Source organism: Plenodomus lingam (genome assembly GCF_022343315.1).
Source record: "Plenodomus lingam strain CAN1 chromosome Unknown scaffold_20, whole genome shotgun sequence".
Taxonomy (NCBI): domain Eukaryota; kingdom Fungi; phylum Ascomycota; class Dothideomycetes; order Pleosporales; family Leptosphaeriaceae; genus Plenodomus; species Plenodomus lingam.
Window position 1 is genome coordinate 3,063,510 of NW_027093974.1, and position 136,855 is coordinate 3,200,364.

General features: G+C 46.2%; 38 protein-coding genes across 38 annotated transcripts; 16 read left to right on the forward strand and 22 right to left on the reverse strand.

Moving 5' to 3' along the window:
• Window positions 1-4,290: 4,290 nt before the first annotated feature.
• INO80 (putative DNA helicase ino80) lies at window positions 4,291-11,823 on the reverse strand. Its single transcript, XM_066099460.1, has 3 exons — window positions 10,766-11,823; window positions 6,008-10,583; window positions 4,291-5,888 (listed from the first exon to the last, which is right to left on the reverse strand). The coding sequence occupies exons 1-3, from the start codon at window positions 11,225-11,227 to the stop codon at window positions 5,731-5,733; spliced, it is 5,196 nt and encodes a 1,731-aa protein (XP_065950979.1). The 5' UTR covers window positions 11,228-11,823; the 3' UTR covers window positions 4,291-5,730.
• A 697-nt stretch (window positions 11,824-12,520) lies between these two features.
• Window positions 12,521-12,916, forward strand: IAQ61_012047 (uncharacterized protein; the record flags this gene model as incomplete). The annotated part of the gene is made up of 1 exon (XM_066099461.1): window positions 12,521-12,916. One exon carries the CDS (start codon window positions 12,521-12,523, stop codon window positions 12,914-12,916), a length of 396 nt encoding a protein of 131 aa, XP_065950980.1.
• A 420-nt stretch (window positions 12,917-13,336) lies between these two features.
• On the forward strand, window positions 13,337-14,026 carry IAQ61_012048 (uncharacterized protein; the record flags this gene model as incomplete). Its single annotated transcript, XM_003844604.2, has 1 exon — window positions 13,337-14,026. The coding sequence occupies one exon, from the start codon at window positions 13,337-13,339 to the stop codon at window positions 14,024-14,026; it is 690 nt and encodes a 229-aa protein (XP_003844652.2).
• Window positions 14,027-14,169: 143 nt separating this feature from the next.
• Window positions 14,170-15,009, reverse strand: IAQ61_012049 (uncharacterized protein; the record flags this gene model as incomplete). The annotated part of the gene is made up of 1 exon (XM_003844605.1): window positions 14,170-15,009. One exon carries the CDS (start codon window positions 15,007-15,009, stop codon window positions 14,170-14,172), a length of 840 nt encoding a protein of 279 aa, XP_003844653.1.
• A 627-nt stretch (window positions 15,010-15,636) lies between these two features.
• Window positions 15,637-16,719, forward strand: IAQ61_012050 (uncharacterized protein; the record flags this gene model as incomplete). The annotated part of the gene is made up of 1 exon (XM_066099462.1): window positions 15,637-16,719. One exon carries the CDS (start codon window positions 15,637-15,639, stop codon window positions 16,717-16,719), a length of 1,083 nt encoding a protein of 360 aa, XP_065950981.1.
• A 9,800-nt stretch (window positions 16,720-26,519) lies between these two features.
• Window positions 26,520-27,299, reverse strand: IAQ61_012051 (uncharacterized protein; the record flags this gene model as incomplete). Its single annotated transcript, XM_066099463.1, has 3 exons — window positions 26,520-26,677; window positions 26,777-27,121; window positions 27,284-27,299. 3 exons carry the CDS (start codon window positions 27,297-27,299, stop codon window positions 26,520-26,522), a joined length of 519 nt encoding a protein of 172 aa, XP_065950982.1.
• Window positions 27,300-27,894: 595 nt separating this feature from the next.
• Window positions 27,895-30,291, reverse strand: IAQ61_012052 (uncharacterized protein; the record flags this gene model as incomplete). Its single annotated transcript, XM_066099464.1, has 1 exon — window positions 27,895-30,291. The coding sequence occupies one exon, from the start codon at window positions 30,289-30,291 to the stop codon at window positions 27,895-27,897; it is 2,397 nt and encodes a 798-aa protein (XP_065950983.1).
• A 675-nt stretch (window positions 30,292-30,966) lies between these two features.
• Window positions 30,967-31,612, reverse strand: ADI1 (1,2-dihydroxy-3-keto-5-methylthiopentene dioxygenase; the record flags this gene model as incomplete). Its single annotated transcript, XM_003844609.2, has 3 exons — window positions 30,967-31,095; window positions 31,153-31,524; window positions 31,583-31,612. 3 exons carry the CDS (start codon window positions 31,610-31,612, stop codon window positions 30,967-30,969), a joined length of 531 nt encoding a protein of 176 aa, XP_003844657.2.
• Window positions 31,613-32,142: 530 nt separating this feature from the next.
• Window positions 32,143-32,815, reverse strand: IAQ61_012054 (uncharacterized protein; the record flags this gene model as incomplete). Its single annotated transcript, XM_003844610.1, has 2 exons — window positions 32,143-32,454; window positions 32,504-32,815. 2 exons carry the CDS (start codon window positions 32,813-32,815, stop codon window positions 32,143-32,145), a joined length of 624 nt encoding a protein of 207 aa, XP_003844658.1.
• A 920-nt stretch (window positions 32,816-33,735) lies between these two features.
• Window positions 33,736-35,070, forward strand: VRG4 (GDP-mannose transporter into the lumen of the Golgi; the record flags this gene model as incomplete). Its single annotated transcript, XM_003844611.1, has 4 exons — window positions 33,736-33,975; window positions 34,054-34,141; window positions 34,194-34,577; window positions 34,631-35,070. The coding sequence occupies 4 exons, from the start codon at window positions 33,736-33,738 to the stop codon at window positions 35,068-35,070; spliced, it is 1,152 nt and encodes a 383-aa protein (XP_003844659.1).
• Window positions 35,071-36,188: 1,118 nt separating this feature from the next.
• Window positions 36,189-36,524, reverse strand: IAQ61_012056 (uncharacterized protein; the record flags this gene model as incomplete). Its single annotated transcript, XM_066099465.1, has 1 exon — window positions 36,189-36,524. The coding sequence occupies one exon, from the start codon at window positions 36,522-36,524 to the stop codon at window positions 36,189-36,191; it is 336 nt and encodes a 111-aa protein (XP_065950984.1).
• Window positions 36,525-36,848: 324 nt separating this feature from the next.
• HTZ1 (histone H2A.Z) lies at window positions 36,849-39,162 on the reverse strand. The gene is made up of 4 exons (XM_003844613.2): window positions 38,755-39,162; window positions 37,867-38,599; window positions 37,726-37,808; window positions 36,849-37,617 (listed from the first exon to the last, which is right to left on the reverse strand). The coding sequence occupies exons 2-4, from the start codon at window positions 37,883-37,885 to the stop codon at window positions 37,294-37,296; spliced, it is 426 nt and encodes a 141-aa protein (XP_003844661.1). The 5' UTR covers window positions 37,886-38,599; window positions 38,755-39,162; the 3' UTR covers window positions 36,849-37,293.
• A 463-nt stretch (window positions 39,163-39,625) lies between these two features.
• On the forward strand, window positions 39,626-42,300 carry IAQ61_012058 (uncharacterized protein; the record flags this gene model as incomplete). Its single annotated transcript, XM_003844614.2, has 4 exons — window positions 39,626-39,719; window positions 39,791-40,063; window positions 40,140-41,987; window positions 42,041-42,300. 4 exons carry the CDS (start codon window positions 39,626-39,628, stop codon window positions 42,298-42,300), a joined length of 2,475 nt encoding a protein of 824 aa, XP_003844662.2.
• An 862-nt stretch (window positions 42,301-43,162) lies between these two features.
• On the forward strand, window positions 43,163-47,376 carry IAQ61_012059 (uncharacterized protein; the record flags this gene model as incomplete). Its single annotated transcript, XM_003844615.1, has 2 exons — window positions 43,163-43,242; window positions 43,329-47,376. 2 exons carry the CDS (start codon window positions 43,163-43,165, stop codon window positions 47,374-47,376), a joined length of 4,128 nt encoding a protein of 1,375 aa, XP_003844663.1.
• A 1,290-nt stretch (window positions 47,377-48,666) lies between these two features.
• IAQ61_012060 (uncharacterized protein) lies at window positions 48,667-49,487 on the forward strand (the record flags this gene model as incomplete). Its single annotated transcript, XM_066099466.1, has 2 exons — window positions 48,667-48,757; window positions 49,090-49,487. The coding sequence occupies 2 exons, from the start codon at window positions 48,667-48,669 to the stop codon at window positions 49,485-49,487; spliced, it is 489 nt and encodes a 162-aa protein (XP_065950985.1).
• A 424-nt stretch (window positions 49,488-49,911) lies between these two features.
• On the reverse strand, window positions 49,912-51,133 carry IAQ61_012061 (uncharacterized protein; the record flags this gene model as incomplete). The annotated part of the gene is made up of 3 exons (XM_003844617.2): window positions 49,912-50,664; window positions 50,718-51,032; window positions 51,131-51,133. 3 exons carry the CDS (start codon window positions 51,131-51,133, stop codon window positions 49,912-49,914), a joined length of 1,071 nt encoding a protein of 356 aa, XP_003844665.2.
• A 414-nt stretch (window positions 51,134-51,547) lies between these two features.
• On the forward strand, window positions 51,548-52,888 carry IAQ61_012062 (uncharacterized protein; the record flags this gene model as incomplete). The annotated part of the gene is made up of 1 exon (XM_003844618.2): window positions 51,548-52,888. One exon carries the CDS (start codon window positions 51,548-51,550, stop codon window positions 52,886-52,888), a length of 1,341 nt encoding a protein of 446 aa, XP_003844666.2.
• A 2,101-nt stretch (window positions 52,889-54,989) lies between these two features.
• On the forward strand, window positions 54,990-58,233 carry IAQ61_012063 (uncharacterized protein; the record flags this gene model as incomplete). Its single annotated transcript, XM_066099467.1, has 4 exons — window positions 54,990-55,392; window positions 55,631-56,593; window positions 56,732-57,296; window positions 57,347-58,233. The coding sequence occupies exons 2-4, from the start codon at window positions 56,156-56,158 to the stop codon at window positions 58,231-58,233; spliced, it is 1,890 nt and encodes a 629-aa protein (XP_065950986.1). The 5' UTR covers window positions 54,990-55,392; window positions 55,631-56,155.
• Window positions 58,234-58,948: 715 nt separating this feature from the next.
• Window positions 58,949-59,338, forward strand: IAQ61_012064 (uncharacterized protein; the record flags this gene model as incomplete). The annotated part of the gene is made up of 1 exon (XM_066099468.1): window positions 58,949-59,338. The coding sequence occupies one exon, from the start codon at window positions 58,949-58,951 to the stop codon at window positions 59,336-59,338; it is 390 nt and encodes a 129-aa protein (XP_065950987.1).
• Window positions 59,339-59,360: 22 nt separating this feature from the next.
• IAQ61_012065 (uncharacterized protein) lies at window positions 59,361-59,645 on the reverse strand (the record flags this gene model as incomplete). The annotated part of the gene is made up of 2 exons (XM_066099469.1): window positions 59,361-59,495; window positions 59,553-59,645. The coding sequence occupies 2 exons, from the start codon at window positions 59,643-59,645 to the stop codon at window positions 59,361-59,363; spliced, it is 228 nt and encodes a 75-aa protein (XP_065950988.1).
• Window positions 59,646-60,759: 1,114 nt separating this feature from the next.
• IAQ61_012066 (uncharacterized protein) lies at window positions 60,760-63,436 on the forward strand (the record flags this gene model as incomplete). The annotated part of the gene is made up of 2 exons (XM_003844622.2): window positions 60,760-61,208; window positions 61,269-63,436. The coding sequence occupies 2 exons, from the start codon at window positions 60,760-60,762 to the stop codon at window positions 63,307-63,309; spliced, it is 2,490 nt and encodes an 829-aa protein (XP_003844670.1). The 3' UTR covers window positions 63,310-63,436.
• A 2,193-nt stretch (window positions 63,437-65,629) lies between these two features.
• On the reverse strand, window positions 65,630-66,881 carry IAQ61_012067 (uncharacterized protein; the record flags this gene model as incomplete). Its single annotated transcript, XM_003844623.2, has 4 exons — window positions 65,630-66,121; window positions 66,198-66,352; window positions 66,489-66,549; window positions 66,756-66,881. 4 exons carry the CDS (start codon window positions 66,879-66,881, stop codon window positions 65,630-65,632), a joined length of 834 nt encoding a protein of 277 aa, XP_003844671.2.
• A 510-nt stretch (window positions 66,882-67,391) lies between these two features.
• IAQ61_012068 (uncharacterized protein) lies at window positions 67,392-68,622 on the reverse strand (the record flags this gene model as incomplete). Its single annotated transcript, XM_066099470.1, has 2 exons — window positions 67,392-68,355; window positions 68,411-68,622. The coding sequence occupies 2 exons, from the start codon at window positions 68,620-68,622 to the stop codon at window positions 67,392-67,394; spliced, it is 1,176 nt and encodes a 391-aa protein (XP_065950989.1).
• A 1,355-nt stretch (window positions 68,623-69,977) lies between these two features.
• IAQ61_012069 (uncharacterized protein) lies at window positions 69,978-71,562 on the forward strand (the record flags this gene model as incomplete). Its single annotated transcript, XM_003844625.2, has 2 exons — window positions 69,978-70,617; window positions 70,673-71,562. The coding sequence occupies 2 exons, from the start codon at window positions 69,978-69,980 to the stop codon at window positions 71,560-71,562; spliced, it is 1,530 nt and encodes a 509-aa protein (XP_003844673.2).
• Window positions 71,563-72,961: 1,399 nt separating this feature from the next.
• Window positions 72,962-76,481, forward strand: IAQ61_012070 (uncharacterized protein; the record flags this gene model as incomplete). Its single annotated transcript, XM_066099471.1, has 7 exons — window positions 72,962-73,010; window positions 73,057-73,126; window positions 73,180-75,272; window positions 75,526-75,690; window positions 75,982-76,118; window positions 76,185-76,367; window positions 76,389-76,481. Coding segments are annotated over 7 exons (2,790 nt in total), but the record flags the coding sequence as incomplete, so codon positions are not given.
• A 2,203-nt stretch (window positions 76,482-78,684) lies between these two features.
• IAQ61_012071 (uncharacterized protein) lies at window positions 78,685-79,611 on the reverse strand (the record flags this gene model as incomplete). The annotated part of the gene is made up of 1 exon (XM_003844629.2): window positions 78,685-79,611. The coding sequence occupies one exon, from the start codon at window positions 79,609-79,611 to the stop codon at window positions 78,685-78,687; it is 927 nt and encodes a 308-aa protein (XP_003844677.2).
• A 656-nt stretch (window positions 79,612-80,267) lies between these two features.
• On the reverse strand, window positions 80,268-82,016 carry IAQ61_012072 (uncharacterized protein; the record flags this gene model as incomplete). Its single annotated transcript, XM_003844630.2, has 1 exon — window positions 80,268-82,016. One exon carries the CDS (start codon window positions 82,014-82,016, stop codon window positions 80,268-80,270), a length of 1,749 nt encoding a protein of 582 aa, XP_003844678.2.
• Window positions 82,017-82,147: 131 nt separating this feature from the next.
• IAQ61_012073 (uncharacterized protein) lies at window positions 82,148-83,411 on the reverse strand. The gene is made up of 4 exons (XM_003844632.2): window positions 83,138-83,411; window positions 82,860-83,087; window positions 82,519-82,807; window positions 82,148-82,459 (listed from the first exon to the last, which is right to left on the reverse strand). The coding sequence occupies exons 1-4, from the start codon at window positions 83,352-83,354 to the stop codon at window positions 82,261-82,263; spliced, it is 933 nt and encodes a 310-aa protein (XP_003844680.1). The 5' UTR covers window positions 83,355-83,411; the 3' UTR covers window positions 82,148-82,260.
• Window positions 83,412-83,830: 419 nt separating this feature from the next.
• IAQ61_012074 (uncharacterized protein) lies at window positions 83,831-86,026 on the reverse strand. The gene is made up of 3 exons (XM_003844633.2): window positions 85,593-86,026; window positions 84,413-85,540; window positions 83,831-84,354 (listed from the first exon to the last, which is right to left on the reverse strand). The coding sequence occupies exons 1-3, from the start codon at window positions 85,770-85,772 to the stop codon at window positions 84,133-84,135; spliced, it is 1,530 nt and encodes a 509-aa protein (XP_003844681.1). The 5' UTR covers window positions 85,773-86,026; the 3' UTR covers window positions 83,831-84,132.
• A 980-nt stretch (window positions 86,027-87,006) lies between these two features.
• Window positions 87,007-87,882, reverse strand: IAQ61_012075 (uncharacterized protein; the record flags this gene model as incomplete). Its single annotated transcript, XM_003844635.1, has 1 exon — window positions 87,007-87,882. The coding sequence occupies one exon, from the start codon at window positions 87,880-87,882 to the stop codon at window positions 87,007-87,009; it is 876 nt and encodes a 291-aa protein (XP_003844683.1).
• Window positions 87,883-88,334: 452 nt separating this feature from the next.
• Window positions 88,335-88,721, forward strand: IAQ61_012076 (uncharacterized protein; the record flags this gene model as incomplete). Its single annotated transcript, XM_003844636.1, has 1 exon — window positions 88,335-88,721. One exon carries the CDS (start codon window positions 88,335-88,337, stop codon window positions 88,719-88,721), a length of 387 nt encoding a protein of 128 aa, XP_003844684.1.
• Window positions 88,722-90,743: 2,022 nt separating this feature from the next.
• On the reverse strand, window positions 90,744-92,333 carry IAQ61_012077 (uncharacterized protein; the record flags this gene model as incomplete). The annotated part of the gene is made up of 3 exons (XM_003844637.1): window positions 90,744-91,958; window positions 92,011-92,169; window positions 92,220-92,333. The coding sequence occupies 3 exons, from the start codon at window positions 92,331-92,333 to the stop codon at window positions 90,744-90,746; spliced, it is 1,488 nt and encodes a 495-aa protein (XP_003844685.1).
• A 1,009-nt stretch (window positions 92,334-93,342) lies between these two features.
• Window positions 93,343-94,742, forward strand: IAQ61_012078 (uncharacterized protein; the record flags this gene model as incomplete). Its single annotated transcript, XM_003844638.2, has 2 exons — window positions 93,343-93,744; window positions 93,840-94,742. 2 exons carry the CDS (start codon window positions 93,343-93,345, stop codon window positions 94,740-94,742), a joined length of 1,305 nt encoding a protein of 434 aa, XP_003844686.1.
• Window positions 94,743-95,175: 433 nt separating this feature from the next.
• On the reverse strand, window positions 95,176-97,630 carry IAQ61_012079 (uncharacterized protein; the record flags this gene model as incomplete). The annotated part of the gene is made up of 2 exons (XM_066099472.1): window positions 95,176-96,922; window positions 97,089-97,630. 2 exons carry the CDS (start codon window positions 97,628-97,630, stop codon window positions 95,176-95,178), a joined length of 2,289 nt encoding a protein of 762 aa, XP_065950991.1.
• A 74-nt stretch (window positions 97,631-97,704) lies between these two features.
• Window positions 97,705-100,289, reverse strand: MTS2 (26S protease regulatory subunit). Its single transcript, XM_003844640.2, has 4 exons — window positions 100,014-100,289; window positions 99,887-99,955; window positions 98,730-99,801; window positions 97,705-98,679 (listed from the first exon to the last, which is right to left on the reverse strand). The coding sequence occupies exons 1-4, from the start codon at window positions 100,014-100,016 to the stop codon at window positions 98,429-98,431; spliced, it is 1,395 nt and encodes a 464-aa protein (XP_003844688.1). The 5' UTR covers window positions 100,017-100,289; the 3' UTR covers window positions 97,705-98,428.
• A 761-nt stretch (window positions 100,290-101,050) lies between these two features.
• UBC1_2 (Ubiquitin-conjugating enzyme E2 1) lies at window positions 101,051-101,893 on the forward strand (the record flags this gene model as incomplete). The annotated part of the gene is made up of 3 exons (XM_003844641.1): window positions 101,051-101,311; window positions 101,365-101,669; window positions 101,719-101,893. 3 exons carry the CDS (start codon window positions 101,051-101,053, stop codon window positions 101,891-101,893), a joined length of 741 nt encoding a protein of 246 aa, XP_003844689.1.
• Window positions 101,894-102,175: 282 nt separating this feature from the next.
• IAQ61_012082 (uncharacterized protein) lies at window positions 102,176-102,770 on the reverse strand (the record flags this gene model as incomplete). Its single annotated transcript, XM_003844642.2, has 2 exons — window positions 102,176-102,309; window positions 102,404-102,770. Coding segments are annotated over 2 exons (501 nt in total), but the record flags the coding sequence as incomplete, so codon positions are not given.
• A 292-nt stretch (window positions 102,771-103,062) lies between these two features.
• Window positions 103,063-103,361, reverse strand: IAQ61_012083 (uncharacterized protein; the record flags this gene model as incomplete). The annotated part of the gene is made up of 2 exons (XM_066099473.1): window positions 103,063-103,076; window positions 103,148-103,361. 2 exons carry the CDS (start codon window positions 103,359-103,361, stop codon window positions 103,063-103,065), a joined length of 228 nt encoding a protein of 75 aa, XP_065950992.1.
• Between the last annotated feature and the right edge of the window lie 33,494 nt (window positions 103,362-136,855).

The window sequence follows — 136,855 nt, forward strand, 5'->3', positions numbered from 1 at the left end:
ACAAGGGATTTCTAATTAGATCTATATCTAATAGATCTATTACTATATATATCCCCGCACTTATAGAGCCTCCTAGTAGTTTATTAGGGTCCTATCCCTAAGCTTGCTTACTAACACGCGTTAGTGGTAGTCCTTTAACTTGCGGTTTTCTACTTTTTCTAGGAGCTCTAGGTGCCGCTTATAAGGGATCTACAGGAGATACAGAATCTAGTCCTAAAGTAGGTAGGTGGGAGCTCTGCTTACCACCCCTATAAGGGCTAGATAGGGTGCCCTTACCTATCTCTGTGCTCTTATAGAGTAACCTACTAATAGCACTCTCCCCTCTAGGTCTTTCCTAGGAGCTACCTATTATAGCGTTAAAGTAAGTTAGATTACTACTATCTTAGGTAGTAAGACCCTAATCTATAACCTGTATAGATCCTTTGTCTCCTATACTAAAGTTTAGTTCTAGTATTAGTTTAGGAGTTTAAAGCCCTATTAGCTTAGGGGACTTTATATAGATCCTTTGTGCTAAGCTAGCTATGCTTAGTACCTACGCTAGAGGTGTCTGCTTAGGGGGTTGTGAATCACTAGGCTAGCTAGCCTAATTATCTACCTCCTCTAGCTCTACCCTACCCCCTAGCTCCTGCGCTAGGTTTAGTCCTTCTTGCTTACTAGACTCCTTATATTACTCTGCCACAATACAAAGCTAATTAAAGATATTAAGCTCTTTATATACTTCTCCTGCATCACAGATCTTATCTTTACTAATAACGTTAACTATCTTTTAAGCCTCTAACTATTAAAGCTGCCCTAGATCTTTCTCTTTATAGAAAAGATCCTTATTAAAGGTAACGTTCTGCGTTATAATAATCTAATTAAGCAAGGGGATCTATATCCTATATATATTAGATACTCTATATCCTACTAGATATCTAATATAGCCCTAAGGGTTCACCTTAAAAACCCTCTTGTAACGCCTAGCTGCTTAATCTCTATTAAGGGGGTAAGCTTAATAGCTATAGGCGTATATTCCGCTCTAATTAGGGCAGAGATTAGTAGTTACCTCCCTTATCTGCTCTAGTTGCCACTACCTAAAGTATCTAGTAAACTAACAATCTAGCACTTTATTAGGTAATATTATATTATAAGTATAGGACAGGCTTATATTATAGAGCTAAGTTACTGCTTTAATAATTTTAGGCTAGAGCTTTATTAGTAGGTTAGCACTAATCCTTATTTTAATTAATTTTATTATAATCTCCTGCCCTACTCTTTCTACTCCTCTATTAGGTTTATAGGTATATATAGGTAAGCTCTTAATCTTAATACTATTATCTGCTACCTAGATCTAAAAGCGAGATTTGCCGCGCTAAGGGAGTGTTGTAACGTTGTTATCTTGCATAATCTTAACTATGCTAAGCTTATATTAGTTAAGTATTAAGCTCTTAAAATTTTTAAACACCCGTATAATCTTATTAAGGTTTTTAGCTTATAGTAGATAGGTATAAAGCTTTCCTAAGTAGTTACACTTTAATACTAAGATCTATTGCTTATAAGCTATACCTATTAGCATATTAAATAGATCCTATAATACCTAGTAGTATAGACGTAGTAATCTTTCCCTTAGTTATCTTAATATAACCTATTAGGCATGTGTAATAGCGCAGTGCTTGTATTTACTCCTAGGAGTTCCTTTAATCCTAACGTTTATAGCTAACTTAACTAGAGCTTTAAGCGCCTTAGGTCCTAAATAGCCTAATTATTAGTGCTAAAGCTCCTTACTATCGTGTCTTAGGTAAGTTATCTAGGATTGCTAGGGTTGTTTAGGCACTATACTTTAGATTATTAGATAAGGAGTAGAGGGCTTGTATTCTAGGAAAGTTAAGTTAAACTTGCGTAGTAACTTGGCTAATACAACGCTCTTTTCTAATAATCTAAACTGTAAGGTAGTATCTAGCCTAAGGAACTAAACTCCTGCTTTAAGCAATTAAGCTTCTAATATAATATTCACATAAAAACCTTCTACTAACACTATATTAGTAAGCACTAAATCTTCTGTTTTTAGACCTCTTAGTCTATTAAGAGTATTAGGGATTACTCTAGTCCCCCTACCTAAGATTAGAAAAGCTTAAGTTCCTGCTTTAACTATCTTATATTTAACTAATCTAAACAAGCTTTCTTCTAGGTAGCTTATATTATTAACTAGGTGTACTGCACCCCTATTATTAAAGATAGTGCTCTTTAATAGAGCGTAAGCTTTAAAGTCTATAGTTAAATAGATCCTGTTTGTTTTCTCTGCTATTAACATAGGGTTAATTAGTGCTGCCTAGATACTGCCTAGATAGGTGATTATGCTTGCCTTACTACTATAATCTTGATTAATAGGATAGGACTTGATTAGAGCTTTTCTTAACTCTTTGAATTTTAGATTCCTATTAATCTTTTTCTTAATCTCTAATTATTAAGTAGTAGTAAGCTTATTACCTATATTAGTCTAAGCTTTAATAACGTTTTTGTATTTAGGAGGTTTCTATAGGTAAGATCTACTATATAGGTATAAAGACTCCTTCTTTAGTTAATTAGAAGGTAGAGCTCCTATTATTACAAACACTCTAGGACCTTTAGAGCTTAATCTTATATTATTTTCTTAGAGAAGTAATAAATAGATTTTAGTAACCTATAGGAGGTTATAAGTTAGCTCTCCTATTACTAACTTTTTAATAATCCTTTAAAACATGTTTTAACCCTAATCTAGTAAGATCCTAGTAGATAGAGCTTTAAGATAATCCTGTACTATAAGCTATCCTTTAATATTAGGTATGTTGTATACCTTAGCTTGCGTATATAGGATTATCCACTCTTTCTACTAGTAATTAGCGTCTTAGCTACTTATCTTTACCTTAGCAAGATAAGCTTTATACTATAATCTTGCTAGTGTTGCAGCGCTTAAGTTAGTTAGCGCTAGGTTATTGCAGAGCACTTAGATTAGTGCTTAGAGGGTTACTCTTCCTTAATTAATAAGCTCTATATAGGCTAGGGTAAGGATCCCTTAATCTACTATATTATTAACCTATATAAAGAGATTCTAGATTACTAATAACTTTAATACCTAATCTAATAAGCAAGCTTAGTACTATGCTATTTAGAGTTTGTACTGCTTGCTTATTATATTAGATAGCGCGATATCTGTTAGTATATTAGGCTTAATAGGTTTATTCTTAAAGTAGTTTTTAGTATCTAGAGCCTTAGGGTCTACCTCTACCTAGATCCCTTTAGTTAGGGCATAGTATCTAAATTAAATATACTAGGTAGGCTAGTTAGTTAATCTAGTAAGTAGGATATCCCCCTTTAGGATTTAGTTACTTATAGTAGAAGAGTAATAAGTAAGCTTTTACTTAAGAAATAGTATAATAAAAGAGTAAAGCTTTTGCTAGCTTAGTGTCTAAGTTAAACAATACGCTTAAATAGATAGGACAATCTTTAATAAGGTAAAGCGCAAACCAGGCTTATAACTATAGAAAATTTAGATTACTAAGGTTAGGAATAATTTAGGAGATAGATTATTAGATTATATCTACTACGATCAGACTTATATATATAGAGCTTTAGCTACCCTTACTAGAAGGTAAATAATTAGTAAACCTTCCTTACTAGAGCTCCTGCTTTTTATTAGGCACTTAGCAGTAAGCTAGCAGTTGATTAGATAGTGGGTTATACAGGGGTATTGACTAGGATTAATTAGGATTGATTAGGATCAAGATGCTCCGTGATCTAGTTAATATCCCTCCTGCAACAATAACTAAATATCTACTACTATAACACGCTATTAGGCTTAAACTTCTAGAGGTGTATCTTAAAGCGTGTAGGAAATAGCTCTAATAGTTACTAGGCTTATAAAGGATATAGTAGTAGTGTAGTAGGTAGATTATTAATAGCTATAAAACTTTTAGACTTAGGACTTTAAATTATATATATAGGTGCTATAGTTTACTACACCTACTTTATATATATTAGATAAAATTTATACTATTAGATTTAGAATCTTACCTACTTTAAAATAAAAACTTTTAGTAATAATAGTAGTACTATAGTTAATAATATTAATAAAAATATATAAAGAGTAAGGTTTATAAAATTAGAGTACTACTAAAATATATTCTATTTTTCCTTAGACGCTCTGCTAACACTTTATATATAATTATATAAGCAGGATCTTATTAGCTTAGGAGTTCTTAGTTTAACGCTAGCCTTTAGTGCGAAGCTAAGCGGAGCGTTGGATTTTGAGATAACCAAGCGCAAGGGGTAGAGACTAGCCAACTGACTCTCTCTCTGACTCTCTCTCTGACTCTCTCTCTGACTCTCTCTCTCTCTCTCTCTCTCTCTACCTATTGTCTACCATTGTCACGGTAGCACCTTGCACGACGAGTACGGGTGCACAGTTAGCCCTAAGACGCCAAGTCGGATGTTGAGAAGTCGATGAAGAGGACCCAAAACGAGCCCAACAAGGTCGAAGGCTCGATGGACTGATGAACAAGTTCTGCCACACGCTTCCTCCTCGAATCCTCCGACTCTTTTCGCGCCCTCTTGGTCAAGTGCAATGCTAGGTAGCTACAACACTATACCGGGCACAGTGCCAGTCCGTCTCTCGTCGTCTCTCTCTGCTCTCACTCTGCCTAGCCGATCATCTGACTCCTGGACCCTGGAACCCTGAACCCTTGGACAACGGCCCATTCCACTCCGGGGGCCTTGGCGTCCATCCCCCATCATCATCACCACCATCCATGGCCAACCACCTCCCCAACACTTTCTTTTCCCCTGCCTAACAGCAACAGCACACTCTCGATGATCAACTTTCGCCCCTACACCTGCCGTCGAGACAATTGTCTGAGAAGCCGCCATCTGTCATCTAGTCGTCCATCAATCGTAGGCCTACCACCGCTACCTAACCCACCCACCTACCTACTTACCTTACACCACCGGAACACCTTCCGTCTTATCCTCCCCCTCCCGTCTCATCCACGACTGCATCTCCCAGCCGACAATTCCGCCCACTACACCCAGATATTCCAAGAACATCCTATACCCACCCAGCTCCAACAAGCAGAAACACATGGTTGAACCTACATAAAACAACTCATTACACATGTACAACTTCCTCTATCAAACCTAGCCAATCCCCCTACATCCGTAAAACAAACATGGGCAGTCTTAGCATAGTCGCAACTGGACCTTGGACTACTACAGAATTACTCCCCGCATCCTTACTCACATCTACATCTACACACACCCATCCTTTTGCCTTGCCTTTTCCTATTTCCCTTTCCGTTTACATGATTCTTGCACTCTGCACACCACACCCCGAATACGCAAAACCAACACGACCCCACCCAAACCAAAAAAAACCCCTCAGGTAACAGAACTGAGAGAGAAAAAAAATAAGAGTCCCGTGGAACCAGTATTGAAATGAAAATGAAAATGAAATGAAACGGAATAATGAACAAAAAAAACCCCCTGTAAACAGAACAAAAGTCTTTCATACCCCCTACTCTTACAAGTCTCCATTCGTAGAATCCATAGAATCCATAGAATCCACAGAATCCCCACAATCCATTCAGTAATCCATACAATCCCATCCCATTCAATCCGTCCCATCCATCCCATCCATCCCATACACTTCCCCCACAACAAGCCGCAAATCCCACTCCCAAAGCAAACAAGAAGAGAAAACAACAACAACAAGCCCATCATTCACACCTCGCCATCCGCAACCGCAAGCCGCTGCTTCGCCGTCTTCGCCTTCTTACTCATCCCCTTCTTCTTCTTGCCGCTGCCTGCCGCCGCGTCCGGGGCGGGAATCGGTGTCGCGGCCCCGCTTGGCTTGGCGCTTTCGTCGAAATGGCCTTCGCCTGATTTGGGAATTGTGTTAGCGACAAGAGGTTGTTTTTGTGGGTTCATGAGAAGGGTGGGAGGGATGGTGTGGGGTAAAGGTGGCAAATGGGTAGATAAACAACAAAAAAAAACTCACCTTCATGATACATGTCATCCAGATTCGCCTCGACCCGCTTACGCGCATTCTTGCGCTTCTTGCCCTGCGGTGCATTCTTCTCCTGCTCCGCAAGCTCCGCCTCCTTCTTCTCAATCTCCGCCGCCTGATCATCGTCCACGAGCCACATGGCCATGTCCTTTGTCCGATTCTCGCGCGAGCGCGTGTTAAAGTCCACGCCGGCCCCGCCGCCACCAGAGATGACGACGCGTTGGACTTCTTCCTTTTGGAGGGCGCGCTTGCGGATGCGCTCCTCGATGGTGCCGCGCGTGATGAGTCGGTAGACGGTGACTTGGCGGGTTTGGCCGAGACGATGGGCGCGGTCCATGGCTTGCGAGTCGATGGTGGGGTTCCAGTCGGAGTCGTAGAAGATGACCGTGTCGGCCGAGGTCAGGTTGATACCTAGACCACCGGCGCGCGTGGACAGCAAAAAGACAAAGATGGAGCGGTCGCTTTGGAAGTCGGCGACCGTGTCGCGACGGTCTTCGAGCTTGGTGGAGCCGTCGAGACGGCAGTACTTGTAGTTTCTGTACGTCAGGTATTCTTCCATCAGGTCGATCATTCGCGTCATCTGGAAGTAGAGCAGGACACGATGATCGCCGGCTTTGAGCTCCTTGAGCAGTGCGTCCAGCTGGGCCAACTTGCCAGAGTCTGTGACGAATCGTGACATGGATGGCGCCTCGATGTGTGTGTATCGTGTTCGCTCGTTGGTAGGCGGTGGAAGCTTGTCGCGCACTGTCAGAGCGGTGCTGTCCGTCTTCGACTCGAGCAAGTTGAGCTCCGCCTTTTCTGGCACCCCAAACAAAGTATTACGGATGGACATGTTGAACAGCGTCGTCTGCTGCTCGGCAATAACACCCTGGCTTGCGCAGTACAACTCAATCGGAGGCGCAGACGCCCGCGGCTTAGCACATGGCTCAATGACGTTCAGGCCTGTCCTCTCAAACGCAGGTTTCGCCACGTTCATGAGGTTGTGCATGTAGCCTTCCCTGGTGATGTCGCTTAGAGGTACCCGGTCTTGGCGATCGACAATGTTGAAGATGGATCGTTGAGGTTCCCACTCGCCGTTGTCACCATCATACAGAACCCTGAAGCGGCCAGCTTTGTTTGGCTTGTCAATCACATCGGCCGCTCGCTGGAATAAATCACGCTTGGCAATCTTCGAGGCTTCACCAGCTGACAGATCGGAGAAGCGTAGCCATGAGAATGCGCCAGCTTGTCGAGCGGAAAGGTGGATGTTGTCCGGGCTCCAGATGTTCATCATGTTGTCCAGATAGTGGCCCTTGAATCCGGCCTTGGGGTTCTCTGGACCGGCAATGTCCAGTCGACCACCGTTCCTACAGACGAGACGTGGTAGGGAGTACTGGATCAGGTTGCGTGTCGAGTAGCCTACTCGGACGTTCTGGCCCTCACGAAGGAAGGATGCAGTCTCGGCAAAGTAGGAGAAAGAAAAGGGAGACCAGGTATCGGCGCGCTCGAACAAATCAGGATGATTGCACACCTTTCTGAACTGCATGACGAGATTCATCAGGGTGGCGCTATCTTGGTCGTCCCCGACAGCCTTTTCGATTAGATCCATGATGCTAATCTTGTTGCGAAGGTTGGCGTAGTATGCGCGTTGGCGATAAGTGAGGTCGCAGTACACGTCCAATTCTATCTTGTCGCCTAGTTCCTTTTGCACATGCTTCTTGACACGGCGCAACATGAACGGCTTCAGAATCATGTGTAGACGCCTCAGCTGGTCCTCGTTGAGTTTGGTGTTACTCTGTGCGTGGCTCTCAATGTCCTTGGAGAACCACTCGCTGAACTCGTCGTGGGAATCGAACAAACTTGGCATGATGAAATGAAGAAGAGCCCAGAGTTCCTGCATGTTGTTCTGGATAGGGGTACCCGTCAACAACAGCCGATTGCGGGAGTGAAAGCCCAACAGACTCTTCCACCTGGAACTCTGTGACGACTTGATAGCCTGGGCCTCGTCAAGAATCATGTACTGCCAGCGCATCTTCTGGAAGTATTGTGCATCCTGAACCACAAGCTGATACGAGGACACCACGACATGGAATGGCGAATCGCGCGTGTAGGTAACGTGTTTCCGGTCCCACAGCTTACGCAGAATCTTTCGATCTTTCGCTGTACCCCAGTAAGGGATAACGTTGAGATCGGGGACGAATCGAGTAATCTCCTGCTGCCAGTTGTGCAGCGTCGAAGCCGGAGCGATGACGAGAAAAGGACCCCAGATGTTGTATCTTTCGGCCAGGTAAGCCATGACCGATATCGACTGGACCGTCTTTCCGAGACCCATCTCGTCGGCAAGAATACCATTGATACCCTGCTCGTACAAGTTGACCAGCCAATTGAGACCCTTGAGTTGATACTCTTTGAGGGTGCAGTTCAGCAACTTTGGCTGTGGGATCCAGTCTTCCTGATTCTGCAGACCAGAAGGATTCTGGAAGTTCATCTCACCGTCATCCTCCTCTTCACCGTTGCCGTTGTTGAATGCGCGAGCGCGGTCCTGCGCTTCTTGGATAGCGTGTTGGGCGTTGGCCATGGCGGCTGCCTTGAGATCCGTCTCGTCCTCATTGTCAAAGTCGAGATCTTCAAAGTTGGTGACCTTGCCGCCAGCTGCAGTCGGCAGAGAAGAATCGTCGATACCAGGTCCGCCTGCCTCGGTGGGAGCAGCTGCGGCCGCATCAGCATCATCAGTCGATCTCTCAATCTCGGCGGTCCTGGCCTTTTTGCCAATAAAATGGGAGTAGAGTTCGGTCTGGGAGATCAAGAAGTTGAGTTTCCGCTTCTGTCTGTTGGCTTCACGGTCAGCCTCGGCCTTCTTTGCATTCTCCAGTTCCTGCCGCTCCGCATTCTTGCGTGACTCGCGCTCGTCACGTTCGTTACGCTTCCAAAACGCGAGCATTTCACGCATACCGCGCTTGGCTCTAGCTTGGGTGTCCTTTTGGTTCTTGTTGGTACGCATCTGCCATCGTCGAGCTTCTTTGGCAGCAAGCTGTGCCGTCTTTCGCAGATTCGATTGTTTTGTAGAAGACGAGTTCTCTTTGATACGGACGACTTTGGGAACATCCTTTCTCGCAAGATCCTTGACAATCTGCTGGTAGAGGTTGCGATAGGCCGTCGAGTCATAGGTTGTCAGAACGACCGGGGCGGGGTCTTCAGTGTGACTACGGCCTCGCAGCGAATCGAGACGTGCTTCTTCGCGTGGCGCAATGAGTGGAAGATCATCGCCGCGGTCAATGGCCGCTTGACCGGCAGCAGCGGCATCCTTTTCTGCTTGTTTCTGTTCTTTGCTCTTCTTGAGACGTCCAGTTCCTCGGTTGCCCTTGCGCTTGCCTCCTCCTGCTGCTACCTCGTCGGAAGCCTGGAAAGAGCTCATAGTGCCACCCTCGAGATTGGGTCCATGCGGGGTCACTTCTCGTATGTCCTTGCTGGGGGCATTGCCCTGCAAAAGCTGGGTGGTCGTCTTTGCCTTGCGCTCTGCCTTTTGTGCAGCCAAGAGGTGTCGCTCCTTTTCTTCCTCGTTGTTAGCCTGGCCAGCCTTTGCCAGTGCCTCGGCGCGCTTAGCCTCTTCGTTCTGGATCGTCTTTTCCCGTCGGCGCTTGCGCTGCATGTCCTTCTTGCGCTCTTTTTCCTCGGCAATCTCCTGACTCTGGACTTGTTGCCATGCATCACCTTCGTGTTCCAGATTGTACGACTGCTTGGCATAGTCGCGATGTGCAGCTAGGACGTCCTGGAATCTGATTGCGGTAGCGGTGCGTCGTCGCTTGCGTTTGCTGTTTTCCGAGTTTGCGACCTCTAGTGCACGCTTTTGCCGGCGTAGGTTGTACGCTTGATGCTCATGCGGCGTGCCCGAATCATCTGGATCGTTCATCTGCTTTGTCTCGATGTGGGCCAGCGCAGCCTCGACCGCAGCTTCATCTGGGATGGGTAGCTCCCGGACGGCAGAGGACAGGGGCGCCTGAAAACTGCCGACGGGTGGCATGGCCTCGTATCCGCCTTGCGCGTGATAGCCGTTCGCGTGCGGCGCCAGGTCAGTGGGCGCTGGGGATGGTATGGCCTCTTGCTTGACGAAGTGAGGGTTGGGTGGTGGTTTGGAGAGACGGTAGGTGTCGGCGGCGATGGATGGGAGTGGCTGGGGCTTGGGTGTCGGCTCATTGTCTGCGCCCGAAGACATTATGCTCGACAGCGACATGGGGTCGGCGCGTGTCGGCGGCGGTGGCGGGGGTGCCTGCTTGTTTGTGAGCACGGCCGGTGCAGGGCGAGCATCAGCATGGGGGCCACTGACATCCTCTTTGAACGATGTTCTCCTTGCATAGTTGGAAGGCGGCTGAACCGCGCCACGGCCCATCGACGGGTATACTGAGGGGGAGACGGGTGAGTGAGACATGGCCTCCATGCCGCCTGTGTGATGGTGTTGCGAAAGGGGACGCTGCAATGGCGAGTGCTGCGCGTACGAGCTGGCGGCAGGCGACTGATAGGCCTTCTCGTACGGACTCACGGCCTGGCGAGTGTCTGGATAGTCTGGGTAGGCGTGTGATGGATCTCGAGTCTGGCAAGGTAGAAAAAGGTTGGTCAGTGTTGCAGGTCAGGGTTGGGTGCGTGCATGTCAATGGGTCGGTTGTATGGGCGTCATGGAAATGCGAGGATGAAGGGGGGTGGGGGGTGGATGGGAAAGGGGAGTTGGAGGTGGAGGATGAGAAGGTGGAAAAGAAAAAAGAACAATGTGCGCACCTGGGTCGGATAGTGGGTGTCGTAACGCGCCGGGTCCCGTGCTATGCTACGGTCGCCATTGTCAGAAGTCGGGTCGTAGTATCGGGACGTGTCGCGCGAATACAGAGCCGAGTGGATGGGCGGCAGGGCTGTGGTGCGCGGCGAGGAGGGAGCGCGGCGGTGGTGTGGATGGTGGTGTGGGTGTGGGTGTGGGTGTGGGTGTTGGTGTTGGTGAGGGTGGTGATGGTGCTGCTGTGGTTGCTGATGGTGGTGGTGGTGGGCGTGCAGGTTGGGGTGGTGGAGCGGCAAGGGCGCGGGCGTGGTGGGCGAGTGGTGCTGATAGGGTTGGCCTGCCTGTGTTGGCGATCTGTGGTAAGCTGCTGGCGGAGGTTCCCCTTGGTGCCCTGGCGGCATTCCACCTTCTCCTCGCGAATGGTCCTCCCCGTCGTCGACCGAGCGCGGCAGGACAGCATCGCGGAACATGACGTTGGCTGCTGCTGCTGCTGCTGCTGCTGCTGCTGCTGCTGCTGCTGCTGCTACGGCTGCGCGTACCAGAAGTGAAATTGAGCGCAGATAGCTAGGCCATGAGGCGAGCGGAGAGACAATCAAGTAGTGATTCGTGGCAGAGAGGGCTGGACGTGTCGAGGCGGGCGGTCGACGTGGTTGCGCCGTTGCGCGATGGGGTCGTTCCTTTGCGACTGGGGACTGCGCAGCGGGAGATGGGACGACGACGACGACGACGACGACGACAACAACAACAACAACAACAGCAGCAGCAGCACGAGGAGCGCGGGGATGAAGGGCTGATGTGGAGACGCAACTCTTGTCTGGATCGCACACCCCCAAGGTTCTTTACACACACACACGCACACGCACACACGCACACCATACACACACGAAAGTCCCCAGGTTGGCCCGTCAGCTCCAGCTTAGTGCGGCCGTGGTGGGTAGGCTTCCTAGAGCAGCCGCGATGAGGTTGGGAGGACGCAGGCGCGGATTGGCGACGATGTGTGCACAGAGTCTGTCCACGGCAATTGCGATTCTATTTCTATAGGTATGGCAGGATGGCTAGGTGATCATGCTGGCCATGAGGGGGGGGGGGAGAGGGGGGAGGAGGGAGGGGGCCGATGGATCAGGCGCGAAGAAGCAGACTTGACTTTGTTGGGCCCTTTGCCATTGCGATGATATGCCGGCCACTCCAGCCTGGCCCTCTGGTAACAAAGCACCTCCTCACCTGCAAACCCCATCCATCCTCTTCTCTCGTCGAAGCCTATGCCATCAACACAGACCCGCGCGCCCAGGATGGCGGTGCAGCAGCCAATCAGCCCGCTTACCCACCCGGGGATGTGCTGTGCAGCCTGCCAGCCCTCCCCCATGTTGATTGATTTGCTTCCATCTACGTACTACCAGCGACTACCTACTTACTACAACTACTATACAGTCTACAGTGCCTACGCAGTGTACAACAACAACAACAACAACAACAACAACAACAAGCACTTTGCTTGCTACGAATGAGTAGCTACATGCATCCCAAGGCTTGCTCTCCCATGGCTTGATCCTACAGATGGCCGGCCACTTTTGCCAGATTTTCCATTCTCGTTTCCCTCTCACGGTTTGCAGCCATCTTTGGAAGTTGGAACTCTGGACTCGCGCCGCCTGCCGGGTTGAGGCGTTGGCAATCTTCGGCTAAGCTAAACCACATGCGTCTTAGCAGTCTACAATCGTACAAGCCTAGTGTGTGCCGCCTATTAGTAGCACCTAGCACCCTTACTTATGAGCCTTTGTACTACCATCGCTGACCAACTCCGGCCAGGAACATGGCATGTAGGACCAGTGAATGTACTCATACTGACCCTCCAAGGACCTTCCCATGACTGTCCACAGATAGATGCAGTACAAGCAGGCGACTCGAACCTACCATGTCACTGCCACGGGACCAAGGCCTGGGCTGCAGAGCACTCACGTGACACGGTGACGGTGGCCGGCAGGCGGACCCCATGTCCGGTGGATCCTGCACCATCGATCCACGCTAAACCTCTTGGCATCAATTCTCCAACTTTTTCACCGAGGCCATCTGCTGCAATGGCTGTCCCGTCGCAACAGCAACAAGACACATATCCACGCCATGGCTTCTGTATACAAGACCCTGTCCGCCACAGACAACCATGACAAGGAGACGGGAGAGAAGAGGAACAAGCAGCGTGTCCTCATTCTGGTTGGTCTTTCTTCTCCTTGTCCTTCTTCTTCCCTGTCTGGCAAAACACAAAAAAAATTGCCCCATGCTAACACAACATAGAGCTCACGAGGTGTCACATTCCGCCACAGACATCTGCTACAAGACTTGTACTCCCTCATGTCAGTACATCTAATTCATAATCCAAGCGCATCCACTAATCTAGCAATCAAAGGCCCCACAGCCGGAAAGAAGCAAAGTTTGACACCAAAACAAAGCTGTATGAGCTCAACGAACTCGCAGGTAAGCAATGTCGCCCAACCAACGTCTCAACGCGCGCCATGCACAACCAAGCCTGAAGCCCCCCAGCCACATCCCATTGACTCCATCTAGAACTCTACAATTGCAACAACATCATGTTCTTCGAAGCCCGCAAAGGCCAGGATCTCTACTGCTGGATGTCCAAGCCCCCCAATGGCCCGACTGTCAAGATGCACCTGCAAAACTTGCACACCATGGAGGAGCTCAACTTCATCGGCAACTGCCTCAAAGGGTCCCGTCCTATTCTCTCCTTTGATGCCGCCTTCGAGAAGCAGGCACATCTCCGTGTCATCAAGGAACTACTGACCCAGACTTTTGGCGTACCAAAGACCAGCAGAAAGGTCAAGCCTTTTGTAGATCACGTCATGGGTTTCACAGTCGCAGCTGGTAAGATCTGGGTGAGGGTCTATCAAATCAACGAAAGCGAGCCTGGCAAAAAGAAGAATGCAGAGGGAGAGGACATGGACATCGATCCAGCGCCCAAGAAGAAGAACGGCAAGACCGAGTTGGATGTCAGCCTGGTCGAAATTGGTCCTCGCTTCGTTCTCACCCCCATTGTCATCCAAGAGTCCAGTTTTGGTGGGCCCATCATTTATGAGAACAAGGAGTTCGTCTCGCCCAACCAGGTCCGTTCCGATCTCAGGAAATCCAAGGCTGGGAGATTCAACACGCGAACAGAGGCACAGCGGGATCGCAAGATCAAACATGCCGACCTCGGTCTTACCTCCCATGGAGGCCGCAAACCGGAGAAGGATCCGCTCAGCGACAAGGTGTTGTTTGCATAATGTATTCATATCAAAAGTTTGCAAGCATAGGCGTTATAGGACTGCATCATCTCCCAAGGTTTCGGCGCAAGGTAGGCTCGCGTCACGAGCGAGAGTGTAGTGTAGCTAGAGATCGGTATACCCATATAATCAACAGGCACGCGTTACTCCACCCGCGAACTCATCGTCTCCTCCAGCGTCTTTGCATACTGGGAATTCACGCCGCTCACATCGACTCTCCTGACACCTCGCAGCCTCTTGAACGGTTCGAGCACCGCCTGCGCCTGCTCATAATTGCTCTCGTCCTGCACACGATGTACCCTCCCGCCTGGAAACATCTGCCTACTAATCGCTCCATCAATCAAATGTATCTGCAACTTGTAAATCTCCTTGGCATCCCCCAGCAGCCTCACCAACTCTGCGACCTTGCCCTTCAGCCCCGCAGTCAACCCCCTCCCGCCACAGTTGTACTTGATCATGCTCGTATAATCATCCACATGCTCAACATTAACCACATACCGCCTCACCCGCAGCAGATTTCTCTGCGAAAAATGCTCCAAGAAGGCATACGTGCGACTCGGCATCAACCCATTGCTCGTCCGCCAGCGATACCGGAAATTGATGCTGTCAAAGGCAATGTCCACCACAAACGTGTTGTCACCATAGAGCATCGACGCCGTCTCCTCATGCACCTGCCGATTCACGGCGAGCAGGCTGGTGCAGCCGCGGCGCCACACAATGTCGTGGCCCGTCTCGCGATCGCTCTTGGGCGGTGCAGACACCATGTGCCAGGTGCCCTCGGAGGAGCCGGGTATGCTGCGTACGTAGGTGAGGTGGTAGGAGGAGGGTGGGGCGGCGGTGGTGGTGGAGGCGTGGTAGCGTTGTTGTCGCACAGGTATCGAGGTCATGTGAGGGAGGAGTTGGGCATAGATTAGCCTGCGAATTTCGATGGGGAGGGTGAGGAGGGTAGGGCAGTCATGGGGTGTTTTGCCGGATCGCTCCATTATATCTCGTGTCACTGCTGTTGCGATTGATACTCGCTGAACATACCCAACGTATACTGAGTGAGTGTCGACATATCTCTTTCCTACGACTGTCTCTACGACAATCGCCTGTCGGATGACCGATTGGCTGTCTTCCCGTAATCTGGGGTTAGCGCCTCTTGGCGCCTTACAAGACCCCAGACGTCAGGACAGCGTCTCCTTTCCTTTCTTCAACCACCAAAACATGATGCTCACTACAATGGACAGCCCACTGGGCAGCGCAGTCAATTGTTATGAGTCTTTCCAGAGTGTCAAAATTCATGCGTATAGCCCCAACGGAGGGGTCCGATTTGTCTGAATCCAGAGTTCGTTGTCGGCGTCGAAGCACACAGCTAACACGCCGGGCGATCGTGAGATCACATCATCTCGCACGAGATAGTTTCAGGTTTAGAGAGGAGATTGAAGAAGCGGTATATCGAATACACTGGCTGAGTGTAAAGGATACAGCACATATTCTGGTGACCTGATCTACGCGACCAGAAAAGGAAATTGAAGTGAGCAACTGGCATGTTGTCTATGAGGTATGCATAATGCTAATTGTCAAACTCACAGATATAACATCATCCCACTACAGCGAGCAAATCCAAGATGCTATTCGAAGACCTCGCAACCGAGCTGCTTCTGCAGATTTATCTGTGCTGCAACTCTCTGACAGATTTGACGGCGCTGTCATCCACCTGTCGTCGTTTCCGCAACGTCTACTCTTCGTCTCAAAAGATGCCGCTCCTCGAAACAGTCGCCGAAACCCAATACGGCCCTCTACAAGACCTTACCCAACTCCTTACCCATAATGCCAGTCAGCCCGCTCACATCCTCCGTTCGGTCCCTTTTTCGGCCGCGTTACTCAAGCAGATTGTACACCACGGGCGTGTTGCAGAGAAATGGTGCGACATATACCCGTTTAAAAAATGGAAGCACAACTACGAGGATCGCAGACTGTTGACCAACGATGAGCGCTATCATGTTCGTCGAGCAATCTACCGCTACTGGCTCTACTCACGCGCTTTCCATAACAGCAACCACCCACGCGAACTCCGCGCCACCCGCCTGGTCCTTCTCCAACGCGCCGCGCTGCTTCACAACTGGAGCACATGGGAGCTGGCTGAGATAGCAGACGTTCACGCCATCATTCGCGAAGTCGTGCACACCAACATCTGCCCCTCCAATGGCACCATTGCCCGCAAGTTTAAGCGCCGCCACCCCAACAACGAGCATGGCTTGCTCTTCAATATCCACCTCAATTACCCCCCAGCACCCTCACCATTCCTTCCCTTTGCCACAACCTCACTTTCGGCGCAATTCAACAACACACCAACCTATACATCCCGTTACTCGTCCTCGTCCTCGAAATACTGTCTCCACCCCAGCCACGAAGTCGGTGCAGAGGGCTGGGGCGACGATATCCCGCACTACTACGTCATCGAGGACTATCTCAAGCTGGATCCGGAGCAGATTCTCTGGCTCAAGGAGAATGCGCCACTCAAGGGCATGGTGGAGGCGTATGTGCGCACGTTGGGCGAGAATAGCGATGGCAGTAACTGGTTCAATAATAACGGTGAGACGTGGGTGCAGACGCTCGAGTTAGTGCTGGGCGAGCGTGGGGAAGATGTTGCCGAGTTTTTGGGTGCTGTTGCCGAGGGGCAGCTGGGTGTTGCTTTGGCGGAGGAGTAGGTGGTACTGGTGGAACGGAGCAGTTTGGTTCAAGTAGATTGAATGAGATGATATACTCCACCTACCATAATATTTACACACATAGGTAAATGTCGTGACTTGCCGTAACCAGACCAGACTAGATCAAAATCCCGCCCAATTTCAAACACGCCCTGCCACAAACACCGTCATCTTCCCTCCACGCTCTACCAACTCTACAAATACCTTTACCCAGCCTGGTACCTACCAAACCCAACCCTATACCACACACCACACTCTCCAGCGCCGGCCGAAAGTATTAACAACTCACTACCAGAAGGCCAACCAAACTTGAGCCATACCAACACCCCTATACATTTTTTAAACACAAATCAAAGTATCTCTGACAGAATATAAACCGCAATACACAGCTCAAGGCTCTAGAATAAGCAATTTAGAGCCTTGCGTTGATCAAGGCGGCAGGCGGCGTGGGCAAGGGCATTGTATTGCTGTTTTGTGAGTAGTTTGTTGGTATCTTGTGTCATTCTTTTTTTTTGTTTTTTTTGGGCAGACGGCACCATGTCACCTCTAACGTGATCCACCACCGAGCGCCCACCCCCACCGAGCGCCCACCAACACCAAAATCACTAAATTTTCAACACTAAATTTCTTAACAACCATGGCACCTATTAACAACGCGCTTGCAGCAATCAAATCCTTAACTCTTAGAGAAGATTTTACATACTTAGAAATAGCAGAAAAGTATAGTTGCTTGTGGTTAACCTTATCTAGACACTACTAGAAAATTTAGCAGGCGCGCACTACTACTCTACTAAATAGTTAAATACTTAACACCACGCAAGAAAGCAAGCTTATAGAGTATATTAAAGAGCTTTATAGGTAAGGATTACCCCCTATATAGACTATTATTTAAAATTTTGTAACTAAAATAATAGGGAATCTAGTAGGTAAAAATTAGGTGCAGCGCTTTATTAACTGCTATAATATTAATCTTATCTCTTATTAGGCTACTAGGCTTAATTATAACTGCTTTAAAGCTAATTCTACCTTTAAGTATAGCTTATACTTTAAGCTTTTACACTAAAAAATAGAGTAATATAATATTAAGAGTTAGTATATCTATAATATAGATAAGAAGGGTTTTCTTATTAGAGTACTATTAAAAACTAAATATATATTTAATAAGAGCGCCTATAAGCAGAGAAAGATTAGAGCTATACTCTAGGATAGTAATAGGGAGTGGATTACTACTATAGCTTGCATATACGCTAATAGTACTACTCTTACCCCTACCCTTATTTATTAGTCCTAATCTAGAGCTCTATAGGATACCTAGTTACAAGATTTTAACCTATTATAATACTAAGCTTTCTTTGCAGGATTACTAAGTAGGTAGACGAGCCACACCCTAGGGGTATCCTAGCTTAAGGAGGTGTTTAATCGCAAGACAAAAGCTAAAGCTTGTACTTTATACTATGAAGGACTTAGGCTTATGCCTAAGCCTAGGTCTAACACAAGACAGACTAAGTCTAACACTACTACTAAGCGAACACACTAGACACCTATAAAAAGGTGTAGAGGGCTTATCTCTCCTTTAAGATACTAAATACTATTATTAACGCTTATTATATTCTCCCTTAAGGCTAGTCTATAATATTTTAGTATCTTCTTCTAAATATACTATAATAGTAATAAGAGATAGACGCGCTAGATATTTAGAATAACTAGGTGTAACCTAATATAGTAGAAAGGCTAATATAATAGGTTTATAGTTTAATAGAATAATAGGCTTAAGACTCTACTATAATAGCTATACTATATTAATAGAATAAGGAAATACGCAATTAGATTCTATCCTAACCCTCCTCTAAGCCCGCTAGGTTTAATAATATACTACCTCTACCCTCTCCTACCTTATATTATAAACCTTTCCTAGTTAGCTTGCTATATAATAGCACTAAGGCAAACTTCTCCTCCTAGTAAATAACTATAGAGTTTAAACTGCGTGTAGATAAGGTCTTTATTAGGGATAAGAAGGCAAGGTTTATATATATTTAGTCCTAGTTATTACCTATAGTCTAGCGCGCTATAGCACTATACTTTAAGGATAGTGCATATAAGTATTAGGATATAAGCAGGTTTCTTAACTACCTAGTATTCTATTATAGCAACTATTATAGGTAGGAGCGCGCCTAAGTTATATTAGAATACTTATATTAGGGCTAAAATTAGCCTTTTATAGAGTTCTTTATAAATTTTATATAGCTTCTTATATAGTTAGGAGGTTTATACTAGGATAATAAATAGAAGCTTTTATAACTTTAGTAATCTCTTAATAGCTATATACGCTTAGTTTCCCTTAATAGGGGAGTCTCTAGGATAAACTATAATATAGCTATAGAGGAATATAAGATAATTATAGTAGATATTAAAATAGCCTCTCTAGAACTAGGTTTTCTTTAGGCTAGCAAGTCTAAGGAACCCTAGTAGAAGTCTACCTTAGATTAGGATAGTAATATAAATATAGTAGAAGTGGCAGCCTTATTAAGTGCACCTACTAAACTACTAATATTACGTCCTAACTAGATCCTATAGGACCTATTTAATATATAGAAACTAGCAAAGGTCTATACCTAGTATAGATAGGGTAGTTATTTTATGTGTGTATATCCTAATACCCTATTACTATAACTAGTAGGTGTTAAGATAGTTATAGTATTAGTAAGCAGCCCTAATTTAGGAAACTAGCTACCCCTAACCCTAGGCTAAGTTAGGGGTATAAGGAGGACACTATAATAGAGGAATTATTAATAGTAGAGGCTATTAAGTGTCCCCTAGATATTAAGGCGGGGTTAAACAATCCTCCCTTCTTTATTCCCCTCCTTCTAGGTAGAGTAGAGAATGTGTAAGCAATAGTTAATTTAGGGTACTAGTGTTTTAGTGTAGTTAAGGAAAAGTTAGTAAGATAGATTAGTAGGACCTTTATTAATATTCCCCCGCGACTCTTGCAATATACCTAGGGAATTGCTAAGGGTATAAGAATTGCATAGTTAGTAGTATTAGACTATAATTTAGATAGTTAGTAGTCTTAGCTTTTAGCTTATATAGTACCTTGTCTTTCCTATTAACTAATACTAGGTAGACTATAGCTTTGCAGAGAGGGCGTTATTATAGACATTCTATAAGGTAAGTTAATAATTAGAAAGGTAGGAAATATAGTAGTATAAGAGAGCGGGAGACGCCTATATCCTACCTATATCTCTATTATCTTAGGTTTAGTTATAGCAGGGTTACTAAATTAAGAACCCTAATAGGAAGATATATAGGTATAAATTTTTATAATAAATATACTAGATATATTATAAGTAATATATAACTTACGCCTAATAAAATATCTAGGAAGTGTTAATAAGGGAAGTCCTATTAATATACACACTATCTATATTACTAGTAACATAGTTTCCTATAAACCTAAGCATAAAACTAGAAAGACAAAGTTGCTACTAGAACTTTAAGAGTTTAAGGACCTGTTTAATAAAGAGTTAGCAAGCAGTTTGCTACCTTATTAAGGTAGTATAGATTACTATATTTAGTTAATAACTCTCCTAGATAGAACCTAGCCTAACCCCCTATAGGGTCCCCTATACCCTATATCGCGTAATTAATTGCTAGAACTAAGAATATAACTTACTAGATTAATAGATAAGGGCTAGATCTAAGCAAGCTCTTCTATAGCTAGAGCTCTAGTATTATTAATAAAGAAGCTGTTAGGCAGTTAGCGTCTATATATAGACTACTAGATACTTAATAGCATAATAACCTTAGACTAATACCTACTACTACTTATTAAGGAAACTTTATATATACTATCTAGTGTAAATTAGTTTATAAAAGTGGATATTTGCGCTACCTTTTATAAAGTTAGAATAGTAGAAGGTTATAAGTCCTTAACTACTTTCTACACCTAGTTTAGGTTGTATAAATAGTTAGTATATCTATTTAGTCTTAGTAGGGCGCTATCTACTTTCTAATAATACATTAATACTACGCTTATAGAGTTACTTAGATTATATATAATAGCCTACCTTAATAATATCCTAATTTATTTAGGAGGAAACTAGTTTAACTATATAGAAAAAGTAAAGTGTATACTTATACTATTAAAAGAAGCAGGACTACACCTAGACTTAGAGAAATGTGCTTTTAGTATTAAGGAGGTACGCTACCTAGGCTATATTATTAAGGCAGGCAAATCACTTAGACCTAACCCTAAAAAGCTTAGGGCAGTATAGGAATAGGAATCCCCTAGGAATATAAGAGAGGTAAGGAGTTTTCTAGGTTTTACTAACTTCTACCGCGATTTTATCGCGAAGTTTTCTAAAGTAGTAGCACCTTTAAACTAACTAACTAGAAAGAACACCCTATTCTAATAGGGAGAGGAAGAATAAAGTATATTTAATGCGCTAAAAAAGGCGTTTATATTAGGACTAGTATTAATATAATAGAACCTAGCTAAAGAAATATTATTAGAAGCAGACTACTTAGAATACGCTCTTAGGGGTTGCTTGTTGCAAAAAGTTAGGGGCGTCTAGCGCCTAGTTGCTTACTACTCTGCAGCACTAACGCTAGAGAGATAAAACTATACTATATATAATAAGGAATTACTTGCTATTATTAAGTATTTTAAAAGTTAGTTAGTAGAGTTATAGAGTGTTTATAAGCTATTTACAATATTTACAGACTATAAAAACTTAGAGTACTTTACTAGCCTTTAAAGCTTAAGCAAATAATAGTGCTACTAGGTAGAGGAACTTTTAAAATATTAGTATATCCTATAGTATAGACCTAGCTATCTTATAGGATAACCTAATACCTTAAGTAGATAACTATAAGATTTAAACTCCTCTAAAGTAATACTATAGTTAGTAATACGCCCTAAATTAATTTAGGTTATAGTATTAGAAGTAGAGGAGGTATCTAAGTTACTAAAGGGCGCTAGCCTCTTTGCTAACCTGTATATACAGACACTATAGGATAAAGCAGTACTAGAAGATAAGACATACTAAGTACGTCTTAATACAGTTTAGAAAGGCGCTAGGTCTTTCCTAGTTTTAGCTAATATAAAGCAATAGATTAGGGACTATATAATTAGCGCATACAGCACTTTACTCTAGAGGGGTGTTATTTAGTTACTAATATAGGAACCCCTTATAACTACTATTATATAGCAAGCATATAAATTAGGTTTAGTAGGATACCTAGGAAAGAATATAATATTTTAAATACTACGCTATAACTATTATTAGGATAGAATGTTAGGAGACGTTGCGTAGTATATTTAAAACTACTATTATTATAGTACTTATATCTCCTAGAAGCGCTAATAGGGCCTATTGTAACCTATACTAGTTGCGTTACAATACTAGTCCTAAATATCTATAGATTTTATAGTTAACCTACCTACAAAAGATAAGAGCAAACCCTAGTACCTATTAGTTATTACTAATAGATTATCTAAATATATTTAGCTTAAAGCAACAGTCTCTATAATAGCTAATTATTGTGCAAGGATCTTCTAGGACAACTAGTAGTAGTTCTAGGGCTTTCTATCCTCTATTATTACTAACTAAGGCTTAGACTAGTTAGGATCCTTCTAGATAACGTTATGCTAGATAATAAAGATAAACTAGTTACTATCTACTACATACTACCCCTAGATAGACAGCAGGATAGAGCGGGCAAACTAAGAAGTGCAGGTGGTGCTGCGTATAATAGTATGCTTTAAGCAGACTAACTAGCCTAACTACCTTCTAGCCTACTAACTTGCACTTAATAATAGGGACTCTAGTATAACTAGTGTTAGCCTAAATCTACTTTTAAATAGGTATACTATAGACACGCTATAAAAGATAATATTACTACTAGTAAAGCCTAAGAATCCTTATAGAGAGGCTATAGCGTTCTTATTATACCTATAGAGGGGTGTAGAGCTAGCGCAAGCTACTATTATATTCTAATAGTAATAATAATAGGAAGCAATAAACTACTCCTAACGCCTAGCTAAAAAGTTCCTAAAAGGTAATATAGTTTAGTTTGCAATATATAATATAAAGATAAACTAACTAAGTAAAAAGTTTAACTAGCTATAGGTAAAGTATAAAGTAATATAAGTTCCTACTCTACTTATAGTAGTATTAGACTTACTAGGGAGCTTATATAAGACTATATATATAGATCTACTAGAGAGAGCTACTAATAACCTACTACTAAGCTAGAAGCTTTAGGACTTATAACTAGGTCTAATAGTTACTCTAGAAAATAAAGATACAACACTAGATAAATAGGAAGTAGAAGAGATCCTTTATATAAAGAATACAAGAGGAAAAGGAAAGTGTTAAGTCCTAGTAAAATAGAAGGGGTATATTAATCTAATATAGCACCTGCTAGAGGTAGTATAGGATACTAAGGCTCTAGATAGGTTTAAGGAATAGTATAGGGATACTACGTATAATAATAGCCTAATATATATAAAAACTAGGAAGTAAGGGCAAAAGGAAACTAGAATAATAACTTAGACCTTAGTTATAATTAAGAAGTAGAAAGATATTAGAGAAATCTTTTAATTATCCTTATAACACTCTAAGCAAGTGCCCTGCTACTAAAGTTTTATAATATAGCTAATAATTAGGTAGTAGTATCTATACTATTACTATCTATAACTAACCCTCTCTTAGCCCCCCCTAAACTATTATTTATATTATTCTAACGCCTCTATATCTCTTAGTAATAGTAGTAACGCTTATGCGCGTTATAGGTAGGGGACGACTTAGTTAACAAGTATAAGTAGTAGTAGTAGTAGTAGTAGGAGGAGGGTAGTGCTTTAATAGCTTACTAACGTGTAGCACCCTAGGCCTAAAGAAAATAAACGTTAGAATAGATACAAAGGAAATAAGGGAAATTTAATACTAATAATAAGAGTCTTAATACCTTAGGTAGTGCGCTTAGTAGCGCTCTTAAGCCTATTAATATAAAGGTTAGTTTAGGCCTAGGTCTTGTTTATACGCTAGTTAATACGCTAGAAGGTAATACTAGTAGTAGTAGCAAGCTATATTACGTTGTTGTTGCTACAACTACTACGTAAGGGCGTAATAGTAGACTAAAGTAGAAATACTAGAGCACTAGTAGTAGATAGAATAATAGCACTAAGCTAATACTAATTATAGGCGCGCGAGTGTGTAGTAGGGGTAAGTAGAGCAATAGTATTATTAGTTTAAGCCCTTAATATAAGATCCTTAAAATAATAGTAGAGCTAGTAGAACTATAGTATAAACTAGTAATAGGTGCCTTTAGTAGGTTTCCCTATAAAAGTGCCTAGGGTCCCCTTCTTTGTAATATAAAGGCAATCCTCCTAGTAACTATAATAAAACTAAAGCTAGTTATAGAGGGCTTGGCGAATATTAGGGTTATTAGTAAGAATAGCTTTTAACTAAGTGTAAGTCTTATAGCTATAATAATAGGACTTGCACAAGCGCCCTAGATATAGTTAGAACTTACTATAAAGAAAATAAAAATTAAGGGGAACTTACTACTACCCTCTTAATAGTTACACTTGCTAAAAAGATAAAGCTAGTTAATATACTAATTATAGGGAAGTAGCTTTACAAAGCTACTATTATACTCCTTATTATCTAAGTTACTAGAAATAATAAAGCTGCTAAGCAGCCGTGTTTAGGGAGACGTGTGCTAAGCAAAGTTAGTATAGGAAATATAGGGAGAATATTAGAAGTACGCACCTTATCTTAGTAGGCCTAGCATAGGGTCTAACTGCCCTATAGTAGATCCCTACTACTAGCACTAGTAGTAGTAGATAGAGATATAATAGAGGCTATATAGGGTAGATTAATAGAAAAAGAGTAGAGATAAGACTAATTAGTTAGGAAAATCTGCTATATAATAAAGTAAGTTTAGGAAATTTATAGTAGGGTAGGATAGCTATATTAGAACTTTTATAGTAGGGTGCTAAAATAAGCGTATAGATACTATACGCGCGTACTACTTAATATATAGGCCTATTATAAATTAGAAAGGAATATAAAGATATAATAACAAAACTAAAAAATATAGTAATAAAGCCTAATATAGACTATAGAGGATAAAGACATAACCCTAGACCCCTAGAAAGATAATTTTACGATAGTTTGTAGGGGAAGGTTAGGGGTATATAAAGGACTTAGGCTTATGCCTAAGCCTAGGTCTAATACAAGATAGACCAAGTCTAACACTACTACTAAGCAAACATACTAGACACCTATAAAAAGGCGTAGAGGGCTTATCTCTCCTTTAAGATACTAAATACTATTATTAACGCTTATTGCATTCTCCCTTAAGGCCAGTCTATAACATATACTAGCTCCTTATCCTTAATAGCTATAGATCTCACGTAATAATAGAGTTTATTAAGTACTATAATAAATATAAGATCCTACTTATAATATATCCCCCTTATAGTACTTATACCCTTTAGCTACTTAATATTATAGTATTTGCTCCCTTTATAGCTTTATACAAAGCTTAACTATCTAGTTTTCTAGATAGCTCCTAAGGGCTCACGAGCATCACTAAGAGGGATTTCTACTAGTTATTTAATGCTGCATAGAGCAATACCTTTAAGGAAAAGCTAATATTAATAGCTTTTAAAGCAACAGGCATCTTACTACTTAACCCTAATATTATCCTTTTAAGGTTTAAAGCACCTATAAATAATAGTAACTAGCCTTCTTTAAGCAATAGTATAACCTTAATATTAAGTGCAAGCAATTAGAGAAAGATAGAGTAGTTACTCTACAATACTATAATTAATATCTATAATAAATAGTTAAAGAAGCTTAGCTAGACAATCTATACTATATTAGTAAGAAATACTCTACTTAACTACAAAAATAAACACCTAAGGGCTGCCCTAGCTAATAAGAAGAAGCGTAGGAAGCGTGGTAAACCTCTATTATTACCCCCTAATAATAATTATAGTAGTAGTGCCTAATTTATTTTACTATTAAAGGTAGAGTAAGTGTTTAAGCTCTAGGAGTAAAAGAACCTTAAAGAATAGGAGCTATAACACTAAAAAAGCAAGGTAATTAAGCTTTATAAGTAATAGAAGCTTGCTAAAGCTTAACTTATAGAGGAGCGTTGCTTAAATTAAGTAATTACTAAGAAGGAGCAGGAGGAGAAAGCTACCTAAAAAGCCGCTACACGTAATAAGTAGAAAACTACTAAGCAACTAGAAAAGCAACTCTAAAATAATATTAAAACGTCCTAAATAGGTAAGAGGTAAATCCTTAAGCCTCCTACTATTATACTAGCTAAGGTGGTTAATAAGGAGCTAGTAGAAGAGGATATAGTAGTGGAGGCAACTTTATAGCGTGGGCGCCTAATTAGACCCCCTAAAAAGCTGCTTATATAATCTAAAATATTTAATCTACTCTAATAGATCTAATAATCGCGACTCTAAGAAATCTCGTGATAATAGCTATTGTGGGTGGCGCAATATCCTTATTTAGTGGGTGGTGGATTTTGGTGTTAGTGGGCGCTCGGTGGGGGTGGGCGCTCGGTGGTGGATCACGTTATCCCTCAAGGCCACACATATTCCGAGTACGGGATCATTCTACCTGTGCATCAAATACCTACGCAGCCACACTCGCTGCCTCACCCTCAGCCCCAAGACGCTGGCTAAAGCCCCAGCCACGCGCGCTGTGTTTTCCTAATTGGGTATAGTGTGAGATGCCTTTTTAGCGTGGTGTGGGTTGGGGATTACTTGGCGCGGTTTACTGCAGTGCAGGAGTACGTGGGTGATGCGCGATGTGCGCGGTTTTGGGTGGGGTGCGCGGTATGGGAGCTTGATTTGGATGGGCTGGGGTGGGAGGGGATGGGGAGGGGATGGGTATATAGATGGGGATGGGGCTGGAGGATTTGGAGGATTTACCTACCTACCGCACGGTATTGAGGTTTTTGTGTCGTGTTGGCTACGGTACCGGTACCTATTGGCAATTGTTTATTTTTTTTACATGTTGTACAGTTATACTACGCACCACGTACATTACAATTGGAGGGTATCCACGTTGCTGTTTCGAGGAGACGGCAGGCTTGGTCGTTGGGCGATCAGTATCAGACTCGGATTGAGAAAAATTGACGGTCGAGGATTGGTTGCGAGTGGATATACCTATTGAAGAGCTGGGGCTGGTAGAGTGAGGATAGGGACTAGGATTTCTATCGACTGCCCAGGTACCTACTGCATAGATCGACTGCGTACGGTACGGTAGACCGACTCCCACCATCAACGACACACGACACACGGCAAAGATCACATCGCCCAAATCCAATCCAAGCCCACAACACACAACAGCACGACCACCAAACCATCTCACCCCTGACCACCGGAGAGTACGGTACCATACCCATCACGCAACCCCAGGTCCCTCGAACCCACAACCACCACCCCCTCCAAAAAAAACCCACACACAGAACAATGGGCTGCACATCCAGCAAACCCCGACCCCAAAAACCCCTCTACACCACCTACCCCCCCTACCCATACCCACAACCATACCCCCCCTACCCCCCCACAAAATCCCAACTCAAACACCAAGCCCGCACGCACAAAAAACTCCAACGCAGCAGCTACAAACAAGCCCGCAAGCAAGCCCACAAGCAAGAGAAACAGCAGCGCCGCTGGGAAAAGAAGAAGAAGGTGCGGGCGGAGTGTTATGCGGCGGGGGTGGAGCAGGGGGTTGGTGGGTTGGCGGGGTGGGTTGTTGGTGGGGGGGATGGAGGGGGGGGAGGGGGTGGGGGGGCGTGTTAGTGGGGAGGAGGGAGAAGTCATGGTGGTTTTGGTTGAGAGTAGGGTAGGGAGGACGGAGGGTTCAATTTCTGCAGGTGCTTTGGATGGCGTTGGAGGGATGTATTATAGACTTGATGGAGCGGTTAGATGGGGTTGTTGCGTGAAGAGATGGACGTGGATGCTTATCATTATTGGGTTACTTGGGATGAAACTTTGCTATAAATCGTTGCTAGAAACGATTGCTAGAGACCATGCCCACAAATTAAAAGATTCCGCTCATATCCCTCTCTCTAATCCCACACAAATCATCATACCATTCCAAAAAAAAACTTATTACTACACTCACTGCAAAAACAAACGTCTCATTCCTCAAACAAATCCCGCATCTCATCTTCTTCTCCATCTTCTTCTCCATCTTCTTCTCCATCTTCTTCTCCATCTTCTTCTCCATCTTCTTCTCCATCTTCTTCTCCATCTTCTTCTCCGTCCTCCCAGCCACTAACATAAAGCAGCGACACGACTTCGGGTGCAAATCTGACGGTTTTGCTCTTTGCTTTTTTGGCGTGTGGGGGGGATGTAGAGTCTGAGTCTGAGGCGGTGGATGAGCGCTTGCGCTTCTGGGTTTGTGGGGGAGAGGGAGGAGAGGGTGGAGAAGGGGAGGAAGGAGAAGTAGGAGAGGAAGGAGAGGAGAGAGAAGTAGGAGAACTCAACCCCTTACTCCTACTTCCCACCCCACAATCCTCGACAACAGCGGCCTTCTCACCACAATCATCCATTCCACCCTCCACCGTCTTCACCATCTCCAACCCCCCCTCTCGCCCAACATCCTGCCCATCCTGCCCCCCACCCCCCTCAAGACCCTGCACAACCTGCTCAACAATCAACTCCGTCTCGACCTCAAACTCGCCCCGGACCCGGTCTACCGGTACCTTTGTTGCCACGCGTGGGATCGCATAATTCGTTTCCTCATCACTGTCTTGGACCACCGGGGCGGATTTGTGCGGAGCGGGGGGAGTGTCTGGGTTTTTAGTGTTTGTTGCATTTGTTTCTGTTCGATTAGTTTTTGTTTCGTTGAGGGGTGGACTGGGGGGAGTGAGGCGTGATTGTTGGTTGTTTGGAAATGTGTGATTTTTGGGTGAGAGGGGTGGGGGAGGAAGGATGGGCGTTTGCGATTTGTTTTGGAGTTTGCTCATTGTGGCGGTGGTCGAGCTGTTGTCGCTGCTGGTATGGTTAACCGCAGACTTCTGTTCCGCTTGTGTAGGGGCAGAGCTGGTCTGCTCGATGGTGTTTGTCTCTTGGGGGAGAGTGGCCTTGGATGTACCTGTTTTGCTAGTTGCAGGTGCAAGCAATATGTCTTTTTTTGCTTGATCGGTGAGTTGAGATAGAATATGTGCTTCTTCGTCGAGTTTGTCCTCGGGTTGTTGCTTAGGTTCCACGATGTTATTGCTTGTGTATGCATTGGCCTCTTCTGCTTCAGCCCGCTGCATTCTTTTGAGAATCTTTCGTTCTTCAGGAGTCAGCTCCTTCTTCTTTGGTCCTTGTGGCTTGGGTATTTGTGGTGCGGAAACCTTGGTTGGTGCGTGTTTGTCTTCATTCGAGCCTGGATCTACTGGAACAAGCTTTGAAGACACGGCTTTCTTCTTCTCCCTGATATTAGCAATTCTCAGAGTATGCTGAGCCTGAATGGATTTCTTCATCTGAATAACACGCTTTTCACGCTCTTCCTTGGTGGTAGGCTTGAAGCGGTCTTCAGGTACTGAGATCTTCTGCTTCTTCTTGGGCGCCTCCTTGGGATACCGAGCTGTGTCACCATCATCCATTCGAGTACGCTTATTGGAAGGCTCCTTGACTGAATCTTCAATAGCCAAACCCTTGGCAAGTTCCTTGCGCTGACGCTCAGCATGAGCTTGTCGCTGCGTTTTCTCGGCCAATATCTCACGTTGAGAGAATAGATCATGCTTCTTGCGTGCAGCCTCCTCCTTCTTCTCAATAACATCTTCGGCATTGCCGCGGAAAAGATGCGAGTACATGATTCGCACTTCTCGGTGAACTCTCTCAAATGAAGGCCGGGTCACTGCGCCATTCCGCTTATCCCTGCCCAAAGACTTTCTGTCTTCTTTCTCCATGGACTTTGCAATGATACGCTCAGCTAGGACATTGCATCGTGATTGAATGTTGGGCGGCTGGCACTTTTTGTGATCGTCTCGAGACGAGGGGTAGTCCCAGTAATGTCGGAAGTGGGCTATCCAGGAACCCTTCCTATTGTCAGAATCGGACGACTCCCAGTCTATGGCGTAGTACTCGTGCTCACAAAGCGAGACTTGACAGTTGACTCGAGTGCTCCTATCAGAAGCAAAGAGATTGGCGAGGTAGGCGGCGGGTGTATGCCGAGGCGGTGTCTCTGTGTAAGAGGACTTTTGACGCTGTGTCTTCTGGGCATGATGTGGATCATCAGGAGTTTTACGGTAATCCGGACGGTAGGAATCGCCCTTGGACGCAACGCTATCCCGCAGCGTGTTTCGCATACGCTGCAAGGTCTGCAAACTGGGCAGTGAAGGGGGGACTCGCGGTCGTTTATGGGATCGCTCGTATTCCTCGTTCTTGCGACGATTATCCTCCATCAGCTCAGGCGAGATGAAGTCATCGTGGCCCCTCTTTGCATGAGCGATCAGATGCCCTAGTATAGAAGCCGAAGACTTTGGGGGAGCCCGCCGACGTGGCTCTGGTCGGAGATGCTCAACTTTTTTCTGTGGTTCCATGGTGAGTAATTGGCCACTCGACTGGTGCCTGACGTTGTTCAAGGAAGGGGATTTGGAGTTGTGGATAATGGAGAGCGTGTTTTGGTGGTCGCCAACGCCATGGAGCGGCTTCAACACTAATGGTAGTCTTAGTTTAGAGGTTCAGTGACATATAATACCTGTTTGGTGGTTCATTGATACTCCTAGGAAAAAGATTGGTAGATTCTGTAAGAGTGTGCACTCTCTGATGGAGAGATATTGAGACTAGTGCGACATGAAGAGGAAAAGGGAAAAGCAGTCACAAACAAACAGGCCGATGTGCAACCATATAGAGTGAGGCGGTGAATTCAACACAATGTTGTTGTTCAAAGATCTAGGGGAAATGGGCGACAACAGCGATGTGAAGGTGCGCGAACAATGGGATAAAACCAGTCAACTGTGAGTGAAAGGCGAGAGGTTAGTAACAATGTACATTGCGCAAGTCATTGTTTCCTTGTTTGGAACGATGATATCTTTGATGCGAATCGCGATAGATAAAAGCAAATGCTGTGAAAATCGTTAGCATAGCAAACGTACATGGCAGATTACGGGGCTTGTCGGCCCTGAACAAGCTCAAGAGGGCGACTGAAACGTTCATTCTACTCAGCGAAGGCCAAAATATGTCAACTGTAGCATTTCATTCGATCATCTCCCGGATTACTGAGCTGCAATACCTTGCATAGCCTTCAGATACTCCTTCCTGTATGGGTTCTCATCTGTCTCATTGCCTCTGTTCAGCGGCGTCCACTTGGGCTCATCCTTGAACAGCCGCATGGCCTTGGTGTACTATCACATATCGTCAGTAAAAGCCCCAATAGGTATTTCAAAATCAGAAAAACCCACGTTCTGCTCATCGGTGGTAAAGCGATGATAGATGCCACTCGGTAGAATAATCAAGTCGCCCTTCTCGAGCCAGATCCTTACCCAATCGTCGCCCTCGCTTCTGACATCAAAGTAGCCTGCGCCATCCAGGATATACCGAATCTCTTCATCCTCATGGAGATGCTCGTGGAAAAAGGTCTTCACTTTCTCTTCGTAGATGTCGCCCATCTTTTCGGGCGAGACGGTGATTTCATCCCGGTTCTTGTAGTTGCGCGATGTGGCAATGGCATCGACGCCTGCAACTTCAGGAACATGATGGTAGATGACACCCAGCTTTGCCAGATAGTCTGGGTCAACGTTGCGACCAGAGTCATGGGGTTCGCGTTGGTCGCCCTAGGGTGGGGATAAGTAGAGTATTTTAGATCGCAGGTGGGGTACTAAGAACGCTTACGGGCAGGTTGTCGAACCAGTAGGCTTTCATGTTGTGATTTTCTTTTTGATAGAGAAGATGGATATGTATGGTATGTATTGCTGGGCAGGACTTCAGAAAGCTGTGTTGGGCATCGGCGAGATTCGAGAAAGTGACAAACCCGAGGGCCGATGACGCAATTGGTCAGAACGAAAATAGAGGCGCGCATTGGCCAGAGCACCATCATCACTCCGGGTTCAACCTCAAGAACCAATATTCGCGCCAGCAGTGCTTTTGATGGTATTTCAGAGCACATGCTAATACCGTACTCATACATTTTTCACCAACATTCTACATTGTTTTGATGTGTTGACTGGTCTTTTGCCAAGCATACAGTTGGATTGATACATGGTTGATGTCCTGGTGACTCTGCCTCTGTTCTCATTGCATGGCTATGATGAGATTATTCCTTGATCCCAGGATCAGAAGAAAAGGTGCCATCAACCAAGTTCTGCAGCTGTCCACTGTACAAACCGCTCCACGCCTACACCAGAGACTTAGGCCGTTCGGATAGCTGTTGTGCATCTATAGTTAGAGAGCGATCAATCCCAATCTTCGTCCTCTTCCTCTTGCTTTGCGTTTTTCTTTTGCAGCCGCCGCCTCTCATCCTCTTCGGTGACTTTGTTCCTCGCAAGAACATTGGCTCGTATCAGCCTGGCCTCAAGATCGCGGGTTGTGAAGTTCTCAGGCGTTCGACCCAGGCCTTCAAATCCAATGATGCGGTCAGCTCCTATACCATCGATGAATGCAATGACACAGGGCAGGACTTGAACACCCAATCGAGTGACCAGAAACGGACAGTTGTCCACGTTGATTTTCATTATTCTGGCCTCATAATGTGACAGCGCGAGAGACTATATATCATCAGATGGATGGGCACGGGAGACACGTGAGGCAACTAACCTCTAGGTGCGTGTCCATGATTCTACAGCGATTGAAGTCAGGCTTGAAGAAATGAACGACACAAAGCTTCGTACTCGTCGTAATGTCCAACAGCGCCTTCTCGTCCTTGATCTCCGTGTATCTGCCATGTTCGCTGGCCTTGAATTCCTGGGCTCTTCCATACTCTTCGTGCAACTGCTGGATCCGCCGTTCTCGAAACGCATCCAGCTCGGAATCGTCCTCTAGCTCGGCAATCAGAGCATCTTCGTCCGAGTCATCTTCTCTGGCGGCACGATCGACGATTGAGGCGACCTTGGGGTCCAGAGCAGCCATGGTCGAATGTTAATCGCCTTCAGTGGCTAGCTGATATGAGTATGAGCGAAAGGGGGTTTGAGTGGGTGGGTGTATGTATGTGTGCTGGGGACCCTGCATGTAGATAAGATCATGTCACGTGGTGATAATGTGTACTCCCAACATTGAAGTCAGGGGGGGGGGGGGCGTGGGGGCCTCTCCCTACCTATAAGCTATTTTCTTCTTCTTTCCCTTTTCTTGGAGAGAAATTTAGTTTGCGCCAGAGCGAGATATGGACTGATGTGAAATAGTTATGGAGGGTGTACATGCCGCAGTCACACGTGGTGCATTCGGTAGCGAGACGTTCGAGTCCGTACTATAACATATAACAGAACCCAAACGGTACCCAGGAAACTGGGGCTGGCTGACGAAGGGGTCACCAACATTAACACTGCTGACTGTGTGTGTGGTGTGTTGTGCGAGTTACTTCTACTGTGTACTACTACTCGATGTTGATGTTGGTTCCAACGAGGCTTCTTAGCATTGGATGTGGCGGGTTAAAATTACCAACAGCCAAAAGTGCTTAGAGCAGCGACTAAGGACCAATCCGTCCTAGCAGTAACCAGAGCTGAATCGCAAGCCAGGGGACCAGTCTGCAATCGAGACCCACCCCCAATTCCAATTCGCGTCCTTGCGCATCTCACTTCCGCCGCTCCTGTCTTCCCTTACCACCACACCACCCATACTAACCTACTTCTTCCTTCTTCGGTCTCTTGTTCCCTTTCCCCCTTCCCCTCCCCTTTTGACTTCGGCTACACTTTGGAGTCAGGACACCTGGCCTCTTTTGTTGCCATTGCCATTCTCCCTGTCACTTTCGCTGTCACTGTCGCTGTCGCTGCCGCTGCTGCATACCACTCTCACACTTTCCTTCTCCCTGCGCGTCCACACGCCTCATATCCGCCATGTCAGACGACAAGAAGAATGACGATTATGCCATGGAGACGCCCTCGGGCGGCAACGAATATCGCGCGGCATCCCCACCATCGCGCCCCGCCCCCATTCTCAAACCCACATCGATCACAGAGAACCCCGTAGCGGCCATTCTGGGTTACTGCGGATCCTCGATTCTGATGACCGTAACGAACAAATATGTCCTCTCTGGCGTCGACTTCAACCTAAACTTTTTCCTTCTCTGCGTCCAGGTACGGCTTGCACAGTGCCCCCACAGCATCACAACATCACAGCGTCAGCGTACGAACACACACTGACTCCAACAACAGTCGATAGTATGCGTGGCTGCCATCGCGATATGCAAGGCAGCCGGCCTCATCACCTACCGCGACTTCAACACCGACGAGGCCAAGAAATGTACATGGATCTGAAGAATCAAGAGTAGCTATACCAAGGCTAACGTCTGCAGGGTTCCCCATCTCTCTCCTCCTCATCGGCATGATCTACACCAGCACATGGGCACTAAAGTACCTCTCCATCCCCGTCTACACCATCTTCAAGAACTTGACCATCATCCTGATTGCCTATGGAGAGGTCCTCTGGTTCGGCGGTGCGGTCACACCCATGGCACTCTTCTCCTTCGGTCTCATGGTTCTGAGCTCCATCATCGCCGCTTGGGCCGACATCCAGCACGCTCTGTCCAGCATGGGACAGTCTGGTGGCGGCAACACCGACGCCATCACAACCCTGCATGCTGGATACCTGTGGATGATGTTCAACTGCCTGTGCACGGCCACCTACGTTCTCGGCATGAAGAAGCGCATCAAGCTCACCAACTTCAAGGACTTTGACAGTACGTATATCGAGTACCCATGGAAACACCATGTCCTTACTGACCGTCATTAGCCATGTATTACAACAACCTTCTCACCATCCCCGTCCTCTTTGTCGCTTCCATCCTCATGGAAGACTGGTCGCCTGCCAACATTGAGAAGAATTTCCCCACCGACAGACGCAACACCGTCATCTCTGTCATGATCATCTCGGGTCTTTCCACCGTCTTCATCTCTTACAGCTCTGCCTGGGCTGTCCGTGTCACTTCTTCCACGACATACTCAATGGTCGGCGCCCTGAACAAGCTTCCTATCGCCCTCAGTGGACTCATCTTCTTCGACGCACCTGTCACTTTCGGCAGTGTATCTGCCATCTTTGTTGGCTTCGTTAGTGGTCTCGTGTACGCTCTGGCCAAGGTCCGACAAAATGCCAAGCCAAAACATGTCCTACCAGTCAGCAACGTTCCCCTCAGCGCAAGCAGCCAAAGCATGCGTGATAGCTTAAAGGCCTAAGCGTACTTGCTTGTACCGAAATGTCCCGGCATGAAGGCAAATGACCATTTCATGTACCCGTTTCTTTCTTGCCCCCATTTGCCTCGAGCATAATTATCTACATCATTTAAAAACATCCTAGACTGGTTTGGCGTTTTCATGACTTAATTGACGTGTGCCCAGGGTTTGGAACTCGGGAGCATTTGCGGCATCTTTGCGCGTCGCACTGCAGGAGCATGTCATGTCCCAGGAGTGTTTGAATACGTTCAACTACTCTTTTTTTCAAGCACTTGATAGCTCATCACCACAGCGTTTAATGGTGCTTTCTTGAAATTTTTGAGATGTAATGCGAACGATCAACAGAGGGCGCCGTGTCTGCTGGCTTTTGGCCCATGTATCCGATACTTACAGTCATCAGCTCAGAGGTAGAACGCTTGGGTACAGCCATGGCAGGTGGCCACGCAAAGAACGCACAACCAAGTTTGCAAACTCCCACAGCGCTTGCGCGACAATCACGAGTTCTTTTTCCGATATCTGTTGCACAAGATGTATCCTCCCGTCGAGACAACGCACACGTGATGGCTGCCACATACAATACAAAATCCATCTCACGCCCCTTGGGTTTCTATCATCCGTTTCGTTTCCACTCTAGTTCAGTTCCATACACTAGATCCATCATGTTCAACCCTCGATTCCTGCCCCCTGATCCTTTCCACCGCCTCTTCCCGGCCTCATACCCAATGTTTCCACACAACTACACCTCTACAGCTACTATCCACGATTACTCCTCCTCTGCCCACCACCACCCTCGCCTTCATCGCACACAACACTCCCACCCTCCCAGACCCTACTTCCCTATCCCCAGCCATTCAGACATCGACGTCGCCATCGCACACACACCACATCCTTACCACCGCATCACCCACCCAAACACAGATACAGATACGGATACGGATACAGACACTTCCACCACCACCGAATTCAACACACCCCGCCACCACCATGACCACATCCCACACTCCCCCTATCCCCCTCCTCCTCGCCACTACCACGACAACACACCCCCTACCCAAACCCACACCCCACACTCCTCCTTCCGCACCACCACCGTCGCCCTACCTCGCCGCGTAGCACAATATCTAGACCACGCACGCACGCCCTGCGACGCCCTTGTCGTTTCTGAAATGTTGACCCGAGTTGCAGTGCATATGCGGGTTTTGGGCCTGGATGGGGGTGGGGGTGGGCATGGCGACGAAGATGTCCAGCGTAATCGGTATAATACGCTTCAACATTGTAATCGGAATCATGTTCGGAATCGAAATCGAAACCGCAGTCGCAATGGTAATCGTGATGGTAATCACCGCAGTCTCCACCACAGTCTCCACCGCAACCGCAACCATACCCGTACCAACAACAATACCAACACCAACACCACCGCCCAAACCCTCCACATCCTCGTAGCAGGAAACTTGCATCTCCACGACATAGCAGCACAAATGCTTTCCCGGCACCCATCTGGCGGCACGGAGGATATGCAGATGCAGATGCGGATGCGGGTGTGGGTGCGTGGGGCGGGGGGCGTGTGGAGTGAGGTTGGGGGTGGGGTGAGGGTTGGGGATGTTTGTGGGGGGAGGGAAGTTGAGATTCAGATTGAGATTGTGGTGGGATTTGGTGGGGGTGGTGGGGGGAGTGGGAGGGGGAGAGGAGGAGGAAGGGAAGGGGAAGGGGGGAGAGGGGGTGTTGTGGCGAGGGAGTGCGAGGAGAGTGCGAGGGCGTGGGAGTATAGAGGATAGAGGGTGAATTTGAAGTGGAACTAAGACGGAAGTTGTCCAGATCAGAATACCTACAGTCTATCCAACCGTCTAAAAACAATCTCGGAATTTCAACGTCATCACATCAATCAGAACAGTGCATTGTGCAAAGGCCAAAGAAACTTGCGTCTCGGAACTGCATCGAGTCTTGTTACTACACAACCAGAAGAAGGGGGCACAGAAAAACCAAAAAAAGCCGTGTATCCCAAAAAAATAATGAAAAAGAAATCCCCGGTCCTCCCGCGCCTTGACTCGTTAAAAAAGAGAACAACCGTATCCTAGCAACCCACTGGCCCGAACCAAGGCTAGTCCTAGCTGATCAGAATCGGTAAAACAAAAGAAGCCTTTCATCCTGTCCAGCCATAATGATGCTTCCTTGGCCTTCTGTAGCTAGATTATAACCCCGTGCGAGCGCCTGCGTGCAGCCGCACGCTTATGCCTCTACAGGTTTGGCACCCTTCTTCTTCTGTTCGACCTTGAGCAGCAACGCGCGGTTGATGTGTGGCAGTACACCTCCAAAGGCAATCGTCGCCTTGATCAACGTGTCTAGTTCCTCGTCACCGCGAATAGCCAACTGGAGATGGCGCGGAGTGATACGTTTGACCTTGAGATCCTTTGCCGCGTTGCCTGCAAGCTCGAGCACCTCGGCCGTCAGGTACTCGAGAACGGCGGTCAGGTAAATGCTGGCTTTGGCGCCGATGCGCGTCTTTTGGCGCGTAATGGTACGAAGATGACGCTTTATGCGACCGCAGGGGAACTAGAGAGAAGACGCCAAGTCAGCGCGTCGTTGCTTTGTATTGACTGCGAAGACAGATGCGCGGGGTGGTGGTTGGGCGATGACGCGTTCTGTTGGGCAGCCACTCACTTGGAGACCAGCTTTGGCGGAGTGCGACTTGGTTGTCTTGACGTGCGAGTCACCCTTTCCTCCCGTCTTGCCTCCCGTTTTTCCTGTCGGCCCAGTCAGCTTTTCCAGGCTCCAAAGGCGCGCCTCGAGCTGAGCGCGTACCTTTTCCACCGCCAGCCATTTCGGGTCAGTTTTATGGGTTGCAGTCGGTGTCGATGAAATCAATAGTGTTGCGCGACCGAGATGCCCAAATGTGGAGGCGCGTTCGATGTGGTGTGGTTGGCGGGAGGTGGGGTGTTGGTGGTAAAGTCTTGCTGGGAAGATTCCAATGTTGTTGCAAGGTCAAGCCTTCCTCACGCGTTTAGACCGATTGGGATCGCTCGACTTGGCAGTGCATGCCCATCCATTGCCAGTCATCCGACCGCACACCGTGCACGAACTGCTCTGTGCGTCTGTGGGATGGAATCGGAGCTTTTTTGGACATCTTGCGGGGACTTGCTCGGTGTTTTCGCAGTCTGTACCTGCAGCTGGGGTTGCGCGGCTGTTGATAGACCTGTACTGTCTGTACTGTACTGTACTGTCCTGGGTCGTCTCTTGAGTACCCTTGGAGGGGAAGCAGGGAAGAGAGGATATGAAACAAACAAGGGAGGAATGCAGAAAGATGGGCAAGAGGGAAAGGTGTCAGATAGACACAGGCACTTGTATAGGTAGTACCGCTGTTGCAATGGTGATGAACCATAGCTACAGCTTCTTTGCCCAGCTGTGGTTTAGCCGTCTCAACGTAGAAGTTTCAGGCGAGCGCTCGCTTTACCATGTAGGGCCGAGGATAGCTTTGCAACACCATCAAAGGCTTAGGTACTTGTAGTCACCACGACATGGTAGGCGTGATTAGGTCCTAGTCTGTGGTCAGAGATGTGCCCTGGGTAGTTTTGAGAGGAAAGGGCCGATATGGCACGACAGACGTTGTGCAGCGTAGGGTAGGTAACATAGCATACCAGCCGGTAGCTAGTTGGAATGCAAAGACAGGAAATAGAGATAACAGTCACTTACAAGGAGAAATCATGAGCCCTGCATCAGCTATTATTGTAAGACTCGACGGATGTCCACTTGAGCTTGTGCGCGTATTGTTGCCTGCTGGGCCAGTGACGGTCTATCCACCATGGGATACCATTAGCTGCGAAGAACAGGTGAAAGAGAACAAGGCGAAGAAGAGCGTCGGTATGCATGGATGGAGCCCTTGATATACTGCCACCCAGCAGAACAAGGCATCTGGCCACAGTCCATTGATGAGGTGATGGCAGTGGGATGAGTTGCGTATAGACACAGTATAGAGAGAGACGAGTCGGGTTGCTCCAACCGTCCCAACGTCCAAAACTCTTGGCCCCCGTCTTGTTTGGAGGAGAGCCGTCGACCTTTCGCACGGGCCGCTTGCTCGATGCAGGGACGACGCAGGCCGGCTTGGCAGCCAACTCGTGGAGCGAACTGACAGCTCCTTATTGCGACGACACAAGGACTGGCCAAAAAAGAATCCAAAGACATGGCCGTCGCCTGAACCCCCACGTCGCCCATGTAACCCTCCCCCCCCCCCTCCGATCCTGCGCATAACCTGCCATCACCATCAGCATCACCATCTCGAAGCCATCGTCGCCACAGCCCGCACCGCCGCCCCCCCGCCGCTCCCTTGCCCGCTACCGTACCGTCGTCCCCCATCAATCACTGTGCCCTCCAGTGGAGGCTTGGAGCAGCTCCGTGGCCAGCACACCTCCACCTCCACCTCCACCTCCACCTGCACCTGCACCTGCACTGTACCCGCACCCGCTCTCGCACCCGTACCCGTACCCGCACACACCCACGGTGAACGCCGCATGTTAACCGCCGCCCACACGACTCGCCGCGAGAAAACCATCAACGCAGGTCCGCCATGGCCTGGCAGTCGCCTTCGGCCATGAATGCCGGCGGAGCGAATGGCGGAGGGGATGGCAATGCGCCAGCAGGGACCGAGTACACATTGCAGGGTACGCTACACCTTTACCTGCATCCTTCTACATAACGGACATGGGACGAGAGCTAACGGCCAGACACACAGGCGTCATGCGCTTCTTGCAGCTCGAATGGCACAATCACGAACGGGCCAGAAACGCCTGGGACATTGAACGCGCCGAGATGAAGGCCAAAATCGCCAAACAGGAGGGCGAGGTCAGGAGTGCAAAGAAGCTGAACGATCAACTCAACAAACACATCCGTATGCTGGAGCAGGCCTTGACCAACGAGCGCAAGAAGAAGGCCGAAGCAGTCGGCGGTGACACTTCGGCCGCGACCAACGAAAAGGACGGCAAGGGCAAGAAAGCTGGCACAAGGCGTACGTTCGTCCCCTATACTACCCGTCTTGATCTTGGTTTCATTCTTCCAAGTATACTGACAAGTACATTCTTTAGCCCAGAACAAGAAACACAACTCCTTCCTCGACGTAGACTCCGAGTATCTCGACCGAGCAGAAGCTGACCGTGAACGCGAAATGCTGCGAGAAAAGTCGAAACAATATCTAACCAAATGTGTCGAGGAAATCACCTATCTCTTGACACCTCCACCGCAGCCTCCGTCACAACAACAGGGCCTCCACACTCTTGCAAATGGCACCAACTACATGAACCACGGTGATGCGTCCATGGACGAGCTTTACATTCAGCAACACCGCCAGAAGTTGCAGTCACAACTACCCACCATGCCAGGCACATCCATGCCAAACCACCAACCTCCCGCTATGCCTACGGCTGTCGATCTCCATAACCTTGCCAGTCAGCATCAGATACATCATGCCCCTCAAATGACACGGGAGCCGTCTGGCCAACAGCCCCTTCCCCACAACACCAGCCTCTCTCAAGACCTTCTACGACAGCAAACCCCACTACCCAATCAACAGCATTATTCTGCAGTGCCCGAAGAGCAGGTCGAGAAAGTCACGCATGCATTTGATGAACAGGGTCGTCAACTGCCAACACCCGAGGAAGACAACCAGCCTACTACGAACCACGTCGCACCTGAAGATACTAACGAATGGACATTTGAAGAGCCCATTTCCGAGCTGACGCAGGATGGGCCACCGAGACGACCAGACACGGAAGAATTTCCGTCCGCGAATAGCATACCAGCCAAGTCCCCACCACGTCCCAGCAAGGGCCGCAACAAGGATACTACAAGAAGACTGAGCAGTGATCTGAAAGCTCAACAGGTAGCCGCTCAATCCGCACCCAAGACAGATCCCCAGAGCTTCAAAGTCCGTTTTGCACTCCGAGGACACCTAGATGTTGTCCGTTCTGTCGTCTTCACAGGAGGTGGAAGTCCTAGCGAGCCAGAAATATGTACAGCAGGAGACGATGGAATGATCAAGAGATGGATGATACCCGCGAGCTACGCAAGCCAGCACAGCATGAACAATGATCTAGACATTGCGCCATTTTGGTCACACAGAGGGCACGAAGGTGCCGTCACATCTTTGGCTGCATGTCCCTCGTCTGCTCACTTTGCGACCGGTGGCCGCGTATCAGGCGATGGCTGGATATTTTCTGGAGGACAGGACGCCACGATTCGTGTTTGGGAACGTGGTCGTGTCGATCCCAAAGCCACTCTCGATGGCCACACTGACGCCGTCTGGACTGTATGCGTACTTCCTGCGACCTGTGCTACTGTATTTGGCGCCGACAGCAATAACTACGGAGGCCCAGATCGAATATTGCTCGCCTCGGGCTCTGCGGATGGAACGATTAAAATATGGGCAGTCAGCGCTCCCCCTCAGTTAGCGTCACCTCAAGCTGGCACTCGACGCGGTGGCAGTCGTAGGCATTCTGTGACCTCTGGTTCGAACCATCCCTCTTCTCCGCAGCCCAGTATCGCAACGTCGACGCCTTTCCACTACATGCTCATTCATACCATTGAGCGCGCCACACACCCTTCGCCTACATGCATTAGCCCGCTTTCGCCGAATGGGGAGAACCTTGTTGTTTCATTCAACGACGCATCCATACTGGTTTACGATGTCCGAACGGGCGAAGAGTTGATTGGCATGGCCAGCAATGAGTCTTATGACGGCACACCGGCTACTGGCATCACTTCGGTTGTGACAAGCACGCAGCTGCTAGAGGGCTCGTCACAAGAGGGTGGGCGTAGCGGATCTGAAGAGGAGGCGATTCATGGACCTACGGGATCCAACAGTAGCGGAGGACTTGAAGGTGTCATTATAAGTGGACATGAAGACCATCTCATACGGTTCTTCGATGCCAATTCAGGTTTGTGCAGCTCTATTGCCGTATTGAAAAACATGACTAATGAGCGCTCCCAGGTCAATGCACATACAGTATGCTTGCCCATCCTGCTGCCATCTCCTCCCTCTCCCTCAGCAAAGATGGTCGCGAAGCTGTTTCTGCTGGCCACGACGCTTCCATTCGCTTCTGGTCACTGGACAAGCGCATTTGCACACAAGAAATCACAGCGCATCGTATCATGCGCGGCGAGGGTGTGTGCAGCGTTGTCTGGAGTCAGGACGGCCGTCTGGTAGTCTCAGCAGGCGGCGATGGCATCGTAAAAGTCTTCGCAAGATAGCGTCTTTGCGAAGGCCATAGTTACGACTTCCCTTAGTCGTCCTGACAACCCAACCAAGCGAAAGCCCTTTCTACGTACGATGCATTTTTATAGCGGGACATACCCTTACGGCGATGTTTTGAGAGGTGGAAACGGTGGGAGGTGGGAGGCAGGGGATCTGTTGTGGGTATTTATTTGGACTTTGGAATGATTGATGGGACACATGGCTGGGGCTTTATATAGTATATGTTTTGGGAAGAGGGAGGGAGAAGCAGAGAAGGACGAACAACAAGCTTTGGTAATTACTTTTGGGAAGAAACACCACTCTTTTCCCCCTTGGACGCCATATGTATCATGTTACCACGGCTTTTTCTTTTTATACCTGCATCGGCCTCTCTTTGTACACCAATCTTCCAGATTTTTATCTCCTTCTCTGTGCATCATGATGGGGTCTAGATCCGTCTTCTCTCTCTCCCCAGTTGCCCTATTGTATTGTAATATCTTCGGTAACTTGGGTAGGTATATATGCATGCGCGTGGAGAATGCTCCAGTGTACAATGCCAACGCAATGTTAGGAATCTTGTGTGGTGTGCTTCATATGTCTCTTAGCCCTAGCATGTAAATTGACGTCGGGCGGTACCTGAAGAAGCGGGCCCAGCTAAGAGACGGGACCGCGGCTGGATTCTGGCCGGACTAGGGAACCGTGCGCCCAAACTCCGTCATGATCAACCAACGCGCTAGGTAACTTTATCTCCAAGCTTTCCCGACACGAGCGCCAAAACTTCGGCGACGTTATTCCCATGTCCTTCTCAACACCATGACCTGAAATCGCGGCCTCGACAATCGGCGCATAGAGGAAGAAAGAGAAACCCCGAAACAAGACATGGCCGACAATGGCAGCCCAGAGCGGCGCCGGACTCGACGGACGAGCGCCATGTACCGCCGTGGCTCACACTTGAGCGAGTACGTGACACGACGGCAAGGCTCGGTGGTGGCAGCGCAGTAGATCGGAGGCAGGATAAGACAATGGCAACTGACGTGTGGCGCAGGGCAAGCTTCATGGAAGACGTCGAGATGGCCCAAGATGAGGTATTCGAACTCGGTCCCATGATGCCCTTGTCCCACACCACATACGCGCGCCAGCACCACCATCACCGCACCCGCCGAAGAAAGAGGCCTGGTCAGCAGCTGACAAAAACAACACAGGTCTTCTCCGGCCCTATGAGTGAGAGCGTACCCACGAGTGTCTCCGCCTTTTCCCACCGCCGGAGGAACAGAGCCGACTCAACAGCCAGCTTGACGAGCTTTGCCTACTACGACGAGGAGCAAGACTCTGAGCAGGGCACCGAAGACGAAGACAGTGCCATCCTGGAAGATGGGGACAGTGACTATAATGCCTACACGGCCGAAGAGCTCGAGGATATGGAGGCCGGTCTGTCGTCGCAGTCGTCATCCTCGCCGTCGCGGCGCAAGTCGAGTGGCAGTAGGAAATCAGTAGACAGGCCGCTTTTGCGGAGACACTCGTCCGCAGGAAGCACAGGGTCTGGTGTAGACTGGAGAGGAAGAAGGTCGAACCAGAAGATCTACATCATGACCGAGGACCTGACCATTGTCGTCGCCGGCTTCAAGACGTCGCCCATTGGGTTCGCCGTATACACTACCATCTGCATTGCTACTTTGGGACTTGGCTGGCTTTTCCTTAGATGGTTACCTAGATGGAGGGTAGCTATTATAGGAAAGTCCACACCTCTGAAAGAGTGCGACTGGGTCGTCATTGAGAACCAGTGGGGAGAGTTTGCCTTGCAACATGTCAGCCGACAGACTTATGGCCGATCGCTGTCCACGGTTTTTGGAGAATCTGAAAAGGGCCGTCTTGGACACTGGGATGAAGAGGAAGACCCCCTCATCAAAGAATTGTGCTGTCTCGACTACCGCTATATTCGCTTCGTATACCACCCGCTCAAGGACAAATTTGTCCTGGCCAATACCTGGAAAGATCCCACCTGGACAGAAGTCTCCGCCCTTCGTGAAGGTCTCGACAACGATGAACGCGACTATCGTGAGCTAGTGTTTGGGAAGAACATGATCGATATTGCCGAGAAGACTGTTGGTCAGCTATTGGTCGATGAGGTCTTCCATCCCTTCTACATCTTCCAGATTGCTAGTTTGGTGCTCTGGTCGATTGACGAATACTACTACTATGCCTGCGCCATCTTCATCATCTCAGCCGTCAGTATCGTCACCACACTGATGGAAACAAAAGCTTCGATGAGGAGATTACGGGAGGTTTCCAGGTTCGAATGCGAAGTCCGTGTGTTGCGGAGTGGATTCTGGACCCATGTGGATTCCACTGTGCTAGTCCCTGGAGATGTCTACGAAGTCACTGACCCTGCGCTCGCCGTCCTGCCCTGTGACAGTCTTCTCCTTTCTGGCGACTGCATTGTCAACGAGAGCATGTTGACTGGCGAGTCTATTCCAGTCTCAAAGGTTCCAGTTTCCAATCAGTCGCTCGACCTGCTCGATCTCAGCGCTTCTGCAGTACATCCCGAGGTAGCACGGCACATGCTCTTTAGCGGAACGAAGATCATCCGCGCTCGCAGGCCACATGAAGACCATGAAGATGATGAAGCCGCTGCACTCGCCATGGTTGTTCGCACCGGCTTCAATACCACCAAGGGCGCACTTGTACGCTCTATGCTCTTTCCAAAGCCATCGGGGTTCAAATTTTACCGCGATTCTTTCCGCTACATTTCCGTCATGGCTTTCATTGCAATGATCGGGTTTGTTGCATCCTTTATCAACTTTGTCCATCTCGGCCTTGCGTGGCACTTGATCGTGGTGCGCGCTCTCGACTTGATTACTATCGTTGTGCCTCCTGCATTGCCAGCAACCCTGACCATTGGAACGAGCTTCGCCCTATCTCGCCTTAAGAAAAAGCAGATTTTCTGCATCAGTCCTCAACGAGTCAATGTTGGTGGCAAGCTAGATGTTGTCTGCTTTGACAAGACGGGCACCCTGACAGAAGAGGGCTTGGATGTGCTGGGCGTCCGTGTAGTCGAACGACCAAGGAACCGGTTCAGTGAACTCCTTGCCGACCCTTACGACATTTTACCTTCTTCGCTCCATGATCGTGACCCCACTGTGGAATACTTGGCCCACAAGACTATACTATACACCATGGCAACTTGTCACTCTTTGCGCAAGATTGACGACGAACTTCTCGGAGACCCACTCGATGTCAAGATGTTCGATTTCACTGGCTGGAACTATGAGGAAGGAGAACAAAAGTCTGGAAATTCACATGAAGAGGACCCTGAACAGAAGCTTACCCCGTCGGTTGCGCGCCCACCCGCCGGCCGCGAATATGATGTGGATGACAGTGAGGACGACCCCGATAGAAAGCCTATTGAACTTGGCGTGCTCAAATCCTTCGAGTTTGTATCGCAGCTTAGGCGTGCAAGTGTCATTGTCCGGCAGTTTGGCTCAAAGAGTGGCCAAATCTATGTCAAGGGAGCACCAGAAGTGATGAAGGAGATCTGTCGACCAGAGACCTTTCCATCCGACTACGAAGAACTCCTTGCTTTCTATACACACCGCGGTTTCCGTGTCATCGCATGTGCTAGCAAGTCGATTGCCAAGCTCAACTGGCTCAAGGTTCAGAAGATGAAGAGAGAGGAGGCTGAGAGCGAACTTGACTTTGTTGGCTTCATCATTTTCGAGAACAAGCTCAAGGACAGTACTGCTCCTGTGATTGAAGAGCTTGAGCGTGCCAACATTCGAAAGACCATGTGCACTGGCGACAATATCCTAACTGCAATCAGTGTTGCTCGCGAGTGTGGGCTCATCAACAAGACGGCCCATTGCTTTGTGCCGCATTTTGTGGAAGGTGATTCGCGGACTGCATTGTCAAGATTGGCGTGGCAGTCTGTCGACGACCCCATGTTCAAGCTCGATGAGAACACGCTCAAGCCGCTGCCACCGCCACCAGAGGCAGACGTCTCTCTGCCTTACGACATCTCCAACCTTCGCAACTACAGTCTGGCTGTCAGCGGCGATGTCTTCCGCTGGATCATCGATTTCGCTTCCGAGAATGTCCTCCGTGAGATGCTCGTCTGCGGTCAAGTCTTTGCTCGCATGTCCCCCGATGAGAAGCACGAGCTCGTAGAGAAACTCCAGTCCATCGACTACTGCGTCGGCTTCTGTGGCGACGGTGCCAACGACTGCGGTGCCCTCAAAGCCGCCGACGTAGGCATCTCGCTCTCTGAGGCAGAAGCCTCTGTCGCTGCACCTTTTACGTCTCGCCAATTTGACATCAGCTGCGTTCCTCAAGTCATCAAGGAAGGTCGCGCCGCGCTCGTCACCAGCTTCAGTTGCTTCAAATACATGAGCTTGTACAGCGCGATCCAATTCTGCACCGTGTCCTTTTTGTATGCCAGCGCCTCCAACCTGGGCGACTTCCAATTCCTCTTCATCGACTTGCTGCTCATCCTCCCCATTGCCATCTTCATGGGCTGGTCCGGTGCATACCCGATCCTCTCGCGCAAGCGCCCCACGGCCAACCTGGTCAGCAGAAAGGTGCTCACTCCACTGCTAGGACAAATGGTCCTCTGCATCCTCGTGCAATTCATCGCCTTCCACTACGTCCAGTTGCAGAAATGGTACCAACCCCCAATCATCGACCCCAACCACAGCAATTCCCTCAACAGCCAAAACACAGCCCTATTCTTGCTATCCTGCTTCCAATACATTCTCTCCGCCGTCGTCCTCAGCATCGGAAAACCGTACCGCGAACCCATGTCGCGCAACCTGCCCTTTATCACCACCATCTTCGTCACCCTCGCCATCACCGCCTACATGCTCTTCGACCCCGCCGACTGGGTCATGAAGTGGATGGAGCTGACGTACATGGACAATGGATTCAAGATCTTCCTCCTCGTACTCGGGCTTGCCAATTTCGCGGCCGCCTACCTGAGCGAGCATTATTTCTTTCCGGGGCTGGCCAAGTGGATTGGCGTGCTGAAGGTTCGGGTGGGTGGGGAGCACTGGCGCAAGCAGAGGAAGGCATATAAGGTTATTGCGGAGAGGGCGAGGATGTAGGGGTGGTTTTCGAAGAAGAGGGGAGGGCAGGAGGCGTATGGAGCGGGTAGTTTTCTTTGTAGATGGTATTGATTTGCTTCCTGGGGATTGAGACGGAGATGTATATACACATGTAAATACAAGGGAGGAATGGATGGAGAAAATATGCTAGCAACGAGTGCCATTACTTTTATGATTTCTCCTCTTACACTTTCCTCGCCGCTTCAAACAAACCATCCCTCCCCACCTCATCACGCGCACGCCAAAACACAGCCTCCCCTTGCGAGACCCCAGCCCACGCTCCTGCATCTATCCTCCATACTCTAAGCATAAGAAATATACAAATCTCTTCCTGGTCTCGCGGCGTTTAGGCACGTAATATGGGAAGCCGTGTGCGTGTGCGTGTGTGCGTCTTTACGTGTATACGCGTGGTTGTGGTTGTGATTGTGAGGATCGGTAAGGACTGCAGTTTTGTTGTAGGAGGTGGGGGTGAGAAGGTGGAAGTGGGGGGTTAAAGGGGTGCGGGTTTTAGTGTAGTGAGTGAAGGGGTGTAGAGTTTGTTGGAGGGGGTAAGAGGGGTGTAGGTCGATGAATCTGGGATAAAGGAAGATGGTAGGGCAAGAGGATTCCAGCTAGTTGTACTACTACAAGACACTATAGCAGATTTCTCTCTCTCTCTCGTTGATGCAGCATGAATTTACAAGTGTTTACATATTTAAGTCATTTAAATCTCCTACCTTGCCAGACCGCCGGCTGTTCAAACAACGCGCCACACCACTCCACCATCACCGCCACCAAACCCCACCTAAAAAGAATCCTCAGACTCGGGATTACAAACACCCAGTGCAATGCAGCACTCTCCATCTCCGCGTCAGACATGCTGACTTTATCCTTCAAGAGCAGGATGATAGAAACCACAGTGTCTAGGCGCTTGTCAGGGGGTAAATTACGCACATGACATTTGTCTACAAACCTCAGTGTTAATGTTAACGTGAACGTGAAAGTTAATGTTAACTTCACCATACCGCCCCAAAAGACCTTCTCACGCTGCCCACTCACCCCAACTTCTCACTCTCACACTCACTCATCTGCTCTCGAGCTCCGTGACAAACTACGAGATCTGCTTTTCTCTTTTCTCTCTCTCTCTCTCTCTCTCTCTCTCTCTCTCTCTCTTGCTACCTCGCTATCTCTCTCTCTTTCTCTAGCTATTCAACCGATCAAAAAAGCTGCAGCTCGCTCAATCACACTCAACTCTCCACCCACTTCACAACACTCCGGTCCAACACTCCCATCACAAACAGGCCTGCGATAATGGGGCCTAAGAAAGCTGGAACGCTGGGTGTGAATGGTAATGGGATCGCAAACGGCAATGGGGGTATTGGTGTTGATGGGTCTGTGGATGGTAATGCGGTATGTCTCCCTTTTGTTGTCTGTGCCTGTCTTTTTCTGAAGCGTTGACTGAGATGTTCGTCTCTGTCTCCATCCATGAACAACTCGAAACTCCAAACAAGTGCTAACGGCACCAAACCAACAGTCCCAAAAATTCACGTGGGAGGGCCTCAACGACCTCAAACTGCTCCTGCTCACCCAAGGCCGCTGGGTCAAACCGGAAGAGTACGAACAGCTCTCCCGGGCTTTCGGTGGTGAGTTTGATGTCTTGTCTTGACTCCTCTCCTTCCCCTCTGGCAGTCCAGCCCAGCAGAGCATAGCATAACACACCACTAACAACCCCAGACGACCTATCCACCGGCAGCATCCGCAACCGCGTATCCAAGCTACGCGTCCAGCAACGCACACTCTACGAAGAGCTAGGCTGGGAGCTACCCGAAGGCGGAGCAACCAAGCGAACTGCAAATGCCAGTGGAAGTAGCGGCACGCCGACTGCGACGCCCAAGAAGCGGGTTGCTGGTGTTGGTGCTGGTGCTGGTCCGGCAGACGGCCTAGAGGCAGAGCAGGGTACGCCGACGAAGAAAGCGAGGGGTCAGGTGAAAGTTGCTGGGAAGCCGAAGGCTGGGGGTAAGAAGAGTGTTCAGCAGGATTTGGGGCGTGGGGATGAGGGTGCTGAGGGCGGGGGTTTCAAGGTCAAGGAGGAAGTTCTTGATGATGAGAATGAGGATGGGCAAGAAGTCTAGATGTGTGATTCCTCAGGTGCGCAAACCTTGTATTGGGATTCGGATATGGGATTTGAGGAGACGGCAGGACAGCCATTTTCAACTGTCTTGCTTTCGTCGAAGGGCTAGTTGGATGACTACGGTTATGCATGGTTATGCGAATGATGCTTCATGCAGACATCGTCTCTGCCTCATAGGTTAGCTGGAATACACATTGGAAGAGATGATCATTTCACAAGGTTGCATGCAATCAATATTCGCTGCCAAAGGGAATGACCCGGTTCGGTTGTGCTGTGCTAGTGATCATGATTTCCCATTCATGGCAATAGTTAGTAGGTATCTGTTGTCAACGCCATAACGCCGTGTTCTCCCATGCATCTCTTTCCTCAGCGCCAGCCTATGCTCGGAAAAGAGTTTCAATCCTCTTCTGCCCATTGCCCTGGATCTATTTATCGCCCTTCTTCTTGCGCAGTGTCTGACCAGCGCCCTCAAAATGTTTCGACTCCTTTTGCTCGCTGTCCTCTTCTTTGCCCTTGACAGGCTTGATCTCGTATCCAAAGAACAGCTTACCCTCTGGCAATCTGAGCGGCTGCGGACCATTGGTGCGCCGAATTGTTGGTGGAGGATTTGTAGAATGTCCTGCAACAGGTGTCGAGGCTTGTGGAGTAGGTGTCTTGCTGCCCTTTTTGCTGAGCTTGTGTCCTGTGGTGAGGAAGTGTGATGATGCAGCCTTGGCCCCAGCAGCGGCCGTGGTTGATGAGGGTGCTATCGCAGCATAGTTGATAGCCTCAGCCATGGTTCCATGTGAGTGTAGTGTGCCGCCTTTTCCTGCCATGACGCCCTTGCCACTCCGCGGTGTACTTGTCCCGCTGGTCTTCTGTGGTTCTTGATATCCTACTGGCGGTGCGAAATCGACCGACAAGTCTGTTTCAAGTGTGCAGATGGCTTTGCTGGGATGGTCGGGCCGTGTCTCTAGGACTGCTATACTGTAGACATTGTCATTATATGAGAATGTGAAGATGTCGCCGGTGGTGAGGCAGGAGAAGTTGCGGAAGGCATTCTCGAGAACCGCCTTGGGGTCTGAGATGTCGAGGAAAGAGGGATCTTGTGGCTGTAGCTTGATGAAGGTGCCTAGTGGCAGGTCCGTTGACTTGACCTGCAGGAGATCTCCAGGCTCGAGAAGAAGAGTCTGCATGAGCTATGGATACATGGATGAGCACGGGACTTGAACAAGCAGCGAATGTAACATACCCAGTACGGCAGGTAGATCTTGCCCTCCTCAGCGATAAACTCCAGCACACCTGCATGTGTCTTCCTGCCATCTTGCTTGCCATTTATGAGCTCGAACAGCATCGGGTATGTGATGTGCATCCGTGTGAGTTTGTCGAGAGCGCTGGGAGGAAGGAACACTTTGCCGCCATGGTTTGCCTCTTCACGCTCTGGGCCGGGTAGCATGGCGATGGGATAGCAGCGGAAGTATTCATCGAAGCGTCTGGGTGCGCCCCCACGCCTGAGTTGCTGGTACATGGCCATGGGGTCGTCTTGTTCGTAGAAGTTGGGGTTGAACTGGGTGGTTGTGGTGAGTGGTGAGTGGTGAGTGGTGAGTGGTGAGTGGTGAGTGGTGAATGGGCATGGATGTGGAAAGTGGTGGGGGTCGCTCTTACCATGTTTAATGATTGCAGCGTCCCTTGTTGCCCAGGAAGACGTGGACGAGGCAAAGAGACAAAGGGGAGTCACAAGGGGGTGGGAGAATGGTGAGCAGGTGAAGGGTGGTTATGGAATGATTGATTCTTAGGTATTACCTTGCGCGGATGACGACGTTTGCTTAGAGTAGTAGAAGATGATGCTAGGTTACTACTCAGGTGTAACAGTAGCGAGAATAGGTTGCGGCGACCCCGTTGGACCAGTCGCGTATCGACTTGGCTGCTGTGGAGCGCGGTATTGGTAAGTTACCGCAGCGGGCCCAAGCTCCCCGTTTAATAAATTCTAGGTAAGCAGACGTCACCGGCGCCCACAGCTCACCCATCCGCACAACACTCATTCACAGTCGCGCCACTTTAACGCGACGAACCTGACCAGCAATGGCAAGCTCTAGTGGCACATACAATCCTGCGCGGCCAAAGCGCGCTGGCGAGCAGTTCACGCGAACCCACCATCTGGGCGGGGAGACTCCGTCCACCAAGAAACCACGATTTGACCCACGCAACCCCTCGACGCTCGCTCCCGATGCCGAGGACGAAGAGGACCCTGCACTCGAAGCCGACGTGATTGGAAAGGGTGCTGGCATCAAACGAAACGCCGTCAACATTGATGGCTACGATTCGGATAGTTCCACGGAGAACTTCGATGCACGCGCAGAGGCACGAGTCAAGAAAGACAAGGCTGATCAAGCAAAGGGCAAGGATGACAATGAAGACGACGACGACGACGACGACATGTTTGCGGCGGATGACAAAGACGATGAGCAGGACGAAGAGTCTCGGAGAGACCAGACGAAGAAGAAACAGCTACGATTCCTCGACGCTGATGAAATTGAGGGGCAAGAGGCGGATAGCAAAGCAGGAGGCCACGTGGCAGTAGACTTTACAAAGGGCCCAAAGGATGCCACCGACGATGTGGAAAGCAGCAGCGACAGTGGAGACGACCAAGAGCGCGATCGAGCAGACTCAGACATGGATGAGGAGCTTGGAGCTGGCAGCAAGAAACGCCACGCACCGAAACTAGACGCTTTCAACATGAGTGCCGAGCAAGAAGAAGGCCGATTTGACGAGGCCGGCAACTTTGTGCGCAAGGCGTATGACCCAGATGCTGCCCAGGATTCATGGCTCGAAGGCATATCGAAGAAAGACATGAGGAAGGCAAAGGAAGCCCAAGACATGAGGGAAGAGGAACGCAGAGCACGTGAACGAGCAGAAGACGCCATCGTCACCAGCGACGTCATGTCACAGCTCATCACATACCTTGATGTTGGTGAGACAGCCTTGGAAGCGCTTGTACGTTATGGCAAAGCGGCACCAAAGAAGCCAGTCCAAAGCTGGGGCAAGAAGAAGGCTCAGGAAATGAGAGTTGATACGGACCCAGCCAAGGAGGCAGCCGCGGCCAAGGCCAAAGCAGCCATCGAAACCATCACCGAATGCGCCAGCCGGCTGTCCAATCGCGGAAATGAGGATATCTACGAATTGACGCGCGAAGCCATCATGCGCCAATACAAGCGGGAGACGGGCGAGGATTGGAAGAACCCGAACCCAGAACCAGTCATGTGGGAGTTTCGTTGGCTCGCGGCGGCAGAGGACGACATCAATGGCCCTTATGATCAAGCCACGATGCAGACGTGGGAGGCAGCCGGGCAGTTCGCAGCAGGTGCTGAATTCCGTCGCGTTGGGGAGACTGAGTGGTCACCAGTACTCCAATTTGAAGACTGAGTAAGAGTAGGTACCTATATCGCAGATGATGCATCCACGACGACCCATGCATGCACACGACCCATGCACGATGAGCAAATCACGACTACTTCATGACTGCTCACGGCCGCATGCATAGAGTAGACTGCATTGTTGTACCACCTATGGGGTGTACTACTACTGTACGAGACGCACAGGCAGCTTACGCTCACCCATCTAGTACTCTACCTACCTACAGTAGAGTAGACCACCTATACAAGACAGGTCATGGACGATAGGCCGAGTCACATGACGGCCCATGCAATGCGGCTAAGCGATGCTACAACGACTGACGGCGACGGTCAGCCAACCGGAAAGGGCAGACGAGCGGGAAGCCATGGCGATTCCTGGCAGCGGCTGTGATGACAGGCCGGGCAAGGCTAAATGCCGAATGAAATGTGGCCTTGAATTGCGAGTAGGTTGTGCAACCATGTCGTGGTTCCTCCGTGTCTTCTTCTGGCCGCTCGTGCAGCTGTTGAGAGACGTGTGGATTCGATCGGACGTGCAGCCACCCGCGTGGGATAGATGCGATCAAACAGTTTTTTTTTTTGATAGAATGAGAAGGAGGCTGGTTCCAATCCATGTACAATAGCAGTTGCGTTTGCCTTGCCTTGCCTTGCCTTGCAGCAGCACAGAAGAGTGTGGTTAGTCTGGCAGGAAGAGGAGGATGATGAGGTGGTGGTGGTGGTGGCGATGTTGGTTGGGCAGCTGATGGCACCTGCAGGCCAGTCTGAACACCAGGACATGTCTCGTGCTGACACCTTCTCCCCCCTCCCCCCCCCCCCCTTCGCCTCACCACAGTCGTGCACAAGACAGAGTACTGTTACTTGTACCTACCTAGTCGTACATAGTCGTATGTACTCGTCTCTACACGGCACACACATACACGACACGGTACGCACATGCTGCCCGCCCCCGTATGCTGTACAACAAAAGTGACAAAAAAAGTCGACCGAAGATGCACCACCTAGCAGCCAGCCAGCCGTGACGCTCTCATCACCAAGAGAGAGAAAAAAATCAAGTCAAGGCGGTGCGATTGGCCGTGGACGGTAATTACATGGGAGAGCTACATGGTAGCGTTTGCGCTGAGTTGCTGCGCTGCGCTCCGGCCCGTCCACAACATGTGGTGGTGCGCCTGAGAGAGTCGGGCCTTCTTTTGCCCCCTCCCCCCTTGCTTCTTCGTTCGAAGGCTTTGCGAAGGCTTCCGCGAGCCAATGCGGCGGGTACGTGTGCTGTTCTATAGACGAGGGGGGAGGGGGTATGCTCCTATAGCGACCGGGAGCCGGGTTGGTCGTGGTGGTTGCGTCTGCCGTGTTGTCGTGTTGGGGGAAGTGCCAGGAGTGGAGTGGAGTGGAGGAGGAGTGGAGGAGGAAGGGGGTGGGTGGGTGGATCAGAATCGTACAATATTGTACTTGTGCTGGAGATATGGTTCATCCATCGGTGGGCGAGAGGGTACGGTATATGCCTTGAAGGACTGGGGACTGGCAGGGCTACAATCTAGGTAATCCAGGTCATCTACTATTCTACATCCAAGACAACAAAAGAACAGAGTGGCAGTGACGCCGACTGCAAAAGTCTTTCTCTCATGATGAATCCCAAGTTTTATTGGAAAAGCAGACCAGGATCTCGACTGCGACCACCAAACACCTACCGTACCCAAGCCCCAAGCAGAGGAAGCCAAAAAGACAAAAGGCTCCTATATCTCATCATTCATCTCATCCTTGACTCGCCCGCTTCCGCGTGTGGTCCCCTCCCCCCCCCCCCCCCCTCTCTCCCTCTGGGCCCTCTTCTGCGCTGAGAGCTGGTCGCTCCGGTCCAGTCTCAGGGCGGCACAGGGGCCTTTTCCACTTTGTAGGCTTGTGTGCACTGTGTCTGACTTCTGACTTGTTGCCGTGTGGCTGCCGTCGCCCCTGCGGTCCACCGTCTGTTCTTTAGCTTGCTTGCAGCCCGTCTCCCCGCCCTTGACCGAGACACACAGACAAGAAAGACAGAGACACAGACAGCCAGTGTGCCCTCCCCCCCCCCCCCGATGTCTCTGTGACCAGTAAGGTAGGGTTAGGGTACTGTGTACATAGGGACCCTAGTGCCAGTCAAGTGAAGCCAAGTGCCAGTAGTGTCAGTGTCAGTGCCAGTGCCAGTGCCAGTACCAGTACCAGGCTTCCGTTCAGTATTGTACCCTAGGTAGTCTGTCCGTCCGTCCGCCTGTCACTTTTTCCTATTGATTGCTTGAGTGCTTGAGTGCTTGATTGATTGACATTGACACTACTACACTGGCAAGAAGACAACGCTACTGGAACACAGTTAGGTTACGTATTGTACCTACTTTTGTTCGCCGCCCCCTGGGTCTTCGAGTTCCCCGAGTCCCGACCCTGACTACGTACCTGGACAAGTAGGTACTGGTGCCGTTCCATAGTTCCCGTACACAGATTAGGGCACCAACAAGTACCAGAACCAGAGTAGGTACATACATACACTGTACTGTCACTGTGAGTAAAGTACCTAGATGCATGCCTACATAGGTGGTGGTCACACACCTCTTGTACATGCAGACACATCCATCCTTTCATCCCTCCATCATCCATCATCCATCATCCATCATCCATCCATATCCACCCACCCATCCATCCACTCAATGATCCACCATCACCCTTCTCCCCTCCCCATCTGAACATCATCAGTTCACGCCCACCTAGTCAAGTCGGCGCACGCGTGCTCATCAGCCAGACCAGGTACCCGCCAGGTATCCCGACCGTATACCCTTACCCAGCACCCAGGCGATAGGAGTAAACGAGCGCTGGACGCTGGACCCGCAGAGCCCTAGTGCAAAACATAATTGTACCTAGCACATACGCCAGCCAAACTCGGACCCTCCTGGCACGGCCATCCACGCCTGCTCAGTGCTTCTTCTCGCTGCCCATCTGCCCATCTGTCCATCATCTACCCCCTTTTTTTTTGCCCTTCTTTTTCTCTCCTCTATCTCTCTCTCGCTCTCTCTTGTCGCCTCCTGGACGCCGCGGCCTCTATCGCCGTAACCCGGACCTCTAGTGTATTGACAGTGGCTGTGCGTCTGTCTCCTCTCGGCTCATGTTCGCTGCGCTTGTGCCTGCAATTTAACGGCGCGAGCTTGGGTACTTCCGCTGTAGGCTAACGCTTGGCGCCGCTCCCCCCTCCGACACCTCAAGTGCTTTTTCCTCAGTCATCGCCCGCTGTGCCCTCCCAGCCAGCAGACCTCACCCACCTCCTGTCGCCATGTATCAAGGCTACGACCAGTCGACGTCGCGGTCGCCCGGCTCCCACCGCAATCCTCAGCAGCAACAACAGCAACAGCAACAGCAACAGCAACAGCAACAGCAGCAACAGCAACAGCAGCAACAACAACCGCAGCAACAGCAGACGGGGGGTTCGCTGCACCGTATGCCCTCGCGCCAGTTCGATACGGCCTATGGTCAGCCGGCCAACATGTACATCCGTCCCTACGACGACCAGCAGGAGCCGCGCACCTTTGAGCGCCTCAACCAGACCATGCATGCCGGTGCTGGTGCGGGCTATGGCTACGACATGAGCGGTCAGCCTGTCTGGAACACCAGTGCCTTTTCGCAAAACGGCCTGGGCTCGCTCGGAGGTGCCGCCGCTGCCCGCATCAAGTCGCAACAGCAGCGCGGAGGAGGACGCAGCGCACTCCCGTCGGTAAGAAACACTGGCCCACATTGATACACATTACACACACAAACACACAAACACGCACATGCCAACACGCACATGCCTCCCCCCCCCCCTCCTGTCCAAATCACACATCAGACGGCTGACAGAGATGATGTCGTATAGGCATGGATGGACCAGCCGCAGCAAGGCCTGCCCAGTTTTGCTCTCCCCGGTTTGAGCAACAATAATAACAACGGTCACAACAACCTTGGTGCCATGCAGAACCCCAGCTACGGCCACGAGGTCGACGAGGAGCTCATCCCTACCGCCATCGTCATCAAAAACATCCCCTTTGCCGTCAAGAAGGAGCAGCTGGTGCAGCTCATGACAGACCTCCGCCTGCCGCTACCCTACGCCTTCAACTACCACTTTGACAACGGCGTCTTCAGGGGCCTTGCGTTTGCCAACTTCACTACGGCTGACGAGACGGCTGCTGTCATCGAGTCGATGAACCACTTCGAGCTGAATGGGAGGAAACTGCGCGTCGAATACAAGAAGATGCTGCCACTGGCTGAACGCGAGCGCATCGAGCGAGAAAAGCGTGAGCGCAGAGGCCAGCTCGAGGAGCAACATCGACCCCTAGGCGGAGGACTCCAGTCCCAGCCCTCGTTTGGTTCTCTCGCCTCGCACATCCCTGCCACATCGCCGTCTCCAGTCTCGGCTATGCGAGGCGGCAGTAAAGCTGTCGGTACGTTGGAGCGGTATACCATTACAGGCTGCCTACTAACAGTGTACCAGACGTTGACCTTAATGATCCTCAGGTCCTTCAGTTTTACTCGCAATTGCTGCTCTTCAAGGAAACCCCTGAGCGCGACAATATGACTTTTCCTTCTACACTAGCGCCGCTTCAGCGCCGCATGATACACACTCTGGCTCATCAACTGGGCCTAGCCCACGTTTCCAAAGGCACTGGCGAATCGCGTCAAGTGCACATCTTCAAGGTCAATGACAATCAGGGACTCAGTCCACCAATGCCCCAAATGCCCTCGAACCACATGGAGCAGCCTCGCCGCAATCTGAACCGCGCTGCGACAACAGACTTTAGCGATGTGCGTGCAGAGGGCGGCTTCTATGGCGGATTCAACAGACAACCGTCCGGCCTGCTTGGGTTCCCCGACTCTCCTGGCGGTCTCAATGCGGTACCCAACCTTCGTGGTGCCAAGTCTTATGCGGACCTCCGCTCCTACACCCCATCGCCAGCCCCTTCGACTGCAAGTCACCCCGTTGGCCGACCGGGTGGATTGCAGCAGACGCTGGACGGACTGGGCTACAGCGGACCGTCCACCAACCCAACCAGCACACCAACGGCTGGTTCCATGTCGCAACGCGACGAAAGTCTCCTTGAGCGAGAAATGAGCCGCATGCAGCTCAGCAATAGCTTTGGCCAGAGCCAGAACCACAGCCCACGATCGCTTCGCCAGATGACATCCTGGGATGCACCCGGCCCCATTGGTGGTCATCGCGCGTTTGGTAACAACTACGACGATCGCCCATCGAGACAGCCTCGTGGACCCCTTCCAGAAAGAGGGCAAGGCTTCGGCCGCCAACGACAGAACGGACACCAGAACCGCGGCAGTGACGAACTATCGTCCCAATCCAACGTCGAGATCCTCGTAGGCCAATAGATTGCACCCCAAACGAAAACGAATCCGTTGTCACGCATCCAATGCTCTCCGCCCTCACGACAACGTGCAATGTGCCCAGCCCCCCTGAACGCAAGATGAACGACGATTACGGCCTTGAACTCTTAGTTTGGCCCCCATACCGAATATTCTCTGGATTGAAGTTTACGATGCATACGAAGAATGATGCTACGAACGGTAGAGAAGCCACAGAATTACATCCAGAAAGGGGGCCCACGCTCCCGCTTACTTTTAACTCTCCTCGCATAAAGTCTTGAAATTTGTTTGGTTTCGTTGCTGTTGTTGGGGTTGGTGTTGGTCGTTACCTGCGCGCATGCTCTGAAGCAAGAAGAAAAAGCATTTCATGGACATATTTACAGACCGACATGTTGTTTCAACTCGTCCCACGTTGGCATGCTTGGCCAGAATGATGCTGTTTGACAGGCGGGTGAATGTTTTGTTTCTGCCTCGAAGATGGAGCGAAGTCGAGTTGGATTGCCGTTTTTCTTTCTCTTTCTTTTCTCCTGGGGACGTTGTATTTTGCATCCTGTTTTAGTCTACTTTTACTTCCACTTGCTCCTTCTGTTTGGTGTTGTGTACGTACGCCAGGGGCCTGGTGCTTTCGGTACGGGGATGGGGAGGGTGTGTGAGAATAATCAAGTGCGTGGTGGTGTGGGAGGAGGAGAGAAGGCCGGCCAAGGGAGTCGGCCCTAATACTATGGATAGTGTTGCAGCTATAGTCGAAGTCGAAGTCTTGCCAAGCGTCTTCACACTTCGACTTGGCCACGTCCTGTGTACCGTGTGCTGCTCGTGGTGTATTCATGTACCGGTAGCCAGCCAGTCGTCGACGTTTGTTGGCATCCAATCTTCACATGTGTTTACCATTTGCCGGAGTAGACTGGGATGGATGGGTTCGGAGTCTGGCATCATGGCACCACCCTGTCCACTTTGCTTTGCCGTGTACTGTGTATACTTTGCTTATCGTCATAGCCTCGAATCTAGTACACAGCATGTGGTACCATCGTCCATGAGCCATTTTATGCATGAGGAGGCCATCGGACAGGAGGCATTGAGTGATGTGGAAGCTTCTAGAGGGAGAGCGCTCTGAATGGATAAGAAGGGCGAGGGGATCACGATGCAAACCGCATGTTGTCGATGATGGTCTTTTTTCCGATCTTGAGATCGGGTTTTGGAGCAAATTGCATGTCCAGTCTGCGATTTACGTAGCAGAAGGTGATGTGGATCCGCAGTGTGAGCGGACAAGTCTGGCCGGGAGCGAGTCAGACGCGACGTCGTTGACATGTCAGCGTGTAACCTCTTACGCGAACCTCGGGGAAACAGTGGAGGGACAAGGTGAAGATGGGAAGATGATAGATTCTCACGGGCGCAGGAGGAGGAGGAGGATGATGATGCATTTCGATCGCCATGGACCGTGAAATTTGAAATCCGCATGTCCCCCCAGCACGCCTTTTGCCTTTTTTTGCGAGACCACCACCATCACAATCCCATGTCCCCATGCCCGAAAAACCCTGGCCAGCTCAGACAATTGGCCATCACCGATCGCCCAGCCTGATACAGATTTCCAAGTTCAGTCAAACGTCGTAACAACAACTCGCCTTTGACTGGGCTTGGACTGGCTTTGGCTCGCGCCATCCTACCCGTACGGTACGGTAACCTTACTCACCACCAACCCTCAACCCTCCCGGTCCGACTCAGGTCCCTCCTCTACTCTCTGCCCGCCAACTCGCTCCGCAACGTCACCGGCCGCCGCCTAAACCTCACACCACCGCCTGATCTACCACAACCAGGAACCCAGAAACAGGCTCTGAAACCCACCTCTGCTGCCCGTATTTGCTGTCGCGCGCACGCTTTTCTTGAAGCGCCCGAGCCTGGCTTTTTCTCCCTTTGTGCCCGTGTATGTGTGTGTAGGCAGGTGGGGGAGAAAACGGTCGTTTGCTTTGCAAAGGCAATCAATCGCTCCTCTCTCTTCTTTTGCCCCCCCAACGCGTTGATTTTGCGCCCTTTTCCTTTTTCTTTTTTTTTTGCGACAAGAGAAGAAGAACAAAACAGTTTGGAAAAGAAGACAACAAGTTTGCGGCCAGGTTCGTGCATACTTAGGCGCGAGCTTGTTCGCCCGTCGTCTGCACCTTCTTTGCCTTGAGGAGCGGAAAGCCAGTCAAAAGGGCAGAAGGGCGAGTCGAGCAAGAGGGACAGACTGACTGACCGACGGACTGACTGACTGACTGACTGACTGACTGACTGACTGGCTGGCTGGCTGGCTTGCGCTTGCTGAGATTGGTGCGAGTAGGCTGCAACACCACGACCACTGCCACCACCATTACCCGCACAAGACTGACCGCTCTACTTCTTTTGCTGTTGAAGCTGCAACCGAATTGGTGTGCAGACGCTGTGTTGCAGGTACGAACGGATCTCTTGCACGACGCTCTCCACCTCACGACGCTCCATCCACGACTTTCCACCTAATCGAACACACACCACACATACGCACACATACACACAAATTACGACATGACGACTCGTAAGCGCCGCGCTCCCGGCGCATCACCCCAGGCTGCCACGCAGACGTTCCAGCAAGATATCCCCATGCAAAATGACGGTTACATGACGTGGCACGATGCCGGGCTCAACGCCGACATGAATGGGTTCAGCGACCCCTCACTCTACGACACATATGGCGCCAGCATGGGCGGCGGAGGACACAACAGAGTCGTTTCGCTCGACGGCCTCAACGATGCCACCGATGCGAACGCCGGCCAATTGGTGCGCAGGAACCCGAATCAGCAGCTCGCGCCGGCCCCGAGGCGGAATGGCTGGGACGGCTATGGCAATGGCGATGGGCAGGGGTGGGAGGCGGCCGACGATTCGATTGAGGATTTGGAGGCCAAGGCTGCCATTGCGAAGAAGGATGCACAGGCAAAACGGAAGCAGATTCCCCCGTTTGTGCAGAAGTTGAGCAGGTAGGTTTTCCATGCCACCATGGGCCGTGTAGGAGAGGGAGATGGCTAATCGCTCGACAGTTTTCTCGACAACAACAAGAATGAAAACCTCATCCGATGGTCGGACGACGGCAACTCGTTCATCGTGCTGGACGAGGACGAGTTCGCGCGCACGCTCATCCCGGAGCTGTTCAAGCATAACAACTACGCCTCCTTTGTGCGCCAGCTGAATATGTACGGCTTCCACAAAAAGGTCGGCCTGTCGGACAACTCGATGAAGGCCAGCGAGACCAAGGCGAAGGCACCGAGTGAGTACTACAACAAGTACTTCAAGCGTGGTCGGCCGGAACTACTCTGGCTCATTCAGAAGCCCAAGAACCCGCCGGCTGGCCCAAAGCGGAAACGGGACGACAACGGCAAAGACGACAGCGATGAAGAGCGCAAGTACGTGCAAGACGCGGGTGGCGGAGGCTATGTCGAGGAGCTGGCCGTGCGGAATAACGAGCACATGGCTATGATTCCACGGTCAGAGTACAACAGCCTGCGGGTCGAAGTCCGGGAGCTCCAGCAACAGCAAAAGCTCATCTCGAACGTGCTGACACAGATTAAGCGGCAGAACGAGGAGCTGTATTCACGCGCTACCTCTTTCCAGGCACTGCACGACCGACATGAGAATTCCATCAACGCCATCTTGACCTTCCTGGCCACCTTCTACAATCGGAGCCTCGAAGGCAATGCCAACGGCATGAACCTTGCAGACATGTTTCCGGCCCCCCGACAACAGCCTCACGGTAACGTTGTGGATGTGGACGACTACCCACAGCAGGAAATGCACAAATCACCCCAGCTCCAGCGCAACAAGCGCCCTCTTGCCATTCTCCCCGCACCACCACCACAAGAGCTCCTCAGCCCCATGGCATCAGGCCGTGCAACCACCATGAGCCCAACCACACGACCCATGCCAAGCCCCCTCGCACGCTCTGGCAGCCGATCCTCACTCTTCAAATCACCACAGCAACAGCAGCAGCAACCCTCGCGGCAGCCATCGGCCACGGCCTCGCAAGGTCGCGACAGCATGTCTGCTGCGCCCATCAAATCCGAATCCCCCTCCCTCCTCGAAAACTCTGAAATCATGTCCGCCATACGATCTGCGAACGCCTCTGCAGGCCATCCCCCTCCCAACTCCTCATCCGCCTCTGCGAACCCAAACGCAGCACCACATCAACCACATTTTGACTATGCGGCCGCACTCTCAAACTACCAGACTGCCGACGGTCACGTCCCGCTCACATCACAGCAACGCGCCGACGTGCTCAGCCAAATTGCAGCACACTCGACGACCAATGGAAACAACGCGCTCACGCAGCCCACGCCACCTTCACCCGACATGTCGAATCTGCTGAGCGACCTCGCACAGTATCAGGCGACGCAGCACCAGCTGGAGATGCTGCAGAAGCTGAGCGAGGAGCAGAACAGTCGGATTCGCGGAATCCAGGAGCGTGTGTTGCCTCTGAGTCCTAGCGGGCAGATTGAGGGCCTCAGCGACGCGCATGCGCACGTCAATGGTGGGGGTGTCAATGGCGGGTCGGGATCGTACTTTGGCCAGGGTGGCGGCTCGGCGGGCTTGGGCGAGCCCGGTGTGTATGATTTGGATTTTGACAACCTGGTCCAGGGCGAGGACTTTTATCCCAATGGCAACGACGAGGATGACAGCGGGGTTGGCGTCGGCGCACCGGGCTTATCTGCACCGGGACCGGGGAACCCAGGCGTACATGCTGTGAGCAGCGGTCTTCCAGACTTTAATTTCGAGCCTGGGACCCCGTTTGATGCCGCGGCCGGCGATGGCTTCGACTTTTCTGCCGCCATGGATGGCGTCGGTGGCGTTGGCGCCGGTGCTGGTGCTGGTGCTGGTGCTGGTGCTGGTTGTGTCGGCGTTGGAGGCACGGCCATGCCGCCCACACACACACCCGTCGATGACGCGGTCATGCCTTCGCTCACGGCCCCTGCTCTGGACGGCACGGGTAGTGGGACGGGTAGCAGTACGACGACTAGTCCAGCGCCGACGGTTGAGGAGGTCGAGGATGAGACGCGTAGACGGAGTCCCAAGAGGAGGAAGAAGTAGGAAGGGTTTTTGTTTGTTTTCCTTCTTTTTTGGGGAGATTCTTTTTATTTTTTATCTTGGGGGGTTTTTTGGATTTGGAGGGGAGGGGAGGGGAGGGGAGATGGGAGGTGGGAATTATAGACGATGGAGATGGGAGACGGGATACACGCGGGGATACTGTGTGGGGTTTTGTATGCCTGTCTGGCTTCCTACCTACCTACCTACCTACCTATTTACCACGATTTTCATACCTACATACCTTTGATCCATCTACCGTTTTCTAGACTTTTACTTGTTTGCTCTTTTTTTCACTCTTTGTGCCAATATCTCGTTTTGGGTGGGTGGGTATGTGTATGTATATGTGATATTCAATTTTTTTTTTTTTTTTTTTAGGTTTTTGGGTATAGGGAGGGGGTGGGGATGGGTTGGTGGAGTTTGAGATGATATATGACCTGCGTATATGGGGTATATGGATTTGGATTTGGGTGTGGGTCTGGATACGGGTATGAATACACGACCATGTTTCTTCTCACCGTTGACGTCTTCTCACCCGTACCATTACTATTCCTGAATCTTAAACTGGCCCCAGCCTAGTGGAGTCTTTTCTTACGCATAGTTGGGGTTTGAGCGGGATTTTGAATTTTATCCTCGAGTGAGTGGAGATTTCCCTTGCATTTCTTCTTCTTGGTCAGGGTGATGACTGTGCTTTGACGTGCCAAGGGGACGTTGTACTGCTTCTCCCATGACGAACAAGGAAGAAGATGCTCGCCGTTGTCTCGGATCGGATGATTCGAATACACAATCCATTTATCAAGTCTCGCTTTTCTCGCTTTTCCTGTTTTTTTTTTCGAATCATGCAAGTACAATGTACATTTCACCAGACAATACAATACCGAGATACCCGTCTATCGTCTCAAACACCCACCACCAAACCCCCCAGTCCATACCCACTCCCCCACCCCCCTTCCATAAACCACACCCAACACCCGCACCGAAATCCCCGCGCACCCTCGGAATCTGGCTCCCAGTAGAGTAGCGTGGAATCTGTGTCTCGGGTGGGTGCCGGTGCTCCGGTGGGCTGGGCTGGGTTGGGTTACGGGTGTCTGGCTGGCTGGTAGGTACCGTGCTACGGAGTCGGTGGTGGTGGGAGGTTAAAATAGTGTGAGTGGGGGTGGGGATGGTGCGCGCTTTGCTGGTTTGGGAATGGGGGGAGGATTGATCTCTCTTGTACGACTGTTAGCATTTCATCTCAAGATAAGATCCAACAATGGCAAAAATACAGTCGTGTACAAGACCTACCGGTACACCTCCAGAACAAACCATCCGTCTTAAGAATACTAACATCAACCCCCACCCCTCCTTACCAAACCCACTCCTTCAGCCCAACCCGCGACATCCCCTTCCCCCCACGATTCGCCTTGAAATAATACGGCACAAACCTCAACCTCTCAAGCGGCTCCGCCTTACGCGCCATGTGCAGACAGTGGCATGCGGCTAAGGCGACTAGCATCAATCAGGTAAAGGCGTCTTCTAGTAAAGTTAGTGTACACTCTCCCCGAAACTCCTTAGATGCATGTTAGTAAACTAGTACCTGAGCCGCCCAACCCACAACCGATGTCTCCCTGAATTCCCCCTTCCTCAGCACCGCCGACAAGATCTCTCCACGCGAGCATAATACAAAGTGCCATCATTCCCTGTTTCCTTGTGATCCACGTGGGGTCGGAACTCCCTCCTGCTCTACGGTAGTGGGAATTAGCCGAACGAGGAATGAGGGGTGGAGGGCTACCTAGTGTTTGCGGGGATTACAGTATAGCTTGTGATTGGACTTTTTCCGACGGCATTGAAACTGGAGACTAGATAGTTGGTACAAGTCTATAGGATTAGAGAAAAATTCAAAGACTCATCCGAACAGGAATTGCTGTTACCACAATGTCGTGCATTGGATGATCAGCGAGCGTTAACTGTCTACTGTATTAGGCGTGTGTTGGGCATGCAAAGATGAAGATCTTACATGGAACTTTATCATGAGCATGTATAGCACAGGCCATGTGGTATAACGGGCATCATTTCATAGGATACTACATATATTGTAGTCGCTTCTGTCCTGTTGAAATTCAACGCCTAGACTCATTGCATCCCAATCATCAAGCCCTATTTATCAGACTCCCACCGGAGTAACAATCCTTGCTTATGCACGGGGCATATGCTCCCAAGGGAAAGCCTGAACGGTTTCCTTCATATCTTGGCCAGTTTCCTAGATAATATCAAGGTCCTTGTTCCTAAACTCTTCACTGACAGCTTCCTTCATCCACGGCCCACCAATTGATTCCTCATTGCACCCTCATAACCCACCAATATTCTCTTCAATAAACACCTCCATATCATCTAACGCCTCTCCGACCGCCCGAATCGTCCCCCTCGCAAACCCAATGAATCCATGCGGCGCCCCCGTATAAATCTTCACCACAGTCGCCCCACCCCACATCCCCCACTTCGCCCCCATCATCACACTGTCATCTAGCAACGGATCCTCGCTGCCACACGTAAACAGTGCAGGCGGCAGCCTCCCTGAATATTGTCTGAGATCGGTCCAAAAGGGGCTTATGGAGGGGTGACGCCGCTCGGACTCCGTGGTGTAGGGTAGTAGCGCGTTGACATAGGACGTCATTACGTCGCGGTCTACTACGAGGGAGAGGGTGTGGTTATGTGCGTGGGGTAGAAAGGCGGAGAGGTCGTAGCAGCCGAAGTGGAGGAGGAGGGCGCGGAAGGAGAAGGTTGGGGTGGTGGTTAAGAGGTGGAGGGCTGTCAATAGAGCGAGGTGGGCGCCCGCGGACTGGGGATGACGGTTAGATATTAAGCCAAAAAAACAAATCTGGATAAGTGGTGATATGCATGTAAAGTCTTCGTACCTCGCCGCCGGTAAATAGTAGTTCTCCTCCAAATTCTTGTTTGCTGTTCTTGACAAGCCACTCTGCTGCGTCGTAGCAGTCTTCTATACCCTTTGGCCATGGATCTTCAGGAGCAAGACGGTATCCAATCGAAACAACGGTGATGTTGTAATGATCTGCCATGTATTTCAAATAAGGGTCTTGACTACGACACGCCCGTTAGCAAAGTTTCATAAGGTGATGTCCTTCAAAATTCCTTTGTTCCCCCCACAATCCCGTCACCAACCCCAGAACAATAAATCCAAAACTCACTAAGTTTGGGAAGAGGCGTTTTGCCTTCCCAGCGGAGCGTGCGGTAGGTTGAAGCGCTGACCTGGGACGAGAGTTGTCAGGCATGTGTACGGACATTTTCGTAGCACTGGGAATCAGGGGTGTGGAATATCTTGTTCGTGTAGATATACGAGCATAGGTAACCTCAAAACCCAGAGAGGCAGAGTATCAAGAACAGATGTTGCGCAAAATCTCTCAATGTACAAAACCCCAGACTTCACAGAGAGAAAAAAAAAATAGCAAACTGACCTCATACCACCTCGGCCCATCCTTCCAAATCTTGATTAATCCCTCATTAAACTTCTTGGTCTCCTCATCAATCTCTCTGCTATCGAACTTGGTCCTTGAAATAGTAAGATCGGATGGCAGCGGCATTTCAGCTCTAATATCGATATTTCCCCTGTTGTAAGAAGGGAAGGTTACAAGGAGGACTGAGATGCGGAAATGGCACGATGGACTGGGCAAGTGTCGCGATGGAGCGAAGTGGAGGGTGTAGGTGAGGTTCTATGGATAGTCTATATCCAGAGTCTGGACTATGTTGGTCTTCTGGGCTGTTCGAAGTGGTGGGGAAGCGGGGTAGTTTCGCGGAGATGTTGGGGGTGAAGTTGTGTTATCTCCGGGAAGAATGGCATGTGTGTTTGCAATGCAGAGGGGAAGCGGGATACCGTTTTCGGTGCTGTTTGGCGGTCGTTGAATCCATGGGCCATGTTGATGGGTTATCGCCATTGAATACATAAGAGTGGGTATTTTGAACGAATCGTCTCCGCAGTGCAAGTTGTAGATGGGGTTGCGGTAAGCTACACAGAACATGGACTTGTCAACGCAGTGAAATGAGACGAAGGGTGATAGCACTATGTATATTGGCTATTGATATCAGGCTACTGTTTACTGTTTACTCCTTGAACGTATGCGCGACGATGACATGGGCGAGTATGCTTTCCCGTTGACACTAGTGCGCTTGCGCGACTGCGGCTTGTCCTCGAGGAAGATGGACTCGATGTATGCGACCGAGGACGCTAAAGCCGTGAAAGGATATAATGCAATGCTGCACATTGTTCCCATGGCATCTTTTATGGTTCCCATGACCCAACGAATAGTCATGACAATGAGACCAGGCTGCTGTCCAGTCCTCGCAGCGGCAGCAGCCAGAGACAAGGCATCGCGAAGACGAACATCCAGCTCGCGGAAGCGCGCTTCTGTTTGTATGGCCTCTGCCATTTGACGTTTCTCGTAGCGCCGTACTGCCCGTGTAAGACCGTCGAGCTGGAGTTGCGTGCTCTGTGTGACTTTGGCGCTGATCTCTGTAATGTCAATGTTGGTGGCGAGTGGTCCATCCAATCGAGATTCGAGTTCAGCCACTCGATGTGCCAGATATTCAACTGTCAACTGGTCTTGGGGATCGGTTTTGACTATACGCTGTAGATGCCATATCTTCTCATCGCGGAGCTTGATGAGCTGTTTGAAGGGCCGGTACTCGGAGAAGAGGATGAAGATGACCAGGTTGAAATCCGACACGATGCCCTCCGTACGCGTAAGGTAGCCCCTGAGTGTGTGTAGCAAAGTCGCCCCCAGTAGAGGTCCCAGAAAGCATGCAAACAGAGCTTTCAGCTCTTCTCGCCTCAATGCTTTACGGGCGTTTTCCTTTGCGTTCCAAGCCAAGGCTGTGGTACTGCCGTCATCAAGGTCTTCTGGGCGTGAGCCCTTGTTCTTTCCATCTTCAGAAGCCTGTGGACGCTCTTCGCCACTTTCATTGGCCGCTTCGTCTTCCTCTATGATGCTGTCGTCAAGACGCGTGGAGCTCATGTCATCGTAGTCGTAATGTCGCTCTTGGGCCGCATGGTACCAATGCCTTTGCCATATGAGCAACGGTCACTTGATTGCTACACTGCTACGTTGCCACTCACCAAGGAACCGACACACACCAATGCAGGAACCAGGCTGCCATGGCGAGTATCAAGAGATCGGATGCAATGGCCGCTCCATTATCATACGTCAGCCCTACTAGGGCTGGCACGATGGCAGCCACAACAGGAATCGAGATCCAGTCCGCTGGCTCATCTGTTGCTTTGGACTTGGGCATCTCATATTTTCCACTCGTTCGCGGCAGGTCGTCCATTGACGACTGATGAGAGAAGCGCGTATCCGAGTAATTGGAGAGGAGAGAGCTGCGACGCCGTGCCAATCGAGGCGGAGAAGATGTGCCTGCACCGTCTGCACAAGTGGCTGCGCGTTTCAGCATTCTCTGGCGGAGCTGCAATTGGGGATTCATCTGAGGAGAGCCCGAAGCGTGGCCCTCGTGGGTGAAGGCGAGGCCGCGATGAATCGAGGAGATGGTGGGAGGTGCCCTACAGGTATGTGGCCTGTTGGGCTGAACAAACTATGATGGCAACCTAGACCGTAGCAACCGCGCCCATGTGCATCTTGCGTCGTGGTTCTACGACAAAGTCATCCATCTGCGTGGGCTGCAGCATGCCCACGACGAATACTCTCCAACACGCACACGCGTGGAGTCGTATGCCCGCCACTGGGGGAGACCGAATGACGCTAATCTTGATTACGTCATGGGAGACTTGCAACGACGTCGCACCCACACACGCCCTCCGAACTTGCTCGTGTCTCTCTCCATCCTTTCCTACCAACTTCTCAACCCAACTTCACCCCAATCACCCCGAATTGCATGTTGGAATCCAGTGCTAATGTCAGATCTGACCTCTATTGCTGTCCTGGATTACCATGTTTTTCTTTGACCTTTGCAGGAGGGAAAGGATGCAGCCACTACCAAACTTGCGGCGCAGGACTCCAGATGGAAGATTTCAAATACTGCAACTTTAAAGAGATCACAAAGTCAATGTTTGCTAACTTGTCTCTTGCTTTTCAGGAAAGTTGCTGCTTATTTCCTATTGCTCCCGTGGTTTCCTCTATTCAGACCCCAATCGGGCAAGGCGAGGTCTCATCGACATCACGACCAGCTGGACGTCCGCAAACATTCACCAAAGCGTTCACCCAGTGCGATGGTTTCAATAGGCCAATTTGATTCACACTGTCACTGATAATCTCTGGTTCCTGCGCGCGCTAGGTCACATTTGCGTTGCTGGACCTGCTTTCACCGCACTGTTCCATGCATGTCAGTCAGGAGCTGCTATTGAGAGGTATTACCTCCAGAGAAGCATGTGAGACCTCTTGAAGATGAGGGCTCCATTGAAAATCAATGTATTATTGAGGATAGGATACCGAGGAGGTTGTGCCCACTCTCTTGGTCTATCCTTTCTACATCTGCCAGTCTGAGTTGACTTCTCATTTATCATTGCCGCTTTGGGACCACCACCATCCAGACGCCCAGAGACAAAGCCATTTTACGCCCAGATTACAGATCTTCAACCCACGGCTACATCCGTGGGACCCATCCAGACCAGCCTAGCTGACTCTTCCGGAAGAGGGCCGACGTCTTCTCTTGCCCATACTTAGCCTGCTATGGTCGTCCCTGATCTCACAGCGTCAACGGAGTACGACTTTTCAGGCATGTCCTATTACAATTTCACCACCAACGTCACGGGCACTCCGATCGCTCCCCTCTACCCACAAGCCATCCTCCTCCCCTTATTCGCTTTCCCAGCATGGATATTATGCATTCCCTCGCTAATATGGCACTTCAGTCAGGGGAACATTGCAGCTGGCTCGGTCGTGACCTGGGTCGTTCTCAACAACTTCTACAATGCCATTAATCCACTCATCTGGCCTCGAGACAACATCCTTGAGTGGTTTGATGGCAAGATTTGGTGTGACATTGGCGTGCGGATCCAAGTTGGTACCGTCGTCGGTATTGCTGCCTCCACAACCATGATCATCCGGAAGCTAGCTAGGGTAATGGACACAAGCAACATTGTCGTGTCATCGAGCAGAAATAGCAAGTTGAAAGAGAAGATTTGGGAGGTTGTGTGGTGCTGGGGCTATCCATTGGTAATGATCCTCCTGTACTATATCGTTCAGCCTATTCGCTACTTCATCTTTGGGATTGTCGGTTGCGTCTCTGGCTACGATACCAGCTGGCCCAGCATCGTTATCAGCTTCATGTGGGGACCCATAACCATGTTGGCCGCTACATATTATGCAGGTAGGCTGTCATTCCTTATACGAAAACACACAGCTGCATCACTGACCAAGATTAGTCCTCCTCATCTACCGCCTCTATAGATATCGTCGTGAATTCTCGCGACTCATATCCGCTCGCAACACCACCAAATCGCGCTTCGTTCGCCTCTTCATACTCTGCATGATCACCGTCGTCGCCTACACCCCCTATACATTCTGGCTCCTCATCACACTATGCGGAGCCATCAAAGACCCCTACGACTGGGACAGCATACACGGTCCTCAGTTCAACACCATTATGATGATTCCTGCTCTCGGCCAAGTCAGTATTGAGAGATGGATTCAAGTTGCTACCGGCTACGTCATCTTCTTCGTCTACGGCACCGGTGCAGATGCGCATAATCTGTACAAGAAGATGCTGCTCCTCGTTGGCCTGGGCAAATGGTTCCCAAGCTTATACAACTTGAACAGTGCGCCATCAACCTTCATCGCAGCAAGGTCCTGGAGCTCGAGTGTATCGTCCAAGGCCAAGAGCATGTTTTGGTCCAAGAGTGACTCCGAGACTGAGACTATGGATGGTACCACGGCCAATGGCTCCGTACGCCACAACTCCGTCACCCCGACGCAGGTAGTGCCTACCAGATGCAACACCTTGACCCTGACCTCTCGCTTGATCTCTTTCTTCACCTCCATCTTGGCTCGCCAACCCCGCCGCACTGACGTCTTACCGCTTTACTCGCCTGACTACACTGGACGCAGCTTGGTGAGCATCAGCCAGGCTCAAGTTCAGCCGTCGGTCCACCATGCTTCCATCGGTATCGAGACGCATGCTTGGGCGACTGATGAGCCAGCAGTCCCTGGAGCGAGTGGAGCAAATGGCGTACAAGTTAGCCGCGAACTACGCCAGTGCTGCTGCAATAAGAGCGAGGTTGAGAATGAGGGCAAGGGGGAAAAAGATTGGGCTTGAATGAGATCTCTTTCTGAGGCGGTTTGCTCATGGCATGATGGTGGCCTGCCCATCGTATGATGAGCACTTTTCAAACTACTCGGTGAATGTGGGGGAATCTTTTTTGCCATCTATGAGTTTGCCATTTACGAGCGATGTTGAATTCAGAGTCCACATGAGAAGTAGAGTACGATTTCTCATGCCATCTACGATATTTACCTATTACAATTTACTGTACTAGTTAATAAAGTTCTCTTATCTTACATTGCCCGTTGATATTGCCGTCGCATAGTATAGCTGTGTGCTCCCAAGCCATCATTGAGCATGTTTGGAATTTCAATTCATGATGTAGGCAACAACATACAATGGTAAAACGACATAGTAAAACGAGGGTTGACGTCTCATGAAGCCTGTTGGTTGGGCAAATTCCTGAACTGATCACATGGAAAAAAGTCCACCCTTCGAACACGCAACGATTGAGTCAAATGAGTGCAACAGACATCACCAAATATTTCGCACATAATCAGAAGGCACACCATTGTCGTGAAGCATTGTTGATTCCGTTATCATCATGTCCACACGGCGATGTATCAGTCAAAGACAAGCCTCCACAAAAGAGAACGAGTCGGTGTTAGAATGACCATCGAAGCAGTGTTCAAGTAAACTCTCGAAGCTCTCAATAGAGGCATTGACCAGCGTCCATCATTTTCCCCAATCCAGCACAATCGAAACCTTCCGAGGTGATGGTTGAAAGCTCGCGTGTCGCGTGTCTGCCGTATGACGTAATGCAGTCGGCAGATGATGTCGCAAGCTGGGCGGAAAGCAGTGCGTAGAAAACGTGTCGTTTACGAGTCGTCATCGTTCAGAATTGAGGTCGTGGTTGCTGAGATTGAGGGGGCGAGGCGTTTATTTGCTGTGAGTTTATTAGACTTGAGTTCGGCTTGAAAGGTGACCGGTATATACGTACGAACGAGCCCTCGTCTTTCTTCTCTTACGCTTGAGACGTCGAACGCGCTTCTTCCTCCATTTGGCTCTCATCTTGTCGGCTGGCTAGGGTGAGGTTAGCGATGCGCTCCAGCTGAATGCATCCGCGGACGTGATGAAGCTGCTCAGGATGCAGCTCGGTGGGCTTGATTGGGAACCTGGAGGGGAAATTTGGAGGCGCAATGGCACACTTACATTGCTTGGAGATGAGTGTCGTGGGTTGCAGAAGAGAAGGTGGGCTGCAGCTGTTCTGAGCTCTTTGTTGTGCGTGCCCCGCTCGCTTAAGCGATTGCGCTAACGTCACGTAATGGGCAAGGCGCACCTTGGCAAACCTTTCACGCGTCGCGCTCACCACCTATAGTAGGCTTCACGCTTCATGCATACCTATCTGAAGATCCATCAATAGGTGTGGGTAAGGCACTGAAAGATGGCAGATGAAGTTGTCGCATGGTTATCCATACAGGTGGCTGGCGTCGAGGCTTTTGGTATATCACGAGCCGCACCCGGGATGCTATTGACTGACGCAACTAGACACCCATGGCGGTTATATCGAGGTCTGTGGAAATGAGCAGTTCTACCTTGGGAGGGACCCAGAGCTTTGGTGAGAGCGCTCTCGTTCCACTCATGGTATGAACTCGCTCTAACCACTACCAGTCGCTACTCCTGGAGCGACGACCTCACCATATCAAGGAAGCATCTTCGTATTCATTGTATCTTGTATGAACAAGACCCCGTCGCTCAAATTGCTCCTCTCGTCTATGCCACAGACTTATCAGCAAATGGTACTTACTTGAAGAAAAGAAACACGGCGTGTGTTGGGTCACAGGGCCGGGAGATCCTGATGGGCAACAGCAATTGTTTTCTTCTAGAACACGGCGATGAACTTCGCATCTCGGATACTGTGACGTTAGTATATACTTCCAAGACACATGGTAAAGAGGCTGTACTGTCGCCCGTCCAGCAACGCGAGAAGCAATCATTCGCCTCGCGTTATCTTGTTACTGGCCGGATGCTGGGTGAAGGTGGATATGGCCGAGTCTTGGTGGGTATAAACCAAGACACGCAACGACAGCTTGCATGCAAGGTTGTACGAATAGATCATCTCCACGATGCTCTCGTTACTTCGAATCTGGAGTTTGCCACAGGAGAGCGAGGAGAACATAAGTTAGTCACCAAACAGCGATGGCCGACCAAGGTTGCCAATTGCTTTCGTGAATTCGACATTCTAAAGGACTTGAGCCATCCCAACGTGGTCGCCCTGGAGAAGGTGTTCTGGAGTCCCAACACTATATATCTCTTTCAGGAACTGGTCACTGGTGGAGATCTCTTCTCTTTTCTTGAATTCAAAGGTGGTCGTTTGAGCAGCATTCATTCGGCCGTCATCATACGCCAAGTATTGAAAGGCGTCGAGTATTTACACAACCACGACATTGTGCATCGCGATCTTAAACCAGACAATATTCTAATGACATCTCTCGATGACGGCGCCCGTGTTGTAATCACCGACTTTGGCAACGCAAGACTCCTGCCAAATGCCGAACCTACTAGCCATATTGCAAACAACCAAAAACAGCGCATGTTCTCCTATGTCGGAACCCTGGAGTTTGCTGCGCCAGAGATACACAAAGCCAACAAGACGATCCCAACAGACAAAGGCTACTCAAAGAGTGTGGACATGTGGTCTATTGGGTCAGTCACAGCTACTGTACTTACTGGCGACGTCATCTTCACCGATCGTACGCATCCAAAGTATGAGAAGGATCCCCGATCTGTCATCATGACCCTTGCCGGGAAATGCGACCTGTGTGTTCTTGATGATAAACACCATCCGGTCTGGGCGACAATTGGTAATCGTCCGAAGGATTTCATCAGAAGGCTTCTGGTTCTTGACGAAGAAGCTCGAATGACGGCTACTGAAGCACTTTATCATCCCTGGTTCTCGGCCTACGCCGAAGAGTTTCAGAAGCTGTATACCCGCTCTATCAAAGAATGGAAGCCACGCGAGCGAAATTTAAAATTGGTCGAACGTATCTCCACTTTTGTGCCCGGACCCGTCAAATGCGCCTTCTTCAAACAGGGCCCAGGTGAAGGATCAATTTCGCCTTTCTCTCAGTCTATACCGCAGGGCGTAACCCAAGCAACCCAAGAAAGCTTGGCCCAGGACACTTCCAGCACTAACATCTGGCGCACTGATACTCCTTTGCCTTCTATCTGGCAAGATCACAAGACTGGCCAGTTTGCGAGTCGGGGGCAGTCTCAATTGCGCGACGTAGATGATTTTCTACGGGAAAGCCTAGATCGTCACATAGCTGTATCTGGCAGCAACCAACACTCTGCGGGCGACAACCATTCTGAACAGTCTTCGGAGAGTCTAAAAAATGTTCACAAAAGTTTCTTCCAGCAAATAGCTGGTAAAAAATTACCACAAACACGATCATATGGAGAGACACATGAATCGGTTCTGGTGGCTGAGGAGGTGACGCCGCTTGCTGAACAATCTCAGCTTGTAGTGAGTGACTGTGACGGTAGAAAAGACGAAGAGTGGTATCAGCAGATGCAGTGCCCCGTGGAGTCCCGCCGCCAAGATTCCAGTGGAGTTGACCAGCAGAGCTCAGTCCTGGTCTACGAGACCCCTCCAGAGGTTGGCCGTAAGCACCAACGTTCCATCTACTCGACATACTCTCAGGATCTCCAACAACATTCGAGCTACGAGCAACAGAAGCGCAGAAGACGATCTCGACCTTACGGTTGATTATCATATCTACGAATCATCTAACGCTAATCTCGCACGCTTAAAAACAAAAGACTATTTGACGAAAGTGCCCAGAAAGGGATTTCTTCATATATTGTTGAAATGTCTATAGCCGATCAAGAGGTAGCATGTTGCCACCCCGTCACGTCTTTCCTCTACCTCACCATGCCATGCTTGCCATGACTTGTCTCTATGAATCTAAATAATATACATATAGAATCATGATATGCATTTTCCCCTTTGATCAGAAAAAATCCATAAATCGCGTCAAAATCCCGTACAGCGCGGGTCTTATCGTGTGACCCCGTTTGAGCATGTGGCCATCGGTCGTTTCTTCTTCATCACTGCCAATTTCAAATTTGCGCCCTCTTCCCTCGCCTTTTACGACCAGGAACGCATTATTGACTTCATAGGTTACCATTCTCTCCTCTCTCGCCCATAGATGAGCTCGCCTATTTACTCCAAAGTCGCCCATAGCCTGCCTCCTAATCTGACAGCCCACACAATCAGTATATCACTACAATCTTGGTACTCTATGAGTCTTGAGCATCTTAAAGTCGGAGGGTTTGCTACAAACACTTTCGTTCTGGGGCATCCTACGGCCCATGTTGCTAACAGCAGCACAGTATAGCTGATACCGTTGACCTTGTTATTTCGTACACAAGGCTTTGCTACGCGAGCAGGCTTAATTACAACTTGTATAGGTCGAATGATTCTTGTGGGACAGGCCACAAAATTTGCGCCATATCATAGAAGAACAAGAGAAGACCCGACGCCAACATTACGAGAGCTGAAATCGACGGAAGTTGTATATGCCCAAGTGTTTCGCGATCCTCATGTGGTACGGTATTAGGAGCTGCCAGTGGACTGCTGGGTGCTGGATATAACATGGCCAATAATACTTTAGTTGATAGCAAAAAAAAACTTTCAAAATCAGTCTTTTGACATCGGCGCTTCGATTTCTCTACTCAGCTTCCGTCAGGCAATCTTGCACGTTTTCAAGCAGCCGAGCCACAAGCCAGCTTGTGAGTCTGGACTCGATGGCATGATGCAGGGCCAGGTGACCGCGAAGATATTACACTCAATACACGTATGTAATAATCACCTTTAGAGCATGGAAAATATCAAAACTCTGAACAACAAAGATTCTTCAGAGTTTCTCGTGCTGAGAGAGGCTATGTATTGCGCTAGGCAGAGCTTGTAGAAGGGCTTTATCAATCTGTTCCCCAATCAATGCATGTCCGTGGCAATTTCGAGAATATGGTGTGTTGTAGAAATGTTTGACAACGAGATCTCCCATCAACAGCACATTCGATGAAAAGACGGACAGGAACTTAGCTTGATTGCGTTCGAATTCGCGACATCTAGGATGGAGCAATTTGCACTTCATGGGAAAAAGATGCGCAGCAGCTAGCAGCTTTCATTGCACGAGGATCTCAAAAATGAAACGGAGGATCTGAAATATGCTTATATGTTCATCCAGAGCTGAATCATGTGGTAGCAGTGACTTGAAATCTGGATCGGAGTACATTTAACTGTAGTCCAATATGGTACAAGCTGTATATGCATGAATTACCTTGGTTTTACTGTGGATCAGTGTGTTTGGGGAACAGAGCCTTACCATTCAGCTGAGTAAGCTCTCTTCAGCATGTGCCAGAATCTGTACCCTTGGTGACAGCGACGATCACTTACTTTCAAGTCAGTCCGCAGTTGGAGAAGGAACGTTCGAAACAATAGTAGCTTAGGGGATGCGAAATATATCATACATCAAGACACTGAGGTAAGTTATAACAATAGTAAATCTCCGCATATACAGCACCACACTGCCTGTTAGTAAAGTAATATTTGGGGAAGTGATTTCAGCAGCGAAGAAATTCAGTAGAAATTCAGCGCGTGCCCCATAGTTAATGTAATGTAACGGAATTGAGTCTCTTTCATTATACCTGATGCAGATATATAAGCAGATATGTGAGACCGTAGCTAAAACTTGGCCAAGACAGCGAAAAATTCGGTATAGGTGAGCGTCCGCCGAGCCCTAGGTATCTAGGAGATGCTGTTAGCGTCTTGTGCGTATCAATTATAGGCCTTATGGTCTCCAGTGTCCAGTCTGCTGCCATGCTACAACTTACAACACTACGGTACAAAATTGTTTACAGTAGAATAGTGACCTAGGGGTTTACTATATAGGTGTAAACTGCCCTTATGTATACCTATAAATAGGTTTAAAGTAGTAGTTTACTTTTATTAAAGTGGTAGTTTACTTTTATAGTAGGGGTTTAAATTAAGTATAAAAAGTGGCTTTATTTCTATTATACACTATAATACCTAACTAAGACTAAAAGGGGTAGAGAAGATTAGCTTTACGCTATATGCATATATAACATAATAATAAGTCATAATATTTCTACTAATAGGAGGTGGTGATAGAGGTGGTAGTGTAGGTAGTAGAGGTGGTGATAATAGAGGTGGTGATAGAGGTGGTGATAGAGGTGGTGATAGAGGTGGTGATAGAGGTGGAGGTGGGGGTGGTGGAGGTGGTAGAGATGGTGGAGGTGGTGATAATAGAGGTGGTGGAGGTGGTGGAGGTGGTGGAGGTGGTGATAATAGAGGTGGTGGAGGTGGAGGTAGTAAAGAAGATTAAAGAAAGGAGGGGTAAAATATTTAGATAGTTAGTAGGAAACTAGTTATTACTACGTAATACTAGTAGATTAATAGAAGTAGAAGTAAAAGTAGAATATATAGTATAGTAAACCCTATTTAGGTTTACTTCTTCTACCTAAACTACTTCTTAGTCTACTTTAGATAAATATGGCTACTGTAAACTGGTTTTGTACCGTACTGAGTGTTGTTATGATACGAATTTTTCTAGTGGTGGGAATTGCGGCGAGTTCAACACAACTAGCCTGGCAACTTAATCCGTGCAAAACAACCTACATCAAGAGACTGTGTGAGGCGCGATTAATAACGAAAACCTTCCTTTTGCAACAGTGCTATGTAACAAGCGAGTGATGCCTCCCGCGACCGTTCGTGGAAAGCAGCTACCAGTAGCCCTTTCACCTTAGCCGCCTCTAGGCTTGCCTTAAACTGCCCTAACAACTAGGAACTAAATTTGTTTGCTTTCTGGCCATTCCTAGACACTTCCAATCTCACTTCTTTGGCAAGGTGCCGTCTTTTGTTCGAACGGAAGGTCGATGTCATGGTATATTGAAACGTCCACCAAGAGTATTAGCATGTCATCAAATGTCTCTCATTCAAATGGCCATTTTCGAAAATAGGATTTACAAGGCATGATAATAGTGTGCTTATTCCTTCTCGTCAATGTCTACAAATACAGCAATATGCCCAGATCCAAGCACCATCTTCATCGTCATCATCGCCACCACCACCATCATCATCATCAAAACCATTCAGCGGCGCGTGCCCTTAGTCTTCAAGCTCGCAAGCGGCTTGATTTGCCTCTTGGCCAAGTTTCCAAGGCCGGGCAGAGCGACAATTGGGGCAGAGGCGCTCGCGCTCTCGACCGGAGGAGGGACATACTCATCGTCCGTTTCCCCTTCAGCGTCAACGTCAGAGTCCAGCTCTGACGCCGAACCAGCACCGTCCGACTCATATCCGGCTAGCGCAGCCAGCTCGTCATCAAACTCCTCGTCCATGACAGGGGGTTCAATCTGAGTCTGCGCTGGCTGACCGGGGTCTGAGCCATGGATGCTGTCACTGTCGGAGTCGTGACGATGAGGGCTGGGGGGAAGAGGGCTGGGGTCCCGAGAGGAGAGAGGAGAGTAGGAGAGGGAGGAGGGAGGGGATGAGGAGGGAGTGGGGGTCTTGGGGGCGAGGAGGTCGTCGTCGTCGTTTCTGGGGCTCGAGCTGCCCTCCACCCTGGGTGCCTGGAGGCCGCTGAGTGACTTCCTGAGCTTGGAATGAGGACCAGCCTCATGTTGTTGCCGCCCGGATATGTCACGCCTCAGCGCCTCCAGCTCTTTTTCCAGGGCTTGCACGACCGCCTCGTGCAGCAAGTGGGTCTCGATGACCTGGCCCACCCTGTCTTCCAAAGACCCGACCACCATCCCGACTGCCGCGCCGATGCCTTTTTGGAGTTGTGCATTCAAGTGGCGGTGGATGGGGTGCCTCTTGTCGGCGAGCGCGGCAATCAGGTGGTGGGTGGTGACAGGGTAGGGCAAACGGAGGAGGAGCGAGAAGACCAAGGCGGATCCAGCCGCCGTGAGGGCACCAAGGAGGAGGAAGAAGAAGGCGATGAGGAGGAGGGAGAGAGGATCGGCGGGCTGGTAGTAGGTGGCTGGGCCATAGCCCTCGATTGGGTTGCTGATGGTATTCATCTTGGATGCGGGGACTGGTCCAAAGTTTGGAGGTTTTGCAGAAAAGGATGCTTGTGTGCTTTGGAAAGTTCTTTTTTGTCAAAGGAAGAGGATTGTGGAGCTAGAGTTCAAGTTAAGAGAGGATGCCCATGGCCTTATATGTTCACAAGTGAGAGGACTCTCCCTGGCAGCGCGGTCACCAACGCATTCAACTTGTTTCCACCTCCGCTGAGTACAATACAATCTATGGGGATTTGGAACTCTGCTCTATTGTTCGTCATTCGGGAATCAATGCACAATAGTTTGTATCAAAAACTATTGGCCGTGCACTTAAGAAGCATTGTACCGCGCTTGACAGCCTGTGTAATAGCGTATTCAACTCACTTTCACCTCATCTTTGTGCAGTAGGACCTACAGGGCGCATGAGATCCACTTTATTGTTTGCAAGGACAATATTATTGAAAATAGCTTCTATTGATGAACTCCCGCCCGTGATTCAAAGTAAGCATTGCACATTTGTATTCACCCCGAAGCTCAACGGAAGATTACAACGCCACGCAGGAGACATGTTACGCCCAAAAAACTGTCTACAAGCACGTCACCAGAGTTCCTAATCTGTCATTCAAGTGAACATGGATTATTTTTGATGTTTCAATCAGTCTATTCGCCATAAAAATCTACTCGCCGCGCATCAAGAAACGCTGGCATATGTCTACCGAAAGAATGTCCAACCCATCATCTCCAGCGACCTTGTATGCGAGCTCGAATAACCTAGCCCGCCTGCGGTTATCATTTTCCATGTATTCATGGCATCCAATATTACGTACACCATGTTGATCGATAAGCAGCGCGCTTCGATCTGCGCTACTCTGAGAATTCCCATGGTACGGCAAACAAGGAGGGGTCCCATTTGCCGTGAAGTCCAGAATAATATCCCGCCAACGTGATATAACTGGCATATACTCCTTCGGTAGCCTGTCTTCATGAATGCCGCCCAAAATAGTCACAATATCAAACGCGTGTGTTGCGAAGACACCTGGCTCTGGTAATGATCCGGGAAATGGGTCAGGGAGATCAAAGATCTGAAAGTAGGTGTTTTCCACCAGCCCGCTTTCTGCATCGCACAAGGCAGCGGCAAAGTAGTCAATATCGCTCTCGAAGAGACAGATGCGCTGCAGTGCGTCCGGGTCCTCACTGTTGGACGTGATGCCGTAGATCTCACAAAGCTCCTCGCCATTAACCGCACCTAAAACATTGGATGAAATGCATTTGAAGCTCTTCGCATGGTCTTTACGACTCTTATCTTTGCTAATCATGTGGAAAAACACACCACCATCATATGTAGTCGTGCCAATAACTTGAGCTTCGACGGGCTGAGCCCAGTCTCTCCAATCAGGTGGTGCTAGTTTTCCCTGCTTTATCAGCTTCATGGACGGTCTCTCGACAGGGAAAAGTTCGCTCTTGGTGCATGGTGATCCAACCCATCTAAGGTCCCGAATCTTCGCTACATCAATGTTGATTACTTCCTTGGCGATTTCCCTGGCGTCTCTTTCTTTCCCGTCTTGGCCCTTCGTACGAATGCCCAGCTTGTCGGCATGCGCGACGAAGGTCTGATGATGTTCCTCTGGTGTCATCGGGGGCATCGTTACTGCAGTACCTGAAAGCAGAATTGCGCGCTTGAACAACGGTCTGCGCATCGACTGTACGGATATGCTCTGTCCTCCCGCACTCTGGCCAATGATTGTGACATTGCTTATGTCACCACCGAATCCTGTCATATTATCTCGCAACCACTCGAACGCAATTTCCTGATCATAAAGTCCATTGTTTTCGGGCAGAAGGTCCGCGACTCGATTGCTATGCCAGAAACCCAAGGCTCCAAGTCGATAGTTGATCGCCACAAAGATAATGGGAGTACCGCGATTGTGCGCATGTTGTACGAGATTGGCTGGATTGTAGTAAGGTCTGTTTCCAGACCCCACGATAAACGCGCCCCCATGGATGAATACGAGAATTGGGACATGTGCGTCTTTTCGTAAATTGTTGTCTTCATCCAGACATGCTAGTGGAAGATGAATCGAGAGGTTGAGGCAGTCTTCTGACTGTCCTTCGTTGTCTTTTAGGTTATCAGTTGGTAGAGGTATGCTCTCCGCATCGGACTGCACGCTTCCCCACGGCTGGATGCTGGATGCACCTGGCTTAGAGGCGTCGAAGACGCCGTTCACATGACGCGCATTCTCGGTGTCGTTGAAATGCCGCACTACCTTGGATCGGGCGAAGCGCTGCGGGATTGTGCCATACGGTAAACCTTGGATTTTCAGCAGCGATGCAGCAGGATTATGGAGACATTTGATCGCGCCCAGCTTGTCATGGGTGATGATGATGTCGTTCATGATGAAGGTTATTGGCTTGGTTGAGCTGGACATGTTTCAGTGTTGAAGTCAAACGAGCGGATGATGATTTTGGAAAATTGTGACGTCATACGCGAAATTTGCGCCACCAGGCGCCCATTCATCATGTATTCATCGGCATTACCATACGCGGACTTGGGGGAACGCTGGGTCTCTTGGTGAACATTCAATATGACTACCGCCAGATCGTGTTGCAACTCAACACACAGTCGCAATCTGTCCAATGGACCAATGGAGACATCAAGGAGGAAAGAATGGTCTAGCCTTGCATCTCAATGCCGCCTGAGCCATGAAGACACTCTCCAGTGCAGTAGGAACCCATTGGTGAAGCAAGATAGACATAGGCTGTTGCCATCTCAACCGGCATCCCAGGCCTATTCAGCGGACAAGCACCAACACCGAGGGACTCCATTGCATCGGCCGGTACATTTTTCGTTGCCGGCTGTAAGGGCGTCCAGCTATACTTGACTTAGTGCACATCATGGTATGTAATCAAGTAGTTGCAAGCTATACTCACATGATACCTGGTGCGACGGCGTTCACTCTAATCCCGTTCTTGGCCTGTTGTTGAGCAAGACCACGCGTGAAGGTTGTAATTGCACCCTTGGTTGAGGCGTAGTCGAGAAGAGATGGATTGCTCATGTATGCTGCGACAGAGGAGCTGTTTACGATACTGTCGCCACGCCTCATGTGCTTGAGAGCGTACTTTGACATCGCAAACATGGAAACAATATTAGTCTGGAAGGTCTTCTCGGTCACATCAAGGTCAATATCTTTGATGTCTTCACATGCTTCTTGCATGGCGGCTGTAGCGGTACATCAACATTGTATCCAGACCACGCTTCCGCTAGCACTTACCGTTGTTCACAAGGACATTAAGCTTTCCAAATTCCTTCATGTGTCTTTCAACAGCCTTCTCGCAATTGCTTCGGACCTTCAAGTCCAAAGACATGAGATTTGCCTTGCGTCCAGCCTCCTCAACCTTCTTCTTGACATACTGCGCATCCTCCTCTTCTTCTGGTAGATACACGATACTAACATCTGCACCTTCTCTCGCAAAAAGAATGGCAACAGCACGTCCAATACCTAACAGTGGCTCAGCCTTTTCATCATTTCTGTGTTATTGAGGCAAATACCTGAATCGCCACCAGTAATCAACGCAGCCTTGTTATTGAGCAAACCACGGCCTTCGTATTCCTTGAGATACGGCTTCTGGTTCTCGTCCCAGAACTCAAGACGCGACCATTCTGCTTTTTCTTTCGTCTTAGCATCTAGTCCTGGGCCACCAGACTGAGACTGCGCAGATATTGAGGTTGCCGGATAGGCTGTAACGGGTTCGTCTGTGTTGCTCATGTTGCAAAATGTGCCTGTGCAGTCCTAATCGGGATTGGTAGTGCGGATGAAGATCAGCAGTGATTGAAAAATGAAATTTGAAGATTTAAGATGAACTGCTGGAAAGGTGGGTGATGTTTGGGTGCTAATCTATACAACTGGTGGGGTCTACAATAACGCACATCGTCATCAATCGTCATTTATTCACAACTTGTCATTATCATCGCAAAACGTCACGCTATGCAAATAGACCCTATTGAAGATGTGGGGAGTGATCTTGATTTAGGGCTGTCGCCGCTAGAAAGCCGGTTTTACAACACGCGTCACATCAATTCGTACCATGTACAATGATTACCAACAGTAGGTAGTAGGTACAGAAATTATGGTTATGAGCGCCTTCATATTTGAAAATCGGGGTTCATCCACACGTGGAAGCAATGTGAAATTTACCACAACCAGGACCGATACCCTCATGTGTTGTTGGGAAACTTGCTGGGGGGAGACATCAGTTTCTAGCACTTGGATGTACAACTTTCGAGGGTATGACTAGTCCTGAGTAGGAACAGATAGTGTTATATATGAATGGTCAATAAAATATCATTTCCTAGTAGGTTGTTCGATGGATTTCAAGGGTTCGAAGAGTCGATGGCCGTGGACATTAGCTTAGGGAGGCCGTGATTATGCATGTGAGATGTGGAATAGTGATATTCTTTCAAATGATATCATCTCTATGGAGGGAAATAATGGTGTCATTACTACATACCATTCATTTCCATATCCATGAACCACCATCGTAATCTCAGTCTGCGTGAGACGCGCGCTCTTGGGTTGCAGTAGTCGCAGGGAACTCTCGCGAATCTCTGCCTTCATCAGGGAGCTTGCTATCATCCACGTGCGATCTTGCAGCCAATTGCTCGGCCGCACCCGGAGCAAAGTCACGATACTCAGAGCTCGTGCCCAGTCGGAAGCCCAAATAAATGGTCATGAGGAAAGTTGCGCAAAGCATACCGAATACGGTCCACTGTGACAACGATTAGCTTCATGGTATGCGATTGGGAGAAAGATTTGACAGAACTTACATTGCCCATGGGATAGTTGGGACCGTCGGTACTTGGAAATAAGAAGGGTGCGCTAATACCGCCGCAGTTCGAGATGGCAATCGTGACACCAGTAGCAAGTGCTGTTGCAGTAGATCCAGAAACAGTCGCGGTACGGTGAGCCAGAAAGGGCATAACGGCAGAGTTGGTACATGCAATCAGGAAAACAGCAACGTAACGGCCAATCCAGTTGGTCAGCACAGCGAGCAGCAGATAACCTGTGCCAACGAGGACGAGAGCCGCCAATGCATGACGAATGCGCTCCTTTGAGTAGTCAGAATGCAAGCAGTTACTCAAAATGATCAGTAGACCAAAAGCATTTGGAGGAACTGTCAGAAGCTGCCCAATGTATCCCTTGAAGCCAAGGTTGGCAACAATGGTCGGTGAGAAGTAACTGAAAGCGTTCAAGCTGTTGACCATGAAGAAATAGCTAACTGCGTATACCCAGAACAGCGGGTCAAGAAGAGTCGCTTTTGCAGCCTTGATATCGAAGGTTTTATCCTCCTTGTTCGGCGCAAAAGGTCCCATGCGAGCGATTGCAAACGCACGCTCTTCCTCGGTGAAGAACTTGGCATCCTGCGGATAGTCTGGCATCCAGATCCATACAACTATACCGAACAAGACTGCAGGAATTCCGGTGAGGATGAAGAGCCATTGCCAGCCTGCGATGCCAGCTTTGCCGTTAAGGAAGGAGATACCAGTAGCGAGGAGACCACTAAAGGCTCCAGCGACCGCGACAGAGCCTGCGAAGATGGCCAGACGGGTCGCACGCTCAGATGGTTTGTACCAATAGCAGAGATACATGACAACGCCGGGGAAGAAGCCAGCTTCAGCGACACCCAAGAAGAAGCGGACAGCCAAAAGGCCCCCAAAGGTCGAGACGGCGGATGTACAGATGGTAATGATGCCCCAGCTGATCATGATGCGGCCAATCCAGATTGATGGCGAGAAGTATTTCATCGCGAAGTTGCTTGGCGCCTCGAAGACGACATAAGGAACGAAGAAGACTGCAACAGCGATGTTGTAACGGTTGCCTGTAAGATCCAGTTGTTTGACAATGTTGCTGCCAGGAAGGTCATTGTTTAGCGTGCGCGCGTTACCAAGGTTGACCTTGTACGCATTAGCAAAACCATTATTGCACTTGCTTCCATAAGATACTCACGCGATCAAGGAAATTTATCAAATAACTGATGCAGATGAATGGCAGAATCCGTGTGTCGATCTTCCGCACGATGCGCCGTTCCAGAGCCTTGTCGTTCAAGTCTGGTACATATGTCGAGCCCACGCCAAAGTCACGTTCCACGTTGGACGACTCTTCGTGCTTGATGTCTTTCGCCGCCATCTTAGTTGCGATATCTCGGGTTATGTCAGGCCGATGGGAAGGACGACGGTCCGTAATCGCGAATATGCGGTGACGACCGTTCTGGAGAGCGGACGACGTCCTTTTCAATGCAACCTACTTTCGGTCTCATGGTTGCCTTTGGGGAGATCTGTTATAGCAAGCGACAGCGTTAACCTGGGGAGGGGAAAGATAACAAAAGATAAGATTCAAAGGTGTTCAAGATAGCATGCCCGTATCATGTATCCATGGAAATGCTCTGCTAATTTCGACACCTGATAGCGTCCTTTTCCGTGTGGGGTGTTGTAACGGCGACAGTACAGCCAATCACTAACGTTAACGCCTGGCTTTGCCGGGAAAGTAACGTTAGCCGATGCGACGTCGCGCAGTTCAACCGAAGTGTTCCCGTAGCCGACCACGAGATACTTGTACTACTCATGGCCCTTCCAGCTTCTATAACGGATTCTGATTGGCCATGGACTACTTGCATGCGATTGTACACATGGAGCTTTTTATTCATACACGTTTGTTTAGTGGTATGACCACGTGACAGTCGAACCATCGGATACCATCTTCTTACTATACTACCATACACATGGGGGCCGGCATTCAGGAGCCAGGAAGCGCATACCCTACCATGGTGTGCAACCACAGATATCTCGAGATGAACCAGATTAGAGTTTCCAAAAGGTCAAAGTAAAAACCCAAATGTTGATCTAATCTATCCTCGGTTATTGTCACAAATCACTTGACGACGAGGGACACACAGTCAGACGCAACAACTTTTCGCGGCTCGTAAGCCAACACCTTACTGGTAACTCATCCACCATAGAGCATTTCCTCTTCTTAACGTGATAGTCTAGACTTTGTATTGTTTCCTGGATACGAAGGCAGAATGGTACAATAGTCTACAATCATTTAGACAAACGAACAGTCACGAAAGAGCAGTCACAACCGGAAGAAAGATCTTCACAAGACACATGAAAAGATGAGGGACAACTGCGTCGCATGTTGCGACGTTGAATGGTATAATGGTATATATCAAGAAGAGAATAGTGATGGTCGTTCCGAAGCCCAATCGAAACTATGTGCGACCAATGTATAGAAACAAAATGCCCATCCCAACAAATCATGAAGTTCCTAGCCAAGATGATGCCTTTTTCCTAAAGCGCCTGGCCAAAGAAATACCCCGAATCCCGAAAACGCAGTCGTTAAAATCGCATAGTACGAAGACGTCCTAAGAAGCAAAATCCCTGGCGTGGCTCCTGCGAGTCTTGGAGACAAGAGCACTGGCGACAGCGGCAAGTTGAGGGCCGGGCGCGTCTTCGATGATCTTGCCGGCCTCGTGCCAGTAGAGATCCCACTGGAGTAGCGCATCGTCTTCGTGGTAAATCTCAGTACCGAGTTTGCCTTCCGGTACGCTGGCGGAGTCGTCACCACCGGTTACCTTGATGTTGAAGGCCTGAGGCCAGAATTGCCTCTGGGAGACGTCGCCATTGTTGTGGATCGAGGCGACCTCGGTACGAAGAACGTAGTTGCCGCTGGGGATTTCGCGGGGAATGGTGACTGTCTGAGCGTTGCCATTGTCATAGAAGATGGCGTCAGTGGCCCAGTAGCCAGTCTGGCCCTGAGCAGCACCGTCAGAGTAGCGCCCCTTGCGGTAGTCTAGCAGAGCGCTCTGATGAATCTTGAAGAACTTGAGCTTGGTCTTGTCGACCTTGGCGCAGTCACCGTTGCATGGGGCGAGGTAGGTGGCTGTCCAGCCGTGATGGCTGCAGTCCCAGCCATCCTCGCTTCCGCCACAGGTGCCCTCGTGGTGCCAGTGGAAGGTGACGTCCTCTCCAGCTGGAGCCTCGACGGTGTATGGGGAAGGTGAAGCGTCCATGTGGGCAATGATGTCCGGGTGGTGCAACTTGTCGCCCAAAACGGGTTGGTAGCCCCAGGACTGGTTGGTCCACCACGCGGGTGACTTGTTGCCAGGATCCTGCTTGGATGCTTGACGGTATCCTTCGTAGCTCTTTCCGCCAGCTTCGAATTCCTCGACGCACGTGTGGCCAGACACGGTGGCGAGAAGGGCTGCAAGGAGGGCAGTGGTTTGGAAAATCTTAGACATGATGAAGTGCAGAAATGAGGATATCTTTGTCAAAAAGATGGGGGTATGTGGTGAGTAGTTGGAAATGAAGGTTGGCGAGTGTTGATAGCTCCAGAGCTATTGGAAAGAGTGACTAGTCAAAAGTGACTGAGATAAAGAGTGGCGGTGCAAGATGCGTAGTCAAGAGAGAGAGAGTCGTGAACAAGAGGAAATAGGTCTCCTTTTGAGCTGTCCCAAAAAAGCCAAGGTACCATTTTGGAGGCGGATGCTTTGTTCCTGGATCCAGCGCTACAAGGTCAACTTAGTTGGCACTAAACGTAGGTACGAACGGGCTAGAATTTAGACACAGACTCACAGCTGCCTCATCCGACGACTGTCCAGTACAAGTAGATGCATACATGCATCCACTGGGCTATACTCTGGGTTGTGTTGGACATTATGCCCAAGCGTCTGCATCTGTGGAGCGGTCCACGATGTCTTTCACAACATGTGGACACCACTGCCAGCGAATCCCAATCCCTTGGAGTGGACCACGACTCTACCGAAATACGCAATTAGTCGAGTTTTGGCGAACCACAGCGCCTAGCATTGTTGGTGTTTACGTTTCGAATGACTTGTTTCTGTGGTCGGATCATCAACAGGGCCCGCTGTACGAGGACAAGGGCTATGACGGATCATCCGCTGCCGCTCGACGCCGCCGTTTCAGCCACCAGGCATCAGGCACAAGGAGCGTACATTTATCGATAGAGCACATGTTCATGGGCCGCAATTTCTCAACACATCTTGAGTGGATGCGGAGGATTTTGCAGCTGAACACAGGGGCCAAGACCGCGGAGCAAACTCTTTTCAAGCGCTTTTAGCACAGCCCGACTCGCATGGCTGGGCCCAGCTGAGTTGGCCGTGAATTGCGCTTCGTTTGTTGTGAGCCTGAGGTTTTGTGCACGGCAGCCATTGGATAATTGGAAATCACTCCTTTCAGTCTTTGTTCAGCTGTCTAGGAACTCTTTGTTGTCGCACAGATAGCTTTCACTCATGATAACCACCTTTGGACCTTGCCTACGTACCGTACACACAAGCGACGACGACGACGACGACGACGACGGAAAGCCGTGAGCGAATCACGCTGCCCCAACACCTATACACAACATGCGCCCAAATCAAATGCACGTTATAGTTGGTGCGGGCCTTCGATGCAGTCATCCTCTTTGCACAGCGATACCCCGCCACCCGCCCTTGGCCTTAAACCTTGAAACCTTCCTGTTGTGCGATCGAGGATGTGTTACCGCCTCCGCGATAGACTAAGCTGTTGGCCCTACACGGCATCTCCAAGACACTCGACCTCTCGTCAGTGTGCTCTCTAGTACATAGCCACACATTACGACACCCCCCCTTCGGAAGACTGGTAGCATGGTTGTCGTGAAGCAGCAAATGAGGAAGCAAAGATGATACATTAGTATGACTATGCAGTTAGTCGCTGCGACAAGGATAGACTTTGCTACAAGCGAGGTTCTCCGTTGATGACGGCATTGCGATTGCCAGATGCGCTTTGCTGGCGCGTTATCTAGTTGCATCTTAGCAGGCACATGGCGTCTGAAGATGATCAGTCATATCTTGTTTCGGTGCCGAAAACCTCCCATTTGTCGTTCACGATGATGGCTCTGGTAAGGAGCCACTCATAACCCGTGCTTGGCTCTGCGGCGCTTGCGTACGGTACGCCTGGTGTAAGTTCTCGCCAGGTAATAGACGAGTTGTGAGAGAGGGGTAGGTAGGTACTTCGTCTCTCGTGCTCGAGGTTAAGTTCCGCATCCTTATAACAGCATCATGCATCAGTGAGCGATTATTCCCTGCGCGTCTCAAATCAGCTGCTAGACATTGTTTCCCACAGTATGCAACGACGAAATGAACGCATCTGAATCCACCCAAGCAAAGGTACTCTCGTGTATCGGCTGCAAACTGCGGCCACTGTCTTTCTCTTCCTCCAGAGCTTCATCCATGGCCCGACCAAGGCAATATTCCAGTTCAGCCTGAAAGATTACATGCGTATAAACAAGAGCCCAAAGCATCATCCCACACCATCTACTCACCTATCCAAACAAAGTAGACTATGTTCCGGGTGAATATCCACCATTGACTAATCATGACCTGTGTGACAACACTCCACGGAGAATTTCCCCGGGCATCGGCGGTCCAGTTGCCAACCGTGGGTGCCATGCATTGCTGAAACTTGAGACATTCGCTTGACCTTCTCGTAGTTTGCTTGGTATACGGATAGGTCGATGTCTTGCCTTCATGCAGCTAGATAAATGACAACACAGACATGCAACTCCCTACAGACATGTATCGAAGCTCCGAACAGATAATCACCGAAACCACGAGGCACACATGCATCCCATGTTTGTTTTCACTCTTTTGATTACGAAATATCTCGACTACCACATCACTTGCCAACCTACACCTGTTTTTTTATTAAATCGGTAGAAAGGACTCAGCTCTCGACGTCTAAGCAATATTCCTAAATCGAACTCATATTTTCATCGCTTATAATTGATATATAGGGCATGAAGATCAGTTCTGAGGCCATCTACACCACACGCCTGGATCCGCAATATGCACATTTTGCTTTTTCTTGGTTAAGCAAAATGAGAACACACAGCATGTGCAACCAACACGACGGCTTTTGGAGATGCCAGTACACTGCTTGGCCACGATCAATATCTCCTCATGAAGATATATCAAGACACAACTTTATACATGTTTACAAGGCAACCACTTCTCTCCAGTTCTCCAGCATCACAAGAAGTCACAAAGGGACACAAAGGGGTCGATCATCATTGCGTTTCACATTTCATAACATACATTTTAAACATTACCACATCGGCCAACTACTTCCTCCAGTACTTGCCCTTGCCCTTGCCCCACTTGGGCTTAACGACAAAGACACCACGGTCAATAGTATTGATGACAATGTAACCAGAGTCAAAAGTATAGGCCGACCAGGTCCCGGCATCCCACAGTGCATCGCCACCACCGGGTTGCGCGTCATCAGGAGGGTACACGTCAAAGAAGGCAATTTCCTCGACCTTGGACGCATCTGGGAAGCGCGGAATGGAGCTGACGTCCAGAATGCGGAGGCCGGCCTGGTAGTTGGATTGGTAAGATAGACCGTCGTAGACATACTGGTTGTGGTCGACGGAGCGGACGCCAGTCTTGTACAGGCCCGTCATCTTGGGGGCTTCAAGGTTCTGGATGTCCCATACGTAGGTTACGGCGAAGCCGTCTTTGGCTGGGGATCCGACGGCCGTGCGATTGGGATCGATTTGGCCCTCGTCGAGTTCATCGTCCATGACGAGATGGGTTTGCCAGTTTGGATCGAGGACCCAGCCCTGGTGGGTGTAGGAGGCGCCAACGTAGGCTGTGCGCGAGATGATGGCAGCGGCCCCGACACCTTTTTTGTTGGTGACGTCGTAAATGGTCAGCGTGTCCTCGTTGTAGCCGTAGCAAATGTCACGGCCGTAGTACTTTCTGTGCGGGCCACGGTAGACGATGCATTGCATGTCGTGGCAGTAGCCGTCTTGGGGCGCGCAGCCCTCGACATAAGGGGCTGTGGGGTCGTCCATGTTGATGAACATGGGGCCACCGGCGCAAGTGTCGTTGCGGCCGGCGCGACCACCCGAGCCACAGGCGACTGCATAGCCGAGCTCTTCGTTGGCGATGACAGTGTGCGTACGTCCCTTGATGCCCTGGTTGATGTCCACGAGAGCAACATCCTTGTGGATATCAAAAGTGTAAGGCTTCTTGGGCGAAAGCTTGAGCAGCTTCTTCATGTCGAAAACCTGAACATGGTGGCCGGCACCCTCGGATCCGACGATGAGGTGATCTCCGACCTTTTTGATCTCGCGCCAGATGACAGAGTCGTTGTTGGCGGGAAGGCGGCCAAGGTATTCGAGCTGACCATCCTTGGTAATCTCGGAGAAGGAAGCACCATAAGTCTGGCCAATGGCAATAAAGTCACGGCCTTTGTGGCTCCATCCCCACGAACCAGAGCCCTCGCCAATGGCGTCACCGAGCTCTTCGTGTGTCTTGAAGTCGTACAAGTCCTGTCGATGGATGAATACAGCAGGTTGCACAACATGGAGGGATAGCACTCACAATGTTGCGGCATTTGTACGTCTGATCTGCGTCGCCTTTCACGGCCTCCACGCGACCATTTTTACACTCAATCTTGTGTTTATTGGCACGCTTCTTGTGGAAGCCGTTCCATTTCTTGTTGTCGTACTTGCCAGCAGCCCGTGCCTTGGCCCATGCGGACTGCAAGATATCAGTATTCGAACAGGATGGAGATTTCCTCTTGGACTGACCTCTTTTCCCTGCATCATGAGCTCCATGACTTCTCCCGACGCATACTCGGCGCGTGTGAAGCCAGAGGCCGCAGCCAAAGGCAACGCCGCCGTTACAATAGCAGCCCACTTCATCTTGGTGCACAACGGGTGGCAGTTGATGAACCAAGAACAATGGGTGCACACGCATGGTATCTTATAGCTACTGTCCACGATTTAGAGTTACCGTGCATATGCATTGTGTTGCTTGAATCGGTCGCGTGCGATACGCCCTCCGGTACTATCGCCAGGATACCTTCCTATCGCAGGCATTCCGAAATGTCACCAAGACCGTATCAAAGCTTGAGCATGGGAACGACTCGAAATAAGGTGGGCCGCGATGCTTGGAAAGTGCATTGTCAGTTGGCGAGTGGACGTTCATTCGTCCTAGCTCCAGGCGTCGACTTGGCAGGTATTCAGTCTGCGGTTCGAGAAGGGTTGGCTCCTATCTCGAAGATCTCGTGTAGGAGTTTTGCGGGGCCATTCCGTATGTTGTGCAAGCCACTCTAAGGCTATATTCAAGCAATGAAGTTGATAGGCAGGCTGCCTGGCTGAGGTTTGCCCGCTTTAGGAAGGTAACGTTTGATGCCAAGCGGGCAAGAATTGCACTTGCGCCACGTTCATGGTTTCCATGAGTGCCTGAACTGCCAGGCAGGACTCTGGTGGGGATAGTAGTAGTCCAGGACAGGATGGACGGCAATGGCATGTGTTTCCTTGTACAGTGCCGTAGATACTATTGCTGCTTACTCTTATCGCGAAGGGTGTTATTGTGGCGGTATGGTACCGTAGGCTGGCGGCTTGTGTCGTTTGATGGCGGGGCACGGCGTGTAGGCATGCCGTCGATGGATGGAATCGAGAGGCGCGGGTGTAGGCAGGCGACCAGGTTCGCGGGAAGAGAATAGAGGTATAGTATGGCAGCAAGGAGAGGAGGAATCTCTGCAATCACAGCTGGGGGCGGTGGCCAGGTACATGTAGAGTAGTATGTACGGAGTAACGGACAAAAGGGCCGGGCTTGGCTCCTCGGCTAAACTTGCAGGCCTCACTGACGTCCCGGAGGCCGGAGGGAGAACGGAGGGACGAGTAGGGACGAGCACGGGGACCGGCCATGTCATGTGAGCAGCACATGCACTGCTCCCCATCTTGCGACCTGGCGACCGTCGACATCATGATCATCACCGAAGACTCGCTGTACCGCAGCTCAACCCAATTCAAGCACTGGTCCTTTACCCAAGCCCAACTCGATGCCCAGCGGCGGACCACCAACCTTCTAGCAACAGAGCGCGTCAAAGCCAATGTCGCGCGTCTTCGTGCCCAACGCGCCGAACACGACGGTGCAACGTCTGGGGTGGACAATGGCAGTGGGACGAGCACGCCGCTGGATCCTGGCGCAGAAACAACGAGCGATCTGGTCTGTCTGACGGCCGAGGACGAGTTGAAGATAGTCGACGACTTTTGCGAGAGGGCCGTCAAGCTGGGCACGCATTGCGGATACAACTACAACGTCATGGTAAGCTTCTTTTTCGCTCTCTCTCTCTCTCTCTTACTCACCCAATCCATCTTGCCCTTGCCAGTCAGACACGCATGTATTGACATGTCAGCCAGGCGACATGCATACAATACCTCCGCCGCTTCTACCTCTACAACTCGCCCATGACCTACCACGTCCAGAACATACTGCGCACCTCCCTCTTCCTCGCCACAAAGTCTGAATTCCTGCGCGAAAACGTCCAAAACTTTGCCGCAAACTCTGGCCGGAACGTGACAGCCGAGTCCATTCTCGCGCCCGAACACCTCGTCATGCAGGGTCTCCGCTACAATCTCGACGTGCGCCACCCCTTCCGTGGCCTCAAGGGCGTCCACCTCGAACTCGTCCAGATCGCCCACGGCAAATACGATGGCCCAGGCGACAATGGCACAAGCGCCGACATCCAAACCCGCATGCAATCCCTCCCTTCGACCCCCGGCGGCCCTGCCACAAAATCCACCGTCGCAGCCCTCGAGGCGCGCATCACAGCCGCCTACACACATGCCAGCCGGACTCTCAAGACAGCTGCCCTCTACACAGACGCCTACTTCCTCTACACACCCTCGCAAATCATGCTCGCCGCCCACCTCCTCGCAGACGAACCCCTCACCCTCTTCTACTTCTCCCTCAAACTCCCTGCCGACTCCCCTATCCACGACAAACTCATGCACACCCTCCGCGCCTGCGCACAACTCCTCTCCTCGCATCGCCTGTACGTGTACACAACACTCCCAAAGTCCGAGCAAGAGACCCGGGAAGCGGCGCACCAGGCTGAGATCAAGGCACTCATTGCAAAACTCAAAATGTGCAGGGATCCAGACAAGGTCGATTTGGTTAAGCTGAATCAGGCACACAAGAGGGATGCAGTGGGAGAGGCGGGCCTCGACGAGCACAAGGCTAAGAAGAGAAAGTTGGCCCGTGAGGGCTATGAGAAGGAGAGTGATGCCTTTTGGGGACCCGAGCTGGCCAAGCCAAATTAATGTCTTTTCTTACGGAGAATAAGGAAGCTGCATGGAAAAGGCGTCTTGATAACCCGGTTTTGTTTTCATGGCCAAAAGGTACGGCGTATATATGTATTTGTAATGATCTTCATCTCACCAAGTCCTCTCCAGGGTAGAGCTGTCAAGGGAGATGCTGGCTTTCAGCTTTTTGCAATCGAGGATACCAAAACGAGAGAATTTCGATGGGCAGCTGCACGTGTTTTGTGATCGTGCAGCCCATCATTTAGCTCCATTCAACTGCTCACTGCCTTGTTCCTGCTGTTACTCTCCATATATGTGCAAACCATAAACATCCAAATATTCTGCATGAATAAACACCAAGACACAAGTCCAATGTCTGAATCTGGCACTCCCAATCAAATAATCCTCGTCTAATATCCAGTTTGCTTCCTTTTCTTGCCCGACCACCCTACTATCCTCTCCTATCCCTTCGGCCACTCTCAGCAAAATCAACATCATTGCCACTACCACTGCTGCCGTTCCCTGCTGCACCTCCAGTACCACTTCCACTCCTACCACCACCATTATTCTTGCTACCTTCCGTACCAAACATTGGCGCAACAGGCGCAATCCCAATACTCTTCTTAGCCCCCAACATCGACTTGCCCAAATACGCGCCAAACATGCCCGTGACCACCGGCCTGGCTTCTGCCGGGCTACCCTCAGAGTGACGAGAAACCACTTCTGTACTGCGCTTGGCAGGACGCTCAGAGGTCCGGCAAGGAGTGCCGCGTTCTCGCTCTCGCTCCCGGTTACGCTCTTCGATGCGTTTTTGGAGTTCGGCGGGTGCACGCTCGGTGCTGCGACCCGCTGCAATACGATCCGCGGTGTGCTCTTGGTCCTCCTGGTCGCGCGTACGAACCCTACCATGGGCTTGCTGGGCATTTGAACTCGATCCTATCCGAGAACTCGACGCGCTAGCTTCACCATGGCCGCGCCTCTCCAACTCCGCCTGTAGGCTGTGGTGCAGGCCGAGAAACGGGCGGGGCACGACATCGGGATCAAAACACTTCCATTTGCGGAGAATCTCCGTTCTCGTAGTGCGGGCCTTCTCCTGGACTTGTGCCGTGCTTAGGTCGGAAATGAGTTTCTTCTTCGACGTGCCAGGGGTAGGCGAGCCGGAGGCTTTGCGCTTGTTTATGGTGGGCGAGGCAATTGGGGCAGCGGACGGGGAGGCGATGGCACTGAGAGTTGAAGGTGCTGCAGCTGGGGTGAGAGCTGGTACATTTGCACCTTGAGCAGGAGAGGTCTTTGTGACCAACGGCAAGGACTCAACACCAGTGATGGCGCGTGGCGTGGCCGCAATTGCGTTGATAGGAGCTGGATGTCCTTCTTCAATCGGCGCAGGCGAGTTATTCCTCAAAACTTGAGACTTCTTATCGCCAATTCTAATGATCTTGCTCTGGCTAGACGTAGGATGAGCTGGCGGAGGCGCAGATGGAGGAGTGCGCAATGGAAGGGGCTCGGAAGAAGTATGGACATGCTTGAGAAACTCAGGTTCGACATTGGTTGGCTTTCGACGCTCATATCGCTGGCGAACATGTGGATCTGAAGGCCGAAGCGCTGGAGCATCGTCTTCACCAATTTCAGACTCGGAAGGCGAGTCTTCGTCTTGATGTGAAAGGGCCGGGGCCGGTAGATCTTGCTCAGTATCGCTCAATTGTTCTCCTTCCCTATCCATCATCTCACTGTCTTGATCTTGACTTGGCAATTCTTGTACAGCTTTTTCACTGCTCTCAACAGCCCCCGTCGGTGATTTATCAATGTTGGCTTCAGTCCGCAATGGCCGAGCTACACCACCCCCCATCCGACCTTCTCCAGCCCAGTCACTGCGATACTGGACTGGTGTTCTACTCACTGTCGCCCCAAAAGCTGAGTCGAAGTCCTGAAGAACGTCTTTCAACTCGACAACCGCCTTGTGCATCTCCGGAAAGTCGCTTCCACAAGCCGAATACACCGAGACGACGTTCCAGCTTGCTACCATGAGATTGTCAAAGTTGGGAAAGGCAGCCGAAGCTATGTTGTTGAACAGATCAATCTTCGTTTGCTCAGGCACAGCAGCAAAGGTGGCAGCTTTGAGAGAAGCTGGAATCGAACATAGGCCGGCGACGGGACGGGTGTTGGTGATGTGGGGAGTAACTGGAGTATTGGGCTCACGCCTCCAGTGTTTCAGCGCTTCAACATGTTAGTACACGATGGAATGGAACGACTATGAATGTTACCCGGGGCTGAGAAGCCATCCTTTGACTTTTTTTTGGGAGCTTGGAGCCTTGAAAGTGTCTAGGACGGTCAGTACGGTATGCGATCCCTAATTCACATGGCTACAACAGTCGGCAGACCTGCTTTGATTGCCTGAAAATGAATTGACGTACCTCTCCACTAGCAATGCATACGGGACTATTGGGCGGAGAACTGTACGCCGATCTCCTGGCCTCATTGAGTATGCTAATGCGTGCCATGATCATGCCGATCTTCTTCTTGAACATTTCCACCATAGTTCGCGCAATGAAGCCATGAATAGCGACGTGGTCGAGGCTCTGCTCACTTTCTGCCAGGGCTTCTTCGGTGTGCATCTCAATCTTGCCGTGTTCAAAAATTAGATAGGCATGCAGGACGCCATGATTTTCCTCGGGAAAGATGACATTGCCCAGCTCAAAGCGAGACGCACTGGCCTTGAGCTTGACGAAGACCAGGTCAGGAGTGGTGACGCCGTTGATATTCTTGTAATCAGGCGGCTCAGGGTTGGCAAGACCATCAATGAAGCTGTCTAGATGCTGTGGGTCAAACCACCGCAGTTGGTCGCGCAAGATGAGCGCTCGCTTCTGCGCCGTGTTGAGAGAATTGAAAGTGGGCGCTTCGAGATCCATGGTGAGTGACGCTGAACTGCGAGGGTGACAATGATGTGCCCTGTACGGGCCTGCGCCACTTGTTCTGAGCCCTTTGCGTACCCAATATTTCTTCAGCGGTTACCTACTATCTGTAATGGCCGACAGAACGAGAAGACAAGGGGTCAGATGTGACCGAGAGTTATCAATGGAGGCTGCTCAGTGTGAAGAACAGGCGGCAAAAAAAATAAAAAATAGAAAGAGCGTGATATGTAAACATGCCCAGGATCCAACCAACGCGCACTCTCACTTGAATGTCGCTATACGCACGCTTCATCACGCAGGTGAAGGCGGCGCAAACGGAAACTCCCCTCTTACCCGTTTTGTCCGGCAACAATGTCGACTGGTGCTAGCTACGCTGCTCATGTACGGACCGGTAGAGTACAGGATACGTCATGTAGATGTATAAAATTGGCCAAACCCTACGTTCTATAGGCAGTTCGAATCTACGTGAAGATGACAAGCATTGGATGCAAACATGCAAGACCAGAAAGCCATTTGAAATTCAGACGATACGACGCCGAGTCATTTAGATAAATGAAAGCCCATGACACCGTGTTTATACGTGGAGAAGAAGAAATCTGCATTTTGGAGAGAAGAAGTAAGAGAAAGGTTTTAGCACGTTGAGTCAAGTAGATAGGGATGAAGGAGCATGAAATGGACTACGATGTGACAGGCAATCAAGGGTGGAAGTGTATTGCCACCGTGTCTATGAGTAAATCCTACTTGTAGAGGGGCTCTAAGCACGCATCCGATGACTCGGCTGTTCTGTTAGCAGGTTTACAAGTATAGACCCTCTGGCTCGCCCTCAGTCTTGGTCTTCAGTACCCTCTCCCTGGCAGTGCGGAAGTCTTCCATGTTGACACGCATCCTTCGCTCGCGCAGCGCCATGAGACCGGCTTCGGAGCAGATGGCCTTGATGTCAGCACCAGAAAGATCGTCTTTCTGGTTGATAAACTCGTCAAGATCAACGTCCTCGTTGAGCGACATCTTGGATGTATGGAGAGTGAAGATCTTCTTCTTGGTCGTTTCTGTTCATGTATTAGTGGGTGTAAAATTCAAAGTGCCTCGCAGAACGTACGATCCGGATTTTCAAAGAGAATCTTCCTGTCAATACGTCCAGGACGAATCAGGGCGGGATCCAGCGTCTCAATCTTGTTGGTAGCCATGATGACCTTGACATCCCCACGATCATCAAACCCATCAAGCTGGTTGAGAAGCTCCAACATGGTTCGCTGAATTTCACGCTCTCCTCCAGATGTTGACTCGTATCTTTTCGTACCAATGGCGTCAATCTCGTCGATGAAGACAATGGAAGGCGCATTCTCTGCAGCAGTCTGGAACAGCTGTCGCACTAACCTCGGACCGTCTCCTAGGTACTTTTGAATCAGCTCACTTCCTACGATACGCAGAAAAGTAGCGCTGGTCTGGTTTGCCACCGCCTTCGCCAAGAGTGTCTTTCCGGTACCAGGAGCACCGTAGAGAATGACACCTTTCGGAGGCTTGATGCCCATCTCCTCGTACAGCTCTGGGTGCAGAAGGGGAAGTTCAACAGCTTCTCGCACTTCCTGAATCTGTTGCTCCAAACCACCAATATCTGCGTATGATTCTGTGGGCGCCTTGTCCAGCTTCATGACCGATACCAGCGGATCTGCGTCGTCTGTGAGCACACCAACCACCGACACCGACTTGTGATGCAGCAAGATGCTGGCACCTGGTTCCAGAAGGTCCTTGTCAACGAACGACATGATGGAGACGTAGTATTCGGGGCCGGTAGCGCTGGACACGATGGCGTGATCGTCGTCGATGAGTTCCTCCAGGTTGCCGACACCCATGGGGCTACCACGCATGTCGTCTACCCGCGACCGCTCGTCTGCATTCCTGTCTTCGGCACCCTCGGCGCTAGAAGGAGCAGGCGCATTGCCTTCCTTGACAGCCTTGGCTTTCCTCAGCCGCTCCTGGTTCTCGACATATTCTTCCTCGAGCAGTAAGTGATCGTGGATGCGCTGCATTCGTAGGTAACGCAGCTTGCATCGTGCGGTCGGGTAGACAGTGGGGAGCTTCGCGGCAGCGCTGGGGCCGGCCTGCTTCTTCTTCTTCCTGCCAATGCGCGTGGTAGGTTGTGGCGGTGGCTCGTACTTTGGTTTATCCTTCTGTCGTGTCGTCAGCGCCGTTCCGTAAATGCGAGGCTGGCGGCCATGCCAAAGCCATCAACAGAGCCTGGGTGATGTGACATACCTTGTCCCCAGCCTTCTTGTTCTTATCATCACCGGGCGCTCCTCCTCCGGTGCTTGACTGCTGGTTGCCCTAGATTTGTGTTGTGAGCACTTGCTATCAATCTAGGATCGAGGGGAGGCAAGCTCACCATGACGCGTGGTCAGGTACTTGTTGTGTCTGCGTTCCAAACTATGTGTGGATGCCGTGCGCCAGAAGAGTGGATGTGAGTAACAGAGGAGCGATGGCCGATGGCGAGGTGCGTCGTCGTCGTTGTCGCTGTCGTCTTCGTCTATCGTCCGTGTTTGCAATGTCGTCGTCGATGGGTGGCCGCGGTGACAAGCTGCAATTCGGCGCGAGGGCAAAAACAGCCTAGTGCAGAGACTGCAACACTGTGGCGTCCCGTCATCAGCCACAGCAGCACTGCCACACTTGCCGCTGTTCCCAGCCGGGCTGTCCTGCTCCCATACAACGACAGACACGTCAGGCTCGCCCCGATCAGCCATAAAACACCATAGTATCACCACATTGCATGTCAAAAGGGCAAAGAGAGTCCTTCTGCTTCTCCCACCCAGCCTTGCATCCATCCCAACACTTACCTCCCATTTCTGCCCACCGTCTTCAGCTCTCACACACGTGACAACTCACCACCATCCAGTCCAGTCCATCCATCCAAGTCCACACTTTCTCCCACACGTCCTCCACTACACACCCGCCCCGCCCCAGTGAACCGCTCTTCTTCCCAACCGCAGCTTTCCCATCCGCATTCCCGAGGTCAGGTACTCTTGACGGTGCCGTATCATCCACACACCCGCCCACCCCAACGTTCCACCGCCATTCAGATCGAGGTATAACAGTCTCCCGTGACGTTTCCCCTCCCCTCCCCACGCCTGCCAGACGCCCCCATTGCGCCATCCCCCAACTTCCAGACTTCTTGCCTGGTTGGACGTCAACAGCCCACCCAAACACAGCCCTCCACGCCTCTGTCGGCTACGCTACACTCGTGCCTCAGGCTGACCAGACAATAGGGCTAGCTCCTACTTGCTGCCTACTTGAATCCCCCACTCCGCCCGCGCCTCTTGTCTAACTTGCGTCCCTTCTTACCGCTCCACGGCCCACCCATACGCACACACACAGACACACTCACACAGACATACATACACACGCACACGCGCACACGCACGGACGATGGCATCAAATCGGGCGAGGCGAATTGCAAAAGAGCTTGCCGACATCAACAACGACCAGCTCTCCCAAATCATAGTCGAGCCGGCTGGCAATGGCGATGACCTTACACATTTGCGGGGCCAGTTCTTCGGCCCTCCAGACACACCGTACGAGGGTGCCACATACTTTGTGGACATCAAGATCCCCACAGACTACCCGTTTCGACCTCCAAACATGAAGTTCGAGACCAAAATCTGGCACCCCAACGTCAGCTCGCAGACGGTTCGTAGCTGGCTTTCGAGGATGACGCGTGACTTATTTACTGACACACCCAGGGCGCCATCTGCCTAGACACCCTCTCCTCGCAATGGTCCCCCGTCCTCACAATCAAGAGTGCCCTTATCTCGCTACAGTCCCTTCTCAGCACTCCAGAACCCAAAGACCCACAAGACGCAGAAGTGGCCGGCATGCTGATCCGCAACCCTGCAGAGTTTGAACACAAGGCACGCGACTGGGCGGTCAAGTATGCCGGTGCGCCCAAGAAGGAGATTGCAGAGGGCAGTGGAGGCGCGACTGCAGAGTCCATCCGAAAGAAGGCGCAGGTTTCAAAGCAGAACGAAGAGAAAGTCAAGATGGCAGCGTAGGTGAAACATGATAGTCCAACCATGGACCCTGCTAACGATGCATAGATACAAAGGCTACAATAAAGACCTGGTCGACCGCTTCGTTGCTATGGGCTTCGATGTAGAGGCTGTGGTCGAAAGCTTCGAATACGTTGGCATAGACAAGATGGGAGGCGAGGACTACGAGCTTGAGGAAGCCTACATGGGAGATATCACCGCTCGTCTGTTTGGCGAAGCCTAGCGGTTTGTGTCTTTTTCCAATGACCATTCACAGGATCCTTATATCCATTTGTACTTTTTTCCAAAGTGTTTACGTTGGCCATTATTCCATGTTGCATACAATTCATAACAGGCAAAGGCGTCACGGGTCAATGGTTCATTTCATGGCGCAGGCGCAGGCACGATGAGTCTTGTTCAGAGATGTACTTGATTCTGGTGATTAAACAATACATTACATCCCCAGACTCCCTGGACAAGGGGCAGAAGGGTTGTGATTGCTCATCCCATGTACTTGTCCGCGCGCTTAAGCAACAGCCTCAGTGGCTTTGATGATACCGCGTCCTTCAGCAGATTTGCCAACAGGGTCAGTCTTGATCTCAATGTCCGCCTGACCGTAATAGGTGACCTTGTTGGGCAAAGTGTGCTCAACGCTGATGGCTGTAATGCTAGTTAGCAAACCTGTCCCCAATGCCTCCTGAAGTCTTCTCCTTCTGAATGGGGAGTAGAGAATTAGGGTGTTGTAAAAACTTACTGGATCCATTCCTGGTGGCCTTGAAACCTTCAGAGCAGGTGACTGAGCTGTCCTGGGGATTGTTGTAGATATCCTCGCAGTGGCCGACTTGGCCGTTCATGCCTTGGTACTCAGACGAGGTGAAGTTTGCAATGAATGTCTGGCTCTTATAGCCCGAGGAAGCCCAGGCCTGACGGTAGATCATGTCCCAGTTGCCCATCTCGTTGACGGGCTGAGCGGCGGCGAGCCCAGAGGCAGCGGCGGCGAGGAAGAGAGGGGTGAGCTGCATTTCGGCGGTTGATTTGGTGGTTGGTTGAAGTGATAGTGTTGATTGAGCGAGTGTCTGAATGTTCGGTGGTGAGAAAAGTGGATTGTAGGAACGATGGTAGACTTTATATAGGTAACAATTCTGCTGTTCACCTCCTGGTGGTTACTAACAAGCCTTGGAGTTAGAAGAAAATAAGTTGGGATAGTATGCCTTGCCACCTTGGTACAAGCAATATTGTCGACAACTGCGCACAGGCAAAGGCACGCCCCTTCCTTCAAAGTTCCCATGGAACGTCCCGTTGTTTCTCGTATTTCTGGAACTTTGGGCAAATCGCCCGCAGCCGCAGGTAGCCAAGTTCGATGATTCGAGCATCACCCGTCCACTTGTTCCCCACTGCGTTTATAACGTACTGTTACGTACTAACTCCTAGTGGCCAATGTCAGCGAACAGCCTCGCATGACGACGTCGTGTGTGCCATAATTTTGAAGACTGAGTACCTCGTATACGCGGCGATCGGAGCAGGATTCGGCTACAACACTCCTCAGGGGCGATAGGAAATTTCCCTGATGGGCCCGAGTGGGGTAGAGCGCGGAGCTTAATGGCTCCTATGATGTTAATTTTAGTAACACTGACATGTTTTCCTGCCACAGTAGGTGTCGGGGAAAAGGAAACAATGAAGCCAAGCTGCGGTAGTACATTGTAGAGTCGCATGAAAAGTATGGAGCTTTGCGGAAATATCGTAGAGGCAATTGGCGATGGCGATGGCGTCTCGGTGCCTATGACCGCATTTCAACCTCATCGCCCATCTTCCATGCTTTGGCCCTCGTATCCCGTCCCGTCTGGTCTTCTTCAATCATGCCATCATTCTCGACAATACCACTCTCTCCACATCTTCAATCCTCTATTGCAACCATCTCATTCGTATCCGACTTTGCCTTCCACCTCGGGGAACAAGTGACTCCCCACACGCTTTCGGCGGTGAGGGTAACCGAAGTGGATACAATACAACGTTGCAGGCTTGGGCCCTGAATTCAATTCACAAACTGTCCAAATCACAGAATGGGTAGACCACCTGCAAGAGCACCATGGCGCTGGCGAAACCGTTGGTTGGCTCCTGAACGAGAAGGGGTACGGGCAATGCCGCCAGGGGCTGTCCGACAGAAGGTCACGTGAACAAAACCCTCTGGAATGCCCAGTCATTTACCCGTAGCGCATGTTACTCTAGTCCAAGTATACACCACGATAGTAGATGGAACCCGCCGTTACGCATTACAGTCTATTGTCCATGGTACTTGAATGCGTCAGTTTACGTAGATGACTGCTCTATTATTGGAACATAAACTGACTCATCCTGTATAGCACGGTGTCAATGGTGGTCAGAGATGATCGAAATATTGCGCAATTTTGTATCTAGTAGAATGGGAGGAGATTTTTTTAACTCTAACGTTATCTAAAAAGTGGGTCGTGTTCCCGTACCACCGTACAGTAGGCAAGTGTTATTCGTCCGGGTCGCAATAAGAAAAGTGTCCTGGTTATAAGCCTTACCTTACCCGAATCAGTTAACATCCTGCAGCTAGTAAATTAGTACTATAGGGGATGCCACTAGATAGCCTGCGACCAGTATTAATAGTATTAATATATAGTATTAGTAGTATTACTATAGTAAAGGAAAAGGATTAACTTGCTATAACTTAGTATATTTATAATACTACTAGTATAGGGCTCTATAATAACCTTATACTCTATAAAGCCTTAGAGGACACCTAAGAGTTATCTAAGTTAGTTAGTAATATAGATTAAGTAAGCAATATTTCTATAAGATAAAAAGTATAATAATTAGGTGTGTTTTAATAGATTTTAGTTAATACAGGATATTAGGTTATAGCTATTGCCTAGTTGCCGCAGGTAAAAACTCTGCAATAACACGTAACTAGGTATAGATAACCTAATATCTACTAATACTATACACTAATACTATTAATACTAGTCGCAGGCTATCCAGCAGCATCCCCTGCAGTACTAATTTACTAGCTGCAGGATGTTAACCAATTCGGGTAAGGTAAGGCTTATGACCAGGACACTTTTCTTATTGCGACCCGGACGAATAACGTTTCCCCCGTACAGTATGTAAGCGGAGGTTTCGAGGCAAGTATTCACGACCTCTGCCGAGCAGTTAGCAACAACGGTTCCTTGCGGCCGGGAGAAAGAGCAACAGAGGTCGCGTCCTGGAGCTTCCAGCCGCATGGGTAACGAAGTCTGCTACTCTGTGATTGTGATGCATGTAGATTCCCTTAGTTGAATCCTTTCCTAACGAAATGTATTTCATAGTAGTAGTCCTTTAGTTCTCTGCTTTGTCCTACGTTAAAGATCACAAGGATGATAATGTGCGCTAGGTCATACTATGGTACTATGCAAAAGTGCTCACCGTGGGTCTACTTGCAGGGGTAAAGTGAGATTAGAAACACTGTATTCTAATACTTTTCATACAAATCCATAGTAATTTGTATAGTAATCAATGCACCCCTAAGTTTCTCGATGTTTCTATCTCTCAGTCCTCAACCCCTATTACTACCCCTACCGCCACCTCTACCACCACCTCTACCACCACCTCTACCACCACCTCTATCACCACTATCTATCACCACTATCTATCACCACTATCTATCACTACTATCTACTATCCAGACCTACCTACAGGGCAACAGCCCTCATACGAACGACTACGAGAGATTGTGCGCGCAGCCTAGGACTTAATCACACCTGATTAGCTCTAATTACTAGTAAATAGTATAAGGGCTTGCTGCCAGGCAGTGATTAAAGCCTAAGGTGGGCACACTAAGTATTAAGAAACTTCGAGAAATGAATATATTACTGTATCACCCCAATCTAGTATAGTTAGATACAGGGGTGGCTCAGGCGCCCCACAGGGGAGCACTTATGCCTGATACCATAGTAAATCGTTTGGCCTAGCAGAGAGGGTCTAGACCATAAACGAGACTCTTTAGTATGTGCCAACTAGCATGTCAACTCAAAATAAAGGGCGGACTTAATGCTCCATCGCGGAACATCTTTAGGATCATGTTCCTCTTGCAGAACGGATAATCAGCGAGCCATATTCATCGTACAGCTAAGCCATTACGCTTTCCTTCCTTCCGACCTTCGTCCTCCCCAAATTTGTCTAGGAGCTCTGCATGACTTGATAACAGTCTAATAGCATCTGAAGCTCGAGTATTAGCCTTGCTATCGTTATAACAGTTGAAACTGCAAGACCAGATATGTCCCTCCAACCTGGCCCAATAAGAATGACAAGTAGACGACGATAGTCCTAGACCCATTTCGCACGGATTTTGCGCAGCAAATAGCCAAAAGCTGATGCGAGGAGCTTAATAGTACTAGACGCTAAAGTGATGTACTCATATCTGGTTTTGCAAGAGTTGGGCACTGTTTACGAAGTAGTGGAGCTTGCAACTGCTCACAAATTTTGCGTTTTATGCGCTGCGGGAATAGCCGTCTTAGTTGTCAACCGCCCTTTGCAAGCGTCTCTAGAACTGGGCTGAGAAAAGCATCCCATAGCCCTGCCTCCTGCATGTTTGTAGTCGCCTCTTCGTTAACACCCCATGCTAACATCCGCCCGTAGAATCGAACAAGCTTGAATATACCCTGCACTGAGCGCGTTGAAAGGTGAGCGAATTTCTCATCAGGCCCAAGCACTGTTACATCGCCTTTCAAGCTAGAAGGGTATGCGTAGTAAATCTTATGCTCGTTGCCGATAATAGTGATGGCGGGCTCAAGGAGGTGTGCGGATCGGGAAGTGGTCAATCCCTTCTCGGTGGAAATAGTGGCATTGTCTGCTGTATCTTCCGGTGTCAACAGTAGATCGGAAGTAGGGAACGCCAGGCGCGCCAGTTCCATCTTCTTCCGCAGGCTTGCAGCCATCCATATACCTATCTGCAGCTCTGCCTCTTTCGCATCGCCGTTCTCGGGCTTGACCTCAATTCCCGAGAAAAGTGCCAGGCGCTGAGTGCAGACGTCCGACGTATGCGATACAACGGGCATTTTCGCTGCCAATTGTGTGTATAGTTCCGCGGTTTTAGGGTCAAAACACGAATACGAAAAGCAGAAGTCAGTCTTGCGCGTGAGTGCTACTCTTCTGTTGGGTGAGGCTGATGTGGGGTCGGAGACAGTGGAGAGATATGACGGTTGAATACTTTGCGATTGCCTGCAAACACCAATCAGTAAATCGCACAGATAAGGTAGGGCTGGCTTCGGAAGATACCATACACACTCTCTAACTTGAATTTGGTGTTGCAGTCTAGCTTCATAGCGAGCTCTATCAACGGCCAGACGACGCGATAGCACCAGGCGTTCTCATCGCGCCCAAACTCGGTGCAGTGGCAGGCGTCTTGGAAGATATTCTTGAGACGATCGAGCGCATTTACCAGCGCGGGGTGACTAGCTGGCCGTGTATCATTGTGGTCGTATGCTTCTGAGTCGATGGGGTCCATGGCGAGAGAAGGGGCAAATAGTGTGTCCGACTCTATCGCTTTGCGCAGGCCAGCTGGTATGTAGCTGATCTCTAGACCTTCGCGACGGCCCAGGCGACCGCGAAGGCTGTTGATGCGTGCAGAAACACTGGCGGACGGCGGCTGTTTCACTTGGTTGAAAGGGCTGAGAGATATGGAAGGCGTTGCAGTACGCAGTTCAGTGAGATTGCGCGTGGGGCTCGAGCTCCTCTTCGATCCTTGTGGCGCCGTCAAGGTTGTGCAGTCTGACAGATCTACTATGCTGATACTGCCCGCCTGCGATGCGCTTTGGGTTGGCAGCAGGCCGTCGGTATCGATGCGTTGTCGCTTAGGGCTCGAGTCATGCAGCATATCGGAATCGCGTTGTCGTTTTTGCGAATGCAGTGTTGGAGAAGCGGGAGATAGTGCAGTAGTATTTTGCAGCCAGGCTTGTATACGATCAAGTGTGGACGGTGAGCTGGACGAAGGCGAACAGAACTGCATGGCCGCATCGACTGTAACGTGCAAGCGGTGGCACTGGGCAGCTTTGCAGTTGGCCGACACGAAGACGATTGCGCCAGCAAAGGAAACGGCGGCCACTAATAAACATTGGTGCTTTCTTGTTGCAGAGTGTAAAGGGCTTGGGCTTATACCCAAGTGTTGCAGGAGGGATATCAACCGGATCACGGAGCATCTTGATCCGATCAATCCTGATTAATACCCCTGTATGACCCACTATCTGATTAACTGCCAGCTTACTGCTAAGTGCCTAACAAAAAGTAGGAGCTCTAGTAAGGAAGGTTTACTAATTATTCACCTTCTAGTAAGGGTAGCTAAAGCTCTATATATATAAGTATAATTATAGTAGATATAATCTAATAATCTATCTCCTAAATTATTCCTAACCTTAGTAATCTAAATTTCTATAGTTATAAGCCTAGTTTACGCTTTACCTTATTAAAGATTATCCTATCTATTTAAGCGTATTATTTAACTTAGACACTAAGCTAGCAAGCTTTACTCTTTCTTTATACTATTTCTTAAGTAGAAGCTTACTTATTACTCTTCTATGTAAAGGACTTAGGCTTATGCCTAAGCCTAGGTCTAACACAAGATAGACTAAGTCTAACACTACTACTAAGCGAACACACTAGACACCTATAAAAAGGCGTAGAGGGCTTATCTCTCCTTTAAGATACTAAATACTATTATTAATACTTATTATATTCTCCCTTAAGGCTAGTCTATAATATTTTAGTATCTTCTTCTAAATATACTATAATAGTAATAAGAGATAGACGCGCTAGATATTTAGAATAACTAGGTGTAACCTAATATAGTAGAAAGGTTAATATAATAGGTCTATAAATTAATAGAATAATAGGCTTAAGACTCTACTATAATAGCTATACTATATTAATAGAATAAGGAAATACGCAATTAGATTCTATCCTAACCCTCCTCTAAGCCTGCTAGGTTTAATAACATGCTACCTCTATCCTCCCCTACCTTATATTATAAACCCTTCCTAGTTAGCTTGCTATATAATAGCACTAAGGTAAACTTCTCCTCCTAGTAAATAACTATAGAGTTTAAACTACGTGTAGATAAGGTCTTTATTAGGGATAAGGAGGCAAGATTTATATATATTTAGTCCTAGTTATTACCTATAGTCTAGCGTGCTATAGCACTATACTTTAAGGATAGTGCACGCAAGTGTTAGGATATAAGTAGGTTTCTAGACTACCTAGCATTCTATTATAGCAACTATTATAGGTAGGAGCGCGCCTAAGTTATATTAGAACACTTATATTAGGGCTAAAATTAGCCTTTTATAGAGTTCTTTATAAATTTTATATAGCTCCTTATATAGTTAGGAGGTTTATACTAGGATAATAAATAGAAGCTTTTATAACTTTAGTAATCTTTTAATAGTTGTATACGCTTAGTTTCCCTTAATAAGGGAGTCTCTAGGATAAACTATAATATAGCTATAGAGGAATATAAGATAATTATAGTAGATATTAAAATAGCCTCTCTAGAACTAGGTTTTCTTTAGGCTAGTAAGTCTAAGGAACCCTAGTAGAAGTCTAACTTAGATTAGGATAGTAATATAAATATAGTAGAAGTAGTAGCCTTATTAAGTGCACCTACTAAACTACTAATATTATATCCTAACTAGATCCTATAGGACCTATTTAATATATAGAAACTAGCTAAGGTCTACACCTAGTGTAGATAGGGCAGTTATTTTATGCGTGTATGCCCTAATACCCTATTACTATAACTAGTAGGTGTTAAGATAGTTGTAGTATTAGCAAGCGGCCCTAATTTAGGAAACTAGCTGCTCCTAACTTTAAGCTAAGTTAGGGGTATAAGGAGGACACTATAATAGAGGAATTATTAATAGTAAAGGCTATTAAGTATCCCCTAGATATTAAGGCTAGGTTAAATAATCCTCCTTTCTTTATTCCCCTCCTCCTAGGTAGAGTAGAGAACGTGTAAGTAATAGTTAATTTAGGGTGCTAGTATTTTAGTGCAGTTAAGGAAAAGTTAGCAAGATAGATTAGTAGGAACTTTATAGATATTCCCCCGCAACCCTTATAACATGCCTAGGGAATTACTAAGGGTATAAGAATTTTATAGTTAGTAGTATTAGACTATAATTTAGATAGTTAGTAGTCTTAGCTTTTAGCCTATATAGTACCTAGTCTCTCCTATTAACTAATACTAGGTAGACTATAGCTATACAGAGAGGGCGTTATTATAGATATTCTATAAGGCAAATTAATAATTAGGAAGGTAGGAAATATAGTAGTATAAGAGAGCAGGAGACGCCTATATCCTACCTATATCTCTATTATCTTAGGTTTAGTTATAGCAGGGTTGCTAAATTAAGGACCCTAATAGGAAGATATATAGGTATAAATTTTTACAACAAATATACTAGATATTTTATAGGTAATATATAACTTACGCCTAATAAAATATCTAGAAAGTATTAATAAGGGAAGTCCTATTAATATACACACTATCTATATTACTAATAGTATAGTTCCCTATAAGCCTAAGTATAAAACTAGAAAGACAAAGTTACTACTAGAACTATAAGAGTTTAAGGACCTGTTTAACAAAGAGTTAGCAAGCAGTTTGCCACCCTATTAGGGCAGTATAGATTACTATATTTAGTTAATAACTCTCCTAGATAGAACCTAGCCTAACCCCCTATAGGGTCCCCTATACCCTATATCTTATAATTAATTACTAGAACTAAGAATATAACTTACTAGATTAATAGATAAGGGCTAGATCTAAGCAAGCTCTTCTATAGCTAGAGCTCTAGTGTTGCTAGTAAAGAAGCTATTAGGTAGTTAGCGCCTTTATATAGATTACTAGATGCTTAACAGTATAATAATATTAGACTAATACCTACTACTACTTATTAAGGAAACTTTGCGCACACTATCTAGCGTAAATTAGTTTACAAAAGTAGATATTTACGCTACCTTTTATAAAGTTAGAATAGTAGAAGGTTATAAGTCCTTAATAGCTTTCTATACCTAGTTTAGGTTATATAAATAGTTAGTATATCTATTTAGTCTTAGTAGTGCGCTATCTACTTTCTAATAATATATTAATGCTACGCTTATAGAGTTACTTAGATTATATATAATAGCCTACCTTAATAATATCCTAATTTATTTAGGAGGAGACTAGTTTAACTATATAGAAAAAGTAAAGTGTATACTTATACTATTAAAAGAAGTAGGACTATACCTAGACTTAGAGAAGTGTGCGTTCTATATTAAGGAGGTACGCTACCTAGGCTATATTATTAAGGCAGGCAAATTACTTAGACCTAACCCTAAAAAGCTTAGGGTAGTATAGGAATAGGAATCCCCTAGGAATATAAGAGAGGTAAGGAGTTTTCTAGGTTTTGCTAACTTCTACTATAATTTTATTACAAAGTTTTCTAAAGTAGTAGCGCCTTTAAACTAACTAACTAGGAAGAACACCCTATTCTAATAGGGAGAGAAAGAATAGAGTATATTTAATATACTAAAAAAGGCATTTATATCTAGACTAGTACTAGCGTAATAGGACCTAGCTAAAGAAACGTTATTAGAAGCAGACTATTTAGGATACGCTCTTAGGGGTTGCTTATTATAAAAAGTTAGGGGCGTCTAGCGCCTAGTTACTTACTACTCTATAGCACTAACGCTAGAGAGACAAAACTACACTATATATAATAAGGAATTGCTAGCTATTATTAAGTATCTTAAAAGTTAGTTAGCAGAGCTATAGAGCGTTTATAAGCTATTTATAATATTTATAGACTATAAAAACCTAGAGTACTTTACTAGCCTCTAAAGCTTAAGCAAGTAATAGTGCTACTAGGCAGAGGAACTTTTAAAATACTAGTATATCCTATAGTATAGACCTAGCTATCTTATAGGATAACCTAATACCTTAAGCAGGTAACCACAAGATTTAAACTCCTCTAAAGTAACACTATAGTTAGTAATACGCCCTAAATTAATCTAGGTTATAGTATTAGAAGTAGAGGAGGCGTCTAAGTTACTAAAGGGCGCTAGCCTCTTTGCTAACCTATATATATAGACACTATAGGATAAAGTAGTATTAGAAGATAAGACATACTAAGTGCGTCTTAATGCGGTTTAGAAAGGCGCTAGGTCTTTCCTAGTTCTAGCTAATATAAAGTAATAGATTAGGGACTATACAATTAGCGCACACAGCACTTTGCTTTAGAGGGGCGTTATTTAGTTACTAATATAGGAACCCCTTATAACTACTATTATATAGTAAGCATATAAATTAGGTTTAGTAGGATATCTAGGAAAGAACATAATATATTAAATACTGCGCCGCAACTATTATTAGGATAGAATATTAGGAGATATTACATAGTATATCTAGAACTGCTATTATTATAGTGCTTATATCTCCTAGAAACGCTAATAGGGTCTGTTATAACCTATACTAGTTATATTATAATACTAGTCCTAAATATCTATAGACTTTATAGTTAACCTACCTATAAAAGATAATAGTAAACCTTAGTTTCTATTAGTTATTACTAACAGATTATCTAAATACGTTTAGCTTAAAGCAACAGTCTCTATAGTAACTAATTATTATATAAGGATCTTCTAGGATAACTAGTAGTAGTTCTAGGGCTTCCTATCCTCTATTATTACTAACTAAGGCTCTAACTAGTTAGGATCTTTCTAGATAACGTTATGCTAGATAACAAAGATAAACTAGTTACTGTCTACTGCATACTACCCTTAGATAGACGGCAGGACAGAGCAGGCAAACTAAGAAGTGTAGGCAGTGCTACGCATAATAGTATGCTTTAAGCAGACTAACTAGCCTAACTACCTACTAGCCTGCTAACTTACACTTAATAATAGGGACTCTAGTATAACTAGTATTAGCCTAAATCTTCTTTTAAATAAGTATACTATAGATACTCTATAAAAGCAAATATTACTACTAGTAAAGCCTAAGAATCCTTATAAAGAGGCTGTAGCGTTCTTATCGCACCTATAGAGGGGTGCAGAGCTAGCGCAAGCTACTATTGCGTTCTAATAGTAATAATAATAGGAAGCAATAAACTAGTCCTAATAGCTAGCTAAAAAGTTCCTAAAAGGTAATATAGTTTAGTTTGCAATATATAATATAAAGATAAACTAACTAAGTAAAAAGTTTAACTAGCTATAGGTAAAGTACAAAGTAATAGAAGTCCCTACTCTACTTATAGTAGTATTAGACTTACTAGGGAACTTGCATAAGACTATGCATATAGATCTACTAGAGAGAGCTACTAATAATCTGCTACTAAGCTAGAAGCTTTAGGACTTATAACTAGGCCCTATAGTTACTCTAGAAAATAAAGACGCAACACTAGATAAATAGGAAGTAGAAGAGATCCTTTATGCAAAGAATGCAAGAGGAAAAGGGAAGTGTTAAGTCCTAGTAAAGTAGAAGGGGTATATTAATCTAATATAGCACCCGCTAGAGGTAGTATAGGATACTAAGGCTCTAGATAGGTTTAAGGAATAGTATAAGGATATTGCGCACAATAATAGCCTAATACGTATAAAAGCTAGGAAGCAAGTATAGAAGAAAACTAGAATAATAACTTAGACCTTTATTATAATTAAGAAGTAGAAAGGTATTAGAGATATCTTTTATTTATCCTAACAACACTCTAAGTAAGTGCCCTGCTATTAAAGTTCTATAAGGCAGCTAATAATTAGGCAGTAGTATCTATACTATTACTATCTGCAACTAACCCCCCCCTAGCTCCCCCTAAACTATTATTTATATTATTCTAACGCCTCTACATCTCTTAGTAATAGTAGTAACGCTTACGCGTGGCATAGGTAGGGGACGACTTAGTTAATAAGTATAAGCGGCAGTAGTAGCGGCAGCAGGAGGAGGGTAGTGCTTTAATAGTTTACTAACGCGTAGCACCCTAGGCCTAAAGAAAGCTAATATTAGAATATATATAAAGGGAACAAAGGAAAATTAATACTAATAATAAGAGTCTTAATACTACAGGTGGTACGCTTAGTAGCGCTCTTAAGCTTGTTAATTTAAAGGTTAGTTTAGGCCTAGGTCTTGTTTATACGCTAGTTAATGCGCTAGAAGGTAACACTAGTAGTAGCAGTAAGCTATATAATGTTGTCGTTGCTATAACTACTATATAAAGGCGTAATAGTAGACTAAAGGGGAAACACTAAAGTACTAGTAGTAGATAGAATAATAGCACTAAGCTAATACTAATTATAGGCGCGCAAGTAGGTAGTAGGGGCAAGCAGAGTAATAGCATTATTAGTTTAAGCCCTTAATATAAGATCCTTAAAATAATAGCAGAGCTAGTAGAACTATAGCATAAACTAGTAGTAAGTGCCTTTAGTAGGTTTTCCTGTAAAGGTTCTAAGGGTCCCTTTCTTTATAATATAGAGGCGATCCTCCTAGTAACTATAATAAAACTAAAGCTAGTTATAGAGGGCTTAGTAGACGTTAGGATTATTAGTAAGTATAGCCTCTAACCTAGTATAGGTCTTATAACTACAATAACAAGACTTGCATAAACGCCCTAGATATAGTTAGAACTTGCTACAAAGAAAATAAAAATTAAGGGGAACTTACTACTACCCTCCTAATAGTCACACTCGCTAAAAAGATAAAGCTAGTTAATACATTAATTATAGGGAAGCGGCTTTACAAAGCTACTATTATACTCCTTATTATCTAAGTTACTAGAAATAATAAAGCTGCTAAGTAGCTATGTTTAGAGAGACGCGTACTAAGCAAAAGTTAGTGTAGGAAATATAGGGAGAATATTAGAAGTACGCACCTTATCTTAGTAGGCCTAGCGCGGGGTCTAACCACCTTATAGTAGATCCCTACTACTAGCACTAGTAGTAGTAGATAAGGATATAATAGAGGCTAAATAGGCAGGATTAATATAGAGAGGGTAGAAAGAGGGCTAATTAGTAGAGAAAATCTATTATGTAATAAAGTAAGTTTAGGAAATTTATAGTAGGGTAGGACAGCTATATTAGAACTTTTATAGTAGGGTGCTAAAATAAGCGCATAGACGCTACGCGCGCGTACTACTTAATATATAGGCCTGTTATAAATTAGGAAGGAATATAAAGATATAACAACAAAACTAAAAAATATAGCAATAAAGCCTAATATAGATTATAGAGGATAGAGATATAACCCTAGACCCCTAGAAAGACAATTTCACGATAGTTTATAGGGAAGGTTAGGGGTATGTAAAGGGCTTAGGCTTATACCTAAGCCTAGGTCTAACACAAGATGGACTAAGTCTAACACTACTACTAAGCGAACACACTAGACACCTATAAAAAGGCGTAGAGGGCTTATCTCTCCTTTAAGATACTAAATACTATTATTAACGCTTATTACATTCTCCCTTAAGGCTAGTCCATAACAAGGTCTAACATAAGATAGACTAAGTCTAACACTACTACTAAGCGAACACACTAGACACCTATAAAAAGGCGTAGAGGGCTTATCTCTCCTTTAAGATACTAAATACTATTATTAATACTTATTATATTCTCCCTTAAGGCTAGTCTATAATATTTTAGTATCTTCTTCTAAATATACTATAATAGTAATAAGAGATAGACGCGCTAGATATTTAGAATAACTAGGTGCAACCTAATATAGTAGAAAGGCTAATATAATAGGTCTATAAATTAATAGAATAATAGGCTTAAGACTCTACTATAATAGCTATACTATATTAATAGAATAAGGAAATACGTAATTAGATTCTATCCTAACCCTCCTCTAAGCCTACTAGGTTTAATAATATACTACCTCTACCCTCTCCTACCTTACGCTATAAACCTTTCCTAGTTAGCTTACTATATAATAGCACTAAGGTAAACTTCTCCTCCTAGTAAATAACTATAGAGTTTAAACTGCGTGTAGACAAGGTCTTTATTAGGGATAAGGAGGTAAGGTTTATGTGGAAGTTTGGATTACTAAGGTTAGGAATAATTTAGGAGATAGATTATTAGATTATATCTACTACGATTAGACTTATATATATAGAGCTTTAGCTACCCTTACTAGAAGGTGAATAATTAGTAAACCTTCCTTACTAGAGCTCCTGCTTTTTATTAAGCACTTAGTAGTAAGCTAGCAGTTAATTAGATAGTAGGTTATATAGGGGTATTAACTAGGATTAATTAGGATTAATTAGGATTAAGATGCTCTATAATCTAGTTAATATCCCTCCTATAATATACCCCCTAGGTGTAGGTAGATCTTTTATTATTATAGTTGCGCTTATAGTTAGTAGGTAGTGTAGCTAATTAGAGCGTTATATATCTAAAGGGTTAAATTAGCTTACCCTTTAGATACTAACTAGCGCGCCTTTCTTATTTAGCGTGCGCTTGCGCGCGTAGATATTATCTAGATAGAGCTCTATAACTCTATCTACCTAACTATAATCTTTTACTATAGCTTAAGTTATAAGATTATATAACCCTAAAGATCTAAACTATACCTATATCCCTACTAACCTATATCTTAGTTAAAGTTAAAACCTACTACTTACGCTTACTCTACCTACGCTGCCCTTATTACCTCCTACGTAGCTAAAGCTATAGTTGCTAAAGCTACTACTACTAAAGAAGAGCGCGCTACTACTAAGCGTAAGGCTATTATAGAGTGTGCAGTAGCTAAGCACATAGCTACTACTACTATAGCTAAGATTACAAAGCTAAGGTAAGGCGCTCCTGCTCTAGCTCCTACTACTCTAGCTCTAACTCTAGCTCCTGCTCCCCCCTAGACCCTGCCTAAGGCCCCTACTCCTACGCCTACTCCCTCTTTAGCTCCTAAGAAGACCCTAAGATCCTTCTACTATAGAGAGCCTAGTATTTATTATGCTAAAACTTGTCTAAATTATCTACGCTTAGCGCTCTTTAATAAGTCTAATAGCAAGTGCTATAACTCTTCTAGTAGGGGGACTTAGTGCTAGTAGTACTCCTCTAGGTATAGCTATATCCTAATATATATAATCTATATAAGAATTTTTCCTTTATAACGCTTTTAGCAAGATCTTATACTAATAAACTAATTAATAGCCCTAAGCTCGCCTAACGCTCTACGCTGTCCTTCCTAGTAAGGAAGTAGGTAAGTAAGAGCTAAGACCTTCTTAAGGATAAGAAGCAAAGGGTCTTAGTGCTCCTTAAGGAGAGCGAGGCTAAACAGCAGGAGCTAGTAAAAGCTGCTGCTGCTGCTGCTAAGCTTGCGCGTAAGGCTACTTCTATAGCTAAGGGCGCCTAGAGCTCCTTATTAGAAGATAAGGACTCTAGCTCCTCTAAGGTTCCCCCTATAGATCCTAGGGTAGGGTAACCTAGGCAGCTCCCTATAGACTCTAAGGCACGCTTTGCGCGCGTAATAGAGCTCCTTAGGGAAGCTACCTAGTTAATAATAGAGAGGTAGGCTATAGTTAGTTATTTTTATATTATATATTAATAGATCTTATATACTACCTTACTTTAATTAATACTATATAATATATGCTCTACTATTATATAACTTTAGGTGCTCCCTAAACCTTATAAATTATTATACTATTAGGTTTTTAGTAAGCCTATTAGCTAGTATATTACTAGTAGGTAGGTAGGTAATATAGAAAGATCCCTTTATATACTCTTACCTAAGCTATATGTTTTAAATATCTACATAGCGCAGCTTAGTAGTAATCCTTTTATTATTACCTACTACTAACCTAATAGTTTGTTAATTATTATAATTAATCATCTAGGTAGTATCTAAAGTAAGGTGTATTTTAGTTAAAAAGTGTTTTAACGCTATTGCTTCTTTGCTTACTTGCTTAAGCGCAAGGAGCTCTACCTTAGTAGTTAAAGTAGTAATAGTTAATTATTAAGCTGCCTTCCAAATAATAGGTCCTCTAAAGAGCGTGATTAGGTATCTATATAACAATTGCTAAGTATTAATATTATTAGTAAATAACGCATTACTATATATTATAAGCTTATTAGGATCCCTATTCCTATATTAGATTAATTAGTATCAAGTTTAGTATAGATAGATAATTACTTAATTAACCGCATGAAAGTATTGTTTAGATAGGTTAGTAAGGTATTAGGAGAGCTAGGAGGCTACATAGGCAATATTAGGGCGCACTATAATTAAGGTGTAAAGGATTAATCTAACGCGCTCCTAATAGTCCTTAATCTCCTTTTTAGTAGCTTCTCTAGTGCTCTTTTTAATATCTTTACTTAATAGTGGTGTAGCAGGGAATTTTCCTATCTCTGCTAGATTAAATTTCTTTACAATCTTGTTAATGTATTTATTATAAACAAGCGTTATTATCTATCTCTTTCTATCCTAGATTACTCTTACCCCTAGAAACTAGCTTACAGGTCCCTTCTCTTCTATAGTATATCTTTGCTTTAGAGCTTAGATAACTTTGTAAGCTTAGCTTGCGTAGTTTTGGTAATAGAGCAATAGGATATTGTCTACATAGAATATTAACAAGATACTGCGATCTCTGTTAAAGAATAGGCATGGCTCCTCTTTAGAAGTAATAAGCTTATTTTCTTAGAGTGTAGTTAAGAGCTTATTATACTATAATAATAGTAAGTCTTTTAATCTATATAGAGCTTGTTTAAGCTTAACGCACTTCCTAGGTATTTAATATCCTTTAGGTAGCTCGCAGATAACTATAGGGTGTTAATCCCTTAAGGCGTTAAGGAAAGCTCTAACAATGTTATATTAATATATCTTAAGGTTAAACTTGGCTCTAATAGCTATTGTAGTCCTAAAGGTTCAAGCTACTAGGGTAGCTGCGTAGGTTAAATAAATTAAGTTAGTAAGCTATAGATCTCCTCTTACTACTATCCTTGCTTTGCACTTAATTAGGTAACTATCCTAATTAAGCTTGTATATAAACACCTATTTAAGTAGAAGTAGACGCTCTCCTTTAGTTAGCCTATTAATCTCCTCCTAGGTACTAGCTTTTAGCAGAGTATTAATTTCTTTATATACTACGTCTCTAAATTGCTATCCTATTTAGTGGTTATAGAGATCCTTCTATTATTTTAGCTCTTTTTATAGAGCGTCCTAGTGCGTATTCCTTTTAGGGTTTTTAGGAGATTTACTCCCTATTACTACTACAATTATAGCGTGGATTATAGTATTTAGTTTAGGATATACTAAAAGATTGTGCAAGGGATTTCTAATTAGATCTATATCTAATAGATCTATCACTATATATATCCCCGCACTTGTAGAGCCTCCTAGTAGTTTATTAGGGTCCTGTCCCTAAGCTTGCTTACTAACACGCGTTAGTAGTAGTCCTTTAACTTGTAGTTTTCTGCTTTTTCTAGGAGCTCTAGGTGCCGCTTGTAAGGGATCTGCAGGAGATACAGAATCTAGTCCTAAAGCGGGTAGGTAGGAGCTCTGCTTACTACCCCTATAAGAGCTAGATAGGGTGCCCTTACCTATCTCCGTGCTCTTATAGAGTAACCTACTAATAGCACTCTCCCCTCTAGGTCTTTCCTAGGAGCTACCTATTGTGGCGTTAAAGTAAGTTAGATTACTACTATCTTAGGTAGTAAGACCCTAATCTATAACCTATATAGATCCTTTGTTTCCTATACTAAAGTTTAGTTCTAGTGTTAGTTTAGGAGTTTAGAGCCCTATTAGCTTAGGGGACTTTATATAGATCCTTTGTGCTAAGCTAGCTATACTTAGTACCTACGCTAGAGGTGTCTGCTTAGGGGGTTGTGAATTACTAGGCTAGCTAGCCTAATTATCTACCTCCTCTAGCTCTACCCTACCCCCTAGCTCCTGCGCTAGGTTTAGTCCTCCTTGCTTACTAGACTCCTTATATTACTCTGCCGTAATACAAAGCTAATTAAAGATATTAAGCTCTTTATATGCTTCTCCTGCATTGCGGATCTTATCTTTACTAATAACGTTAACTATCTTTTAAGCTTCTAACTATTAAAGCTACTCTAGATCTTTCTCTTTATAGAAAAGATCCTTATTAAAGGTAATATTCCGCGTTATAATAATTTAATTAAGTAAGGGGATCTATATCCTGTATATATTAGATACTCTATATCCTACTAGATATCTAATATAACCCTAAGGGTTCACCTTAAAAACCCTCTTATAACGCCTAGCTGCTTAATCTTAGTTAAGGGGGTAAGCTTGACAGCTATAGGCGTATATTCCGCTCTAATTAGGGCAGAGATTAGTAGTTGCCTCCCTAATCTACTCTAGTTACCACTACCTAAAGTATCTAGTAAACTAACAATCTAGCACTTTGTTAGGTAATATTATATTGTAAGCATAGGATAGGCTTATATTATAGAGCTAAGTCGCTGCTTTAATAATTTTAGGCTAGAGCTTTGTTAGTAGGTTAGCACTAATCCTTATTTTAATTAATTTCGTTATAATCTCCTGCCCTACTCTTTCTACTCCTCTATTAGGTTTATAGGTATATACAGGTAAGCTCTTAATTTTAATACTATTATTAGCTACCTAGATCTAAAAGCAAGATTTGCTACGCTAAGGGAGCGTTACAACGTCGTTGTCTTGCATAATCTTAACTATGCTAAGCTTATATTAGTTAAGTATTAAGCTCTTAAAATTTTTAAACACCCGCATAATCTTATTAAGGTTTTTAGCTTATAGTAGATAGGTATAAAGCTTTCCTAAGTAGTTACACTTCAATACTAAGATCTATTGCTTATAAGCTATACCTATTAGCATGTTAAATAGATCCTATAATACCTAGTAGTATAGACGTGGTAATCTTTCCCTTAGTTATCTTAATATAACCTGTTAGGCATGTGTAATAGCGCAGTGCTCGCATTTGCTCCTAGGAGTTCCTTTAATCCTAACATTTATAGCTAACTTAACTAGAGCTTTAAGCGCCTTAGGTCCTAAATAGCCTAATTATTAGTGCTAAAGCTCCTCACTGTCGTGTCTTAGGTAAGTCGTCTAGGATCATTAGGGTTGTTTAGGCACCATGCTTTAGATTATTTAATAAGGGGTAGAGGGCTTATATTCTAGGAAAGTTAAGTTAAACTTGCGTAGTAATTTAGCTAATATAACGCTCTTCTCTAATAATCCAAACTGCAAGGTAGCATCTAGCCTAAGGAACTAAACTCCTGCTTTAAGCAATTAAGCTTCTAATACGATATTCACATAAAATCCTTCTACTAACACCACGTTAGTAAGCACCAAATCTTCTATTTTTAGACCTCTTGGTCCATTAAGAGTATTAGGGATTACTCTAGTCCCTCTGCCTAAGATTAGAAAAGCTTAAGTTCCTGCTTTAACCGTCTTATATTTAACCAATCTAAACAAGCTTTCTTCTAGGTAGCTTATATTATTAACTAGGTGTACTACACCCCTGTTATTAAAGATAGTGCTCTTTAATAGAGCGTAAGCTTTAAAGTCTATAGTTAAATAGATCCTGTTCGTTTTCTCCGCTATTAACATAGGGTTAATTAGTGCCGCCTAGATACTACCTAGATAGGTGATCGCGTTTTCTTTTGCCTTACTACTATAATCTTAATTATTAGGATAGGACTTAATTAGAGCTTTTCTTAACTCTTTAAATTTTAGATTCCTATTAATCTTTTTCTTAATCTCTAATTATTAAGTAGTAGTAAGCTTGTTACCTGTATTAGTCTAAGCTTTAATAACGTTTTTGTATTTAGGAGGTTTCTATAGGTAAGATCTACTGTATAGGCATAAAGACTCCTTCTTAGGTTAATTAGAAGGTGGAGCTCCTAATGTTGCAAACACTCTAGGACCCTTAGAGCTTAATCTTATGTCGTTTTCTTAGAGTAGTAATAAATAGATCTTAGCAACCTATAGGAGGTTATAAGTTAGCTCTCCTATTACTAACTTTTTAATAATCCTTTAAAACATAGTTTAACCTTAATCTAGTAAGATCCTAGTAGATAGAGCTTTAAGATAATCCTGTACTATAAGCTATCCTTTAATATTAGGAACGTTATATACCTTAGCTTGCGCATACAGGATTGTCCACTCCTTCTACTAGCGATTAGCGTCTTAGCCACTTATCTTTGCCTTAGCAAGATAAGCTTTATACTGCAATCTCGCCAGTATTGCAGCGCTTAAGTTAGTTAGCGCTAGGTTATTGCAGAGCACTTAGATTAGTGCTTAGAGGGTTACTCTTCCTTGATTAACAAGCTCTATATAGGCTAGGGTAAGGATCCCTTAATCTACTATGTTATTAACCTATATAAAGAGGTTCTAGATTGCTAATAACTTTAATACCTAGTCTAATAAGCAAGCTTAGTACTGTGCTATTTAGAGTTTGTACTGCTTGCTTGTTATGTTAGATAGCGTGATATCTGTTAGCATGTTAGGCTTAATAGGTTTATTCTTAAAGTAGTTTTTAGCATCTAGAGCCTTAGGGTCTACCTCTACCTAGATCCCTTTAGTTAGGGTATAGTATCTGAATTAAATGTACCAGGTAGGCCAATTAGTTAATCTAGTAAGTAGGATATCCCCCTTTAGAATTTAGTCGCTTATAGTAGAAGAGTAATAAGTAAGCTTCTGCTTAAGAAATAGTATAAAGAGTAAAGCTTGCTAGCTTAGTGTCTAAGTTAAACAATACGCTTAAATAGATAGGATGATCTTTAATAAGGTAAAGCGCGAACTAGGCTTATAACTATAGAAGTTTAGATTACTAAGGTTAGGAATAATTTAGGAGATAGATTATTAGATTGTATCTACTACGATCGGACTTATATATATAGAGCTTCAGCTACCCTTACTAGAAGGTGAATAATTAGTAAACCTTCCTTACTAGAGCTCCTGCTTTTTGTTAGGCACTTGGCAGTAAGCTGGCAGTTGATCAGATAGTGGGTTATACAGGGGTATTGACCAGGATTGATTGGGATTGATCGGGATCAAGATGCTCCGTGATCCAGTTAATATCCCTCCTGCAACAGTTTATATATATTTAGTCCTAGTTATTACCTATAGTCTAGCGCGCTATAGCACTATACTTTAAGGATAGTGTATATAAATATTAGGATATAAATAGGTTTCTTAACTACCTAGTATTCTATTATAGCAACTATTATAGGCAGGAGCGCGCCTAAGTTATATTAGAACACTTATATTAGGGCTAAAATTAGCCTTTTATAGAGTTCTTTGTAAATTTTATATAGCTCCTTATATAGTTAGGAGGTTTATACTAGGATAATAAATAGAAGCTTTTATAACTTTAGTAATCTCTTAATAGTTATATATACTTAGTTTCCTTTAATAGGGGAGTCTTTAGGATAAATTATAATATAGCTATAGAGGAATATAAGATAATTATAGTAGATATTAAAATAGCCTCTCTAGAACTAGGCTTTCTTTAGGCTAGTAAGTCTAAGGAACCCTAGTAGAAGTCTAACTTAGATTAGGATAGTAATATAAATATAGTAGAAGTAGTAGCCTTATTAAGTGCACCTACTAAACTACTAGTATTACGTCCTAACTAGATCCTATAGGACCTATTTAATACATAGAAACTAGCAAAGGTCTACACCTAGTATAGATAGGGCAGTTATTTTGTGCGTGCATGCCCTAATACCCTATTACTATAACTAGTAGGTGTTAAGACAGTTATAGTATTAGCAAGCAGCCCTAATTTAGGAAACTAGCTGCCCCTAACTTTAGGCTAAGTTAGGGGTATAAGGAGGATACTATAATAGAGGAATTATTAATAATAGAGGCTATTAAGTGTCCCCTAGATATTAAGGCTAGGCTAAATAATCCTCCTTTCTTTATTCCCTTCCTCCTAGGTAGAGTAGAGAATATATAAGTAATAGTTAATTTAGGGTGCTAGTATTTTAGTATAGTTAAGGAAAAGTTAGCAAGATAGATTAGTAGGAACTTTATTAATATTCCCCCGCAACCCTTATAATATACCTAGGGAATTACTAAGGGTATAAGAATTATATAGTTAGTAGTATTAGACTATAATTTAGATAGTTAGTAGTCTTAGCTTTTAGCTTATATAGTACCTAGTCTCTCCTATTAACTAATACTAGGTAGACTATAGCTATATAGAGAGGGCGTTATTATAGATATTCTATAAGGCAAATTAATAATTAGGAAGGTAGGAAATATAGTAGTATAAGAGAGCGGGAGACACCTATATCCTACCTATATCTCTACTATCTTAGGTTTAGTTATAGCAGGGTTGCTAAATTAAGGATCCTAATAGGAAGATATACAGGTATAAATTTTTATAACAAATATACTAGATATTTTATAGGTAATATATAACTTACGCCTAATAAAATATCTAGGAAGTGTTAATAAGGGAGGTCCTAATAATATACACACTATCTATATTGCTAGTAATATAGTTCCCTATAAACCTAAGCATAAAACTAGAAAGATAAAGTTGCTACGAGAACTATAAGAGTTTAAGGACCTATTTAATAAAGAGTTAGTAAGTAGTTTACTACCTTATTAAGGTAGTATAGATTGCTATATTTAGTTAACAACTCTTCTAGATAGAACCTAGCCTAACCCCCTATAGGGTCCCCTATACCCTATATTGCGTAATTAATTACTAGAATTAAGAATATAACTTACTAGATTAATAGATAAGGGCTAGATCTAAGCAAGCTCTTCTATAGCTAGAGCTCTAGTATTACTAGTAAAGAAGCTATTAGGTAGTTAGCGCCTTTGTGTAGATTACGAGATACTTAATAGTATAATAATATTAGACTAATACCTACTACTACTTATTAAGGAAACCTTACGCATATCTAGCGTAAGTTAGTTTATAAAAGTAGATATTTACGCTACCTTTTATAAAGTTAGAATAGCAGAAGGTTATAAGTCCTTAATAGCTTTCTACACCTAGTTTAGGTTGTATAAATAGTTAGTATATCTATTTAGTCTTAGTAGTGCACTATCTACTTTCTAATAATATATTAATACTATGCTTATAGAGTTACTTAGACTATATATAATAGCCTACCTTAATAATATCCTAATTTATTTAGGAGGAGACTAGTTTAACTATATAGAAAAAGTAAAGCGTGTACTTACACTATTAAAAGAAGTAGGACTACACCTAGACTTAGAGAAATATACTTTTAGTGTTAAGGAGGTACACTACCTAGGCTATATTATTAAGGTAGGCAAATTACTTAGACCTAACCCTAAAAAGCTTAGGGTAGTATAGGAATAGGAATCCCCTAGGAATATAAGAGAGGTAAGCAGTTTTCTAGGTTTTGCTAACTTCTACTATAATTTTATTATAAAGTTTTCTAAAGTAGTAGCACCTTTAAACTAACTAACTAGGAGGAATACCCTATTCTAATAGGGAGAGGAAGAATAAAGTATATTTAATATGCTAAAAAAGGCGTTTATATTAGGACTAGTATTAATATAATAGGACCTAGCTAAAGAAATATTATTAGAAGTAGACTATTTAGGATATGCTCTTAGGGGTTGCTTGTTATAAAAAGTTAGGGGTGTCTAGCGCCTAGTTACTTACTACTCTATAGCACTAACGCTAGAGAGACAAAACTATACTATATATAATAAGGAATTGCTTACTATTATTAAGTATCTTAAAAGTTAGTTAGTAGAGTTATAGAGCGTTTATAAGCTATTTATAATATTTATAGACTATAAAAACTTAGAGTACTTTACTAGCCTTTAAAGCTTAAGCAAGTAATAGTACTACTAGGCAGAGAAACTTTTAAAATATTAGTATATCCTATAGTATAGGCCTAGCTATCTTATAGGACAACCTAATACCTTAAGTAGATAACTATAAGATTTAAACTCCTCTAAAGCAATACTATAGTTAGTAATGCGCCCTAAATTAATTTAGGTTATAGTGTTAGAAGCAGAGGAGGCGTCTAAGTTACTAAAGGGCGCTAGCCTCTTTACTAACCTGTATATATAGATACTATAGGACAAAGTAGTACTAGAAGATAAGATATACTAAGTACGTCTTAATATAGTTTAGAAAGGCGCTAGGTCTTTCCTAGTTTTAGCTAATATAAAGTAATAAATTAGGGACTATATAATTAGCGCATATAGTACTTTGCTCTAGAGGGGTGTTATTTAGTTACTAATATAGGAACCCCTTATAACTACTATTATATAGCAAGCATATAAATTCAGTTTAGTAGGATATCTAAGGAAGAATATAATATTTTAAATACTACGCTGTAACTATTATTAGGATAGAATATTAGGAGATATTACGTAGTATATTTAAAACTACTATTATTATAGTGCTTATATCTCCTAGAAGCGCTAATAGGGTCTATTACAACCTATACTAGTCGTGTTATAATACTAGTCCTAAATATCTATAGATTTTATAGTTAACCTACCTATAAAAGATAATAGCAAACCCTAGTCCCTATTAGTTATTACTAACAGATTGTCTAAATATATTTAGCTTAAAGTAACAGTCTCTATAGTAGCTAATTATTATGCAAGGATCTTCTAGGACAACTAGTAGTAGTTCTAGGGCTTCCTATCCTCTATTATTACTAACTAAGGTTTAGACTAGTTAGGATCCTTCTAGATAATATTATACTAGATAATAAAGATAAACTAGTTACTATCTACTATATACTACCCCTAGATAGACAGTAGGATAGAGCAGGCGAACTAAGAAGTGTAGGCAGTGCTACGCATAATAGTATGCTTTAAGCAGACTAACTAGCCTAATTGCCTACTAGCCTGCTAACTTATACTTAATAATAGGGACTCTAGTATAACTAGTATTAGCCTAAATCTACTTTTAAATAGGTATACTATAGACACGCTATAAAAGATAATATTACTACTAGTAAAGCCTAAGAATCCTTATAGAGAAGCTATAATATTCTTATTACACCTATAGAGGGGTGTAGAGCTAGCGTAAGCTACTATTATATTCTAATAGTAATAATAATAGGAAGCAATAAACTAGTCCTAACGCCTAGCTAAAAAGTTCCTAAAAGGTAATATAGTTTAGTTTATAATACGTAATATAAAGATAAACTAACTAAATAAAAGGTTTAACTAGCTATAGGTTAAGTATAAAGTAATAGAAGTCCCTACTCTACTTATAGTAGTGTTAGACTTACTAGGGAACTTGTATAAGAACGTGTATATAGATCTACTAGAGAGAGCTACTAATAACCTGCTACTAAGCTAGAAGCTTTAGGACTTATAACTAGGCCTAATAGTTACTCTAGAAAATAAAGATATAATACTAGATAAATAGGAAGTAGAAGAGATCCTTTATATAAAGAATATAAGAGGAAAAGGGAAGTGTTAAGTCCTAGTAAAATAGAAGGGGTATATTAATCTAACATAGCACCTGCTAGAGGTAGTGTAGGATACTAAGGCTCTAGATAGGTTTAAGGAAAAGTATAGGGATACTGCGTATAATAATAGCCTAATACGTATAAAAACTAGGAAGCAAGGGTAAAAGGAAACTAGAATAATAACTTAGACCTTTATTATAATTAAGAAGTAGAAAGGTATTAGAGAAATCTTTTAATTATCCTTATAATACTCTAAGCAAGTGCCCTACTACTAAAATTTTATAATATAGCTAATAATTAGGTAGCAGTATCTATACTATTACTATCTATAACTAACCCCCCCCTAGCCCCCCCTAAACTATTATTTATATTATTCTAACGCCTCTACGTCTCTTAGTAATAGTAGTAACGCTTACGCGTAGTGTAGGTAGGGGACAACTTAGTTAATAAGTACAAGCAGTAGCAGTAGTGGTATTAGGAGGAGGGTAGTGCTTTAATAGCTTGCTAACGCGCAGCACCCTAGGCCTAAAGAAAACAAACGTTAGAATAGATATAAAGGGAATAAGGGAAAACTAATACTAATAATAAGAGTCTTAATACCTTAGGTAGTGCGCTTAGTAGCGCTCTTAAGCCTGTTAATACAAAGGTTAGTTTAGGCCTAGGTCTTATTTATACGCTAGTTAATGCGCTAAAAGGTAACACTAGTAGTGTGCCGTGGTATAGGATGTATGGGAGAAAAACAAGGCTTAGCCTGAAAAGTTGGGCGAATTAAATGGTATAAAGGCATGAAGGATCAGAGGATAGGAGAGGCACAACTCCTGCAGACTTCACTTTAACTCTAGAATATTATCTTTTTACTTATGTTTCTGCATTAAACCTATATCCTCTGCTATAGGATTAATACTATTAAATCTTGCCCCTCCTACTTCTCCTCGTTTAAATAGGTTACTCTCCCTGTTAGTTTAAATAGCGAAGCCTAAGGGGAACTTATTTTATCTTAGTAAAGGGGAGGGCCTAGTAGCATGTAACCAAGAGGACGTTTCTCTAAGTCTAAGAAGGGCAGAGAAAAATAAAAAAATAGGTGTTGTTAATAATTAACATTGTTAAGGCAAAAATAGTAGGCCTATATTAGGATGTGGCTAACACGCGTTAGTAGGAATAGAGTAATAATACTAAGAGGCTAACTAGAAAACATTAGAAACACTAGAACAACTAGAACAACTAGAACTAGAACAACTAGAACTAGAATAACTAGAACTAGAACAACTAGAATAACTAGAACTAGAATAACTAGAATAACCAGAACTAGAATAACTAGAACTAGAACGACTAGAACTAGAATAACTAGAACTATTAGAATAATTAGAACTACAAGAAGTATTAGCAATACTAGAAGTGCTAGAACACCTAGAATATTGCTACTAATAGAAAAGCTATAGTAAAGGCTATAGGATAGTATGCGCTATTAGCAGGAAAATAGGGCTAGGCTAAAGTTACTAACGTAATAAGAATCTACTAAAAACAAAATATAGTTTATAAAAGTAAGAGATAGAAAAGGGGGGAAGTAATATAAGCAAGTAGATACTAACTTATCTAATAATTTTAATTAATATTACTAGTTTATACACCTCCTTTAACGTTTATAGAAGCCTACTACCTTAACTAAGCCTATCCTTTTTACTAGGAACAATACCTAGAGAAAGTAATATTACCCTAGGGTTAACTAAAATAGAAACCTCTAGACCCCTAAGAAGAGTCCTTGTCCCTATAAGGCCTAGGAAAACTAACTTTTAGTTCTAGGAAAGGGAGGTTATAGAGTTCCTAGATAACTATAACTACTAGGTAGAAAATAGGGGGCTAAATAAAGTAGATTAGCTAAAAATTCTACTAGATTTCTATAATGCTGTATACAGAACTTTTGTAAAGAAGCTTAGACCCTACTAGAAGCAAGACTAGGAGGAGCTACAGGAAGCTATAAAGGAGCACTAGAGGGACTAGGATATAGCCTAAAGGATAGGTACCTAAACTTTCCTAGATGCGTATATATAAGAAGCCTCTAGAAACTTCCTAGGACTCTTAGACTACTATACTAATTTTATAGTATATAGTAATGCCTACCTAGTATCTAAATAGCTATATAAAAGCAAAGTTAGATTTTTCTTCTTTAGAGGGTTACCCTAGGTAGATAAAGAGCTAGTCTTGCTTAGTATACTAGGAGGGCCTAATAGTAATAAGGTAGCAAGCTATAAGCTAGAGAAGATCTATACCTACGTTAAAAGAATCTATTAGCAAAGAGAAGGGATAAAATATATATTAGCTAGCTAAATAGAGGAAGATACTTAGCAGGCATATTAGATATTAGAATTAGTAAAAGCTACGCCTATAAAGGAGGAAATTATAGAGGCAGCAAAGGGCGTTAGAAAGGAGCAAGCTACTACCTAACTACTACTAAATATTAACCTAGAAATAGACTAGTTAATTAGGGCACTAGGAAAAATAAAGATAAGTTTAGCTAAAGCTAATAGGCTATAGGAATACTATATAATAGGCCTGCTACTAAAAAGCCTAGTAAACTAGCTCTACTTTATTTTATATATAACTAACGCTAGGATAGAGCAAGGAATATATTAGAATACTATAGTAATTAGAGGGTTACTAATAAACTAGCTAAGAACCTAGGGCCCTATATAAACGTTAACTACTTAGCTAGGGCTATAGAGTTATAGGGGCTATAAGAAGAAACTACCTACCTATAATATGTGTGGATTAGAAACCTACCTAGCAAGGGACTACCCCCCCTAGCTAGAACTTATAGCGCTAGGGTAGGTAAGCACTTCCTAGAATCTAGAAACAAGGACTAGGATATTTTACTATAGACTATTATATAAAAGACTAGGGCAGGTTACTAAGCTAGTACTATAGAACTATACTCTTTACTAGATAAAGAAAAAGTTGCGTAAATACTATAAAGTTACTAAGGATATCCTTAGCTAGCTAGCGTTATAGGTTAAGCTAGAACTATTTAATAGAATAGATTTAAGAGGCTAGTAGTAGAGGTAGACTTAAGGACTAGACTACCTAGTAGCAAAAAGAGCAGGAGCTAACGCAATATCTTCCTAGAATTAAGGATTAGAACTAGTAGATGCTTAAAAAGAATATAAGCAGTTCTTAAACTATTAAATACTATAAACTAATAAGGAAGACCTAGTAGTAATAACACTAGATTATATAGACTTAAGATATATTATCCTAGGATTAGTAGACAAGAATATACCTAGGGTCTACGCCTCTATAAGGGAGAAAGAAAAGTAAAGGGACTAAGTCTTAGAAGAAGTAAGGATAGGATTAATCTAGAAGTGCGGGCAAGGAAGACTAGCACAAAACCTAGTAAACTAAGAAGAGGGAGCAAGTAAGGAGATAGAACTTAAAGAGACCCTAGAGATTCTATACCTAGCTTAGGCCTATATAGACCCCTTTATAATAATCTAGCTACTAGATAATATAGGTAAAGGCTATACAAATTTAGGGCTAGATTAGGACCTACTAATAATAAGAAGAAAAGTATAGTTTAAAGAAGTAAAGAATAAAGAGCTTAAGGGAATAATACGCCTAAGCCTAAACTAAATAGTAGCTACTTTTCTTAGGCAGGAAGTCTAGGGAATTATAGTAGCTAACCTACTAGGGCAAGATTATCTACAGGAATAAATTAAGACGTTATTATAGGAACCCTAGACTTAAATCCTGTAGGATAATAACTACTTTAGAGGGGTAAATATAGTAGAGTTAGGGGGCCTAGAAGGTGCGCTAGTCCTAAATAGGTATCTAAAGGGTGCGCTAATTTCACCCTTTAGATGTGTTAACTAATTAGAGGAGCTAGAGGTAAAGAACCCTACGCTAGGTTAGAGCAATATATGCGTAATGCTAGAAGTACTTAACGCCTAAGTAAGGCTCTAATTTAGACAAAACTTAGATAAATATAGAAAAGATTTAGTTATATAAGAAGAAAAAGATAAGTCTTATACTAACTAGGAATTAAATTAGATAACTCTCTATATAGAACTACTAACCTACTAGACTAGTATAAGGGGGAATATAGTAAACTACCTAATTAATGTAGAGGTATAAATAAATCTCTTAAGATTAAGTGCTGCGCAGGCGTTATAGGTACCTATTAAGACACTAACCTAGACCTTAGGGTATACGCAGGGGGTAGTTATAGCTAATAGCAGGATAGACCTATTTATTAGAACCGCGTGGAATATGCTAGTATGCATAGGGGAGGTAGAGACCCTAACTTATTTTAGGGTAATTATAAACCTAACCTACTTAGCTATATTAGGAGGGCTATAGTGTACCTTTGCTAGGCTAGCTATTTAGTATAATATCTATAGGAGGGTTAACTGCTAGGTGCTATCCTTAGATAGGGAAAGGAATATAGTCTTTATAGCCTTAGATCTAAAGCAGGAAGATAGAGATAAAATAGAAGAGGAAGATAAGTTAGAAAACTAATAGCAGGACCCTTGCTTAGGAAAGAGATCCTGCAAAATTAATACCTAGGAGATAAATGCTGCATAGTAGAATATGTAGTATATTTAAAATTTCTACAAGAGGTAGACTATATAGAGCTATAAGTAGGATTTAGTAAATATAGATAACTATTTACCTTAGAAGATAAAAAGATGCTAGAAAAATAGGCAGCATAAACTATAGGATATAGTGTAGGGGCAAGCAAAGACCTGCAGGCTATCTAAGAACTAAACCTAATATTAGTAATATATAAGCTAAATTAAGGTGCATAATAAAAAGCTACGTAAATAGTTACTAAGGTAAGCACTAAGTATAAAAAAGTTAGTAAGAAAATCTAACTAGTAGACAACCTAAAAGAGAAGGATAAGGATATAGAGTTTAGAAGGGAGGACTAGAAAATAGTAGCTAAGGAAAACTAACTACTAAAGCTTAGTATTCGCGAAAGAGTTAACCTTAGCCCTTTTAACTATCTTTTTAAGAAAAGATATGCATTATTTCTAAGAGGGTCTAGGCTAACTACTAAGAGGATGCAAGAATAGAAATTTAGTCTAGACTTATTAGTAGTAGAAAGGACTCTATTTTAAGAAATAATTCTTAATAGAGAAGTAGCTATTGCCTTTAACTTTAGAGAAAGTAGACGCATTACTTAAGACGTTAGCCTACCTTACTAAATAAAGATAATCCTATATAAAGTATAGCAAATACGCAGTTTCCTAGTAGCTAAGGTAGTAGAAGAAGAATTTATTTAGATATTAAAAGAGTGTCTAGATTAAGGAATACTTAAGAGGTGCAATAGTCTATACTAGAACCTATATTTCTTAGTAGCAAAGAAAGATAGGAAGCACTAACTAGTCTAAAATACTATCTATATAAACAAGGTTAGCTAGAGGGACGTAAACCTACTACTAACTATAGATAAATTCTCTAAGAAATTTACTAGGTGCAAGATATTATCCCTAATAGATATGTTTTTAGGGTACAACTAGATTACCCTTTACCTAGATAGTAGAGATATAACTGCTATACACACCCCTATTAGCCTGCTAAGATCCTACACTATAGTATAAGGAGCAACAAACTTAGTAGTAGCCTTTTAGAGAATTATAATAAAAATACTATATAATTATTCCTCTTATATAATGCTATTTATAGATAATATAATAGCAGGGGGGCCTAAGACTAACTATAGGGGCAAAGAGGCGCTTCCTAGGGTCTAGAGATTTATGCTTAAGCATGTGCAGTAGCTTAACTAAGTCCTAGCAGATATTAAGTAAGCAGAGGGTATAGTTTTAGGAAAGAAATATTATTAGGGTATAGCTTATCTTAGCGTTATAGGCTATAAGATTAGCTTTAAAGGAAGATACCCTAACTATATAAAGGTAGAAAAGATTATAAAATAGCTAGAATACAGAAATATAAAGGAAGTCTAGATATTTATTAGGATCTGTGTCTACTACTAGATATAGGTTCCTAGCTTTGCTATCTAAGCAAAGCTATTATTTATACTCCTGCAAGGCAACACTAGGCAGATATAGGAAGAACCATAGAGGGTAGCAATAAAAGAGCTTAAGTATTTTATTACTACAGCACTAGCCCTAATAACTATTAATTACAAGACTAGAGGGACTATCTACCTTATAGTAGACGCTAGTAGGGAAGGCGTAGGAGCTTCCCTAGAACAAATAGGGCTAGATAGAAGGCGATATCTATGCTAGTTTAAAAGTACTGTGTAGTTAAAGTCTAAAGCAAAGTAGCACTCTACTAAGCTAGAGTATAGAGCAGTGCTATAGGCCCTAAAAAAGTTTAGAGTTTAGCTCTATAGAACACTATTTATTATTAAGATAGACGCTTAAACCTTAATTACTTAGCTTAATTAGTCCTTAAGCAAAATACTAGGAAGGGTAATAAATAGGTGGCTTGCTACTATTTTAGCATAGGACTTTAAAATTTAACATATTCTAGGCAAGAGGAATATAGTTATAGATACTCTATCCTAATATCTAAAAGAGGATAGATAGGAACCCCTAGATAAAACTAAAGACAATATTAAAGACTTTATTAAGCATATAATTACTAACGTTAAGTTATATAATCTAACAAAGGATAAAGTACTATATCCTAAATATAGCGCTAAGTTAGAAGGAATTACCTAGTTTCTAGTTAGGTTTAAAATCCTAGATATTCTATAGAAGGAGTTAAGGGCATAGAAGAAATAAGCATTAAACTTCTTTATAAGAGATAGGTTCCTCTTCCGCAAGATATCTTAAAATATAGCAGTAAGACAAGTAGTTAATAATAAACATATTAGGATTGCTGCTATATAGGAAGTATATTACCTTATTAGTTATTATAGGGTAAATACTATCTACTTAATAATAGCTTAGCAATATTAGTAGGAAAAGATATATAAGATAGTAAGGCTTACTCTACGCACGTGTTATAAGTGTTAGAAAAGAAGTAGTAAGAAGAAGGTTAATATACTTACTAACACCTACTCCTATGCGCTATAGGAGATAGTAGCTATTAACGTAGTCTATATGCCTTATAATTCTAGGAAATAATTCCTAGTAATAGCTTAGGACTATTTAAGCAGGTAGCCTAAAGCATAAGTATTGCTAAATAATAGATTAAAAACTATTACTAAATTTATATACAAAGACATCCTATATAGATAGAGTATAGCGTAAAGGATTATAGTTAATAGGGGGCCTAACTTCTAAAAAGTTATTTATAATTTAGCCACTATCTATAGTATATATAGGGTTTAGATCTCTACCTATAACCCTTAGGCTAATAGAAAAATTAAAGGAGGGTATAAACTAATTATTAACGCACTTGCGAAGCTCTAGGGGAGCTAGGTCTCTAATCTACTAATAGTACTCCTAGCTAACTAAATATCTATTTAAGAAAATACTAGATACTCTGCATACTAGCTAGTTACTAGTTAGAACCTAGTGCTCCTAATTAAACTAGCTCTTCTAATATAGTAGACGCTTCCCTTTAGGTAGATAATAGATAGGGCCTAGCTACTAGCAGTAAGGGCTACCTAGGTTAACCTAAGAGATTAGTTTCTTAAAGATACAGTATTAAGAATTAAGAGGCTGCGCTTATAGAAGAAAGAATATTAGGATAACTATAAGGAAATTTAAAGAGAGGAAATTAGCCCTAGCTTATTAGTACTACTGTAGGATTTAGTCCGCTAGATAGATATATCTAGAGATAGGAAACTTAGTAATAAATAGCTAGGTCTATACCTAGTAGCGTAGAGCTTTCTAGAGTTAGGGATATATTAGCTAAAAGATTTAGATAGAACTAAGTTTATATATATAACGCTAGGCTAAAGGATAAAGATCTTCTACTAGAGAAGCTAGGATAAGGTAAACTAGGAAGACTAAGGACTTATAAAGTTGTAGGATAGGGCACTATAGGAAAATAGGCATATCTTCTAAGCGCTACCTGCGTAGTTTAATAAGTTAGGTATAGAGGGAAGAGAAGAAAATAAGGAAGTTAAATTAGAGAATTAGGACTAGGAAATCCTGTAACTAGATATAGGCGGTCCTACTCTTAAGATTAGACCTAGGACACTCTTAGATAAAGAATAAGCAGAATACTAATATTTTAACATCTTAGATTCTAGTAAAAGTAATTAAGAGGAGGATAATTAATAATTAAGAGTTAATAGTATTAATACTTTAGTATTAAAACTTAGGAAAAGATGCGCTAGGGGACGGGCGCAAGATAGGTAGGGGGAAGGTAGGAAGCGCGCTAGTCCCGAATAGGTATCTAAAGGGTGCGCTAATTTGACCCTTTAGATATACAACGCTCTAATTAGCTACACTAACTACCTACCTGCGCGTGGACAAGCAATTATAATAAGGATAATAAGAAAGTAAAGGTAGAAGGGTAATAAACAAGTAAAGGTAGAACAAAGTAAAGGTAGGAGAATAATAGGAAGGCGCAAGTATAATAGAAAGGCACGCGTGTTCCTATATATATTCTACCTACGCTACTACTACTATAATAAACTACACTAAAAACTTTAGATATCTAACAAAACTATAAGTATCTAATAAAGCTACTACTAGAAGATCCTAAACAAAATAACGAGCCCTAAATAGTTATTAGAAGTCTAGAAAGGAAAGCAGCTAGTAGTTAAGCTAGGCTTACTAGGATGCCTAATATTAATAGGTTCCCTACAGTCCCTAAGGTTAAGCCTATAACCTAGAGGGTTGTAGCTATAGCCTATAACACCTAGAAGTTTTGCACTAGACTATTAGTATACGTTATAATAGAGGAGTCTTTTAGCTATTAAAAAGTTAGACTTAGTTTAGCCTAAAGAGTTTAACGCGTAGACCTAGGCACTTTATAAAGGTATCCCTCTTCTATAGAAAGGAGGTGTAACTATAGGTAGCTAGATTAATAAGATGCGTGTAAGCACTATTACGTAACAGAGGAATATTATAGATAACTTTATAGGAGTACTAGGGGAGCACTTTAATAAAACTTTAGGATTAATACTAGTAGTAGGGAGCTTTATAGAGTCTAGCCTAGCACTTATATAGTTATATAGTAGTGTAGCTAATTTTAGGGTATAGTACCTATTTATAAAGGAAGCGCGTAATATATATAAGAAGCGACTTAATAAAATATACTTAGTAATATAGTATATCTACGCTAATTACGCTAAATTTAGTTAGAAATACCTAAGCTAATTTACCCTATAAGTTAGATAGACACACTAAGGATATATAGACGTAAGGTACCTCCTATATTATATAGGTCTAGACTAGCTTGCTAGCTTCCTAAACTTAGAGGTATACTATAGAATATAGGGGTAAAACTAGTTAAAAGATAATTTTATTAATATTACTAACTAGCATAGGGTCTAGGTTATAATTGCTAAGCTAATAGGAAAGGTAGATGCTATCTTAAAGGCTAAGGAGGAACTAGAGGACTATTTCTTGCAATGTGTTAGGGTAATTATTTATTACTACGTAATAGGCCTGTATACCCTACCTAGACTAACGCTTAAAGGTATAAGTAACCCTTATAACTTTAATATGCGCTATAGGGAAGAGGATAGTACTTACGCTAAGATTTAGCACCTAGTGCTATAATAGTACAGGAAGTTAGAGAACTAGGTAGGGGTGCTACTTAGTATAATCCCCCTAAGCAAATAGATATAGAAAGAGGGTATAAGGTTATTAATAAACTATAGGATACTAGTGCTAAAAGAAATTAAAGATGTTCTAGCTAGCTCTCTATAAGGAAGCAGAGAAGT

Coding starts and splice junctions, on each gene's coding strand:
- INO80 (XM_066099460.1), bottom strand. CDS start 11,227: ATGTTCCGCGATGCTGTCCTGCCGCGCTCGGTCGACGACGGGGAGGAC. Junction 10,584..10,765: donor ACACCCACTATCCGACCCAG/GTGCGCACATTG, acceptor CTACCTTGCCAG/ACTCGAGATCCATCACACGC. Junction 5,889..6,007: donor GGATGACATGTATCATGAAG/GTGAGTTTTTTT, acceptor TTCCCAAATCAG/GCGAAGGCCATTTCGACGAA.
- IAQ61_012073 (XM_003844632.2), bottom strand. CDS start 83,354: ATGAGCAACACAGACGAACCCGTTACAGCCTATCCGGCAACCTCAATA. Junction 83,088..83,137: donor GATTACTGGTGGCGATTCAG/GTATTTGCCTCA, acceptor AGCCACTGTTAG/GTATTGGACGTGCTGTTGCC. Junction 82,460..82,518: donor GCCGTCGCACCAGGTATCAT/GTGAGTATAGCT, acceptor AGTCAAGTATAG/CTGGACGCCCTTACAGCCGG.
- MTS2 (XM_003844640.2), bottom strand. Junction 99,802..99,886: donor ACAAGAAGGCTGGGGACAAG/GTATGTCACATC, acceptor ACGACACGACAG/AAGGATAAACCAAAGTACGA. Junction 98,680..98,729: donor TCTCTTTGAAAATCCGGATC/GTACGTTCTGCG, acceptor ATACATGAACAG/AAACGACCAAGAAGAAGATC.
- IAQ61_012074 (XM_003844633.2), bottom strand. CDS start 85,772: ATGGCGGCGAAAGACATCAAGCACGAAGAGTCGTCCAACGTGGAACGT. Junction 85,541..85,592: donor TGATAAATTTCCTTGATCGC/GTGAGTATCTTA, acceptor AATGCGTACAAG/GTCAACCTTGGTAACGCGCG. Junction 84,355..84,412: donor CCAACTATCCCATGGGCAAT/GTAAGTTCTGTC, acceptor TCGTTGTCACAG/TGGACCGTATTCGGTATGCT.
- HTZ1 (XM_003844613.2), bottom strand. Junction 37,618..37,725: donor CCGCCAAAGCTGGTCTCCAA/GTGAGTGGCTGC, acceptor TCTTCTCTCTAG/TTCCCCTGCGGTCGCATAAA.